Source organism: Microcaecilia unicolor, chromosome 7 (genome assembly GCF_901765095.1).
Source record: "Microcaecilia unicolor chromosome 7, aMicUni1.1, whole genome shotgun sequence".
NCBI classification, from domain to species: Eukaryota; Metazoa; Chordata; class Amphibia; order Gymnophiona; family Siphonopidae; genus Microcaecilia; species Microcaecilia unicolor.
Genome location: NC_044037.1, coordinates 104310544 through 104435520, shown reverse-complemented (window position 1 = coordinate 104435520; position 124977 = coordinate 104310544). Strand labels below are relative to the sequence as shown.

The 124977-nt window shown below is 44.7% G+C and overlaps 1 protein-coding gene across 1 annotated transcript; it reads left to right on the top strand.

Moving 5' to 3' along the window:
* Positions 1-30292: 30292 nt before the first annotated feature.
* On the top strand, positions 30293-122190 carry LOC115474249 (major vault protein-like). The gene is made up of 17 exons (XM_030209635.1): positions 30293-30694; positions 34261-34410; positions 34906-35101; positions 41827-41950; positions 49904-50035; positions 52336-52430; positions 52520-52756; positions 60108-60233; positions 72845-73003; positions 102445-102683; positions 103595-103792; positions 115339-115483; positions 117265-117476; positions 119711-119827; positions 120088-120214; positions 120407-120595; positions 120710-122190. The coding sequence occupies exons 2-17, from the start codon at positions 34289-34291 to the stop codon at positions 120848-120850; spliced, it is 2559 nt and encodes an 852-aa protein (XP_030065495.1). The 5' UTR covers positions 30293-30694; positions 34261-34288; the 3' UTR covers positions 120851-122190.
* Positions 122191-124977: the final 2787 nt, after the last annotated feature.

Sequence of the window (124977 nt, the reverse complement as noted above, 5' to 3'; positions counted from 1 at the left end):
GATGGGAAGCTTCCTGGTATAAATGGATAAATAAGGAACAGGGCTGCTTTGATCAGGTGGGCAGCAGGGACCTTCATCTCTCCCTACACTTCCAATGGATCTCTAGAGAAGGGGGAGGAGCTGCTGTGACTATAGTAACTGTTAGGTCTGTCTTCTGTACTATGCCTTAAAAAAGGAAATAAAGTTTCTTATTGTGGTAATCCTGAGGTAAGCATCTGGTTGATAATTCTTTGAGCAGATTTAGGGGAGGGATGGGCAGTGCAAGGAAGCTATATCTTTATATTCTTTTCTCCTTTGTTCTTGGTAGCTTGGTTCTCCTGTTAAACATCAGGATGAGTCTCTTGCTTCAGTTGTACAACAGGAGATGGCAGCTGGTGAAACCTCTTTAAGAGATGGGACTTTAGGGGTTGAAAATGAAAATTACAATGGGACTAAATAGGTCTTTCCTAATCATCCTTCTAGACCAGTCCAGATGAATAAGTTTATGCCTTCCTACCAGCATACAGTGGAAACAGAGAACACAGCTTTGCAGTGACATCACTACTGCTGTATAACTCAACTTGATAGTATTCTCTACCTGTTTGATCTCCTAAGGTAAAATTGTCCCCTTGTTCTGGGCCAAGGGTTTTTGTGGTGCACTGTAGAGGTAGAGTTTGATTGTGTAGGGTGGGTGGAGGGGAGGCAGTTGAGGTGTTGGTTGGATGCCCAGCTTCCACCATTGAACCTTGGTGTGTATGATTTCTTTTTGTGTTCTCATCTGTCTTGCCAGCAGCAGTAAAGCTTTAAAAAAAAAAAAAAAAAACACTAGACAAAAGAGCATTGGGATTGGTTGTTGATGAGGAAGAGGATTTGCAGGAAGCATCTGCAGCAGTACTTTACTTTCTGCACCTCTGTGAAAAAGGCACTGCTAGGCCTGAACATGGGCAAATACTCTGGATCTGTAGAGGATGTCGGGCAGCTTGGAGCACAGCATGCTATGGGGGCTGTAGTGGTAAATGGAGCTGTATCACCAACATATACATAGTAGTGTAGTCTAGGCTGCCCATAAGATGGCTAGAGTTCTACATTTTGCTCTTTGCAGGCTACACCTCCCTGTCTTTTTGAAAGTCTGTTTACCCCACACCTTCCTTTTGATTCCTAATCTCTACTAACTTACCTGTACCCCATCTCTTTAATTCCCTTACCTCTTAATTGTTCTGTCTGTTTACCTGTCTTATTTAGATTGTGAGCTCTTTGAGCAGAGACTGTCTTTTTGTGTATGGTGTACAGCGCTGCGTATGGCTTGCAGCAGTATAGAAGTGATAAGTAGTAATAGTAGTGTCCCTCCAGACCAAGACAGACTGACTGAGACCTCTTGACTAGAGAATGACACTGGGACAGAGACGACGGGGCTAGAGCCTGCATGGACGGGGCGGGGACTGGTATAGAGCCCACGGGTACAGGGACAAACTTGACCCAGTGTCATTCTCTACTTTGAAGGCTGTTAATGAATTGGACAGTTATTTATGTTTGAGTGATAGATGATATTTTAACTTTTTGAAAAACAAGGAAAAGTGCTGGCCACAACTGGCAAAATTTTCATGTGGGATCCTGTGCATTTCTGCTACCAGCACATCTTCTGAGAAGACATTTTCTATTGCAGGAAGGACTGTGGAAGACAGGAGACCTAGACTGAATCCTAAGAATGTTGTTGACTGATTCATAAACCAATTAAAAAATCATACCAGTGCTTCCTATGGTATACTTCTCCCCCACTAGGGCATACAGAGCGGGTTATATTTTGTACCCCTGGACATTTTAACAGGGTGGATTCGGAATCCTTGGGGTAGAAGAAGTCAACTACTGTTCTGGTTGGAAGGGTGGGGGGTTGCACCATTATTTTTTGTACTGTGATGCATCTTGTGAACACTGTGACTTTGAAAATCAAACCAAATATGCATTTCATTCTAAATGCTACATTGTTGCAAAATCACTTATCTTGTAAGAAATCCCAACAGGGCCCATTTAATTAAAAACAGTTGAAAATTTCAAAATAAAATAAATTTTACTCCATCTTGGCAGATCATGGAGTTGCAGTTTACAATGACCACGCTGACCTAAAAAATGGCACCTGTATTTCAAAAGAACACCAACACATGTGTATGAGTGTGTGGCGGTGGCTAAGAAAGCAAATAGAATGCTAAGTATTAGGAAAGGAATGTAAAATAAAAATGAGGATGTTATAATGCCTTTGTATCACTCTGTGGTGTGATCACACCTTGAATATTGTGTTCAATTCTGGTCACCGCATCTTAAAGTTATAGTTCAATTAGAAAAAGGTACAGAGAAGGGCGACAAAAATGATAAAGGGGATGGGACGACTTCCCTATGAGGAAAGGCTAAAGTGGCTAGGGCTTTTCAGCTTGGAGAAAAGATGGCTGAGGGGAGATATGATAGAGGTCTACAAAATAATGAGTGGAGTAGAATGGGTAGATGTGAATTGCATGTTTACTCTTTCCAAAAATACTAGGACTAGGGGGCACGCGATGAAGCTACAAAGTACTGAATTTAAAACGAATCGGAGAAAATGTTTCTTCACTCAATGTGTAATTAAACTCTGGAATTTGTTGCCAGAGAATGTAGTAAAGGGTCATTCCATGCCAAGTGGTCTAAAGTTCCCACCATCATGTTCTCCAATTTTGTTCAAGTTTTATCTGTTGCACGAGTCAGGTGTTAAACGAAGTTTCCCAAAATTTGAGGTCTCTAACTGCAATAGTTGCAGATGTAGACCCCCTTTTCTGAAAGGTTGTCAGTCCATGAACGCGTGACATTTACCAAAATGCCATTTTTGGGGTCTAATAAAATCCAAACACGTTTATAAGAATGGCTAAAAAATTCAAATCCTGTACAGTTTTTGATGCTAATTCCGATGAAATATATTTTAACATTATGGATGCAAAATCCAGTCAAACAAGTTGACTCAAAGTGTGCATCAAAATTGGTCGTGACTCATCGGAACATATTTGGACCAATATTCAGACTGCAACAACTTCCATGCAAACAAAGATACGGACTTGAAATTTTGAACAAGCTTGTGCTGGACATAATACTGCCAGATTTGCAACTAACCAGCATCTATAACCGCCCTGCAGGATCTCTTCAAAGTTGGCACTGTCAGCGCAAATGGTAAAATATACCAAAGTTCAAACTCAATTATTAAAAAAGAGTCTGCCTGAATCAGCTTGTGAACAGTATCATCTGAAAGAGAAAATTGTGCTCTACAACACTGATATATTTTTGTTTTGCAATGCCACCAATACCCCTGTTTTTACACTATAAAGACGAGAGATGGCTACATAGCTGAACAAATTTCTTTGGCAAGGGAAGCGGGCCTGCCTATCCATCTCGAGGGCATCGCTACCATAAAACAAAGGGGGCTTGGGACTGTTGGATCTCCGCCTCTTTTCAGTGGCTGGCTGTATGCACCATCTCTCGGACTGGTTTCATAACTCCCAATATTTCTCTAACACCCCCTCAGAGACCCACTGGTTTGAATCCCAATACTTTGCTTACTGGCTTCAAGCTCCGGCGGGCCAGGCAGCAAACTTGGGTCCAGTTTCTCACATTTTCCGTCCCCTGTGCCAGATGTGGAGATGGTTATGTCAAATATTTTCTCTGAGCAATTCAGTTTCTCCCTTATTACCCATAAGAGGGAACCCCCTCCTTCCCAGTGGGCAGCACTTCGAAGGTCTTTCAGAGATGGGCATCTCAGGGAATACAATATTTGTATCGTGGTATCAGAGCAGGGTAAAATAAAAGCCTTTTCTGACCTTTGTAGGAAGTATAAATTGGACAAACAAGATATCTTTGCCTATATACAGCTAAGACATTATGTTCGCTCTCTGGCAACAGAAACTTGGGAATGCTATAACTCCATGCTTGGGCTTGATGCGCAATCACATATCCCTTTGAAGTTTTTTCACTCGCACCTCAGAGACTCTACAAAGCAGTATGACTATGAGAGGGTGACTCAGCAATGGAATACAGACTTGGGCATTCACCTCTCTCAGGAACAAATTCAAACCAGTCTTATGAAGATATACCGACTGACGGAGAGGGTGGTGGATGCTTGGAATGCCCTCCCGCGGGAGGTGGTGGAGATGAAAACGGTAATGGAATTCAAACATGCGTGGGATAAACATAAAGGAATCTTGTTCAGAAGGAAGGGATGCTCAGGAGCTTAGCCTAGAATGGGTGGCAGAGCCGGTGGTTGGGAGGCGGGGCTAGTGCTGGGCAGACTTATACGGTCTGTGCCGGGGCTGGTGGGTGGGAGGCAGGGATAGTGCTGGGCAGACATATATTGTCTGTGCCAGAGCCGGTGGTGGGAGGCGGGGATAGTACTGGGCGGACTTATATGGTCTGTGCCATGAAAAAGACAAGTACAAATCAAGGTAAGGTATACACAAAAACTAGCACATATGAGTTTATCTTGTTTGGCAGACTGGATGGACCGTGCATATTTCTCACTTCTCTTTATTCACTGAGGGCTCGGTGGAACCAGTTGTGGTGCCCAGAAGCATGGATAGGCTAGCCTTCTGTGAACCCCACCCATCCTATCACCAATTGTATTTCTGCCCCTTTTCCCCCAATTGTGGGTAGTCCTGTTCAACTGACTTGTTTCTCTTTGCTTTTAGATTGTAAGCTGCTCAGATGGTACATACTATTTTGTGTTAGATAGTAAATTCTAAATAAACTTGAAAGTCTAAGTGGTAGTACTTGTGTGCATCAGGGGTCTGGAGTGAGGGAAGGTGGTTTCACATCCGGATGTGCTAGGTTTCTTAGAGGAGTTAAGCTTATTTTGCCACATTTGGTTTTGGGATTTAAATCTCATCCTTTTGGCTTTAGTGAGGTCTCTCTTTAAGACCTTGACCAAGAGTAAAGGATCTCACCCTGAAGACTGTTTGTTTCTGGTAGCTATTTAATCAGCCAGGAGAATTTCTGAGTTACAGGCCTAGTCATGGTGCAGCAAACCCTATCTGTTGTTTTTCAAGGAAGAAGTAGTGCTCATACTGCCACCTAAGGTAGTGGCAGACTTTCATGTTAACCAAGCTATTGCATTGCCTGCATTGGGGGAGGCCAATGGAATTGAGGAGCAGCAATAGGTGCATTGACTGGAAATCAGAGGGGCACCATGTGGGTTTATACACAGGTTGGAAGAGTTTTGTTGCTCAGAGTGTTTTATTCATTTTATTTGGTGGCTTGAAGCAAGGTGAGGCTGTGTCCAAAGTGGATAAAGGAAGCAATTGTGCCACCATATATTCTCAAAGAAGAGTTGCTGCCAAAGGCCCTGAAGCCCATTCCAGCAGAGAACAGTTGACCTTGTGGGCAGACAGCTCTTCAGTGCCTTTGTAGGAGATTTGTAAGTCTGCCATTTGGTCCTCTTTGCATTCCTTAGTGAGACAAGATCTAGTATATGTTCAAACTATTTAGGATATGGCCTTTGGTCTGTGTGTCTTGTTTACGGGGTTCGCAGGGGCCCATGCTTGAAGTTTACTGCGCTGGTACTCCCATCAGTTTGGAGTGATGCTAAGAAAGGATAAATTAGATCCTACCTGCTAATCTACTTTCGTTTAGACCCTTCAGACCAGTCCAGAGCTATCCAAGGTAGGCATGGGGGCCTATGAGGGTGAAGGAATTGGGTTCTTGATCAGGGGCTTTAATTGTCCAGGGAGATTGGGGGGAGGGGGGAGGGCACCTGATTCCCATATGCAGGTATGACTGATATTCAGCTAAGTGTCTTATGCGGCTCCCAACTGAATATTGGCTGGGACCCGCACAGGATCCAGCAGGGCTTAATTCTGCCCGCGGTGGTAAGCATTTAAAAAAACACTGACCGCTGCCAGCTGAATATTAACCAGCATAATGTTAAATATGAAATTTATAAAAGTACGGGCTGATGGTTCTTTGCGGCTCTATTATTTTGCTTTGACCACTGCTGCTCTTTGCTGGACCCCTGGAAGCTGCAACCCTAGGTGACAGCCTATTAAAATGCAAAGGAATAGATATATAGCAATGAGCTGCAAATCAATATTCAAGTCATTCCTAAAAAATTAACACGCTATGGGGCTCATTTTCAAAAGAGTAAAATGTTCAAAAAGTGGCACAAATCTGCACTTGGGTGTTTTTCTCACCAAAATGTCGAAATTGGTATTTTTGAAACCAATTTTAGACTTTTTTCTATGAAGTCTGTCGAAAGTGTGTTCAAGTCACCGGGGAGGGGGGGGGGGGGGGGCGTGTAAGAGATTTGAGCTGGGTATTCCTAACACTTTGACGTTTTTCAGCCATAATGGAACAAAACAAAAACTTCCAGGGCTATAAATTGCACATTTTGGTCTACACCTGTCTTATTCATGAATAAGCCACAAAGTAGAGCTCTAAATGACCAGATGACCATAGAAGGGAATCAGGGATGACCTCCCCTTCTCCCCTAGTGGTCACTGATTCCCTCCCACCCTCCAAAATGTGATTAAAAACATTACCAGCCTCTGCTAGCCTCAGATGTTATACTCGGGTTCATTACAGCAGCATACAGGTCCCTGGAGTAGTCTAGTGTTGGGTGCAACAGGTCAACCCAGGCCCATACCTCCCCCTATCTGTTACACTCATAGTGGAAACTGTGAGCCCTCCAACACTCACCAGCAATCCACTGCACCTACATATAGGTGCCCCCTTCACCCCTAAGGGCTATTGTAGTAGTGTACAGTTGGGGGTAGTGGGTTTTGGGTGGGCTCAACAGACAAGATAAGGGAGCAATGGTGAAATGTGTACCTGCGAGCATTTATTTGAAGTCCACTGCACTGTCCCCTAGGGTGCCCCACTGCTCTCCTGAGCTGTGTGTGTGGCCAGTTTACTAAAAATGCTGGCTCCTCCTACATACCAATGGTTTGTTTTTGTGTATTTTTCAAAAATGACCAAGAAGAATAACACACAGTCCACAAAAACATCTAGCAAATAGTTATTAAAAAAAATAAAGATAGACGTTTTTCTGTTTTGAAAATGGCTATATTCCCCACTTGAATTTTGGATGTTTTTAGCAAAACGTCCAAAATTGGACTTAAGACATCATCAAAAATGCCCCTCTATGTACCCCTGAACAAGTCATTTTATTTTCCACTGCCCTAGTTACCAACATATCATACAGGGTCTTATACCTGAACGCTTGTCACCATTGTATATAACATACATGCACACGCACACACATTGCTTCTGTTGCTGGGCTGCAGCAGCTACCGCAGTAAAACAAATTCAAAACACCTGCTGTGGAGCCTTTTAACCTATGCCAACTCCCACTCCTTCAGAAACAGGAAGTATGAATTGGAGGGTGCAGGGAACAGTAGTGACCTAATTAGGCTTTGCAGCAGGTGCAAAGTTGTTTGTTTACTGCTGCTGATGCTGTGGGCTGTGACAGACTGTGACAACAGGAGCAAAGGAAGGCGGTCTCAGAGGAAATACTGAACCACATTGAGAGAGGGGGTAGGGAAGAGAGAGATGAGATGGACATGTAAAAGGGAGAATAAAGAGACAGAGGGGAGATGCTGACAAGCACTGGGGTAGGAGAAGGGCGCATCATGTTGAGAGAAGGGTCTGATGCATGGGCAGGGAGCTGACAAGGGAACAGGTAGGAGAAGGGGAGTTAGAGTGAAGATAAGTCTGCTGTTGAAGCTGGGAGAATGGGGCTGAGATGGCAGATGATGGTGGGAGAAAGGGGCAGATGTTCTAAGAGAAAGAAGGAGAAAAGAGGACATATACTTTGTTGGGGGAGAAACAAAAGCATATGTGGAGGAAAATGGGGACATATGTGGGGGAAGAGGTGGGGGAATGGATGCTGGGGACTGGAAAGAGACAGGGATAACGGATGTTGGAGAAGGGAGAAAGGCAGAGACATAAGCATCGCCACACTGGGACAGACCAAAGGTCCATCTAGCCCAGCACCCTTTCTCCGACAGTGGCTAAGGTCACAATATAAGTACATACATAACTACATAAGTAGTGCCATACTGGGAAAGACCAAAGGTCCATCTAGCCCAGCATCCTGTCACCGACAGTGGCCAATCCAGGTCAAGGGCACCTGGCACGCTCCCCAAACGTAAAAACATTCCAGACAAGTTATACCTAAAAATGAGGAATTTTTCCAGTCCATTTAATAGCGGTCTATGGACTTGTCCTTTAGGAATCTATCTAACCCCTTTTTAAACTCCGTCAAGCTAACCGCCCGTACCACGTTCTCCGGCAATGAATTCCAGAGTCTAATTACACGTTGGGTGAAGAAAAATTTTCTCCGATTCGTTTTAAATTTACCACACTGTAGCTTCAACTCATGCCCTCTAGTCCTAGTATTTTTGGATAGCGTGAACAGTCGCTTCACATCCACCCGATCCATTCCACTCATTATTTTATACACTTCTATCATATCTCCCCTCAGCCGTCTCTTCTCCAAGCTGAAAAGCCCTAGCCTTCTCAGCCTCTCTTCATAGGAAAGTCGTCCCATCCCCACTATCATTTTCGTCGCCCTTCGCTGTACCTTTTCCAATTCTACTATATCTTTTTTGAGATACGGAGACCAGTACTGAACACAATACTCCAGGTGCGGTCGCACCATGGAGCGATACAACGGCATTATAACATCCGCACACCTGGACTCCATACCCTTCCTAATAACACCCAACATTCTATTCGCTTTCCTAGCCGCAGCAGCACACTGAGCAGAAGGTTTCAGCGTATCATCGACGACGACACCCAGATCCCTTTCTTGATCCGTAACTCCTAACGCGGAACCTTGCAAGACGTAGCTATAATTCGGGTTCCTCTTACCCACATGCATCACTTTGCACTTGTCAACATTGAACTTCATCTGCCACTTGCACGCCCATTCTCCCAGTCTCGCAAGGTCCTCCTGTAATCGTTCACATTCCTCCTGCGACTTGACGACCCTGAATAATTTTGTGTCATCGGCGAATTTAATTACCTCACTAGTTATTCCCATCTCTAGGTCATTTATAAATACATTAAAAAGCAACGGACCCAGCACAGACCCCTGCGGGACCCCACTAACTACCCTCCTCCACTGAGAATACTGGCCACGCAATCCTACTCTCTGCTTCCTATCTTTCAACCAGTTCTTAATCCATAATAATACCCTACCTCCGATTCCATGACTCTGCAATTTCTTCAGGAGTCTTTCGTGCGGCACTTTGTCAAACGCCTTCTGAAAATCCAGATATACAATATCAACCGGCTCCCCATTGTCCACATGTTTGCTTACCCCCTCAAAAAAATGCATTAGATTGGTGAGGCAAGACTTCCCTTCACTAAATCCGTGCTGACTTTGTCTCATCAGTCCATGTTTTTGTATATGCTCTGCAATTTTATTCTTAATAATAGCCTCCACCATCTTGCCCGGCACCGACGTCAGACTCACCGGTCTATAATTTCCCGGATCTCCTCTGGAACCTTTCTTAAAAATCGGAGTAACATTGGCTACCCTCCAATCTTCCGGTATTACACAGATCCACAGAGCAAAGCATTTTGTACTGCTTGGCCCAGGAATAGTGGATTTTTCCCTACGTCCATTTAATAACATTCTATGGCCTTTTCCTTCAGGAAGCCGTCCAAACCCTTCTTCAACTCTGCCAAGCTAACCGCCCCAACCACATTGTCCGGCAACGAATTCCAGAGTCGAATTACGCGCTAAGTAAAGAAATATTTTCTCTTATTTGTTTTAAACTTACTGCATTCCAGCTTCTTCGCATGCCCCCTTGTCCTAGTATTTTTGGAAAGCGTAAACAGACGCTCCATATCTATCTTTTCCACTCCACTCCACTCATTATTTTATATACCTCTATCATATCACCCCTCAGCCGCCTTTCTCCAAGCTGAAGAGCCCCAGCTGCTTTAGCCTTTCCTCATAGGAAAGTTGTCCCATCCCCTTTATCATTTTCGTTGCCCTTCTCTGCACCTTTTCTAATTCCACTATGTATTTTTTGAGGTGCAGCAACCAGAATTGAACACAATATTCTAGGTGCAGTCGCACCATGGACCGGTACAGTGGCATAATATCTTCATTTTTGTTTTCTATCCCTTTCCTAATAATACCTAACCTTCTATTTGCTTTCTTAGTCGCAGCAGCACACTGAGCAGAAGATGACTCTCAGGTCCCTTTCTCGTTCCGTGACTCCTAACGCTGAACCTTGCATGACGTAGCTATAGTTTGGGTTCCTCTTTCCCACATGCATCACTTTGCACTTGCTCACATTGAACGTCATCTGCCATTTAGACGCCCAGACTCCTTGTCTCGCAATATCTTCCTGCAACTTTTCACAATCTTCCCGCGATTTGACGACCTTAAACAACTTTGTGTCGTCAGCAAATCTGGTAACCTCGCTAGTTTATGAAAATGTTAAATAGCAACGGTCCCAGCACAAATCCCTGAGGGACCCCACTAACTACCCTTCTCCATTGTGAATAGTGACCATTTAACCCTACTCTCTGTTTCCTATCTTTCAACCAGTTTTTAATCCATAACAATACACTACCTCCGATCCCATGACTCTCTAATTTACTCTGGAGCCTTTCATGAGGGACTTTGTCAAATGCTTTCTGAAAATCCAGATACACAATATCCACCGGCTCACCTTTGTCGACATGTTTGTTTACCCCTTCAAAGAAAGTAGATTGGTAAGGCAAGACTTCCCTTCACTAAATCCATGCTGACTTTGTCTCATTAGTTCATGCTTTAGAATGTGCTCTGATATTTTGTTCTTAATGGTAGAGGGCTAAGAGGAGAGTGAAAGACAAAGGCAGAGGACAGGTCTTTGAAGGGGAGAAAGAGTAGAACTGGGGGAGGTAAAATGGGAACTGGGAGCCTGGATAAGGAGATAAAACAATTTAAGGGACTAGAAGTGGATAGGGGAAAATGACAGGGAAGTAGGCGGGGCCAGTGGCGTAGCCAAGGGTGGGCCTGGGTGGGCTCAGGCCCACCCCGTAGCAGCACACCTATAATGTGGCTGACAGGAATCCACAAGCCCCATCAGCCAAAAACTCGCAACAACTGTCCCTCTTGCATACCTTGTAAATAGCAGGTCTTCGTCTGCAGCGAGCAGCGACTGATACATACTGTTTGCAATGGCCCCATGGCCTTTCCTCTGATGTATTCCCACCTATGCGGAAACAACAAGTTGCATCATAGGGAAGGCTGTGGGGTCAACATGAGCAGTGTGTATTAGTTGCTGCTTGCTGCTGGTGAAACTCTGCAATTTAAAAGGTATGCGGGGGAGGGGGATGTTTTGAGAGACCATATGGCATGCAGGCGAGAGCGGGAGAGACCAAATCACTTTTGAGACAAGGTGGAGTTCTGCCCACCCATCTTGGGCCCAGGCCCACCCAAAATTAGGTGTCTGGCTATGCCCCTGGGTGGGGCTGGTGAGGGGATATAAGGCAGAGGTCGATGGGAGTGAGGATGGGATGAATGTAGAGGGTAGAAATGGGGTACTAGAAAGTAAATGAAAGAGAAAGGGATTAGAACACTGGCAAAGAAATGAGACAAGTAAGAATGGGACTAGGGGGGTAAGTGTTGAAATGGAGAGCTAGTAAGTAGGTGATAGATGAAAAGAGGGAGACTGAGGACAGGAGTGGGAGAGGAGCAGAGCCACTTTTACTTATGGGCAAAGGGACAGTTGCCCTGGGCCCTGAATAAATAAAAGCCAGCCAGAAGATGAGCAAATTAAAAAATGCATGGGAAATACACAGGGGATGCCTAAATAGAAAGAGCATGTAAACACAATGTGGCTCTTACATTGGGCAAGAGTAGTGGGAACTGAGGCCATTGCTGGACAGACTTCTATGGTCTGTCTTGCAAATGGCAAAAAGGTGAAGCTTCGGCAACTCCAGTGTTACAGATTATTGTCCCATGTGCGAGTGAGAGTGCTGTGCAGCTTAGAGGGGAGGGGAACATATCATGACTGGTAAGTTGAATACTTTCGACAATACTTGGAGTCTTGGTTATAACTATACAGTGGTGGCCCTACCATTAGGCCAACTGAGGCGGGAGCTTCAGGTGCCACTCTGCTCAGGCATCATCTCTCCCCACCCTTCCTTCCCCAAAGTTCTTTTCTTGTTTTCTAAAAGGTGGCAGTGGCAGTAATTCCCAATTCAGCCTGCATCCAAGGAAACAGGAAGTTATGTTAAAGAGGTGGGCCGCAGTAGAAGAAGGGGCCTGTGGGAATTGCTGCCGGCCTGCTGCTACCATCTTTTGGAAAGCAAGAAAAGGTAAATTTGAGGAAGGGGGGGGGGGGGGAAAGAAGGGGGACTGTCACAGGGGAGGTGGAGGAGCTGGGCCAGCAGCTCTTTCCTTGCCTCAGGCGCCAGATTGTCATGGGCCGCCCCTGTAACCACATATCTTCCCTATCACGTTTGGCTGCTTAAATGGTTGGCATGGTGGAGACTTGCCAATGAGCATTTAAGCATAAGTGACTGGGGCCTGCATAGAGTGGTAGGCGTGGCTTTGGCCACCTTGTTGGCCACCCATTGGATAGGGACCAGACATTCAAATGTTTGATCCAGTCTGGTGAAGTACAGTGCAATCTATCATGTTGTCTTCCTCTATAGCTGGCAGCAGGAGAAGCTCTTAATTGCAGTTTCATGATGATTCATAAGATTCCATGTGACGTGCCCCACTGGTGTGCAATTATGCACATCTCTTGCTTTCTACAAGGTGCTGGCTGGGCTTCCAGAGTTGAAAGAACAGCCCAGGGCAGCCAATAACCTCAGGCAGAAGAAAGAGGGTGAAGAGGGACAGACTGGAAAGAGGGAGGGGTGAGAAGAGAGAGAGAGAGTACACTGGAGAGGAGGGAATGAACAGAAGGTGGGGATGAGAAGGGAAAAGAGTATCTGGATGTAGGAGTGAGAATGAGTCAGAGTGGAAAGAAGGAGGGAAGGAAGTGGTGAGCAGGGAGTCAGAGTGTAATGGGTGAGAGTGGGGAAGAGTAGAAAAAGGGACAGGAGAGAAGGGATAAGTGTAGATGGAAGTAGAAACATATCTGTCTGGAGGGAAGGAGAGGAACTGAGAAGGGGAAGGAGGCGTGGAGGGAGGGAAGAGTGTCTAGAGGGAGGAATGATGGTGTGAGGATCTGAAGAAGCTGGAAAAGGGTTGAGAGGTAGTGTAAAAGGACAGATGACAGATCTGTGAAGGGGTGGAGAAACTAGGTAGGGGTAAGAGAAAAAAATTAATGGGTTGAATGAAAGATAAGGAGCTGGGGTTAGTAAGGGAATGAAACTTGAAGAAAGATAAGTGATGGTTGGATTGGGCAAGAGCAGAAGATGGAAAGCCTGTAGGCAGATAAGAAGTGAAGAGGAAGATTGAGGACTGGAAAATGAGGGGCAAAATGTAGCTGAGAAGAATGAAATGGAGAAAAAAGATATAGAAAGGAAGACAATAGAAGAAAGAAGAAATGAACATGAGACCACAGAAAAGAACTTAACTGAAGATAACTTGAACTTCAGGAAATCACTGAAAACCTACCTCTTCAAAAAGGCCTACCCCAACGACCCCACGTAACCCTCTTCACCTACCAACACAGCATGACTATGATCAAACAGGACATCACACAATCTTCATCCAGTCTGACCCTCCACTTATACCTCATACGATCACTATACAACTTTGTATTTGTTATCCACCGACTGGGCAAACGCCTTTGAAGGTACTATGTAAGCCACATTGAGCATGCAAATAGGTGGGAAAATGTGGGGTACAAATGCAATAAATAAATAAATAACACATGGAAAATGGAGAGGCTAGGACCAACCTGATTAGTACAATATAATGCCCCAAAAAATCAAGGTAGAAAATTTAAACGAGGACAAGATGGCCGCTGAGCGTACCTGCTAACAGCCACCATTTCTACAGCTCTCTGATTTCCTAGCAAGATGCCGAAGTGAAGGGGCAAGTCCGCCTCCTATGTTCCGCAGCGATCGGCTCCCACTTCGCAGGATATTCGGTCCTTTTTGCAGAGGTCTGTAGCTTCATCTACCGCAGTATTTGGAGTGCCGGGAGGCAGCCCGCTGATACGTGCCAGTGCGAATGGAGGCACGGCAGCGTCTCCTGGGCTAGAGCTTACGCTCAGCCCTGACACAAGGGAACCACCCCCTCAGCTGTTGGGCTGTAGCACTCCGTCAGAGACGACTTTGAACGGGTCCCCCAGAAGCGGTGAGACCAGTTCCAGTCAGGAGGCAGACCATCGATTGGCTGCAGAGCAAGAAGCCTTGATGGCTACACCGATTTTTACAACGAATTCGGTGGGGAATGCTGCTAGCATGAATCCGGTAGGACCACCACTTTTTTCTTTCGATATGCACAAGCCAGCAGAAGTTACTCTGGACTCTTTGTGGACTCTGATTGTAGATCTAGGGAAATCAATTACTCCACAGATAAATAGACTAAACCAGGAAATGTTAAAACAAGAGGAAAAAATAAACAACATGGACTTAAAAATAGGTAAACTGGAACAGATAGAAGAACAAAAAGATTTGGATATGAAAAGATTGCTTACTCAGCAGGAGGCTATGATTAAAGACTTGACCTCATTAAGAAGAAAGACTGAATCTCTTGAGAACAATGCTAGAAGCAATAATTTACGTTTGTTAAACTTTCCTAAACAAATTGTTATATCTCCTAGGGAAATGTTAAAAAAATATATAATGGAAATTCTGGGTGTAAGGGAGGAATTGATTCCTCCTTTCACCCAAGTGTATTATCTTCCAGTTAAAGAAAGGAGTGACCAAAAAATAGCAAGCCAAGAACAACCATTGAATGTCACTGATTTACTTGAACTAGCAGATAATGAAAATGTAATTCCATCGACATTAATAGTTACAGTGGCATTGGCACCTGATAAACAGTGGTTAATGTCCATGTACTTTAAGAATAAAGATAAAACATTCCTTGGTCAGAAAATACAAATGTTTCCTGACATCTCCAGAGACACGCAAAAACGTAGGAAGTCTTTTCTTTTAATGAAATCAGCTGTAACTCAGCTGGGTGCAACACTTTACTTGCGATACCCTTGCAAGTGTGTGGTGAGGTACCAGGCAAATAAGTATGTATTTTTTGATCCAGCTCAGCTGACAGCATTCCTTACCTCAAGGCAAAATAGGGGTATTTTAAAACATCTTATCCCTTTAATATGTAATTAACACTGTGGAATGATGGCTGTTATCATCTAGTGCTCTATCTTTGAAACTTATGTTTATAAATAATTCCATTTCTTAAAATCTTGTCCCAATAATGTGGACTTGAGCAAGAAATTTCAAACAATTACTTCCTTGTTATGTATTTTCTTTGAACTGATTGAAATGTATTGCTCTTTCAAACAAGCATTTGCTTGATTATAAATGTATAAATTTTCATAAATAAAAAAAAAAAAAAAGAAAATTTAAACAATGTATTTACACATGTTTAGGGACTAGATTATGTCAAGTTTGGGAAATATACATCTGTTCTATGTTTTTGTTTAAATTTGAATTTGACATAAGTACATAAGTAATGCCACACTGGGAAAAGACCAAAGGTCCATCGAGCCCAGCATCCTGTCCACGACAGCGGCCAATCCAGGCCAAGGGCACCTGGCAAACTTCCCAAACGTACAAACATTTTATACATGTTATTCCTGGAATTGTGGATTTTTCCCAAGTCCATGTAGTAGTGGTTTATGGACTTGTCCTTTAGGAAACCTAACCCCAGACATCAGAGCAAGAAGAACTTTTAATAATATTATATTATTATACTGTATCACTCAAATAGGGCTACCCTCCCCCCCCCCCCCCCCCCCCCCCCATACACACACAAAAAAAAAGCTTCAGGAATTGCTCTAATAATTTTCTTCTTTGTTGAAAACCCTTTATAATAAATACTTTTGATGAAACCTCTACTCATTTTTTTAACTACAAAAACATACAAATCATACCAGTCCAAGAATTGAAATGTAAAAACATCAACAAATATGGACATATTCTTAATGTACACGAGTGCCTATGTTTACTAAAGGTGCGCTATGGGCACATTAGCGTTTTTAATGCGTGTAAATGTTTTATATGCATTAAACGCTAACACGCCCATAGAAATGTATTAAATTACAAACAAGGTTCAAACACCATTAATGGTTGCATTTATCATACAATGTACATTACTAAACAACCGTTAAAATATTTATCAAACAATTGAAATCTTTATTAAATATCTTAAATATACTCAAATTTTACAATACACAATGTCATAAATCTACCACATTCATACACTCACATTCACCCAACATGTAATATACATAAACCATACTACATAAAATAATAATCCAGCATTATCCTCATTGTATGAATCAGCGTCTCCTATACAGTGTAATATACACTCTTAACTCAAATGTCCAGTAAGATGGTATCTATTCATCAGTGTATTTAGTAGTAAACCTTACTGAGTGGCCTAGTGGTTAGGGTGGTGGACTTTGGTCCTGAGGAACTGAGTTCAATTCCCAGCACAGGCAGCTCCTTGTGACTTTGGGCAAGTCACTTAATCCTCCATTGCCCCATGTAAGCCACATTGAGCCTGCCATGAGTGGGAAAGCGTGGGGTACAACAACAACAACAAAAAAAAGTCCATGCAGACTCACGATGAATGACCAGTCTTCAATAATGAGCACTCACACATGGTGCTGTCATAGTTCAATCAGTGAGGTGGCTGTAAACTTTTATGATAGTCGAACTGAAACCCAGAATTCACATTCTCAGGACTTTGCCTGATGTGTTTGTTCAACTTCAATCAACTGTTCAACATGCCTCAGAAGAACCCGACACAATCATGTTTCGCTAAATAAAGCGTCTTCAAGGGTCTTTCAATCTATATAAAAAGACAGTGTATAGATAACTAAATATTCTAATCCACCCTAAATTTTAAAACACCATTACAAAAAGAAGGTTTTAAACTTCTTACCAGCTACAGCAAGTAGTCAGAAACTCGATACCAGCAAGCAGCCGGTAGAAACGTCAAAAAGACGCCCGCACATGCGCATTAACTGACCAGGAGTCTCAGTGGTTAAATACCCTCCTAAATGCTCAGCCAATCGACCTCCTTATTTAAGCCACCTGGGGCAACCGTATTCCAAAGGAATATCAAGCGCTGTTCCTTCCTTAATAACATCAAGGGGAGATTACCACCTCTTTCTGACTTTATTTGATTTAATACTACGAATCTAAGATCTTGTACAGCATGATTTGCTTCAAGCCAGTGAGAAGCAAGGGGGACATCCGTGCGCGCTGTGCGGATATTACTCAGATGTTGAGCTATCCTACATTTAATTTTACGTGTGGTCAACCCAATATACCAAAGGCCGCACGGACATACCACCCCGTAAACACAATTCATAGTGTCACAGTCAGTATATGCTTGTAATCGATACCTTTTATCTCTATGCGGAATGGTAATCTCCTGAACTTGTAAAGAATGGTGGAGCTTATGCGAGCTGTGAACATGCATAATGCACTGGAATTACAGGAGTTTGGGTAGAAGCACCTGGACTGTAATTCACATGGAGTTAGAGATATGAACATACTTAATAAGGTGCAGTCAAGACTGCTGTAGATCCATGTGTGTTGCTTTCTGTTCCAGTGTGACCTGCAAACTGCTGCTTAGAGAGACAGGGTGCTATTAATAGTTTCACACCTGTAAGGTATTTATTTCATCATTAAAGAAATCAATGGTGACCTCTTCAGAAGGACAGTGTATTTATTTCAAAATATTTATATATCACCTATCGGTACCATATTTTTGCAAATATAACCCACGAGTTGTACACATGTTTACAGTCATGAGATGCCTGCTGCGGGTTAAACAAGGCTGTGATTTATTATACTCGTCTTTACATTTCATTGCCCCAGTGGAGGAGGATTTCTACAGAAAGGGAGGTTGATGCCTGGAATGACCAGAGGGAGGCGGTAGAGACAAAGACAGTGACAGAATTCAAAAAGGCGTGGGATGAACACAGAGGAACCCAATTTAGAAAACAGATGGTAGGAAACAAAAAGAAAATGTTTAAAAACTCTTAAATGGCTGCAGGAGATGGATGTGTGAGTGACACTTGGATGGCTACTCCAGCTGTGAAAAACTAAGGCTGGTGCCAGGTAGACTTTGTAGGTCTGTGTCTGTACATGGCAATCCAGTTTAGGATAGGCTGGAAAAGGCTTCAATGGCAACTTCAGTAGCTAGAACCGAGGATGGTGCTGGACAGACATTTACGGTCTGGGTCCCGCAAATGACAAGACAGATTTGGATAGATTGGAGTGAGCTTTGACAGCAACTGCAGTTGGTAGAACATAAGGACAGAGCCGGGTGGACTTCTGTGGTCTATTTCCCAGAAATGTAAAAAAAAAAAAAAGACTTGTGATAAAGTATATAATATCACATTCATTGTTGATTTAATCATGAATTGATAATGAGTGTGATTGTTGGGCAGACTGGATGGACCGTTCAGGTCTCTATCTGCCGTCATTTACTATGTCACTATATTATGCAGTGATATGCCCTTGTTTGAAAAGTTATATTAGCAAAACTTATTACACTGGTGAAGGTATGAATGATAGATGATCTATCAGCCATATGCTAGTCTCAGTTGACAAAGCCTTTGACATCTCATTGGATTTCATCATCCTACACTGAGAAAAACATTAAAAGTTTTGTTGTACAGCAGTGTACCTTCCCTTCACGGGGGAGATTTTTCCCAATATTTAAGTAGAAGAGTAACTTTTGATGGCATACTTTGGAACTTGAAGGTTTGAATAAAGAAATAGAATGGCTCCTGTTTCTTTAAGGGTGTTGGGTTCTTCACTTCTCTATTAAAGTATGTACATGCCAGTAAATTTTGCCCAGGGAAAACAAAGGGTGAGTTTTGTGCTGTTTTTATATGGATAGGTGAAATATATTTTTTCAAGTTTGCATCTGATTTATTGAATGTTTTTCACTCTTTTAAAAAATTGTGTTAGTTCCTGATGCAGCCCAGTATATAGGTTGCCCCAATCTGCCTGACCTTTCAGATTAACTGTACATTTGTCTTTTAGATTATAAGCTCTTCGAGCAGGGACTGTCTTTCCATGTTAAATTGTACAGCGCTGCGTAACCCTAGTAGCGCTTTAGAAATGTTAAGTAGTAGTAGTATTGGTAGTAGTATTGCAGGTAAAACCATGGCCTGGTAGAGAACACAAGCTGAGAATGTGCATTTGAGAACGCATACCTTGGATTTTTTAAATACTAATGTACATTTTCATGCTGACTGAAAATAAAGGATTAAACATATTGGGGTCAATATTCAACCCATGGTGGTAAGGCATTTCCAGCTGCAGACTGGACCCACCCCAGCTATTCAATGTCAGGGCATGCATGGCATTTCCAGCATTGAATATTCATGTATGTCCCAGGAGTTAACAGGACACTGGTGGATATTCAGATCAGTGCCCGGTTAACTCGGCACATAAAGTTAGGACATCTGTTTTGCTGTTCTAACTTCACTCGGTTACTTAGCTACTATTCAGACACTCTGCCTTCCCCCAGCCCATCCCTACCTAGCTGGTTAGGGGAAGGCCGGTTAGTGGAAATTTCAGTGATACTAACCAGTTAAGTGCTGCTGAACATTGGCTCCTGCCTCGTTCAATGGGGTTTAACTGGGCAAACAAATATTCCATTGAATACCTTCTCCATGTCAAAGCTTATAAGCAGAGAAAATGTTCAATTATTCTGCAAATATTCTATGGAGGTCAGAATTCTATGTACTTTTTTTTTTTTTTTAACTGGATATTGCTTCTGAATAAATGTAGTTTGGGCATCATACATCAATACTGGTATTATCCTGGCCATTCTATCGCAAGGATTTTCACAAATAACAGGCTCATTTTCAAAAGAGAAAAACATCCAAAAAGTGGTGTAAGTCTGCATTTGGATGTTTTTCTCACAAAAACGTCCAAATCAGCATTTTCAAAACCTATTTTTAGATGTTTTTCTCTGAAGTCCGCCAGAAGTGCATCCAAATCTCAAGGGGAAGTGCCAGGGCATGTTCAGGGCGTTCCTAAGACTTAGACGTTTTTCAGACATAATGGAACAAAACAAAACCATCCAGGACTAAAACTTAGACGTTTTGAGCTAGACCTGTTTTTATTATGAATAAGGCACAAAATGTTGCCCTAAATAACCAGATGACCACTGGAGGGAATCAGGAATGACCTCCCCTTATTCCCCCAGTGGTCACTAACCCCCTCCCACCCCCAGAAAATGTGATTAAAAACATTACTTGCCGGCCTCTAATGTTATACTCGGGTCCATTAGAACAGCATGCAGGTCCCTGGAGTAGTCTAGTGATGGGTGCAGTGCACTGCAGACAGGTGGACCCAGGCTCCTACCTCCCCATACCTGTTATACTTGTGGAGAAAACTGTGAGCCCTCCCAAACTCACCAGAAACCCACTGTACCCACATATAGGTGCCCCCTATAGGTGCCCCATACAGGTGTAGTGGTGTACAGTTGGGGATACTGGGTTTTGGGTGGGTTTTGGGGGGCTCAGTGCACAAGGTAAGAGAGAAATGGTGAGATGTGTACCTAGGAGCATTTTATGAAGTCCACCGCAGTGCCCCCTAGGATGCCCTATTGCTTTCCTGGGATGTCAGGGGGACCACACAGTGGTGTGCTGGTAAATGTTTAACAACATGCTCTCTCCCCGGTCCACCTCTGCGCCCCCCCCCCCCCCACAAATTGCAGAGCTGGCTATAGCTGGAGAGAGAGCCTGGGGGGAGAGTTCAATGCATTACTCTAGGAAAAAAAAAACTAAATGATCCCAGGTTCCAATCTAATTCATGTTTAATGTGAGATAAAATGCCATAAATAAGTAAATAAATATAAACTTTTAATGTTGAGCACCTGATTCTCAAAGTGGACATATTCCAAACACTATAATGTTTGTCTGGTGACCTTTGTTGTCTGGTGACTTTGTTGTTCTGATCATGCTGGCCCAGTATCCGATTCTGCTGCTATCTGTCCTCTTAACTCAGTTTCCAGGGCTTCCTTTCCATTTATTTCTTTACTTTCCGTTTTTCTTCTTCATTTCTTGCCCTACATTCATAAATAAAAGCTGGGTCCTCCGCAGACTTGACTGTCCAGTGAATCTGCCTATTTTCTTCATCCATATGCAGTTTTTCTCCTCTTTTCCTTTTCCCTCATCTCATCTCCTTCCTCACTCTTCCCTCCCCTCCATCCATGTCCAGCATTTCTTCTCACTCCCTTCCCTCTCCTCCATCCATGTCCAGCAACCCTCCTCTCCCCTGCCCTCCACTCCATTCACTCGTCCAGCAATCCTCCTCTCCCCCCTGCCCACCCCTCCATCCACCCATGTCCAGCAACTCACCTCTCCCCTGCCCTCCACTCCATCCATCCATGTCCAGCAACTCTCCTCTCCCCTGCCCTCCCTCCATCCATCCATATCAGCAATTCTCTTCTCTCTCCTGCCCCCCTCTATCCATCCATACCCATCGATTCTCTTCTCTCCCCTGCCCCCCTCCAGCCGTCCATACCCAGCGATTCTCTTCTCTCCCCTGCCCCCCTCCAGCCGTCCATACCCAACGATTCTCTTCTCTCCCCTGTCCCCCCTCCAGCCACCCATATCCAGCAACTCTCCTCTCCCCTGCCCTCCCTCCATCCATCCATATCAGCAATTCTCTTCTCTCTCCTGCCCCCCTCTATCCATCCATACCCATCGATTCTCTTCTCTCCCCTGCCCCCCTCCAGCCGTCCATACCCAGCGATTCTCTTCTCTCTCCTGCCCCACCTCCAGCCGTCCATACCCAGCGATTCTCTTCTCTCCCCTGCCCCCCTCCAGCCGTCCATACCCAACGATTCTCTTCTCTCCCCTGTCCCCCCTCCAGCCACCCATATCCAGCAACTCTCCTCTCCCCTGCCCTCCCCTCCACCCATGTCCAGTAACTCTTCTCTCCCCTGCCCTCCCTCCATTCATCCATATCAGCAATTCTCCTCTCTCCCCTGCCCCCCTCCAGCCACCTATACCCAACGATTCTCTTCTATCCCCTGCCTCCCCCTCCAGCTACCCATACCCAGTGATTCTCTTCTATCCCCTGCCCCCCCTCCAGCCACCCATACCCAGCGATTCTCCTCGCTCCCCTCCAGCCATCCATACCCAGCGATTCTCCTCTCTCCCCTCCCCCTCCATCCATCCATATTCAGCAGCTGTCCTCTCTCCCCTGCCCTCCCCTCCCCTCCATGTCCAGCAACTTCTCCTCTCTCCCTGGGCCCTGCCTTCCCATCCATCTCCATCGATGGCTTTGATGCTCCTCTCCCCTGCCCTCCCGCTCCAATGTCCACCTGCCCGCCCTTCCCCAAACATCCCTCGTTTTGCTCCTGCCTCCTGGGGGGTTTAAATCGTTGATTTACCTCCGTCGCAGCAGCAGCAGTGAAAGCCCATCTCTAGCCTTCCCATCGTTTCCTGTCAGTGTCCCGCCCTCGCGGAAAGAGGAAATGACATCAGAAGAAGGCGGAACACTGACGGGAAAGAAGGGAAGACTAGAGACGGGCTTCCACTGCAGCTGCTGCAATGGAGGTAAATCAACGATTTAAACCCCCCAGAGTGGCAGGAGTGTAAGCATGGCTTGTGGCGCCCTCCTGCCATGCTTACCTCACTTACTGCCGGGTTGCGTCACCCTTGGGAGCCGGCTCGCCTGCCAGAACAACTGGCTCACAAGAGCTTTAAAAATGTAACAACCGCGAGCCGGCTCCAGCACACCACTGCCAGTCTACTAAAAATGCTGGCTCCTCCTACATCCCAATGGCTTGATTTTGTGTGTTTTGCACTTGGACTTTTTTATTTTTTTTCGAAAATGAACCAAAAAAACCAAAACGTCCAAATCACAAAATGTTATTCAGAACAGTATTTTTGAAAACAAAAGAAAGAGGTTTTTCTCTTTTGAAAATGACCTTCTTTCCTATTTGGATTTTGGACGTTTTTTGAAAAATGTCCTAAGTCGGACTTAGACATCATATTGAAAATGCCCCTCTTTGCCTCATAATTGATAAGTAATAGTAGTCTAAGATTCAAGGTAAAGGGGGGTTATGTCCCCGTCCCCATCCTTGTGGTTACCGCAGGTCCCGTGTCCCTGTGTCATTCTCTAGTTAGAAGTATTAAGCCTCAGAGACATTGTAAATAAACGTTGTTTGCCATTTATCACTTGCCTATATGTGCAACTGTTTTACATTTTAAAATTTTATTTAATTTCTTAGATGCTGCCTGCAAGCCTGGAAGATATTGAAGTGCTATACATTAAGGTACAGTAGTTGCATTTGTTTGATTTAAGAGACTTGATTTTATTAAACAGTTCAGAACAGCATTTGGAGCAAACTAGCTTATTGAGAGAATGCACAGTATGCAGAGAGAGTGAGGCTGCCCATGGCTTCCCAGAGGATTCTGGTTCTGGCCCTGGTCCCAACCAAAGATATTGTTTATGTAAAGGAGTTATCCATATTCTGGGTATACACCGAAGCACTGATATTCAGCTGGCAGCGGTCAGCGTTTTTCTGGTTGCTGCCAACTTTATGCCCATCGATGACAGGCCATGTTAGTGCACCAGCATTGAATATATGGACATATGTGGCCAATTAACACTTATGTGGTTAAGTGCAATATTTATTTATTTATTTATTTATTTATTTATTTATTTATTTGTCGCATTTGGATCCCACATTTTCCCACCTATTTGCAGGCTCAATGTGGCTTACATAATACCGTAAAGGCTTTCGCCTAGTCCGGTAGAGAAACAAATACAAGGTGATATTGTGGTCGAATAAAGGTACATGTGTATCAGGTGCATCCTATTTAGGGGGTTACCTTAGGCAGTTAAAGCACTGAACATTGGAACTTAACTACATAAGTGCAGTCTCTACTCCCAGACTGCCCACAAATTAGCCAGTTTCAGCTTAAGTACTAACTGTGATCATATGTGATGATCTTAAGGTGGCCAAACGGGTAGAAAAGGTAAAGGCAAAAGCTAGAAGGATGCTTGGGTACATAGGGAGAGGAATGATCAGTGGGAAAAAGGAAGTGATGATTTGTATAAGACTCTGGTGAGATCTCATTTAGAATATTGCGTACAATTCTGGAGACCGCTCCTTCAGAAAGATATAAACAGGATAAAGTCGGTCCAGAGGGTGGCTACTAAAATGGTCAGTTGTCCTTGTCATAAAGCAGATGGGGACAGACTTAAAATCTCAATATTTATACATGGAAGAGCATCACCCGCTGTCACTTTATCATGCTTATGTCATGTGGTTGTATTTGATATGTTATCAATAAAAATTGTTGAACCATAAATAGTCATCATACACAAAACTAACTGATTGATTACCTGATCTGGCAGTGAAAGGATGGTGTTTTTTTTTTAACCTGGTAGATGAATCTAGGTAAAGGGAGAGACCAGGATATCTTATATTGCTAATTTAAAAAAGGGGGGTGGAGGGGGAGGGTGTGTGATGTGGTGGGCATGATGTGCTGAAATGTCTTTTGGGCTTGCCATCCCAAATATTTCTGGATAGAGAAACCACTGGGCAAGGCTGTGTGGGTTATAAATCTTTTAAATAAATAAAGGAGACCAGAGGAAAAAAAGGTAGAACACAGTGCTGGGAATGCCAGCCGAGGAACCGAGAAATCAGGCCCGTGCCAAGGGTCTATGCCGCCCCCCCGCAGACGAACTGTTGGCGCCCCCCCCCCGCAGAAGAACAGTTGGCGCCCCCCCGCAGAAGAACAGTTGGCGCGCGCGCACCCCTCTCCCCCCCCGTGAAGATTATCGCTGCGCGCCCTGGGGGCCTTTAAATCTTTTACTTGCAGTCGCAGCAGCGTCTGTGAAAGCGGAGCGCTGCCGACGTCTCCCTTCCCTTCGCGCTCTTGGTTCCCTCAGTGTCCGCCTTCTTCTGATGTCAGAAGAAGGCGGGACACTGAGGGAACCAACGAGTGCAAGGGAAGGGAGACGTCGGCAGCGCTCCGTTTTCACAGACGCTGCTGCGACTGCAAGTAAAAGATTTAAAGGCCTCGGCGGCGCAGGGCGAGGGTAAGCACTGCGGCGGTGCCCTCCAGAGGTGGGCACCCTCCTGCGGTGCTTACCCCGCTTACCGCATCGGCACGGCCCTGCCAGAAATGCACAGAATAGACAGGTGGGAGAGGTGACAGCAAGATGAAACCCTTCCTTCTTTCCTACCGGAAAGGACTCTGCTCCCCCCCCCCCCCCCCCCCGCTAAGTTAAATCTCCTCCTTGCTTTTCATTTCTCCTCCTCTTGGTGCAGGGAACTAGGGAGTGGCTGTGCAAGTTAACTTCCTCATCCTCACCTCTGGCAGCAGAGAAAGTGAAACCGACTTGTCTTGCAGATAACTTGGGCCCTGCAAACGTGTACAGTGCACTCCATTTAAGTGCATGCCATACTTCGGTCCCGTTTTTGGCGCCATCAGCTTCTATGGGGACAAACTTCGGTTTAGCGCACCACTGATAAGTGCAAGATTTGCTTATATGCATGGTTTAAGACCTCTCCTCTGCAGGAAAAACTCCGCATAAGCGCAGGCACGGAATATGGAAGCCGATTGGCACGTGATAAAGGGGCGATAAATTTGAAATCTCATTGGTTAACTGCCACAGGCAGAATAAGTGAAAGTTGTTAGAGTGTACACTGGAGTGGTCGTCATCATTGCGCAACTGTAAGACTTTAACACTGGCTGAACAAATAGAAGTTCTTACAAAATTAGAAAACAAACAAAGTCAAGCATCTATTGCTAAAGAATATGGTGTCAATCCCAGTCAAATTTCACGTATCTTGAAGCAGAAAGATCAGCTTCTGAAGACTGGCAACACAATACAAATCCACACAGGAAACGTAAACGGGCGGGAAAAGCTAAGGTTATAGAAGATGCTCTTCTTCGGTGGTTTTCTCAAGTCAGGAGCAGACAGTTTCCTGTCAGTGGTCCACTGCTTATGGAGAAAGCTAATCAGCTAGCTTGAAGTCTTGGACTAACTGAATTCAAAGTCACTGTTGGATGGTTGGAAAGATGGAAGAAGAAGAAGAACATAAAATTCAAGAAACAGCATGGTGAGAAACAAGACGCTGATGACTTTGGTGCTGAAAATTGGGTTGTTTCAGGTCTTCCTACCATCTTGAACGAGTTTGCACCTCGTGACATTTTCAATGCTGACGAAAACGGTCTCTACTGGCTAGCGATTCCTGATGGAACATTTGCATTCAAACAAGCCATAACTACAGGAAGTAAAACGTCGAAGGACCGACTGACGATCCTCCTTTGCTGCAATATGGATGGGAGTGAGAAGTTGGAACCACTCGTCATTAGAAAGAGCAAACAGCCCCATTGCTTCAAGAATGTTAAGTGACTTCCTGTGTCATACGAGGCTAACGCAAATTCATGGATGACTGGGGAAATTTGGAAGCAGTGGCTAAAGAAGTTAGACACTAGAATGCAGGCACAAAAGCGTCAGATTTTGTTGCTTTGTGATAATTGTGCTGCACACAGTGATGATATCAAGCTGTCTAACATCAAGGTGGTCTTCCTGCCACCAAACACTACCTCTCTGATCCAACCTATGGATCAGGGCATAATAGCCAATTTCAAAAAACATTATTGGGCTCTTGTGCTACGTTGTCTGATGAGCGTTATGGATGACCAGACTGGCAAAGATAAACGTGCTGTTGAACTGGCTTGTAATCTATCACTGTTGGATTCCCTACAAAAGCAGAAAGAAGCCTGGAATCATGTTACACAGGCAGCCATTGTGAACTGCTACAAGCGGGCAAGCTTTGTTAAGGATGTAGAGAGGGACGAAACAGATGCAGCTGTTGCAAATGCATCAGATGAACAGGCTATTGACATCCCAGCCGGTGTTACTGAAGAGGAGTTTCATCACTACGTAGCTGTTGATTACGATCTACAAACAGCTGACGACAGCACTGATGTCGAGATATGGGCCGACACGCAGGCAACGGCTGATGATGAAACAGATGATGAAATGAGCAGTGAGGCACATGCTGACGAAATTCAACAACCTCCTGTCACTTTTGCAAGAGTGCTGGAGAGTCTTAACACCGTGCGGGCCTATCTGGAGGTCACTGGATGTCAGTGCTATGACAGTTTTTACCGTCTGGCAGACGTAGTCTATGGAACTCACAGACACAATAGTGTACAGAGGACTATGACTGATTACTTCAAGTAAGCCTAACGTCAGTTAACAGAGACTGTATATTGTACTTATAATCAGTACAGTACATATGTTTATCAGATGTCAAGCTTCTTTGGGTCACAACGGTTAAGTGCACACTCCGGTTAACTGAATATATTTCTTTGGTCCCAGACATAGACGCCGACTCCATGGGTGCTGTGGGTGCTCGAGCACCCCCAATATTTTCAAACCTGCCCTCCTTGCTTTCCTGCCGCTCATAAAACTAATTTTACATGACTGAATGGCAGTGAAAGAAGTAGAGTACAGGCTCCGTCTTCACCTTTCTCTTTCCCTCTCAGCTGTGCTCCTGCCCTTGCATAAACAGGAAATGAGGGCGGGACCACAGCTGAGAGGGAAGAAGAAAGGTGAAGACGGAGCCGGCTTTACTCTGCTGCTTTCGTTCAGTCAGGTAAAATTAGTTTTAAGAGGTAGGGCAGGGAAGAAATCGCTGAACATTGATGCTGAGCAGGGGGCAGGGGAGAGAGGAGAGTTGCTGAACATGGATACAGGGGGGGCAGGGGACAGGGGAGAGAGGAGAGTTGCTGAACATGGATACTGGGGAGGGCAGGGGACAGGGGAGAGAGGAGAGTTGCTGAACATGGATACAGGGGAGGGCAGGGGACAGGGGAGAGAGGAGAGTTGCTGAACATGGATACAGGGGAGGGCAGGGGAGAGAGGAGACTTGCTGAACATGGATACAGGGGAGGTCAGGGGAGAGAGGAGACTTGCTGAACATGGATACAGGGGAGGTCAAGGGAGAGAGGAGAGTTGCTGAACATGGATACAGGGGAGGGCAGGGGAGAGAAGAGAGTTGCTGGACATAGATGCAGGAGAGGGCAGGGGAGAGAGGAGAGTTGCTGGACATGGATGCAGGGGAGGGCAGGGGAGAGAGGAGAATTGCTGGACATGGATGCAGGAGAGGATAGGGGAGAGAGGAGAGTTGCTGAATATTGATGGCTGGGAGGGCAGGGGAGAGATGAGAGTTGCTGTACATGGATGCAGGGGAGGGCAGGAGAAATGCTGGAAATGGATGGAGGGGAGGGAAGACAGGAGGAGATGCACATGGATGGAGTGGAGAGAGGAAAAATGCTGGACATGGATGGAGGAGAGGGAAGAGAGGAAGTGAGATGAACATGGATGGAGGGGCGGAGAGAGGAAAAATGGACATGGATGGAGGAGAGGGAAGAAAGAGGAAGGAGTTGCATATGGATGGAGGGGAGTGAAGAAAGAGGAAGGAGACGCATACTGACAGAGATGAGGGAAAGGGAAAAGAGAAGAAAAACTACACATGGATGGAGAAAATAGACGCCGGATGGCAAGAGGGAAGAGAGGGGGCAGATGCTGGATGGAAAGGAGAGAGAGAGGGGGCAGATGCTGGAAGGAAAAGGGGGAGAGAGGGGGTAGATGCTGGATGGAAAGGGGGGAAAGTTGAAGATTGAGCAAAGAAGAAACAAGAGACTGGGACCAACACGATTAAAAACAGTAAACGGCCAGACCACAAAGGTAGGAAAAAATGAATTTTATTTTTAGTTTAGGATAAAGTAGTATGGTAGCTGTGTTAATAAATACAGAAAATGGAAGTAATGTTTGCTGGACTAATTTTAATACATTTTTGACTAATGTTTGGAGACCAAACCCTCCTTTCTTGTGTCAGAACAGAATACCATAACAGCAGTATACTGTCCTGACCTGAGGAAAGAGGTTTTGGCCTTTGAAAGCTAATTGAAAAATGTATTTAGTCCACTAAAATGATATTATATTTTCCATGTTTTGTTTTATTTGTATTTGTTAACCTATAGTAAAGTGATTGAAATATGTCAGTTTTTGAAATTTGCATCTCTTTATATTTGCACAGTACAGGGGGATTGAGGGGTGGGACTGTTCAGGGAAGAAGTCCTGGTGCAGGTTGCAGGCAGCCTATGAGTGGCGCCGCCACTGCCCAGTCAGGGCCAGTCTTAGCAAGTGTGGGGGCCCTATGCAGACCAATTTGGTGGGGCCCCATTCTAGCCCCACCCCCACCCTAGCTCCGCCCCATTGATAAGAACCCTAGAACAGCAAGGTGATGTCAATCCGTTCGATTATGCCCCTCCATGTTACTATGTCAATACTGCTACTTTTCCTGATCAGCAGCAGCGGAGCAAAACACCACAACTTACACATGGGGTTGGCAGCTCTGCCCCAGAACCCTAGAACAGCAAGGTGATGTCAGAGGGGGCAGGACTGACAGCCATGGTAAAGAGATTGCGGCCCTGCATGTGAGCTGTGGTGTTTTGCTGCTGGTATGGCAGTGGGAAGGAGAAGGGAAAGGACTTGCTGACTTTTCTTTAAAAAGAAGGTGCTGGGCCACATGGCTGTGCATCTTAGAAGGACCAGTGGCTGCAGGTCTGGAACTAGAGGCAACAGGAGGAACCGGAAGGTCCACTGACACCGCCTGCTTGGAACTGACGTTATCCTTACAACTAATACTGGGACTGTTAGTAGTGTTTAGCCCAAGACGATGAGAGGTATCAGGTCAGTTTAAGACTCGAGAGCGTAGCACCAAGTGGGCCTGGAGAGGTAGATTCCTCCCAAAGTTTGCCAGTTTTACAGACGCTGATTGTTGTAGGAAGAAAGCGGCAAATGAAAGGGTCGAAGCACACAACACAAAGTCAGAAAGAGCATCAAGCGCCGTCAAGCATGGAATACTGAAGAGTCATCAATAAAGCACTCTTGAGTATCCCCAGCTTGACAGCCCTTGACGCTTTTTCTGATTTTTGTTCTACTATGAAAGCAAAAGCACAACGACCGACCGGTCCCAGCCCAGTAGCGAGGAGGAGGAGATTGGCCAATCGCGTGCCGCTCTCTCCACCCACGGACGGAACGGATGGAGGAGCCAATCGCCTCGCGTGCAGCTCTCTCCACCCATGGGCGGAACGGATGGGGAAGCAAAGTGGAAGAAGTGCTGTAGTATGTTCTTGCAGCACGGAGCATGGCATGAATATGTCTTAGCTTGCTGCGCCTTCTATCAGTGTTTCTGCTGACTCAGAAGCGCTCTTTCAGTAACTGTAGCTGGGCTCCTGGTCGGAGTGGCCGGTAGTCCTCCATCGTGGCTGCTTGAACATCTCTTTTCTGTCCTTTAGTTCGTATGTGTTCCTGTTGCATTTTTTTTTTCTTCTGATAATACAGATCGCAGAGCAGAAAGCCCACTGGGGACACTGAACAAGCACTTGGTAACTCAGGCCTGCCAGACTTGAGTATTGCTGACCTTTCTCCTGGCAGTTGAGCCACTACTACTACATCTACTTTCTGACTCCCCCCTCCACCCTCGTTCATGCCTAATGATGCCCTATTGCCTCTGAAGGACAATCTCTGCTGTAGTCAGGTAAGCAAAGCTTGTTGCCAACCCAGCTCATTCATTTATGTATACATACCCCACATTTTCCCATACATTTTGAGTTCAATGTAGCTAACAAGCTATATGAAACAAAAAACAAACCCGCACATCTTAGTAAGGAAAGAATTGTAAATATAGAAAGAATTCAGTAATAAAGCATAATGGGGAGAATGGAAGGGGGAGATTTGGCACCAGGATCAATTGACAGAAATTTTTTGAAAAGGAAAGATTTAAAAAAACTTACCTAAAAACAATCTTATATTTTTCGGGAAGGAATTCCAACATTTAGTATCTTGGTATGAAACCGTAGCTGAACATATAGATTTATAAACTACTTTCTTACAGGTAGAAAAATGAAGACACAGGTAGTCTTTTCTACCAAAGGCTGAATTGCCAGAAGGCAAAGTAACAAGGGGCAACATATAGTCAGGGGCAATACAGGATTGACAGGTTTCTAAGCCTCAGCACACTCAAGCCTCATTGAATTTTATATTCCTGTGGTGATAAAATCAGACTCCTGATGCAGGCCATTTAAGCTGAAATATGGCCATGTCAAGTCATATGAATATTATTAAAACATTTCCAGCTATTTTTGTCATCTCTGCTGTGTTGTTTGTCTGGTAGTGTAGATATCCTGTGCTTGTTTCTCCTCTTATAAAATACAAACCATGACAGGATTATGTTTATTGTTCCAGTAGGCGTTTACAGGAATGGTGGATCATGGGCAGAGTTTGCAAGTATGCACATGGACTATAAAATACACCAATCTACTCACCAGAGGCAGACTTTGATTTAGGCCCCTAACTACCTATCAAAATGATTAAATTTGATGGCAATTAGGGGAGAGTCAGCCCCCTACTGTTGTGAGCCCTCGGGCACTGCCCTGTTTTTCCAGCGGTCAGCCCACTCGAGCTACCAGCATATGAACAAATTCTAGGCACAAACACTGTTCATGTGTATCATTGGGATGCCTGCAGCTGGAGTAGGGGTAGCAGAAAGAAAAGGTGGGTGTTTGCCAACCTAGCAGATGATGGTTGGTCCAGGGCAGTATCCCCAGTTTTGTTGGATTGACAACAGAGGTCGTGGCTAAACAATCTCTAAAATTAAGTCTAAAAATCACAAAAAGGCAACAATAATTTCATTTGACATTCCAGCTAAAACTCCAATGTTCTGTTCTGCTTTTCATTAAGCAGTATTCGGTTACATGATATGTGTTGATGTAGAGGTACTGAGTTACCAGCTCATGCAATTTTTTTTCTTTACTGAGGGATGGCAGGGACTACTATAGTCAGGATAAAGGATTCTGCCTTCCTTTTGGTAGAGATCCGCAGCAGAGCAGAGCTAGGTCTGAGTAATCCTGGCCTGTGGTGGTTATCAGGCCAATACCGCCTCCCTAGGTATAGGGATTGTAGTCAAGAGAGCTTCTCCTGAACCTGTCTCGGAAACCAGGCAGAGGCAAGGCAGGGAGCAGTGAAAGGAAAGAGGAAGACGCCTAGAAAGTGGAAAGAGAATGTGTGCGTGTTTATAAACGTAGAAATCGCCGTCGGGGAGCTGTAAAAGCAGTATGAAACTAGAGCATACTGCTCTCAATGTGCCCAAATGCATCCTGGGCCTGAAGGCTGTTTTTCATAACACAGGTAAGTGATAGAATTGAGTTCTAGAGGGCATTGTGGTGAAGGCTGTGTATCATTAGAACGGGCTCGTGACTGAGGATAAGGGTATCTCCTTAGGCCTTCAGCACCCTAAGGAGGTTAGAGCAAATCTGACAGTGTTCGTAATGCAGGTAAACATGCATGTGCTCATAACTCTGATATTTCAGCAAATGCCCAGTACTTCTAGTTGGATAGGGGTAAAGATTTGGAAAGACTTGCAGAGGAAGCATTATTGAAGCCCTGACTGATATCGCTCTGTACTGACAGTGCAAGGTGCAATTCTCAAATCCTGTAGGTGGAAGGGCTTTGCCCACGCCCTCCCAACGTCTTTCTTTCTGTAGTCTGCCTCCTCATTTCTAATCCTCCCAGTCCCTATCCACTTCCCTTGCTTCTGACCTCCTCTCCCCCATTTCTCGCTCTTTCCGTCACTACCTCGCCTGCCTCTTCCAACTTTCCTTTCACTGTGATGTTTATTCTGTAGCTGAAGGCTTTATCTTGCTGCTATACAGGATTTTCTCTGTGAGGCCTTGGCATGAGTGTGGTACCAGGGGATGGTAAACTTATATTACCTCAGCGCTGTGGGTTTCAAAGACCTGGTGGCCTCAATGAGAGAGACCTATTTGTGGTGGTAATCTCTCTCTAAAAGGATGTCTCTTTATGAGGGATGTGGCTGCCACTCCCAGAACTCTTACTGGGCTTGGCAGCTTATGTAAATATAGTTCTACAGATAGATTGTAGTTAAACAACCAGACTTACCTTTTTATTGTATTACTGAATCCTGTTTTGCTATCCCTATTTTGTGCACACCTTTTTTGTTAAAATTTGTCCTTGTAAGCATGGAAGATCCCTAAATCCCATGCTACTTCCCAAAGCCAGGGCCTGAGTCCACAGTACCAGAGGCAGGTCCTATTGTTCATGACCTTTTCATTGGTATAGCAACATACAACGGAGAGGGTCAGATTACACAACACAAGAAGTCCAAAAAAAGCACAAAGTGCTTTCAAGAGTGGTACAAGTGTGCTTTATTGATAACCTGGATATAACAAAAGAGAGGGAACGAAGTACAAACAAAAAAAAACAGCCTTTAAAAATGGAACACAGTTCTTTAACGAATGAGCCTTGACAAGAAGACCCGACACGGGCCGTGTTTCGGTGACTAGCACCTGCGTCAGGGGTCCCCACGTCTCATATAGTAAAAGCTACAAAGCACCAAGGTATCCAAACGTTTGGACTCAGGCCCTGGCTTTGGGAAGCAGCATGGTGGTGCTTTATTGATAACCTGACATGGGCTGGGTTTCAGCGTCAGAAACGCCTGCCTGAGGGATCCATTTGGTCCGGAAAAAAACGCCATGTAAGCGCACCAAAAATGGTCTAATTTTTGACGCACTTACACAGCGGGTTTTTCTGCACCAAGATTTTGATGCTTTGTCTTTAGAGTGGATTTTCATTATGTTGATTTGAGCCACAGCTTATGCAGTCAGTGTCGGTTGTCTGAGGTGACCCCTGAGGCAGGCGTTTCTGACTCTGAAACATGGCCCTTGTCAGGTTATCAATAAAGCACACGTACCACTCTTGACAGCCCTTTGTGCTTTTTTTTGGGACTAATTTACATTGGTATGAAATTATTTTATAGCCATTTGTTTAAATGTCAGCACGTTTGTTGACAGTTGGCAATGCTGCTTCTGAACAGATGGGAGGCACTCACAGAAACTCATAGCATGTGATTGTAACATGCCCTGAACATAGGAGCTGGGGGCCAGTGTGTATTCTGCAAGAACAACTTTTCTTTTAAGAACTACAGAATATTCTCAGTATTGAGGAAATTTCCTCCTCCCATCATTCATCTTTTTTCCCTTTTGCCTGTGTCTCTGGTTCTCTGACTTATTTCCTCTCTCTCTCCAGAGACTTCCATAGCTCCATAGCCCTCACAATGAGTGAAGAAGCTATCATCCGTATTCCCCCCTTCCACTTCATCCATGTGCTAGACCAGAACAACAACATCTCTCGTGTGGAAACTGGGCCCAAGACCTACATCCGACAGGACAATGAGCGGTAAGTGCAATCTCAGTTGTCACTGTGGGGTATGTGCTGTGTGTTTGTGTGTGTGTGGGGGGGGGGGGGGGGCTCTGGAGCCTGCTTATGAAGTGTCCTTGAGGACCTCCTTTCCAGGACAGGGTATTTGTGTGTCGCCAGCTCTAAGAAGGCCTGTGCTATGGGAGCTCTGAGACCCAACAATCTTTTCACATTAAAGCGAGGGGAGAAGCAGTAACACTGAAAGGATACTGTCTTCTGATTCTATTGTGGCTTTCTCCAAAACATAATTCAGAGGAAAGTGAGGCTAAAATGAGCAGTGGGTTTTTTAAGTCATTAGCACTGAGGTCTCTGGTGCAGTAAAGGGTCCAGAAGAAAGAATGCTTGATAGGATCAGTTCCTCAGGCTAATAAAACCAAGCAACAAGAAACACAGTGCACATTAAAAAAAAGCACATACAAAAATAAGATATCCTCTGTTTCTCATAATGAACTGCTTTTTCCTCTTTCTGCTCAGGGTGTTGTTTGCTCCAGTGAAGATGGTGCTGGTTCCACCGCGGCACTATTGCATCATTGAGAATCCAGTGGCCCGAGATGCAGAGCGGCGGCTGCTCCTTGACAATGCAGGACAGGCTCGCTTGCGTCACGGTGACCTGGAAGTCCGGCTTGCACAGGACCCCTTCCCACTCTTTCCAGGCGAGGAGCTGAAACAGGTAACACTGGTGGTAGGGGAGCCAGCCAGGTTTTGTAGAGATTCTTACGGTGAAAGAAGGAAACCCCAAATAAACTGTAAAACTGAACTGCTTTTTCAAAATGCCACATCTTTTCCTTGAGGCATTCGTTTCCTGGTAGGAAAATATAGGGCTCAATATTCAAAGCCATTTCACTGGGAGGATAGGCTGTTGCCCTATTAAATGGTGTGCGGTACCCTGGTGTCATGCCTTGCCCACCCGTGAGTGTGGGCTGAATGACTGTGAAGACCTTTACAGCTCTAAGCCATCCATCCGTGAGCGTGGGCCAAGTGACCTTGAAGACTTCTCTGATGCTCTCAGGCCTCTGTGGGTACAAGATTTCTGTCCTCCAAACAACAGTAGTTATACCCCTCCTTGAATGGGGCGGTTGTCCCATAAATTCCCTTCCAAAGTCTTAACTCAACCTCCTCCCCCAGTGTGGAATCCAGTCCTTGCCAGCTGGGAGCTGGATGTCACCGATTTTTCAGTTCCTTAGTTCCACTCCACACTTCAACAATGTCCAACACAGTGTGGGCCAGAATTCAAACCAAAACACAACTATGTTCCACTGAAAAAACAGTTTTCTTTCAAAATTTTAATTTTTAAAAAGTTATAAAGATATCCCTTATATGTCCAGAGTCAGGCCTCTCACTGGAGCCTGCCCTCCTCCCTCGTAGCTTCTTCCTTTGAGCTACATCCACCCGCAGGCAAGGTTCCAAGGCTTCAAAAGATAAATATCGCCAAACGATAGCAGTTCAGTATGTCCTTGCTTGCATTGTAGTCCTCAGCTTCTGGCCCAGCAACTTTCCATTCAGCCTTCCCACAAAGACTGAGCTCTGTTTCAACTTTCATTCAGTTTTGCCAATTACCCGTCCCCAAAACCCGCCCAAAAAGTTCACACCCCCGCCCCCACCGTCATCAACCCCGCCTCCGCCGTCATCAAACCCCGTCCAAAACGTCATTAGCCCCGCGGCCTGAAAAACCGCACAAAAACCAGCACAAAACCCCCCAAAATAGCCCAAAAAACCACGACCCGCAGCGGACAAAAATTTCCCGCAGCGGGTCGCGGAAAACCGCCCAATTGGGTAGGAAAACCGCCCACCTGGCAACCGTACTTTCATTCTGTTATAGTCTAGTAGACTCCTCCTCTAAGTTCCACCCCAGTACAGGATTGGGCAGAAATTCTAAACCCTTATTCTGACTGGAGGAACTAAGGGGCTGGTCTTTTGAGGGTAGGTGATTTCTCTTGTTCCTAGGGATTGATCTTGCGGTTTACCAGGTCCTTTTCTTATATCACTCCCTCAGGGGCTGAAGCTAATTCTAGTTTTCCAGTCCAGGGGCGTAGCCAGACACCCAATTTTGGATGGGCCTGGGCCCAAGATGGGTGGGCAGAAGAACTTCGCCCTGTCCCACATGTGATTTGGTCTCTCCCTCTCTCGCCTGCATGCCATATGATCTTTAAAAACATCCCCCTCCTCTGAATACCTTGTAAATAGCAGATCTTCGCCTGCAGCGAGCAGCGACTGATACATACTGTTCGCACCGGCCCCACAGTCTTCCCTCTGATGCAACTTCCTGTTTCCGCATAGGCAGGAATATATCAGAGGGAAGGCTGTGGGACCGGTGCGAATAGTATGTATCAGTCGCTGCTTGCTGCAGGCGAAGATCTGCTATTTATAAGGTACTGTATGCAGGAGGGAGTTGGGAGTTTTTGGCTGGTGGGGCTTGAGAATCTCTGCCAGCCCCATCATAGGTGTGCTGCTACTGGGTGGGCCTGAGCCCAAAGTGGGTGGGCCCGGGCCCACCCAAGCCCACCCTTGGCTACGCCACTGTTCTAGTCCCTGTTTGCATCTTTTTCCCTGTCCCCGGGGTTTTCTTAAGTGACGGGACACAGACCACCTGTCCACCGATATTCTGTGGCACTTCACCTGGCAGTGCTGCTGAACATCAGCTCTGATCAAGGAGGTTAGATTGAGAACAGGAAACGGTATGAGGCTATCTAGCCCATTGTATGGGTTGAAGCCAGTATGCGGATCTTGCTGTCAATAGGCGTAGTCACTGGTTCACCCAAAACAATAGCAAATGCTATTGAAAGCAATAGTAAAATATTATAGTGGACTGCTTATGCGTGATTCATCTGTAAAAAGTCAAAAGTTGCTCCAGTTGGATAGGCAGTGCCTTAAAAGGTGGAGGACAAAAGATTTATTTTTAACTTATTTAACCAAAAAAACAAAAAGGCACACAACTGCTTACAAAACAGTAGATAAAAAACAACAAAGCAGTGGAATCAAATGCCTTTATTTGGAATAATACCTGACGTGGCCACGTTTCGCCCTCAGGCTGCGTCAGGGGTACAAACTATCAAAAGTGTGTATAAGTATATCATATACACTAGTAGTGAGATGAGAACAGTTATTCCAGTTATATCAGTTTAGTGGGAAGTAGCAGAAAAGTGGAACTAGATTTTTGGAATAACTGTTCTCATCTCACTACTAGTGTATATGATATACACACTTTTGATAGTTTGTACCCCTGACGCAGCCTGAGGGCGAAACGTGGCCACGTCGGGTATTATTCCAAATAAATGCATTTGATTCCACTGCTTTGTTGTTTTTTATCTTCTGTTTTTAACTTATTTGACAGCTTCTTAATTTATTTGAAAGATTTCTATATGTAGATATAAATATCATGAAATCAAAACTGAATATCACTAAAACACATTCAAAAATTATTGTAGCTGGTGGAATTGTGGATAAAGGTGAGCCGGTTGATGTATTTAGATTTTCAGAAAGCTTTTGATAAAGTTCTTCATGAGAGACTCCTAAGAAAATTAAAGAGTCATGGGATAGGAGGCAAGGTTCTGGTGTGGGTTAGGAATTGGTTATTGGACAGAAAACAGAGGGTAGGACTAAATTGTAATTTCCCTCAATGGAGGAGGGTGAACAATGAAGTGCCGCAGGGATCTATATTGGGACCGGTGCTATTTAACATATTTATAAATGACATGGAAATCGGAATGACGAGTGAAGTGATTAAATTTGCAGATGATACAAAAGTATTCAAGGTTGTTAAAACACGAGCAGACTGTGAAATATTGCAGGAAGACCTTAGGAAATTGAAAGATGGGGCATCCAAATAGCGGATGAAATTTAATGTGTACAAATGCAAAGTGATGCACATTGGAAAGAATAATCTGAATCATAGTTACCTGATGCTAGGGTTCACTTTGGGGGTCAGCACTCAAGAAAAAGATCTAGATGTCATTGTAGATAATACGCTGAAGTCTTCTGCTCAGTGTGCGGCAGTGGCCAAAAAAGCTATCAGGATGCTAAGAATTATTAGGAAAGGGATGGTGAATAAGACAAAATACTATGATGCCTTTGTATCGCTCCATGGTTTGACCGCAGCTTGAGTATTTTCAGTTTTGGTCGCCGTATCTCAAAAAAGAAATAGTGGAATTAGAAAAGATTCAAAGAAGAGCGACCAAAATGATAAAGGGGATAGAACTCCTCTTGTTTGAGGAAAGGCTAAAGAAGTTAGGGCTCTTCAGCTTGGAAAAGAGACAGATGAGGGGAGATATGATTGAGGTCTACAAAATCCTGAGTGGTGTAGAACAAGTAGAAGTAAATCGATTTTTTTTACTCGTTCCCAAATTACAAAGACTAGGGGACGCTCGAGGAAGTTACATGGAAATACTTAAAAAAAAAAATAGGTGGAAATATTTTTTCACTCAACGAATAGAAAAGCTCTGGAACTCTTTGCCGGAGGATGTAGTAACAGTGGTTAGTGTATCTGGGTTTAAAAAAGGTTTGGAGAAATTCCTGGAGGAAAAATCCATAGTCTGCTATTGAGACAGACATGGGGAAGCAGCTGCTTGCCCCAGGATTGGTAGCATGGAATGTTGCTACTAATTGGGCTTCTGCCAGGTACTTGTGACTTGGCTTGGCTGCTGTTTGGAAAACAGGATACTGGGCTAGATGGACCATTTGTCTGACCCAGTATGGCTACTCTTATATTCTTAAGTAAACAGCACTAATAAAGGCTGTTTTTTTGTGCTCATTTTTCTACACTGTTCTATACAATACAGTAATACATGGCCAAATTTCAGTGAGGATATCCTGTTTACTGATGGGCTCATCTTAACTGTTGTTTTAATCTACTTTGGGAAGCCTCCAAATTCGGAAGTGGGGAGAAGGTCATTTTCGAAAAAAGATGGACGTCCATCTTTCATTTTGAAAATACCATGGACGTCCTTGGATTTGGACATTTTTGATTTTCGGCGATTTTCGGAACCAAAGACGTCCAAGTCTAAAACGTCCAAATTCAAGCCATTTGTACATGGGAGGAGCCAGTATTTGTAGTACACTGGTCCCCCTGACATGCCAGGACAGCAGTCGGGCACCCAGGGGGGCACTGCAGTGGACTTCATAAAATGCTCCCAGGTACACAGCTCCCTTACCTTGTGTGCTGAGCCCCCCAAAACCTACTACCTCCAACTGTACACCACTATCATAGCCCTTACGGGTGAAGGGGGGCACCTGTGTGTGGGTACAGAGGGTTTCTGGTGGGGTTTGGAGGGCTCGCTGTTTCCTCCACAAATGTAACAGGTAAGGGGGGATGGGCCTGGGTCCAACTGTCTGACATGCACTGTACCTACTACGAAACTACTCCAGGGACCTGTGTGCGCTGTCATGGACCTGAGTATGACATCTGAGACTGGCAAGTAATATTTTTAATGATGTTTTTTAAGAGTGGGAGGGGGTTAATGACCACTGGGGGAGTAAGGGGAGGTTATCCCTGATTCCCTCCAGTGGTCATTTTGGGCACCTTTTTGTGCCTTATTCGTAATAAAAACAGGTCAGGGTAAAAATGTCCAACTCTTGGACATCTCTGCGTTTTTCCATTATGGCTCAAAGACATCCAAGTCTTAGGAACGCCCAAGTCCCGCCTTCACCACGCCTCTGATACACCCCCTTGAGATTTTGACGGACTTCTGATAAAGACGTCCAAAATCAGGTTTCGATTATACTGATTTGGACGTCTCTGAGAGATGGACGTCTAAGTGCCGATTTATGTCACTTTTTGGACGTCCATCTGTTTCGAAAATGAGCATCCTGGTGTTATAACGATTGGAAGTAAAATTAAACTCTCCTTTCATTGGAGCACATAGAATCACATCTTCACCTTATCTCTTTTGTACAAACGGATTATTGTGTTTTGAGCATGTTTCAGAGACGAGTGGTTTCATAAGTCAAAATAATAAAAATAGATATTTTCTTTCATGCAGATCTCTCATTTGTTTAAACATAATTAAATGGGCTGTAAGCCCCTAATGCAGTCCATTGGTTTTCTTACATTTTGTCCTTGTGATGACTTACACTGTGCCAAAACTGGAAATACAGTGTGACAGAATAATAGAATTCAGTAACATCCAAAACGTATGAAGGTAGCTGTGCCTCATTATTCAATTTCTGTCTTTGAAATAGTAATAAACAATATTAAGTGTCTTTTTATAAAATACCACTGCATTTCACAAAACAAAAGCAGCAAGTTCCCATAAACCATCTTTCTCTTTTGATCTAGGCACAGGAGAAAAATAAGACTTTAAATGCTCCCAGGTTTCAGTCTAATTCATGTTTGATGTGGGATATAAATGTCATAAATAAATAGGTAGAAACTCTGAATGTTGAGCACCTGATTATGTTTTAGTGGCCCTTTACCAGGAGAAAAAAATCTCTGCACAAATATAACACATGCTAGGATGTCCCTATAACCAGCACCTTCAAATGACACTCTTGATTACAATTTACAACAAATCAGTACTTCCTCTGTGCACATCTGTATGCTGCACAAGCCGGCATGTTTGAAAATATAAGCGAGATTAAATAAAAATACTACCAAAAATAAAGAATGACAACATGGATACTGCAGCTTATAGGTTTGTTTGCTTTTTTTTGAGTGTACACAGAATGACGGCTGCGCAGGGAAGGGGAAACAGACTAAACTAAGTGGCTTCAGCTTTTTGATGGCATGCCATCTCCTGTTCTCAGTCAAGACTCCTTGGCTCTGATCACCTCGGCTCTGTCCAGGTAGTGCCAGGGTGGTCTATGGGCACTGCTTAGGCGGAGCAAGTACTTAATCAGCCTAGTGGCAATATTCAGACCGCTAACTAGTTAAGTAAGCAGATAATATTAGGACAGCATAAAGGTTGCCCTAACTTTATCTGCCAAGCTAACTGCACCGTTCTGAATATTGACTGGTACATGGCCTGGTATTGAGTATCTGGGCTGAGTTTAGCCTTTGGTAGCCTGTGGCTTAAAATCCACCATCCACCGCAGGCTGAATATTACCTCCAAACTGTGAAAAGGCAAACTTCTGTGAAATGTGCTGTGGGACATTTTGCCTTGATTTGTAAATTGTACCTATTGGAGGCCCAGCTGAGGATTTTTTTTTTTAAATACAGTTTTTGTGAGATTGTTTTGTTATATATATTTATTTTTCAGTGCAGAAGTTGCAGGAAATGAGTGCCTGGCAAAAGATGTGCCGTTTCAAATCTGTACAAGCAGACTGGCTCCTGGGCGTTTGCACTCTTACACATTATCCTAACTTTAGCTGATTCACCCCGTTTTACGCAAAGAGCAGATGTGGGCCCTGTTCCCGGTTTCTTGTTTGATTGCAGCGAGACCTGATTTTTTTTCTTCACACAGGGCATCACGCCCTTGAAGATTGTCATTGCAAACACTGCACTACATCTGAAGGCGCTGCTTGATTTTGAGGATGATGCTGGGGACAAATTTGTAGCAGGAGATGAGTGGCTCTTTGAGGGTCCTGGTGAGTCACATTTAATGCCTTTCTTTCTGAGCTCCTTCCCTGCATGCACTGAGTCGGGAAACTTTAGTGGAATGGCAGTTTGTACATGTGGTACTAAAGAAAATATAAAGTTCTTAAAGAAATGAAGTGATAAAATATTATGTTGTTAGTAACAGTAAATAAAATTACAGAGCACAGAAAAGACAATAAGAAAAGTTCCATGATTCTGATAATGATCAGTACTGTCATCAGTCACATTCCTATGATTAGACCAGAAACACATAAAACATATAGGGCTCTGTTTATTATTATTTATTATTATTATTTGTTGCATTTGTATCCCACATTTTCCCACCTCTTTGCAGGCTCAATGTGGCTTACATAGTACTGTAATCGGTGTTAACCGATTCCAGTGTGAACAAATACAAGATTGCGAGTAATATCAAGGTGATATTATGGTAGAGTGAGATACATGTATGGTAAAAGACAATTGGGGAGAACTTAGTGAGGGAAAGGAAGAGTTAGGATATGTCTGTTACGATCTTTGGTTACGTTGTGTCGCAGTTGTCCAGGTTTTATGTTGAGTTGGTGGGGTATGCCCTTCTGAACAGTTCTGTTTTTAGTGCTTTCCGGAAATTCATGTGGTCGACTGTGGTTTTTACTGCTTTTGATAGTGCGTTCCACAATTGTGCGCTCAGGTAGGAAAAGCTGGATGCATAGGTTGATTTGTATTTGAGTCCTTTGCTGTTTGGGTAGTGGAGGTTTAGGTATGATCGTACTGATTTTATGGTGTTTCTGAGTGTTAGGTTGATGAGGTCTGTCATGTATCCCGGTGCCTCGCCATAGATGATTTTGTGAACTGTCATGCAGATTTTGAATGCGATGCGTTCCTTAATTGGAAGCCAGTGCAGTTTTTCTCGGAGTGGTTTGGCATTGTCATAACGCGTTTTTCCAAATATAAGCTGTGCTGCTGTGTTTTGGGTGGTTTGAAGTTTCTTTATTATTTGTTCTTTGCATCCCGCATAGATTCCGTTACAATAGTCTGCGTGGCTTAGTACCATTGACTGTACCAGGTTGCGAAATATTTCCCTCGGGAAGAATGGTTTTCACACGTTTTAATTTCCACATTGAGAGGAACATTTTCTTTATGGTGAGTTTAGCTTGGGACTCTAGTTGGAGGTTTCGGTAGATTGTTACTCCGAGAATTTTCAGGCTGTCTGAAATAGGGAGGGTGTATCCTGGGGTGTTAATGTTTGTGGGTTTGTATGTGTTGTGTTGTGTTGGGATGTGATGATGAGACAGTGTGTTTTTTCTGTGTTGAGTTTTAGTTGGAATGCATTTGCCCATGAGTTTATGATGTTTAAGCTGAGCTTGATTTTATTGGTGATTTCTGCTAAATCATGCTTGTAGGGAATGTATAGTGTTACGTCATCAGCGTAAGTGAATGGATTAAGGCCTTATGTGGATGAGGCTTTGGCTAGTGGGACCATCATGAGCTTGATAGTGGTGATCCTTGTGGTACTCCACAGTCTGGTTTCCAGGGTGACGATATGTTGGTGCTTGATTTCACTTGGTATGTTCTGGTGGTTAGAAAGCCCTTAATCCAGTTGAGAGTGTTACCACCAATTCCGAAATAGTCTAGGAGTCTTAGCAATATGTTATGGTTAACCATGTCGAACGCACTGGATATGTCAAATTGAAGGAGGAGAATGCTTTTGCCTATTGCTATCTCCTGCTTGAATTTGGATAGGAGAGTGAGTAGTACTGTTTCGGTGCTATGTTGGAGTCGGAATCCTGATTGTGATTCATGTAGTGTAGTGAATTTGTTTATGTAATCGTTGAGTTGTTTGGTCACCAATCCTTCCATAAGTTTGACTACTAATGGGATAGATGCTACTGGGCGGTAGTTGGTGATGTCATTTGTTTTTTTTCTTGGTGTCTTTTGGTATTGGGGTGAGCAGGATGTTGCCTTTTTCTTTAGGGAAAATACCCCGCTGAAGCATGAAATTTAGATGGGATTTATGAAGCGGTGGGGGGCAGATTGTATTAGGTAGCTGGGGCAGATGTCCAATTGACAGTGGCTTTTGGAGTATTTTTTAATCGCCTGAGTAACTATGTCGGCGCAGATGAGAATGAAGTTTGTCCATAATCGGTCCGCCGGGTAATCACCAGGGGTGGGGTCCAGCCCATTTATGAAGTTTTTATATCCGTGTTGTCCAGAGGTAGGGTTTGGCGTAGATTAATAATTTTTTCGTTGAAATATTTAGCAAGGTTGTCTACACATGGGATGTCGATGTTGGTTGTGGTGACCGGTGTTGTGTCTAGTAATTTGTTCACGAGATGGTATAGTTTCTTCGTGTTGTTGTAGTCCGGCCCAATTTTGGTTTTGTAATATGACCTTTGGGTCTGTCTTATTGCATATTTGTATGTCCTTTGTACCTATTTCCATGCATTGAGTGTGTGTTCGTCTTTTATTTTTTTTTTCCATGCGCGTTCTAGTCTCCTTGATTGTGTTTTTGATTTTTTCAATTCTTCGTTGAACCACGGTATCGAGTTGTGTCTGCGTGGGTTCTTGTTTGTAGGGGTGCTATTGTGTCTAGTATGTGTCTGCATCTTTTGTCCCAAACTGAGAGATAGTGGATGGAGTCCGTTTGTGTTGTCCAGTCGTTATTGTATATCTGTTGCCAGAAAGTATCCGGGTTTATTTGGCCTCTCGTGATGTGGGTTGTGTGTTGTCTTGTGTGGAGAGAGCCTTTTTTCCGCCATTTTAGGGATAGGTTTAATTTATAGTGGTCGGTCAATGGTATTTCTGTCCATCTGATTTGTGTTATGGTTAGGTTCTGGTCAGTGGATAGTTTGTATAAGATGAGGTCTAGTGTTTGGCCTTTCGTGTGTGTTGTTTGCATAAGTTAGATTGCACAAGTGAAGGAAATCCTTACAGTCTCTTGCGTTTGTAGAGTTTGGGTCTTCTAGGTGAAGGTTAATGTTTCCTATTAGTAGTATATTGGAGTTGGATACACATGTGTTCCATGGAGTCTGCTTGGCTTTCATTCCAGTTGCATGGAGGTCTGTAAAACAAGACACAATTTAGGTGGTCGAGCAGGGTATTGTGGTGGATTCTGATTGAGATTATTTCAAGGTGGGTTGTTATGGATTCAGCAATGCTTAGCGTTTTTAATGCGTGTAAACCATGTACACGCGTTAACCATGTATGTGCCTACAATATCCCTATAGGCGCCTTCACAGCGCGAGTGCTAATTGTAGGCGTTTTAAAAACGCTAACATGTCTTAGTAAACAGGACTCGTATTTTGCTGTTGCATTTCCTGTTTACCGAGGATAATTCAGAGTTTTTCGTAGTCCATGCGTGGGAAGTTTTTTTTTTAATCGGCTTTGAGAAATGTCAAATTCTAATATTTTTAGAATTTTCTGTTTTTATTTTTCCAGTGTGGTATTGCGTACAGTGTCTAGCTTAATGGAGTCTTCCAGGAATTTTTGTCTGCATGTTTTGATTTTTACTTTGCAGTCACTTTTAAGCTATATTTTGAGGTTTGTTCTGTGTATCTTTTACCATAGAGATGGTACAGCATGGAAAGTGGCAGTGCAAGCTTGCCTTTCTATATGGCATCCTTCCAAAGACCAGTTGCACAGCATGCAGGGCTGGCCCATTCATTGGGCAAGACTAGGCAGCTGCTTAGAACTGCAAATTTGGGGGTGGCAGGAGTGTGTGTGTGTAGATGCCAACTATAAAACTTGCTATACTGCTTTTTTCTGAAGAACAGGCCAAAGTGGTGTACATGCTAAAAGGAAAAGAAAGCCAAATACTAGATAGGGTTAGGGTGGTGGACTTTGGTCCTGAGGAACTGAGTTCGATTCCCACTTCAGGCACAGGCACCTCCTTGTGACTCTGGACAAGTCACTTAACCCTCCATTGCCCCATGTAAGCCGCATTGAGCCTGCCATGAGTGGGAAAGCGCGGGGTACAAATGTAACAAAAAATAAAATAAAAAAACAGGACAGAAACAATTATACAAAGAAACTGAAAGTACTCCAGAACTGTCTGCCCTCCTTCAGGTAACATATCACAGATGCTGCAGTGTCCACCACTACAGCTAATAGAATGACTTATAATTACTAAAGAAGGAGAGTCAGACACAGAAGGCTTTAGTAATATGAGAATAAGCATTTTATTAAACTTACCAATTAAGGGTACACAGATATACGATATTTCAGTTTAGTTGGTACAGCAAAGCAGTATAAATCAAAAATAATTCATAAGCGATTCTCATGTGAGAGGATAAAACCAGGCCGCAAAGAGCATTTCCACGGTTATTACTTCTCTAACTACTAATGATTCCGACTGTCAGTTTTATACCCTTTTAGTCACATGCTATTTCGTCAAAGATACAGATGTCTCATATGTCTTGTGCAGTATCAGCACTTATTTACCGAAAGTTACTTAATCATATATTTTACAATTATAATTACCATTAAGGCCATTCTCACTTGTGACATAAAATTTTCCAGTAACCTTGTTCTGCTTTATTCCTTATCACTTGCTCAGCTACCCCAAAATTCCCCTACCAGTTTCTGTTGCAAGCTTTTAGGAGAACAGCTGTCACGCTATTAACTAGCTTCTTAATGACTGTACGTTTGACCTTTAGTGAGGCCTAGCTCAACACACAACTTATGCAGGCTGCAGTTTAGCCTGATCTATGGTACATGTCCAGCATGTCCCATATTTTAACAAAACATATATTATAGAATATAATAATAAAATTAACAACAAGATCTAAAACCCCAAAACATCATCAAAATCATCAAACAAGTCAGAAAACAGATTTGCTCTGAAGATGTGCTATCCCATGCCCTCACCAAGTTTCTTTTTTGAACAAAAGTGTTTTTAGGGCAGTGATTCATTTTTTAAATAGACAAGCACAGGGTGAAAGAAAATAAAAAATTTCCAAGAACTCTAGAAGTCTAATATCTTCCAAATAAAAAAAGTTTTATACGCCAATAAAAAAAAAAAAAACATGAACAGTCCAGACCCAACACGGGCTGCGTTTCGGCAATGAGCCTTGTTTAGGGTTGTAACCTTCCTTGAATGCAAAACCAATAAGGAAGAAGAATCTTAATGCCAGCGATAAAAGTGAATGTTAACAGCAACATAGAGTGTGAGTCAGACAGACTACTAAATGACAGTTCTACCTAGAGTTCCACAGGAAGACTGTTCCGCAATGCTGGCATAATGCTGTGATAGGTGGACTCGTGCTGGACCTTGAAGCACCAGCCTGTAATCATTTAATTAATAGGCTCTGACAGCCATACAAACTCAAAGAAACAGGAGGTACTTCTACCAGTAAGGAGGATGGAAAAATTTCAAATAGCCCGTTTACCCTAATTATTCTGGGAGGGGTAGTGTTGGGGTGATCATGATTGCTGGGGTGGGAGTGACCAGAAGATTAAAGGTTAATTGGAGGCAGGGCCGTGCCTAGGGTCTCTGGTGCCCCCCTGCAGACTATCAGTTGGCGCCCCCTCTCCGCCTAGCAGAGCAGGAACAGAAGGGAGCAGGCAAGTAAGCCAGACCTCAGGAAAAAATAGCACTGTAGGTATCCCTCATTGATAAGTCTCTGACTCTAAAGTTTAGCAATGTCATTAAAGCAAAATGTATTTTCATAACACTTCAAAGATTTCCAACTCAAAATAGGAATGCTAATTCAAAATGTGGGCAAAGTCCTCTTAGTTTCCAAAGATTTCCAACTCAAAATAGGAATGCTAATTCAAAATGTGGGCAAAATCCTCTTAGTTTCCAAAGATTCTTTTTCTAATCTCCTTTGCACCAAAGGATATAATTCAGATCAAACATTTATCTCTGATCAACTATCTCAGATCAAATATTTATTTCAGATCAAATATTAAGGTTTCCTTGCTTACAGTCACTTAAATCTACCTAGCCTTTATATAGCTTATAGGATTTAAACACTCTTAAACTGAAATTCACCCTTTTCTATTCTTCATAAACTTCAAGTAATCCTGAAATATTCAGATCCTTTTCTCACTAGCGAAACCTCAAACTCCACCAACCTCTTTTCACTCATATTTTCTCATTTACCACATAATCAGGCACTCTTATAATTTCAGTCAACACAAACAGGAACTCACAGCTGCATGTCTCTCTTGACCAAACCGACGATCAGTTGCTGTCTCACTCTGTTCCATTCCCGGCAGATTTCTAACAGAAGCTGATCATCCAATCAGAGAGCTCTATTTGAATGCAGATTAACATACAGACACTCATGGGAATTCTTAGTGAAAAACACTAGATAAACCCTTCGTTTTTGGATCAAACTTCACACTTTTGATCAGAGCCATGACCTAACATTAAGGCTGTAAACATTCCCATCATTTTTGATCCATAAATATGCAAATGTGAACCTCCCAAAAACAGAGTAATTTGCATATGATTTAAACAAATCTGAGCATATGACAACCAAGTACAGACTCCCAGCACCTGAATTCTGCAATTAGATTTAATGCAAATACTTAAAAAACGTATTTTTAGCACTTTTAAAATTTACATAAGTACATAAGTACATAAGTAGTGCCATACTGGGAAAGACCAAAGGTCCATCTAGCCCAGCATCCTGTCACCGACAGTGGCCAATCCAGGTCAAGGGCACCTGGCACGCTCCCCAAACGTAAAAACATTCCAGTCAAGTTATACCTAAAAATGAGGAATTTTTCCAGTCCATTTAATAGCGGTCTATGGACTTGTCCTTTAGGAATCTATCTAACCCCTTTTTAAACTCCGTCAAGCTAACCGCCCGTACCACGTTCTCCGGCAATGAATTCCAGAGTCTAATTACACGTTGGGTGAAGAAAAATTTTCTCCGATTCGTTTTAAATTTACCACACTGTAGCTTCAACTCATGCCCTCTAGTCCTAGTATTTTTGGATAGCGTGAACAGTCGCTTCACATCCACCCGATCCATTCCACTCATTATTTTATACACTTCTATCATATCTCCCCTCAGCCGTCTCTTCTCCAAGCTGAAAAGCCCTAGCCTTCTCAGCCTCTCTTCATAGGAAAGTCGTCCCATCCCCACTATCATTTTCGTCGCCCTTCGCTGTACCTTTTCCAATTCTACTATATCTTTTTTGAGATACGGAGACCAGTACTGAACACAATACTCCAGGTGCGGTCGCACCATGGAGCGATACAACGGCATTATAACATCCGCACACCTGGACTCCATACCCTTCTTAATAACACCCAACATTCTATTCGCTTTCCTAGCCGCAGCAGCACACTGAGCAGAAGGTTTCAGCGTATCATCGACGACGACACCCAGATCCCTTTCTTGATCCGTAACTCCTAACGCGGAACCTTGCAAGACCTAGCTATAATTCGGGTTCCTCTTACCCACATGCATCACTTTGCACTTGTCAACATTGAACTTCATCTGCCACTTGCACGCCCATTCTCCCAGTCTCTTTAATATGAATGCTGTTCAAGCTCTGAAGTTCACCCTGAGTGAGGAGTTATCCCCAAACCAAAGACATATATAGCAATCTGGTTGCATTCTCTCAAATAACTTGAAGAGCCTGCCTGCCTCAGTGAATACTGCTGCGTTGCGTTGCGTTGCTTTCACTTCCAGTTTGCCATGAAAAGGAGGGCAGGGGAGGTAGGAGAATCACAACTTCAGGTAAAAGATTTTGCAAGCGAGTGGAAGGCAGGGATGGCAGGGCAGCGGCGCCCCTCAAAGGCAGGCGCCCCCCTGCCTTGCTTACCCCACTTACCGCATTGGCACGGCCCTGATTGGAGGCAATGCAAACCAGAAGACTTGTCTAGGATGTCCAATACCCTTGTTTGGCCCTGATAACATGGGAGTTGAGTTTTGGGGCTGTTTATAGAAGGATTATTTAGTGATTTCTCTCTCTGCTGGGTTATTGAGGATTTTTCTGACTCTCTCCAGGTACGTACATTCCCCGGAAGGAGGTGGAAGTGGTAGAGACCATTCAGGCTACAGTAATCCACCACAACCAAGCCATCCGGCTGCGAGCCCGGAAAGAGTGCAAGGACCGGGAGGGACATGACCGGGTGACAGGTGAGCCGAGGCCTGGGGTGGGGACCAAAGTAAGGGAACAATGGATGAGTGAGCTGTGAAAAAGGAATGTCAGCATCTCATACCCTAGTCAGAATTGGGGCTTAATCATGACTTCTCTTTTACCTGTGAAATTCAGCTCAGAACTCAGGGGGCGATGCTCAAAGCAAACTGGGTTTGCAACATTTCATTTAGACTGGTTTTAGCCAGTCTAAATGAAATGTTATTGTGTGGCCAATATACAGAGGCTTTTGGCCACTGCTTTACCATGCAAGGAAGCAGTGACCGAAAGTCCCATGCTAATGAGCTCACTCCTATTAAAACAAGCTCATTAGCAACTCTGTGCAGTGCATGGAAAATGATTGCCCTAGTGGCTAAAAACTACCAACAGCTCTGGAGATGTCATTGGGGTATTTTGCTAACTTTTCCTGTCGGTGCCTGAGCAATGATTTGGCTTGGGCACTGACAGGAAAGTTGGCAGTACAATGCAGTCTCTTACCCCCAAGCCCCTCCTGAACCCAAGCTCCCCCAACCTTAACAAAATCCCCAATGGTCTGGTGGACCCCCTGACCTCCCCCCCCCCCCCCCCAAAAAAAAAAAAAAACAAGAAAAAGCTTGAAGGCATCCCTGGTAGTCTGGTGAACCTCTACCCCCCCCCCTCCAAAAATATATATATACAGTGGACCTCTAACCCACCCCTCTCCAAAAACAAATATACCCTAGTGGTTCAGTTGGCCCATTGACTCGCTCCCCTAATTGAGCACTGGCTTTGGTGGTCTAGTGTAATCCCACCTCGACCCCCTCCACATACCTTGAGTTGGAGGCAGGAGGAAGGCCTACATCCTTGTCAAAATGGTGGCACCCAGCCCCTGCCCAGTGCATCATGAGATGCACTGGGAAGGGCTAAGTACCATTGCCAAAGTTCTGTGCATCAGGCCCTCACTCTGGAGAGAACATGATTAGGGTTTGCTCCTCATGCTATTTAAGCCTAGGAGATAAGGAGGGCTCATTAGTTCATTGAGTCTGATGTAATAGTGTTCCAGTGTTTTTGTGCATTTTTACTGATTATACTTCCCATATGGAATTTAGTGTGCTGTAAAAATACATACTAAAGTGCTTTGGATTTGATGCACTTCTCATGAAAATGCAAGGAAAAGACCTGCTTGTGAAACTGTTTCTTATGCGAAATAGTGTGCTAAACTTAAAATACATTTTTATTTCACCTCTTAGCACTGATTTTTATCACCAGCCCTAGATGTGAAGTAAAGTTTTTACTTTCCATTTATTTTGGTGAAAAAATGAAAAGATCCTGAAACTTGGGCTCTCCCAAGTTCAGGACCCCTAAGTCTGGGAACCTCCAAGCCAGTGAAAGGACCAGAGAATGACTGACTGACTCTATCCTGAGCCCCACTTATCTGCTACCCACCCATCCATGCTCCCTGCTGCCCCCCCCTTTTCCCCTGATGGTCCCTTTATATAATGCTTTATTAGATTGCTAGACTGCTCTAGCTGCCCTGGGCAGAGCAGAGTGATGTACATAACTAAAACAGAAAGAAAAAGGTGAGGAACTCCAGTTATTGACAGAAAAGATATATAATTGCACAGAAGAGAAAACAAAGGAGAAAATACATTCACACTAAGAAAAGCATGACATTCATGCAAAGGAATGCACACAACCAAGAACAAGGATTACAAAGGAAAGTATAAAACGTGTATTTGCTGTTAAAGGTGAAAGTCACCACTATCTCCTCTTCTGGTCCTGTGTGGTGGCCATTTTAAAAACGGTGCTAGCTCAGTTAAGTTGGAGACTCCAATGATGTTTTTAAAATGATTGTCATATGAAAAGGACGGGAGAATGCTTTTACCTTTATTAGTAAGTATGAATATAGCATTGGGGGGAGGTGGTGGTAGTTGAGTGGGTAGTTAGGTGAGGGGGTATGAGTCCCTCTGGGTTGGGGCTCTTGGGCTGGACTAAAGAGCCTTCATTTTTTTTTCAATTTTAAAATGTTAGTAATGTTTTAAACTTTTTACTACAATTTTTAAAGCACTTCCCAATGTAGAACTGTATGCTAAGCTTAACACATGTGTTTACTTGGGTCTAACTTGCATTTTTCCATGCCTGATGCATTTGAACTCACATTGTATTATATTGGGGCTTTAAGTGATAACTTCTGTCTTTCAGGTGAAAGATTTTTGTCATAAAATGTCCCAAGTTCTACAGTGCTCTCCCTGTATACGTCTCTTTGTTCCTCCCTGTCATTCGTTTTTTTTTTTCCTCTTACCCCTTCCTTGGATATTTGCAGGGGAGGAGTGGCTCGTGAAGAAGGTGGGTGCATATCTCCCTGGGGTCTTTGAAGAAGTTGTGAACATAGTTGATGCCTGCGTCCTTACCGAAAAAGTATGTATGTCTTTATATATTTTTTTCCTGTATAAGTGGTTTTGACTCTGAGATTGCTGGTTCTTACACCTTTCTCCCCTCTCGTGCAGAAAGCATTGCACCTTCAGGCCACAAAGACATTTCGGGAGGACAAGGGGCCACTACGTAGGATCGGGGAGGAATGGCTGGTCACCATGCAGGACACAGAGGCCCACATCCCCAATGTCTATGAGGAAGTAGTGGGCATTGTAGACATCACCACACTTAACAGTCGTCAGTACTGTGTCGTGCTGGACCCCTTGGGACCAGACGGCAAACCCCAGCTGAGCCAAAAGAAAGTGGTCAAGGTAAATGTGTCCTAATATTAATCACAGTGGAGCAACCAACCCTCACTCTGTAACGTAGAATCATAGAAAAATGCCCATCCATGCCATCTACTCTCCCTTTCACTCTCTTAGTGATCCTATGTACTTGTCCCAGTGACTTGATCCTTGAAGGCCGCCCTGGTGATGTAGTGGCCTCTGAGAGGGCAGGAAAGAATCCCACTCTTTCCTGCCCTCTGCCGCCTCCTCCATCTCCTTTTGCTCTTCTGTGCTGTGAGCGCTTCCGCTGTATATTTAAAAATGGCTGCTGAGGCTTCCGGCGACAGACTCGCAAGACTGCTGCCAAAGTCTTGGCAGCCATTTTGAAAACCCGGCGGCGCCGCTACAACCCAGATGAGCAAAGCGGAGACGGAGGAGTGGCAGAGAGCAGGAAAGAGTGGGATTTTTTCCTGCCCCTGCAGCCACAGAGGCCACTACACCACCGGGGCGGCCTTAAGGATTAAGGTGGGTCTTCTTGGGAGGGTTGCAGTACGCGGGAGGGGGGTGGTGGCGGCAGGTTTTGGCACAGTATAAGTCATCACAAGGACAAAATATAAGAAAAGTAATGGACTGCATTAGGAACTTATATGGCCCATTTAGTTATGTTTAAGCAAATGAGAGATCTGCATGAAAGAAAATATTTATTTTTATTATTTTGACTTAAACCAGTTGTCCCTGAAACAGGCTCAAACCAGAATAATCCATTTGTACAAAGGAGATGAGGGGAAGATGTGATTCCATGTGCTCCAATGAAAGGAGAGTTTAATTTTACTTCCAATCTTTATAACACCAGGCTTCCCAAAGCAGATTACAACAGTTGAGATGAACCCATCAGTAAACAGGATATCCTCACTGAAATCTGGCTATGTATTGTATAGAACAGTGTAGAAAAATGAACACAAAATACAGCCTTTATTAGTGCTGTTTCCACCAGCTACAATAATTTTTAAGCAGTTTTAGTGATATTCAATTTTATTTCATGTTATAAATATTATATGGGAATCTTTCAAATAAATTAAAAATCTGTCAAGTAAAAAACAAACTTGTTCTCCACCTTTTAAGGTACTGTGCTGGAAAAGGGGGCGGGTGCGAAAAGAGGGAGGGAGAAGAGTGAAAGGAGATACTGGACCGGGGGGGGGGGGGGGGGGGGGGGGGGGTGCCAACTGATAGTTTGCAGGGTGGCGCCAGAGATCCTAGCACCGGCCCTGCATATCTCCCTTCTCCCTCCTTTCTTTCAAAGCATACATATTGAGGTATTTAAGTATATCCCTATACAAACACTACCGACCATTTTAGTAGCCACCCTCCGGACTGACTCCATCCTGTTTATATCTTTTTGAAGGTGTGGTCTCCAGAATTGTACACAATATCCTAAATGTATTTTGAATGTCTTCAGTTAAATCTGTCCATTCCATATCATCAAGCTGATCAATCCATAGACTGGTGGGTTGTGTCCATCTACCAGCAGGTGGAGATAGAGAGCAAACTTTTGCCTCCCTATATGTGGTCATGTGCTGCCGGAAACTCCCCAGTATGTTCTCTATCTCAGCAGGTGGTGGTCACACACAGCAGCAGCTCTGGCTACGCCTCCAAGCCTAATTCTTAGGTTTTGTTGAGTGCCTGGGGTTGAGGGCTCTTTTGAGCAAGTGCAAACCTGGTGGTGCCAGGTCCCTCCTTTTCTCCCCCCTCCCGCTGGCTCCGTTAAAAAAAAAAAAATTTTGAACGTCCTTAAAGGCGTTTATTTTGACGTTTATTTAAACGTTTATTGCAGCTACTCACTGGGACACCAGGTCGTTACAGCTCGGAGCGGCAAGCAGGTAATTTTTACCTTTTTATAGCGGGCAGGGGGTTCCCCGATTCTTCTCCTCGTGGCATATGGCGTCGGAGGGCGAGGGCGCAAAGAGTCGCTACCCGGATCGCTTGAGCGCTTCTAGAGGGGATGCGGGGGTCTTAAAGCCTGATTCGCCCTTGTTGGGTGACAGTTTCGTGACCGATGAATGTCCCGGTCCTTCCTCCGGCGTGGTGGTTTTTCCCGCCATAAACGCCCATCCCCCGCTCCTCGCCTCCGCCATCTTGGCCGGCCACGCGGCTCGGACGGCTTCTTCTTGGGCCGCCCTTGAGGTTGGAGACATTAATGCCATGAACGCCCTTAATTTGGGCGACGGCACAAAAGCGGCTAAAGTTAAGCGCCGTTCTTCCCGCGCGGCTCCTTCGCGGAGTGTCGCGCCGGACGCCATTTTGGATGCGCAGCATGTCTCTCCCCCGCTCTTGCGAGCGCTGGTTGAGGGTGCGTCTAGGGCTGTTGCCCAGGCTGCGGAAGTACACAGTCTGGGGGGTTTCTCCCCCGAGTTTGTTTTGCTGCTGCATCAGGCCTTCCTTATGCAAAACGCTGCCCCTGCTCCCTCGTCTGGTAAAGAGGTTGAGGTTCCCAGAGGTAAACGCCCTCGGGTTGATTCCCAGGCCTTGGAGGACTTTGTCTCCTCTGATGTAGATGAGGGCAGCGTATCTGAGGTCTCCCAACGGTCCTTTGCGGATTCCTTGGAGGAGACGGATCCCCGCTCGGATGGAGCGGATGACCCCTCTGCAGCGCGGCTTTTTAGCTCAGAGGATTTGTCCAACCTGTTGGTACAGGCCATGGACACTTTGAAGATTTCCTCTCCGGAGGACGTCTCTCCCTCAGCCCCTGTTGGCTCTGCCATTATGCTGGGGACGAAGCGCCCGCCTAGAAACTTCCACGTGCATGATGCCATGCACACCTTAATTGCGGCTCAATGGGATGTCCCGGAAGCGAGCCTTGAAGTGGCTAGGGCTATGTCCCGCCTCTATCCTTTGACTGAAAGTGAACGTGAGGCCTATCTGTGGCCTACCGTGGATTCTTTAATCACTGCGGTGACTAAGAAAACGGTGTTGCCGGTGGAAGGTGGCACGGCCCTAAAGGACGCCCAAGACAGAAGATTGGAGGCGGCCTTAAGGTCGTCCTTTGAGGCAGCTGCTTTAAGTTTGCAGGCCTCAATTTGCGGCTCCTATGTGGCCAGGGCGTGCCTGACTATGGTGCAGCGGGCTTTCCCCTCGGATCTTTCCTTGAGGGCTGATTGGCCGGCCCTGGAATCGGGCTTAGCCTATTTGGCAGACTTGCTGTATGATGTCTTGAGGGCCTCAGCGAAAGGCATGGCTCAGACAATCTCTGCGCGGCAGTGGCTTTGGCTGAAACATTGGTCTGCTGACCACGCCTCTAAATCCCGCCTGGCTAGATTGCCTTTTAAAGGCAAGCTGCTCTTTGGGGTCGAGCTGGACAAAATCGTGACCGATCTCGGCACGTCTAAGGGCAAGAAGTTACCAGAGGTCAGGGCTCGGGCTAGTACTCGCCCTGGTACCTCCAGAGGACGGTTTCAGGAAGCCCGTCGGTACCGCCCGGGCAGGTCGGGCTCCTCTGCCCCCTCTTCCTTCAAGAGGAACTTCTGCCCCAAGCAGTATTCCTTTCGCAGAGACCGCCGTCCCGGAGGTGCTCCCTCCGGTCCTCCCCCAGGGTCTTGTACCCAATGACGGGGCCTTGGTCCACGCCCCAGTGCAGATTGGAGGACGGCTGTCCTCGTTTATGGGCGAGTGGACCACAATAACTTCAGACGCTTGGGCGCTGGAAGTCATCAGAGACGGCTACAAGCTAGAGTTCTGCCGACCCTTAAAAGACGGGTTTGTACTCTCTCCCTGCAAGTCTCCGGTCAAAGCTGTGGTAGTGCAGCAGACCTTGAACAATCTGATCCGCCTGGGGACGGTCGTTCCGGTGCCAGAAAATCAGCTTGGCAAGGGATGTTACTCCTTTTTCTTTGTGATACCAAAGAAAGGAGGTTCTGTACGGCCTATCCTCGACCTCAAAGGGGTCAATTGGGCCTTGAAAGTTCGGCACTTTCGCATGGAGACCCTCCGCTCTGTTATAGTGGCAGTGAAGGCAGGAGAGTTCCTGGCATCCTTGGACATCAAGGAAGCGTACTTGCATATTCCCATCTGGCCTCCTCATCAACGCTTTCTGCGTTTTGCAGTAATGGGCCGACACTTCCAGTTCAGAGCCCTCCCGTTCGGGTTGGCTACTGCTCCGCGGACCTTCTCCAAAGTAATGGTGGTCTTCGCGGCCTTCCTGAGGAAGGAAGGAGTTCAAGTCCATCCTTATCTGGACGACTGGTTGATCCAAGCCCCCTCTTATGCAGAGTGCGGCAAAGCTGTGAACCGGGTGGTTGCTCTTTTGAGCTCCCTGGGGTGGATCATCAACTGGGAGTAAAGCCAGCTGCGCCCGACTCAGTCCCTGGAGTATCTGGGAGTTCGATTCGACACCCAAGTGGGCAGAGTGTTCCTGCCAGACAATCGGATTGTCAAGTTTCAGGCTCAGGTGGACTAGTTCCTAGTAGCCTCTCCTATTCGGGCTTGGGACTACGTGCAGCTGTTGGGCTCTATGACGGCCACGATGGAAGTAGTGCCCTGGGCCAGGGCTCATATGAGACCACTACAACAATCTCTGCTGCTGCGCTGGACTCCGATGTCGGAGGATTATGCTGTGCGCCTTCCCTTGGACCCAGCAGTGCGCAAGGCGCTGAGCTGGTGGACGCAGACAGACAAGTTGTCTGCAGGAATGCCTCTGGTGACCCCGGAGTGGATTGTCGTCACGACAGACGCCTCTTTGATGGGCTGGGGAGCTCACTGCTTGGGAAGGACAGCGCAGGGGCTCTGGTCTCCTGCAGAGGCAAGTGGTCTATCAACCTCCTGGAACTCAGAGCCATTCGGTTGGTGTTGTTGGAGTTCATCCCGGTACTGGTGTTGAAGCCTGTACGGGTCCTGTCAGACAATGCCACGGCTGTGGCCTATGTCAACCGCCAGGGAGGTACCAAGAGCGCCCCTCTAGCCAAGGAGGCCATGAATCTATGCTGGTGGGCGGAAGCGAACCTGGAACAGCTGTCAGCGGCCCACATTGCCGGAGTCATGAATGTCAAGGCGGACTTTCTCAGTCGCCATACCTTGGAGCCCGGAGAGTGGCAGCTATCTGCTCAGGCGTTCTTGGGCATCACGAAGCGCTGGGGCCAGCCGAGCCTAGATCTTATGGCGTCATCGGCCAATTGCCAAGTGCCGCGCTTTTTCAGCAGAGGACGGGACCCTCGATCCCTGGGAGTAGATGCTCTTCTCCAACGGTGGCCGACACAAGAGCTTCTCTATGTGTTCCCGCCCTGGCCCATGTTGGGCAGGGTGCTAGACCGGGTGGCAAAGCATCCCGGCAGGGTAATCCTGGTGGGTCCGGATTGGCCCAGACGTCCCTGGTATGCGGACTTGATCAGGCTCTCAGTCGGCGATCCTCTGCGGCTGCCAGTGGAGCCTGTTACATCAGGGTCCTGTGGTGATGGAGGATCCCTCCCCCTTTGGTCTTCCGGCCTGGCTATTGAGCGGCAGCGTCTGAGAAAGAAGGGCTTCTCAGACAAGGTCATCGCCACTATGCTGAGAGCGAGGAAGCGCTCTACTTCTACGGCTTACGCCAGGCTTTGGCGTATCTTTGCAGCGTGGTGTGAAGCAGGCTCACTTTCTCCCTTCACTGCTCCAATTTCTTCAGTGTTGGCGTTCCTGCAAGAAGGTCTGGACAAAGGCCTGTCGCTCAGTTCCCTGAAAGTTCAGGTAGCGGCTCTGGCTTGCTTCAGGGGCCGCCTGAAGGGTGCTTCCCTGGCTTCGCAGCCAGATGTGGTGCGCTTTCTCAAGGGAGTTAATCACCTGCGCCCTCCTCTGCACTCAGTGGTGCCTGCGTGGAATCTCAACCTGGTGCTAAGAGCATTGCAGAAGCCGCCTTTTGAACCCTTGTCGAGGGCATCTCTGAAAGACCTGACGTTGAAAGCAGTCTCCCTTCCTTTCGTAGGGAGGTCTACCCAGAGGAATACTCTGCTCTCAATTTCTGGATGTGAGACGAGTCATCATCAGATACTTGGAAGTGACCAATGATTTCCGGAAATCGGATCATCTGTTTGTCCTGTTTACAGGTCCTCGTAAGGGTCTGCAGGATTCTAAGCCTACAGTGGCAAGATGGGCAAGGAAGCCATTGCAGCGGCTTAGGTGGCCGCAGGGAAGGCCCATACCTTTGCCAGGCATTACCGCTTGACTGTGGCTGCTCGGGCGGAGGCCCGGTTTGGAGCTTCAGTGTTGCGGTCAGGGATTTCTATGTCCCGCCCTGGGTGAGTACTGCTTCGGTACATCCCACCAGTCTATGGATTGATCAGCTTGATGATATGGAAGGTAAAATTATGTATCATACCTGATAATTTTCTTTCCATTAATCATAGCTGATCAATCCATAGCCCCTCCCAGATATCTGTACTGTTTATATTCTGGTTGAATTTTAGGTTCAAGTTTAGCCTTCAGTTACTTCAGGAGGACTTCGTGTTCAAGTTCTTCTTTCACTTGGATTCTTCAAGAGTTGAGACGAGTTTGTGTTACAGTGAGCTGCTGCATTCCTCTCCCCTCCGTTTTACGGGGCCGGATTGAGATTTAAATTCTGCCGGCACTCCCTCCCGCTTCGTGCGGCTGTAGGGCAGCTTTGTACCCCTCCCGCTTCGGCGGTGTTAGGGTCAGTCAGCTCCTCCCGCGGTTGCGGTTGCAGGATAAGCCAGATCCCCCCGCATCGGCGGGTGTGGTGTCCCTCCCCCGCTCCGCGGGGATGAGCTGGACAGATTCCCCTCCCCCACTTGTGTGGGGATGAGCTGGGTTAATTCCCCTCCCCCGTTTCGGCGGTGGTGAGCTGGGCAGAGTGTCCCTTCGTGGGTGTAATTCTCTAAGTGCTGAGTCCTGCGGATGGAGCTTTGATATTGACATACTGAGGAGTTTCCGGCAGCACATGACCACATATAGGGAGGCAAAAGTTTGCTCTCTATCTCCACCTGCTGGTAGATGGACACAACCCACCAGTCTATGGATTGATCAGCTATGATTAATGGAAAGAAAATTATCAGGTATGATACATAATTTTACCTTTCTTCTGTTTGTGAAGGAGGCCTGTATATCACACCAGTGTAAATACATTTTCCATTTCCTCTTTCCAGATTGACCCATAGTGCCTCTTCCTTACCCTATAGTTCCTGCAGTTATGTGGCTTTAATATTATCTTTAACATATAATACCAACACCTCTCCCTTTCTTCCTACCCTGTCTTATCTGAACAGATTCTAGCATTGACGCATATTGAGCTCCACAGACTCGGTTTTCAATCTGATCTTTTTTTTTAGCAACTTAAAATGCATTAAGAGGGGCGGGGTCTGTTTGGTTTAGCAGGAATGAGTATGCAGAGGACTTTAACCACTGTTGTGTTCTTCTGCAGGGAGAGAAATCCTTTTTCCTGCAGCCTGGGGAGAGCCTGGAGAATGGGATCCAGAATGTGTACATCCTATCGGAGGAGGAAGGGTTAGTGCTGAAGGCCCTGGAGTACTTGGAAGAGAAGGATGAGGTAAGCAAAGGGGAGCTGTGGGGCAAAAAGTGCTTTATGTCTTCAGTGAGGATAGTGCCCCCCACTCCACCAAATTGGTCTACCTTATGTTAAAGAGCATGTATTTTAAACAGGGAATAAAATCTCTACAAAAGCAAACTGAACTGTGGAGTATTAATGGATAGAACTTTCGTGTGTGAAGGGGAAGAGACTAGTGGTGGTGTTGTACACCTGACCAAAATGAACAGACAGGTAATGAAATGCTACCAAATTAGTTATCTTGCCTAATTACTGTTAAAACAATAACAATAGGTGATTTGAATTACCTCTTAAACAATAGGTAGGTCAACTGAATTTCTATTTTGGTTACAGTGCCGAAACTGGCCCAAAATCTCTTTTCTGCCCGGTTTCAGTTGGCCAAGTTGTTTTTGGTTTAACCCAAAAATGACCCATGTACTTTCGGTGAAAGCCAAAAATTTGTTTTATCCCGTTGTCTCCCTCCTTCCTCTGCCAAATAGGAGCTGCCCCTATTCATGTCCCCCCCCCCCCCCCCCCCCCAACACACGAACTGTATTCTGTTTTTTGTTTTTTTTTTTGTCCTGCAATCGGAAGTAATACAGCTATAATCTTGCACAGTAGTTTGTATAGTAAATAGAGTGTGCCAAATAAATGCTTTTGATACAAAAGTTTAGCAGGAATTTAAGTCTGTAAATTTGGGTTAATAATCTCCTTAGAAATTAGCATCTCTGTGGCGTTATGATATCAGCTGTTACTCCAAGTGTGGCGCAAAGTCAGCCAATGTAAAAGCAATGTGGCTTTTAGTTTTCATTAGCTGCATCCATGTGTGTGGAAGCTATTTTTCTTGTAGGTAAAACTCAGTCTTTCATTATTTTATACTATATTCTGGTTTGGATACTGTGGGTTTATCAGAGGGATGCAGTCAGACTGCAGGCTAATCCCCAGCAGCCCTCACTGTTTTTACATAACCAAATTTGTGTTTTCAGTTTCGGTTTTGGCCATGACAAGGTGAATGAGTTTCAGTTGCAGTTTCGGTTTTAGATGAAACTGAAAAAAGCAGTTTTGGTCGGCCTCTAGAGCTAGGGTAGTATACAACCAAGACAGTCTTTCAAAACTGCTCCAATTTGTGGCTGTATGAACCTTGCAATGTGCAGGAAGGTGAATTCCCCTGAGGCAGCTTTGCAGTGAACATAGGGAACCCCTGTTGAGGATTGGATTGTACACTCTGTTCCTGCCTGACTGAAAAAGTCTTCCAAAGCTGAGGGAGTCTTTTACTAAGCCACGGTAGTGTCTTTAGCTTGTGGTAGAAATCAGCTGGCAGTAAAAGCCGAGACGTCTATTATATTCCTATGGGTGTCTCAGCGTTTACCGCTAGCCGATTTCTACCGCTGGCTAAAAACACTACAGCAGCTTAGTAAAAGACCCCCAAAGTTTTTTTTGTTAAGCAATGATGGTTATGTGATTTTAATTATTTGATTTTAAACTATTGAAGGAAAAAAAAAACATGGCATCACTTTTCTGATCAAATTTTGTGTTTTTGTGAAGTACCATAAGTTGTTTTGAAATATATTGTGTGTGTGGGGGGGGGGGGGGGGGTTTGACCAGTGATTAAAGCTATCACTATTCACTGTATGTACTGTTGATTTGTTTGGCTGAGATCATTTTTATCTTAAAATGTGGTGAAAAATTCACATAGCACAAATTGGAGCAGTTTTGAAATTATATATATATATATATATATATATATATATATATATCCTATATAATAAAACACACCTCAAACATTCTGAAGCTGACTGCATGGTTGAGGCATTCCTGCTCCTGAATTGACATCACGTACTTCCGGGTTCGTCACAAGCAGAAGTGACCAACCACACGAGGTTTCTCGGCTTCAGAATGTTGGGAGGTGCATTCTATTAAATAGGATTGGTCAGTTCCTTGAAGCACAGCCAGAGCTCAGCTTCCAGCACAGTAACGCTCAGACACCAGAGGGGGGGGGGGGGGGGGGGGCTGACACCAGAGAGAGGAAGGGAGGGGGGGAGGTATCTCTGTCACACACACACTCTCTCTCTCTCACAGTCAATGTCTTTCTCTCTCTCTCTCTTACACACTCTCTCTCACACACTGTATCACATTTACTCTCTATGTGTCACACAGTCACTCACACACCCTCTTGGTCTCATACACTAAGTCTCACAGAGAGTGTGTTTCACACACACTCTCTCTCTCGCACACACTGTATCTGTGTGAAACACACACTCTCTCACACTGTGTCTCACATACGCACTTGCACACACACCCATTCTCACACACACGTTCTCTCTCTCACAGACACACTCCTACCCAGACTCACTCTCTCTCTCTCACGCACACTCGCACATTCACTCTCTCTCTTACACACAGTCACTCTCACATACACTCTCTCAAACATACACACTCCGAGGAAAACCTTGCTAGCGCCCGTTTCATTTGTGTCAGAAACGGGCCTTTTTTTACTAGTATATATATATATATATATATTTTTTTTTTTAATTTAAGTTAACCCAATATTGACTGGGTAATTGTTAGGGAGATAAGGTTGACTGCTTCATGAACTGGCAAGATGGGGAGCAATTCTTGATCTACTCCTTAGTGGAGTGCAGGATTTGGTGCAAGAGCGGAGGAGTGGCCTAGTGGTTAGGGTGGTGGACTTTGGTCCTGGGGAACTGAGGAACTGAGTTCAATTCCCACTTCAGGCACAGGCAGCTCCTCGTGACTCTGGGCAAGTCACTTAACCCTCCATTGCCCCATGTAAGCCGCATTGAGCCTGCCATGAGTGGGAAAGCGTGGGGTACAAATGTAACAAAAAAAAAAAGAGTGTTGGGGCAGCTTGGCAATAGTGATCGTAACGTGATCAAATTTAGTCTACCCTCTCCAGTTATTAAGGAAATGTAATAGTGTTTCCCTTCAAAAGGGAGAATAAGATAAAATGAACAAAATGGCTAGAAAAGCTCTAAAAAGGAGTAGCTGCAAAAGTGTGATGGACAGTTGTGTAAACTGGCACCCAGATCTAGGTGCTAATTTATAAACTTGCCAGGTATAGACATTTAAAAGGACTGTCTTGGCAGCTCTGATCAGATCTATTCCAAAGATTGAAAAATGTGGAATAACTGCTGGTATGATAAAAGTTGAGGTGAAAGAGGCTATTATAGCCTAAAGAACATCTTTTAAAAAAATGGGAAATAGATCCAAATGAAGAAAACAAGAAACAGCATAAGCTAGATAAAAAAACAAAAACAAAACCCCAAACATTACTGTAAATACAAAAACTCATAATAACTTTTTCACATACAATTTAAAGCAATCAGTTGGACCACAAGATAATTGAAGAGTAAAAGGGGCATTCAGGGAGGACAAGGCTATATAGAAGAGATAAAGTGGTTGGGGGGGGGGGGGGTAGTTACTGCACCTTAAGTCACCTGTCAATAACCTGCAGCAGCTCAGTACTGAAAGTTAGTGACTCCCACAGTACATGAATAACAATGGTTGTGATCAACCTTGCATTACTCATACTGCCTGTGTGCATTGGGCCACTAATCCTCATCCTCATGCTCCTGGGTGACATCTTGAAGGGGCCAAGTGCTAATGGAAAAATTCCCTCTTCCCCTCCCCCCATAGCCTCTGTTACATCACAACCTCCAGCAAAGAGCTCCCCCATCACATCCTCGCCACAGCCTTTCTTGCCTCCAGAGACTCCCACCCTGGGCCTAACTGTATAAATCCCTTGGGTTTATGGGCTATGGGGTAGGAGCATTCCTTAATCGCTTCTGCCCCTACCGGAACCAGGTTCAATATGACACTGGCAACCTCTAGTGGTAGTCTTGTGTTGTGTCCTTTTACGGCAGCTTGACCACAATGGTAGCACCAAGGCACTTCCACAAGGGGTCACCAGCATCATTTTGAACCTGGTGCCGGCAGGAGCAACTAGGGATTGTTCCTGCCCCATACCCCCTAGACACCAGGGATGTATACAGTAGAGGTGTGCATGGGGACATAATCTGGTCCCCATCCCCAACCGACCCCAGTCAATTCTCTTGTCCCCTCACTATCCCAAGTCAATCCTCTTCTTTCCTTGCACCATCCCCATCATATTGGTACTGTCCCTTCACCATCCCCGCAGTTTTCTTTCTCATCCCTACCCAATCTGCATTTAAAAGATCTTGTAAATTAAAACAAAACATAAAATGCATCCTATTGTTAAAAATTTAACACAAAACAATAGACACAACTTTGTTAAATATGCAAGAATAACATTATTTATTAACATGTACTGTGAGGAAACAATCATTTCAAACATATGTAAAAATAATAAACCATCTACTGTACAGAGCCAGAGCTCAGTTCCATTCTACAATCGTTAATTGCTTGTCCTGCAACTGAAAAAGAACGTTCTGCTATGCTGGTGGCAGGAGTTCCAAGCAGGGAACAGGCAATACATGTCTGTTTGGCCACATATGGGACTTCTGTTACTAGTAGGTAGCAAGAGAGGAGCAAAATTCCTTGTCCGAGCTTGATATGTATTATCCACTTCGTCGATCACTGAAACTGTTTCCTGGTTCTTGAATAAGTCTCCATAAAAAATCTGCCTCTGATTCTTCTTGTTTTGGACATTTTGTTGGCAGTTGGCTACACCTCGACTATAGCTTGATCTGCTGTCAGCATTCGTAGTCTGTTTATGGCACTGTTGTGCCCTAAGATCTAAACAGCCCTTCAGCCTTGGATCCAGTGTGTTTCTGTATCTATAAAATAGTGATCTACTAGGTTCGGCACCTAACCCTTACCGTTCAGTGAATCCAGACTGCCCCAATTTGACTGCCCCTATCGGACCGACCGTTCACTTGTCTATTAGATTGTAAGCTCTTTGAGCAGGGACTGTCTCTCTTTGTTAAATTGTACAGCGCTGCGTAACCCTAATAGCGCTCTAGAAATGTTAAGTAGTAGTAGTAGTAGTAGTAGATGCTATTACATGGCTGTCAACTTATATTTTATAGATACCACTAGATGTAGTGAAGGCTTAGTATCTGCCGATGGTTCCAACACCATAACTTCTGCCAGCAAGGAGTCATCAGTAGTGCACAATTTGGGCAGGAACTGCTTGTTGCACCTGGTTCAGTGGCAATTGCTCCTCTGTATTCTCTGCCACAGATTTCAATGTCAGAAGAACACTTCTGGAATACAGTACCACGCAACCTGAAAACGACCTACGAACTAACCGACTTCCGCAAACTACTAGTACATAAGTACATAAGTAGTGCCATACTGGGAAAGACCAAAGGTCCATCTAGCCCAGCATCCTGTCACCGACAGTGGCCAATCCAGGTCAAGGGCACCTGGCACGCTCCCCAAACGTAAAAACATTCCAGACAAGTTATACCTAAAAATGCGGAATTTTTCCAAGTCCATTTAATAGCGGTCCATGGACTTGTCCTTTAGGAATCTATCTAACCCCTTTTTAAACTCCGTCAAGCTAACCGCCCGTACCACGTTCTCCGGCAACGAATTCCAGAGTCTAATTACATGTTGGGTGAAGAAAAATTTTCTCCGATTCGTTTTAAATTTACCACACTGTAGCTTCAACTCATGCCCTCTAGTCCTAGTATTTTTGGATAGCGTGAACAGTCGCTTCACATCCACCCGATCCATTCCACTCATTATTTTATACACTTCTATCATATCTCCCCTCAGCCGTCTCTTCTCCAAGCTGAAAAGCCCTAGCCTTCTCAGCCTCTCTTCATAGGAAAGTCGTCCCATCCCCACTATCATTTTCGTCGCCCTTCGCTGTACCTTTTCCAATTCTACTATATCTTTTTTGAGATACGGAGACCAGTACTGAACACAATACTCCAGGTGCGGTCGCACCATGGAGCGATACAACAGCATTATAACATCCGCACACCTGGACTCCATACCCTTCCTAATAACACCCAACATTCTATTCGCTTTCCTAGCCGCAGCAGCACACTGAGCAGAAGGTTTCAGCGTATCATCGACGACGACACCCAGATCCCTTTCTTGATCCGTAACTCCTAACGCGGAACCTTGCAAGACGTAGCTATAATTCGGGTTCCTCTTACCCACATGCATCACTTTGCACTTGTCAACATTGAACTTCATCTGCCACTTGCACGCCCATTCTCCCAGTCTCGCAAGGTCCTCCTGTAATCGTTCACATTCCTCCTGCGACTTGACGACCCTGAATAATTTTGTGTCATCGGCGAATTTAATTACCTCACTAGTTATTCCCATCTCTAGGTCATTTATAAATACATTAAAAAGCAACGGACCCAGCACAGACCCCTGCGGGACCCCACTAACTACCCTCCTCCACTGAGAATACTGGCCACGCAATCCTACTCTCTGCTTCCTATCTTTCAACCAGTTCTTAATCCATAATAATACCCTACCTCCGATTCCATGACTCTGCAATTTCTTCAGGAGTCTTTCGTGCGGCACTTTGTCAAACGCCTTCTGAAAATCCAGATATACAATATCAACCGGCTCCCCATTGTCCACATGTTTGCTTACCCCCTCAAAAAAATGCATTAGATTGGTGAGGCAAGACTTCCCTTCACTAAATCCGTGCTGACTTTGTCTCATCAGTCCATGTTTTTGTATATGCTCTGCAATTTTATTCTTAATAATAGCCTCCACCATCTTGCCCGGCACCGACGTCAGACTCACCGGTCTATAATTTCCCGGATCTCCTCTGGAACCCTTCTTAAAAATCGGAGTAACATTGGCTACCCTCCAGTCTTCCGGTACTACACTCGATTTTAGGGACAGATTGCATATTTCTAACAGTAGCTCCGCAAGTTCATTTTTTAGTTCTATTAATACTCTGGGATGAATACCATCAGGTCCCGGTGATTTACTACTCTTCAGCTTGCTGAACTGACCCATTACATCCTCCAAGGTTACAGAGAATTTGTTTAGTTTCTCCGACTCCCCCGCTTCAAATATTCTTTCCGGCACCGGTGTCCCCCCCAAATCCTCCTCGGTGAAGACCGAAGCAAAGAATTCATTTAATTTCTCCGCTACGGCTTTGTCCTCCTTGATCGCCCCTTTAACACCATTTTCGTCCAGCGGCCCAACCGACTCTTTGGCCGGTTTCCTGCTTTTAATGTATCTAAAAAAATTTTTACTATGTATTTTTGCTTCCAACGCTAATTTCTTCTCAAAGTCCTTTTTTGCCCTCCTTATCTCCGCTTTGCATTTGGCTTGGCATTCCTTATGATCTATCCTGTTACTTTCAGTTGGTTCTCTTCTCCACTTTCTGAAGGATTGTTTTTTGGCTCTAATGATTTCCTTTATCTTACTGTTTAGCCACGCCGGCTGACGTTTAGTCTTTTTTCCCTTTTTTCTGTGGAATATATTTGTCCTGAACCTCCAGGATGGTGTTTTTAAACAGCATCCACGCCTGATGCAAGTTTTTTACTCTGCGAGCTGCTCCTTTCAGTCTTTTTTTCACCATTTTTCTCATTTTGTCGTAATCACCTTTTCTATAGTTAAACGCTAGCGTACTTGATTTCCTAGTTTCACTTCCTTCAATGCCAATATCAAAACCGATCATATTATGATCACTGTTATCAAGCGGCCCTCGTATCGTTACCCCCTGCACTAGATCATGAGCACCACTAAGGACTAAGTCTAGTATTTTTCCTTCTCTTGTCGGCTCCTGAACTAGCTGTTCCATGAAACTGTCCTTGATTTCATCAAGAAATCTTATGTCCCTTGCGTGTACAGATGTTACATTAACCCAGTCTATATGCGGGTAATTGAAATCCCCCATTATTATTGTATTGCCCAGTTTGTTTGCGTCCCTGATTTCCTTTAACATTTCCGCATCCGTCTGTTCGTCCTGGCCAGGCGGACGGTAGTACACTCCTATCACTATCCTTTTCCCCTTTGCACATGGAATTTCAATCCACAGTGATTCCAAGGAGTGTTTTGTTTCCTGCAGAATTTTCAATCTATTTGATTCAAGGCTCTCGTTAATATACAATGCTACCCCTCCACCAATCCGATTCACCCTATCACTACGATATAATTTGTACCCCGGTATGACAGTGTCCCACTGGTTATCCTCCTTCCACCAGGTCTCAGAGATGCCTATTATATCTAATTTTTCATTTAGTGCAATATATTCCAACTCCCCCATCTTATTTCTTAGGCTCCTGGCATTCGCATATAGACATTTCAAACTATGTTTGTTGTTCCTAAGTACATCATGCTTAGTACTTGACAGTATTAATTGGCAATCTTTTGTCTGATTTTTATTGTTATTTAAAGATACCCGATCTACTACAATCTCTTTTGCAACCTCACTATCAGGATACTCTATCTTCCCTGTTATGGTGATATCTTTGAAAGATACCTTATCCCGAACCATGCTCTTTTGAGCGACTGTCGGCCTTCCCCCCATTTCTAGTTTAAAAGCTGCTCTATCTCCTTCTTAAACGCCGATGCCAGCAGCCTGGTCCCACTCTGGTTAAGATGGAGCCCATCCTTTCGGAATAGGCTCCCCCTTCCCCAGAATGTTGCCCAGTTCCTAACAAATCTAAAGCCCTCCTCCCTGCACCATCGTCTCATCCACGCATTGAGACTCTGGAGCTCTGCCTGTCTCTTGGGCCCTGCGCGTGGCACAGGTAGCATTTCAGAAAATGCTACCCTGGAGGATCTGGATTTCAGCTTTCTACCTAAGAGCCTAAATTTTGCTTCCAGAACCTCTCTCCCACATCATCTCTTCGAAAAAATGTATTGCAAGGATCAGAACACATGAATTCCATACACACTAATAGAAATGCATCAATACACTCTCTTCTGAATTCTCTTCCCTGTACTTTCACCACACCTAAAACTCTACCCTTAGATAAAATTGCTATACCCTAATGCTCTCTTGCTATTGTTCTATCGCCCTATCATTTCCCCATCGATACACTGCATTGTTCTATCCACAAATGATATTTTGTCCATTGATACATTCCACTGTTCTATTTTCCCAAATGATATTTTGATTTTGACTTTGTCTTCACATAACTCCTCACTATGTAACCATAACAGTACTGTAACAAATTGTATTTCCATCATTCACAATGTATTGTAACCATAACAGTACTGTAACAAATTGTATCAAATTGTATTTCCATCATTCACAATATATTGTAAGCCACACTGAGCCCGCAAAGAGGTGGGAAAATGTGGGATACAAATGCAATAAAAAAAAAATAAATAAATAAATAAAAATAAATAAATTGTTCCACCGAGTTGACATGCACTTCTTCAGCATTTTCTTCAGTGAATGGTTGACGTTTGTTCCCTTATTTATTTATTTGTTACATTTGTATCTCACATTTTCCCACCTATTTGCAGGCTCAATGTGGTTTACATAGTACCGTAATGGCGTTCGCCAATTCCGGTATGAACAAATACATTAACGTGGTAGAATAAGGTTTGTGTGTACAGACACATTAGTGAGTTTATCCACCTCCTTGCACATTGTTATAAGCCTGCTTACCTCATTCGGATTAACTTCAGTTTTTGATGGCTGGAATCAATGAGAGAGTACAAGATTGAGATTATGACCTGCAAAACCTAGCCAGACCTCATCTCGAAAGGCTGCTTTCATATTAGCTGCTTTATCAGTCATATAAATGAGTAGCTCAGTAGAGATTATACTCTGCCAAAATGCTCAAAACAAATCAACAAATATTCTCACTGCTACACAAACTGGTCTCCCTTATTGCCAAAACTGCTGAACACATGCACCAGTTTTGAGCCCCCCCCCTTTTTTTTTCTTTTTTAGCTGAGGTGTGGTGTGAAGTTTCCGAGTCGAGGTGTGCACAAGGACCAGCGGCAGCCCTACTATTAGGCGTGGTTTTGCTGTATTTAAACAACGGACAGTGGAGTCCACACTCTTTCTTTGTACTTCCCGCTGACACTGCAGGAGAAGAACGTGAAATTCTCAGATTGGCATTATTTGGAATTTGACTTTGAATAGCCTGATCATATAGGCAAATTCTGTGCTTACGTTTTACACCTTTGAGACATCCTAAGGCTCCTGAAGCAGGCGCACAGGCACCGAAACACTGCTTGCTATGTGATGTTTTTTAATAAAGACTGAATTTTCAGATATCTCCCATGGTTATTGTGAAGGCCAGACTATCCTACTCCTCTTCGCTGTACTATTGTGACGTAGGGATTGTTGGTTCCTCCATCTCCTGTGGTCATTCATTCCCAGCCCTACTATTAGGCCAGCTGAGGCAGAGGCCTCAGGCGGCACTCTCTCCTTCCCTCCTCAGCCCTCTTCCTCATATTTACCTTATTTACAGTATTTTCTTTTTCAAAATGCGGCAGTGATTCCCATAGACTGCCCTGCTGCCGGCACCTGCTTCATCTCCCTACTGTGGTCCACCTGTTGACATAACTTCCTGTTTCCTCAGAGGCGGGACACAGTAGAGTGAAGAGGCTGGTACCAGCAGCACCGTGGCAGGGCAGCCTGTGGGAATCGCTGCCATTTTTTGGAAAAGAAAAAAAAAATAAGGTAAATGCGGGGAAGATGGTTGAGGAAGGAAGGGGGAGATGCTAGACCGGGCGGGGGAGGCATCTTATCCCTGCCTCAGGTAGCAGATTGCATTGGGCCACCCCTGACAACATAATCTGGAATCTATTCCCTCTCATCCTCATTCATTTTTGATCACTCCCCTCCCGTCCCCATCCCCACAGATTTCTGCAGGTTTCCCGTTGTCTTCATCCCCACACAGCTCTAGTATACAGATAGGTTTGGGAAGGAGATGCTACAGTCTTTAGAAAAAGGGAGGATGTGATAGGAAAAGGTGCTTTGTGGGGAGGAATGATGGGGGGGGGGGGGGGGTGTGGATGGGCAGAGATTATAACATGTTGTTGCCATTTCAACACCTGTTAAGAAGCAAATAACATGCATTATGTCTTTAACACATCTTAATAACTTTCCCTTTAAATGAATTCTTTGCTTCAGTCTTTACTGAGGAAGAAGTAAGGACCAACCCATTCCTGAAGTTGTGATGTTTCAGAAGAAATCAAACAAATCTCAGTGAACCTGGATTTTCAGAAGGTTTTTGACAAAGTACCTCTTAAGGCAACTAAAGAATCATGGGATATAGTGAATAGTGGCGTACACCAGGGATCTGTACTGGGATTGGTGCTTTTTAATATACTTATAAATGATGTGGTGATAAAATTTGCAGATGATACACAATTATGCAAAGTTGTTAAATTGTATGAGGATGGCATCCACATGAAATTTCATCTGCCATCTGGATTCCCAATCTCACAAGGGCAAACTGATGCAAATAAAAAAGAATGGCCTAAATTATAGATGGAAGATGCTAGGTTCAGCTTGGAAAAAAGATGACTGAGGGGAGATACAATTGAGGTCAATAAAATCCTGAGTGGTGTAGAATGAGTAGAATTGAATCAATTTTTTTGCTCTTTCAAAATGTACAAAGACTAGGGGACACTCAATGAAGTTAAATGAAAACACTTTTAAAACAAATAGAAGGAAATATATTTTTTTCTGTCAATGAATAGTTAATTTCTGAAACTTGTTGCCAGAGAATGTGATAATAGCGGTTAGTGTATCTGGGTTTAGACATGTTCCTGGAGGAAAAGTCCATAGTCTGCTATTGAGATAGACATGGGGAAAACCACTGCTTACCCTGGGATTGGTATCATTGAATGGTGCTAGTATTTGGGTTTCTGCCAGGTACTTGTGACCTGGATTGGTCACTGTTGGAAACAGGATACTTATCTAGATGGACCATTGGTTTGACCTAGTATGGCTGTTCTTATGTTATCATGTTCCACATTAGGACTCAATACTGAGAAAAGAAATTAGCTGTCATTATGAACATTACATTGAAATCTTCTCAGTGTGCAGTGGTGGCCAAAAAAGCAAGCAACATTAGGAATTACTAAGAAATGAATAGAGCATAAAATAAAATATCATAATGCCTCTGTATCACTCCAGGGTGTGACCACATCTTGAGTGTTGTGTACAGTTCTGGTCACTGCATCTCCAAAAAGATATAACAGAATTAGAAAAGGTACAGAGAAGGGCAATCAAAATGATAAAGGGGATGTAATGACGTCCCTATGAGGAAAGGCTTCATCTTTGAGAAGAGACGACTGAGAGGAAATACAAGAGGGGTCAATAAAATCATGAAAGCAGTGGAATTTTCAAAAAAAATGAAAGACAAGGGGACACACCATGAAGTTACTAAGTACTAAATTTAAAATAAGTCAGAAAACATTTTTTTTCATATAATGCCAGAGGATGTGGTAAAAGCAGTTAGCATATAGGTTTGAACAAGTTCCTGGACTAATCTATTAATTATTAAGGTAGATTTGTGGAAAGCCATTACTTATCCTGGGGGTTGGTATTATGGAATCGTGGTGCTTTTTGGGATCCTGCCAGGTACATATAACCAAAATTAGCCACTGTTTGAAACCAGATACTGGACTTAATGGACCTTTGGTCTGACCCAGTATGGCAATGCTTATGTTCTTGTGTTGTTTGATCTTCTCTCCCCTTGGTATAGGATGGGAATGATGTGGAAAGGAAGCCTGGAGACCGCTGGATGATTCGGGGGCCTATGGAATATGTTCCTCCAGTGGAGGTAGAAGTGGTGCTGACCAGGGAGGCCATCCCCCTGGATGAGAACAAGGGTATCTACGTGAGAGACATCAAAACTGGCAAGGTGAGGGGAAAGAAGAGGGTGCTTCTCCCAGAGGATAACAAAACAGGGATGGATCTGGTGGTGTTGTTATGATGTTGTAATATGGTGCTCTGTATTGCTGCTACTCAGGTCTTAGCTGTCAGGAGGGCTCTGGGTTCGTAAGTCATTGGCCTTATTGCACAGTGCAGGTCTCTCCTCTGTGAATAGTTGAGACTGTGCAAAACATTATTTATTTGTAGGGTAGTCTACTATTAAATTTAAATTTGAAAGCTGGATGATTGTATATATGCACTATACTCAAAAGACCCGGAAAACCACCGAAACAGGAATTTGTTTTGTAACATTTTAAAATGGCACTCTTAAACTGTGTACACCTAACACAGTGATTCATAGCTCCCAGGCACTAAGGGGACAATTCTACTACTGCTGCTAATCATTTCTATACTGCTACTAAACAAACACAGTGTACCTCTACTTTTAGGCACCCCAAGGTGGTGTGGTGAGAGCCTATTCTGTAATTTATTTATTTATTGGAATTTGTTAACCGCCTTTCCTTAGCCTTCGCAGCAGATGAATCCAGGGACTGGTGGGTTTTGTCCATCTACCAGCAGGTGGAGATAGAGATTACAAAGTCGAAGGCAGTGATACCAGACGGCCAGCTTCTCCTTCAGTCAGTATATCTATATCTCCAGCAGGTGGTAGACGACATCTGAGCAGCTCCTGGATTTGTCTCCTGAGTCAGCTCCTGGGCCCTTTGAGCCAGTTGAACCTGGAGGAGAGAGGGGGTGTCTGGTCTGGTGACCAGCTTTAGAGGCATACTTAGTTTGCTGGGTCCCTTCCTCACCCTGTGGACCTATTTCTTCCTGTCTCTGGGCTGTCTGTTGGGCTGTAGTCTTCCTCACCTGTAAAAAAAAAAAAGAATGCAACACAGCCTTCAAAAAAAGGAGACAGCACTAAGGGGGACAGACTTGCGGGTGCATGCAGGACAGTGGTGTAAACCGCACTGTCAGTGCTTCCTCTGGGTCGAGCCTTCCCTGAGAGCTCCTGCGGTGCACAGGTTTAGTGCTTCGCTCCTGGTGAGTGTTTGGCAGCATTCTGTGTTGTGGGGAAGTGCATGCATGGCAGCAGAGTCTGGAAAGCGATGTTCCCGCTGAAGGGCACGCAGGTCGACAGCAGGTGTTTGTCTCGCTGGGTGCACGGAGGCTCTTTCTGGATTGAGTGAGAGTCCCCTGAATGGCCTGATTCCCGCCCTGGTGCTTCGGGCATGTGTGGCCATTTTCCTTTGTCTTCCGATGCAACTGCTGCTGGCAGCAGGGGAGTCCTTGTGGCCTGCTTCTGCCCTGAATGTGGTGCCTGGGGAAGTGGTGGTCTCTTCGGCTGCAGGTTTTTCCTGTCTGCCTATGAGGTCGGCTGACATAGGGGAATATTTTCCCTGGATTTTTTACTTCTTCTCCATCAGGCTTATTTATTGAAGAGGGCCTTACCCCCATCGCAGTTCCCTGCCCCCCCCCCCCCCTAGGGATCCCTGCTCCAGGGTTGGAGGTGGCCCTGCTGTCTTCCCTGGAAGATCCAGTTTTCAAAAGGCAGCAGATCGCTGCTGGTTTGGATGTGGGGTCTGTGGAATCTTTCTGTGGACCCCTGTCGGTAGCTACGGGCTCGGAGGGGTCCTTGCGCCCATCTCAGTTGGATTATGGTGAGGTTCCCCAGGCGGAGTCTGATGATCCTTCTGCGGCCTGTTTTTTTCCACCAGGATGAGCTGCTGTTGCTCATCTGTCAGATGCTGGAAAATTTAAACATTGAGGATCCTGAGATGCAAGCTGCGGCCACAGTCAATCCCAAGATGGCCAGCATTATGAAGCCTTCTAAGGCTTTTCCTGTGTGTGCTGCCATTCAAGAGCTTATTTCGGCCTAGTGGTCTGATCCTGAGGGGAGTTTGAAGGTAGCCAAGGCTGTGTCTCGACTGTACCCGGTTGTGGCGGTGCAAGTGGAGAAGCTGGTCCTCCCTAGAGTGGACACTGCAGTTACTAAGAAGACCACCCTTCCTGTGGAGGGTGGAGTGGCCTTGAAGGACATACAGGACTGGCATCTGGAGGCTTCCGTTAAGCACGCTTTTGAAGTATCGGTGCTAGCCGTACAGGCCTCTTATCTGTAGTTCCTACATCACCAGGGCATGTGTTAGCTGGTTGCAGCAAGCGTTGGAGCAGGACCAGGGGTCGGCTCCAGCCTTTGGGAGTTCCTTTTCCTGTATGGAGTCGGGGTTGGCTTATCTGGTGGATTCTCTTTATGACCGTGTGCAGGCTTCGGCTCCTGCGCCCCTCCCCTCACTGCCTTCCTGACCTGTCAAGCTCTCCTTCACCAGCTGCCTCATGTTGACATCAGACACCTGCACTACTTCAGGAGAGCTTTCCTCTGCATTATTGCTTCGGCTTCTAGTTGGTAAGCTTTTATCTTCACTGTGTTCTGCCTGTGTTCCTGGTTCTTGACCTTGCTTGTACCTGGATTACTCTCTCGTCTGCTGCCTGCCTGTAAGACCTTTCTTGGACCTGGACTACTCTCTTGTCTGCTGCCTGCCTGTAAGACCTTGCTTGTACCTGGATCTCTCCTTTGCCAGCAGTCTGCCTGTTGGACTGTTGCCTGTAGCTGGGCCACTCCCTTGTACTCTCCTCCAGCTGGTTTCCTCAGCGCCCCTCTCATTTTCTCTCTACATAAGTCCTGTCGGCCACCCTGTACTGCTTTGGATTTACAGCCTGTCTCACTGACACAGACTACTCAATAATTACTGTGGATTCTTTTGGATTCGTATTAGATAAATGAAACCTTTATTAGAGGTGCTAAATTCTACAATGATTAAGATATATACAATGATTAGCTATATAAACACAATGATTAGCTAAACAATCATTACATCATTGGTCTCTACATCTAAGCAATGCTAAGAGCTCTTAGACCAGGAAAAGAAGCAATAATACAACATCACTGGTCCTTACATCATCCAGGCTCTTATCATCAGCTGGGGGGGGGGGGGGGGCTGTTACAGCGAAAGCCAGGAGCTTTTTAGACCAGGAGCAGATCTTCTGCGCAGTACGTACGTTACTCACAGATGAGCTCCCGATTTCACTGAAAGAAACTCCCCTTTTTATTAGGCTCAGAACTCATGTTCAGAGCTAAGGAAAATTACAGAATGCTTCTCTGTCTAGGTAAACAAGCCATACTGTGGGAACGTGGTCACATGTTTCCTAGTCCAGGTGGCCAGTCTGAACCCGAAAACAAGCTCCATTGTTCCCTTCACATAACAAATTAATTAGAGCTATGTCATATCTTCTGCATTCCAACTTGTTTTTGTATTTACAAGAAAAGTTACTTTCGGTCGAAGACAGAAGTTTTCAGAGTTCATTATCGATCAAAGCAGGGTTGAAAAGCAATCCTTTAAATCTTCCATTACACGCCCACACCTGGGGGCTCAACCCCCGGGGAATGGCGGTCACCGCAGGTGAACCTCGGGGTTGCTCGGCTGCCAAGCAGAGTCAGGGTGCGTTTCCTCGCACTCAGCAGTGCTCCATTTGGTACAAAGAACTCACAAATTTGACAGCAAGACAGTTGGAGATGGCAGGTTGAGGAAGGCCTGCATTGACTGCTAGCACTGACTAAGGGCATAGCCAGACAAACAATTTTGGGTGGGCCTGTGCCCAAGTTGGGTAGGCAGAAGAATCCCACCCCACAGGCGAGCTGGTCTCTCCCTCTTCTGCCCGCAGGCAATCCAGTCCGTCACCACACCACACCCCCACCCATCCACTCTGCCGGCAATCCAGTCCTTCAACACCCTTCCCCCCACCATGTACTTTTTAAAGAGCAGATGTTTGCTGGCAGTGAGCAGCATGACTGATACACACTGCTTATGCCAGCCCCACAGCGTGAATCAATCACACTGCTTGCTGCTGGCAAAGATCTGCTCTTTTAAAGGTATGTGGGAGGGAGTGTATTAGAAATGAATTTTAAAGGTTGTTTTTCAACTCTGCCTTGAACGACAAGTGCACTCGAGGTCTGTTTTTCAACTCTGCCATGAACGACAAGTGCACTCGAGGTCTGTATTTTTGATTAGAAATAATTCTGTTTGTATGGAATATAGAAGATAAGACACAGTTCTAATTAATTTGGTATGTGAAGGGGGAGGTGGAGCCTGTTTCGAGTTCAGATTGGCCATCTGGACTGGGAAACATGTGACCACATTCCCACAGTATGGCTTCTTTGCCTAAACAGAGAAATTCTCAAGCATTCTGTAATTTTCCTTAACTCTGAACAGCCTAATCAAAAAGGGAGTTTCTGTCAGTAAAATTGAGAGCTCATCTGTGAGTACATACTGCGCAGAGAACCATATTTCCTGGTCAAAGAAACTCCTGGTTTTTGCTGTGAACAGGGCCCCCCCCTAGCTGTTGATAAGAGTCTGGATGATGTAAGGACCAGTGATGATTGTTTCTGAGCACGCTACCAGAACCTTCATCCACACTCTCATCACCTCTTGCTTGGACTATTAGATTGTAAGCTCTTTGAGCAGGGACTGTCTTTCTTCTATGTTTGTGCAGCGCTGCGTATGCCTTGTAGCGCTATAGAAATGCTAAATAGTAGTAGTAACCAACCTTCAGAAAAGCCACCTCATACCGTCCCAGTGTCTGGATTATCTGGGAGTCCGGTTCAACACCGCTCAAAGTCGGGTCTTCTTGCCCGAGGAGAGGAGGTTCAAACTTCAGGCTCATGTGCACAGTCTGCTGGGATTGTCCTGTCCTCGAGCTTGGGACTATGTCCAAGTGCTGGGCTCTATGGCAGCTACCCTGGAAATAGTGCCATGGGCAAGGGTGCACATGCAACTTCTCTAGCTCTCGCTTCTATGCAGATGGTCTCCTGTCTCCCAGGCATGTTCCGTGGTTTGTGGTGGTGGTCACAGATGCCAGTCTGTTGGGCTGGGGAGCCCATTGTCTCCATCGGCACGTGCAGGGGCTGTGGACGCTGCAGGAGACGGCATGGCCGATCAACCATCTGGAGCTTTGGGCAGTCCTGAACATTTTATGGGACTTTCAGGACTTGCTGGTAAACAAGCCGGTTTGAGTGCTGTTGGTGACATATATCAACCATCAGGGTGGGACTCAGAGTTGGGCCCTTGCAGCTGAGGCATCTTGCATTTTGGAGTGGACTGAGACCCACAATCTTCAGCTGTCAGCGGCTCATATTGCGGGTCAGTGCAGTGTGTGTGCGGATTTTCTCAGTTGTCATCTCCTGGATCTGGCAGAGTGGAAACTGTCGACAACAGTGTTTCGTCGGATTTGCTTCAAATGGGGAACACCGGAAATGGACTTGATGGCATCCCCTCGAAATGCCATGGTGCCAGGGTTCTTCAGTTGTTGCAGAGAGGCCGGCTTTGCAGGGCTGGACGCTCTGCTTCAACCCTGGCTGGAGGAGCGTCCCTTTTATATCTTTCTTCCTTGGCCCTTGGTTGGCCGGGTAATTGTCATCGCTGGCCATAGAGGGCAGGTCATTCTAGTTGCCCTGGATTGGCCTCAACACCCTTGGTACGCAGATCTGGTTCTCCTGCTCGTGGTGCCTCCGTTTTGGCTCGGCTCCCGGTCAAACCCGACCTTCTCATCCAGGGGCCAGTACAGATGGAGGATCCCTCCTGCTTTGGTCTTACGGCCTGGCTCTTGAGTGGTCACGGTTGAGGAAGAAGGGCTATTCGGACGTGGTGATATCGACCTTGCTGCAAGCTCGCAAGCGGTCCACCTCTACTGCTTATGCTTGGGTTTGGCGCTTCTTTGAGGCTTGGTGTGCATCCCACACTTGGTCTCCATTGCAGGCTTCCGTACCTCAGTTGCTAGCCTTTTTGCAGGAGAGGTTGCACAGAGATCTCGCCTATAATTCCCTTCGAGTGCAAGTAGCTGCTTTTGCCTGTTTCCGGGGGCAGGTGTTGGGTTCTTCTTTGGTTTTGCACCCCAATGTGGGGACTCTGCATCTCTAGTCTCACTTCAGTGACCTTGCCCTCCTTGGATCCTCTATCTTGTTCTTCACGCCTTGCAGAGGGCACCCTTTGAGCCACTACGGAAGGCGTCTGTCAACGATCTTAAGCTTAAAGCAGTATTTTTGGTGGCCCACCAAGTTTCTGAGATTCAGGCTTTGTCCTGCCAAGATCCTTTTCTTCAGTTTTCCAAGTCTGGCATTACTTTGCGTACGGTGCCTCCTTTTTTGCCTAAAGTGGTTTCAGCATTTCATCTCAATCAACCTCTCTTCCTTCTTTCCTTTTGGGAGGAGAACTATCCTGTGGAGTATGTGACGCTTTGCTGTGTGGATTTTCAGAGAATTCTCCTCTGTTATTTGCGGGTATCCAATGATTTCAGGCATTCGGATCATCTCTTTGTCCTTCTGGCTCGTTCCTGTAGAGAAGATGTGGTGTCTAAGGAGACGATTATTTCCGCATATATGTTACTGGGTCGCATCCCACTGGAGATGTTGAGAGCGCATTCCATGAGGTTGCAGGTGGCTTCGTGGGCTAAGACAGTGGTTCTGTCTGTGGATGAGATCTGTAGGGCAGCTACTTGGACTTTGCTGCACACTTTTGCTAAGCATTAGAGGGTGGATGTGGCCGCTCGGTCTGATGCTTCTTTTGGAGCGGCAGTTCTGTCTAATGGGGTGGCGGCGGCCCACCCTCGTTAAGGATTGCTTTGGTACATCCCACCAGTTCCTGGATTCATCTGCTGCGAAGGCTAAGGAATGTAAAATTATTCCTTACCTGCTGATAATTTTCTTTCCTTTACTAGCAGCCGATGAATCCAGGATCCCACCTGTTGTCCGCTGCAATTGTTGTTCTTCTGGGGTATTTTTCTCCTAGCATACCCCCCCCCCCCCCAAAAAAAAAAAAAGACACAAAAGAAGCAAGACTTCATTTCAAGTTATGTGCCTTACTGTTTGTTAGTTTGACGTTGCAAAGGCATCATTTTTGTTTTGTCCATTGGCGAGGAAGGCTTATAGTCTTTGATTATCTATTACTGTTTTGTGATATGACATATACTGATGGAAGGAGGAGCTGGCCGTCTGGTATCACTGCCTTCGACTTTGTAATCTTTAGCTCCACCTGCTGATAAGTGGACACAACCCACCAGTTCCTGGATTCACCTGCTGCTAATAAAGGAAAGAAAATTATCAGCCTGCAAGGAATATTTTTACCTTATGAAGAGATTCATCCAAGGAGGTGTACAGCAGGTTCAGTTTAACATAGAACTTACAATTTTGTTAACAGAATAACAATAGTAAAATAACCAAGAATACACATAAAAACAGTAAATGAGTAAACTTGAAAACCAGTAAATTGGAGCCTAATAGTAGAACTACCATGAATCAGTATCAAAAATATACACATTTAACAGCACTGGAATTCAAATACCAGAGATATAATTTGATGTTAGCATAATACTAATGATACACTTAATAAGCATGCATTAGAACATTTAACTAACATAGATAAGATGCTAAAGATTTTCTACAATAGGCTTACCATATAGCTGAGGGACCAAGAGTAGATATATGATGAGAACAATGAAGCTAGGCAGCTATTCTTCATTATAGAATACCATGTAACCCAGTATCGGTGCATTCAACTTTTTAGATCTGGCATATATGGCAGAGATACACATACGTAACCTACAGAATGCTATAGGTTATAAAAGTGGCAGCATCACCTATGCCCTGTCCCTATGTGCACCCCCCCCCCTTGCAAATATGTGCCATGTAAGTCAATTGAAATCTGCGTTTTTTCATGCTCATGGAACAGATGAAAATGCAAAAAAATTCTCAAAGCCATTTGGTACAGAAAGTTCAATGCAACACATTTTGAATATATTTTCTCTCCCCACCCCCCCCAAACTTACCCCTCCAAAGCCCAGTTGAAAGGCACAGGAGGCCTATACTTTTTTTATGGCCACCTGCACTACTCTCCAGTGCCACCGCCTTTTCCCCTCACCCAGCTCAAGTCAAAAACTAAGCTACTCAGGGGTCCCTTCAGCACCAGTTACCATCATCTCAAATGTTTAGGATTAGACAACTTACTCTCAGGCTTAGTAAGTGTAAGTATGGGGCTCAAATTTTAAAGAAACTATTCCTACCTTTGGGGGAGTTGTAGTGCTGCGTTTTGTGTATGCTATTCTCAGAAAGGACAAAGAAAAACAAAAGGCTAGGAAAGGAATCTTTATTACTCACCAGTATAGTACAGGAAATAGTATTGGCTCTCAGCGTTAATAATTTTACAGAACAGAGTCTAACAACAGTAGCTTTGGAATTTGTAAAAGAATCAGTCTGAGCTCAGAGATAAAGGAAAAAGAGGAAGGAAAGTTTGTTCCACACCAATGACAGAAAATATCACTGGCTCTGAGGCAGTTGTACAGAATATGATACCTGTCATACAAAGGTCACAGAGCTGAAAGAAAGAATGAAAGATTCTTAGCTGCAAAGATTTAGTCCTCATGGGGGGGGGGGGGGGGGGGGGGACCCCCCCCCCCCCCCCATGGCAAGGATATAAAACTCTAACTTGTCCAGGAGGCATATTCCAGGGCTCCTTAGATGAGCAGTCACTTATATACCCTTCTCATCACAGAGGACCACCTCATATATCACCCAATCAGCAATCCTACAGGTACACAGGGCTTCTGCCCATGTATTTGGTGATTACCACATGTTTTACCTACAGTTATTCGTATATTTCCAGCTAAAACTGGTTTGTACTAGTTTGCAGATATGACCGTTATCAGGGCTGTAGCTACAGTGAACAGGATGTGCTGAAGTCTGCTGTAACAAACTCCAGAACAAGCTTTCACAGAGCACAAAGGGGTATAGTTGCATGACAAATTTCATAACGGAGTGTTGGGTATCTCGTGCTTCCATCGTCAAGAGTGTGTGGAATTGATTTCTCCAGTGTCAAAATGAAGGTGGAGTCTCCTGTGCCCAGTACTGCAGTATGCCTTTTTTCCCTACCATGGTATGCTCCATATAAGTTAAGCAGGTATTTGCAGAATAACACCTAGTTGACTTGCTGGTACTGATGTGGGTAAGTGTAATCTGATGCAGGGGCGCTCCAAGACAGTCTGCTGCCTCAGGTGAGGGGATGGTCTGCCGTCCCAGCACCACTTCACCCCCCCAGTTTGGCTCCACTCCCACCCCCAGTCTGACATCTCTCCCTTTCCTTCCTTGAATTTACCTTCTTTTCGGGCTTTCCAAAAGTCTGGGTAGCAGCGGTTCCTATATGCTGCTGGCCACGGCCCCCTTCTTTCTATTGCAGCCCACCCCGCTTCTGAGAAAACAGAAAGTACATGAGAGAGGCAGGCTGTAAGAGAGAAGGGGTCGGCAGGGTAGCGTATGGGAACCGCTGCCACCCTGACTTTTGGAAATCAAGACAAGAAGGGCAGGGGCTGATGCCAGAATGTGGCGGGCGTGGGGGTGGGCGCCGTCTGAGGTGGCTTAATGTTAGGGCCACCACTGATCTTATGTGTGGAAATGCTAGTATTTTATTTATTTGGGTTTGGTTCTCATCTCTCTTAGTAGCAGCTCAAGGTGAGTTACATTCAGGGACACTGGGTATTTCCCTGTCTCTGGAGGGCTTACAATCTGTTTGTACCTGATTCAATGGAGGATGAAGTGACTTGTCCAAGATCACAAGGGACAGCTGTGGGATTCGGGGACAAACTTAAAGATTCAATATATATACACTTTGGAAGAAAAGAGGGAGAGGGGAGGAGAGATATGTAAGGACGTTTAAATACCTACGTGGCATAAATGCACAAGGAGGCGAGTCTTTCAATTGAAAGGAAGCTCTAGAATGAGGGGGTATAGGATGAAGATGAAAGGGGATAGACTCAGGAACAACCCAAGGAAATACTTATTCATGGAAAGGGTGGTGAATTTGTGGAATGGCCTCCCAGTGGAAGTGGTTGAAACAAAAACAGTATCTGAATTTGAGAAAGCTTGGAACAAGTACATAGGGAGAATAGATGGCATGGATTTATTTTATTTTTTTATTTTTCTTGCATTTGTACCCCGCGCTTTCCCACTCATGGCAGGCTCAATGCGGCGAGCAATGGAGGGTTAAGTGACTTGCCCAGAGTCACAAGGAGCTGCCTGTGCCTGAAGTGGGAATCAAACTCAGTTCCCCAGGACCAAAGTCCACCACCCTAACCACTAGGCCATAAACAGGCATATTTTCAAAGCACTTAGCCTTCCAAAGTTCCATAGGTTTCTATGGAACTTTGGAAGGCTAAGTGCTTTGAAAATATGCCCAAAAGTCTTTATTTGCCTTATTTGTCCATGTTTCTATGTATGAACCGAGCTTCCCTGTCTGTCAATCTGGTGCTTTAAGCACTAGGCTACTCCTCCACTCTAATATACATTTATGCATGCAATGGGTATTGTCACGAAACGCCTAGCCACCCGCTTGGGGTTACCCCGCAGCCACTTAGAGGGTCTATGCCCAGCACAGCCCAGGTCAGCCTGCATCTGCTGCTCGTGCTCTACACTATCACTTTCCTCCCACTGACTGGGTCATAACCGCCTCTAGGCAAGTCTCCCGCTGTCAAATTATTTTCAGTGATTTGTAGGTTACTGGAGCCACACTCCCAGTGGTTCCACAGTTCCTTGAAAGCACTCACAGACCCAACACACAAACCACCAGGATTCTATATCAGTCCAGACAGGCAGAGGCAATAACCTGAAAAGGAATGTTTATTGTCTTTAAAAATTGAACAATGAATCAAAAGAAGTGCAATCAGCAAACAATAACAGGTAACTGAAATATGGATTGTTTTAATTTTCCCTCTGCTAGACCTCTATCTGACTCCTTCACACGGGGGACTAATAGTACCTATTTCATATATCAGGTTCTGTATAGTTTCTCTAACCTCCATTGTCACCCAATCATAAGGGGGTCTGTTCTGGGGTGGCATTAGGAGCCGTAATTGAAAACTAATTCCCATAACTACTGCTTTCTGTTTTTCTAGATCTAGGTATATTCTGGACCATTTATGTTCCCACATAAATCTTATTAAACATCTGTCTAAGTTTCTGCAAAGACTGAGTGTCACTTGTATATGATCTACCTTGTAGGCTAAATGTTAGGTAAAGAGAAGACAGAATCTATAAAAATAGAGACAGAGATAGGTTTAGATAAATAGATACATTTTATTTCTTACCCAAAGACAAGTCTTCAAATTGGTACAAATACAGACATCAGATTCTGGTTTCAACCGCACAGGGCTTCGCCGTCTGACTGAAGCCTTGGAGAAGAGACTCTCAAACTGAGCCAAACTCTCCCCTCTTTTATACTCTATCTTCTCCATAGAAGTGAATGGTGAGATACCTAGCTCCTAATATGTCTCAACTTCCGGAGATCATACTTTCCCATGTGATCTGCTATCTGATGTGCCCACCTCCTTCCGTTCTCAGCTACTGCTAATTATCAACATGTTTTGGGAAGCGTTGAGATAACAGTTTCACATCTTCCGGCTGCAATACTTTTCATACCTTTCTCATGAACTCTGTATTACCTCTGTATCATTGTATACCAAAACTAATAAGCTCCATTTTATTCATCTGATCTTTCATTACAGGTGCTATATTTGAATTAAAAATTGTACCAATTTGTGGCAGAACTCATTGTTCAGACCTGCTTTTTGCAGATTCTTCAAATATTACATCATTTACTTGTTGTTTGGCCTGGTCAGTACTTTTTCAGTTGTTTTTAGGCTGCATAGCTCTGGCCAGCAATATTCCAGTGGTAGCCTTAAAGCTAGGCCATATATTAACATTCCCCTCTTCACCCTATCCCATAGGGTGACACCAGGGTTAACGTACCTTGGTACCATCCATTCCAGAAGGTATTCTAGGAGGCCATCAAATTGTCTGCGTCTTAAGATCAACTGGTACAATTTTATTATTTTGCTTCAACCTTTAAGAATGCATGTTTTGTCTTAATCTTATCTATGTGATTATATATACATTACTATCAATCAAAAATTCTTTGGTTATATACTGATTATATCTTAATTATACATTTGCATAGATTTGCACAATTTATCATATCATCTTATACAGCTTTATATGGTTACATTATATCCCTGTGCGCTATCATCTGATTATACAGTTGCAGACATCTCTCCAGTGTCTCTAACAGTTGCATAGCGATTGGTCCTTCTCAGAGAGAGATAGTCCAATGTGTTATCTCCTGTGGTGTTAGGAAGGAGATTTTCGTACAGGGCATATTGTCCTGCTGTGGTCCTTTTCATTATTGCGGTTTCAATTAAGCGTTCTACTAAGCCTCTAGCACAAGGGATTATGCAACATCCTACTAAAACAAAAATTGCCACCACTATGATTATTGTCGTGGCTGCTGAGATGATAAATGTTTTCCATTTACCAAAAGCTCTATCCATCCAACCTGTCCAGGATGTATCAACGCCAGAGTTCTCTGCCAATTCTTGCGACAGTGAGGTTAAGCCTTCTAAAGCTCTGGTAATTGATCCATCTGGAGCTGTATTGTTGGGGATAAAGGTGCAACACTGGGTACCTATCTTTTGGCACACCCCGCCATCCGCTGCTAGAAGCTGGTCAAGAACTAATCTATTTTCCAACGTCATCCGGCTAGTGGCGTCTAATTGTGTTGCAATTCCTTGAACTGCATCCCTAGTGTAGTTCACAAATCTCTGCTGGTTGTAATATATATAGTTGATCCAGTCCAGATTCTTATTGATAGTCGCCCACCAAAAGAAAACTGATTCAAATCCTGCGGCTATCTGGTTTCTGGCTTTAAACTCATCAGGAACCCCTCTTGGAACTCCAATAGTATCTATATAGACCCGATCATCAAAAGATCCAGGCATTGCATTTCTCTTCACTCGTGAGGAAGAGCTGCTATGAGGAGGAGGCAAGGATGCTATAATGATTGGAATGACCAATTTGACTAGGGCACATCTGCCTGTCCAGTTGTTAGGAAGTGTATGGCGAATAGTGCGGGTTCCACAGTACCACCATATGTCTGCTCTAGCTTGTGAGAACCGTGTTAGGGTCAGATTTTTCAGAGTCCCATTTCCTAAGGTTGTGTTACAATTGGTTAAGTTTCCTAAAAACCGTGTCTGTTTCACCCCATATCGTTCCAGACATGTATGATATTTGGTAGCAGGATTTGGAATCCTGAATGCAGGTGGAATCCTCATCCGAGGAGGTAAGTAGGGGTGGTGCTCGTCAAGATGTAGACAAGACTGATTTATGTCATCTTTAACCTGCAATAACTGCAACATACACCAAAATCCATCTGGATCATTGTGGAGGTCTAACGGGAAAGGAACTAATGTTGGTTCTGCTCTGGCATGGGAACAAAAATAACAATTAGAGACATTCAAACTCTTTGTAGTATAATGGGCCCATTCGAGCCATAGGTTTGTCTCTCCAAATCCTGTTTCTAGTGCTATTAAATCTTTAGAATCATTAATTCGTACAATCTGGTAAGGGATTTTTATTTCTGGGATTGTTGTTGGCATTAAGGGATTAGTTTCATTCTTTTCTGGTACAGCGGGGGGTGGGACAACCTTGAAGTTTCCTATGGGATCTCTACCTGTGGCATCAATTCCTATGGAATAAGTTCTGTATGTAACATCCGTCACTCCTCTAAAAGTGATAGCCACTGGATTACATTTGGTCATTTGGCAGAGGCCAGTGACTCGCAATTTCATGATGGAAATGCTCCTTTTTAGATCTGGAATCTCAGTACCTGAGTAGGGAACCCATGAACCTGTATACCACCATACTTGTGCCCAACTTCCACAATTGGGGAAGGGACACAGGTATACTTCAAAAGCTGACAAATATTGCTGCACAGGATGTTCCCCACACATTGTGTAAGCACACACATCAAGGGTGATTGTGGTTGTGTCCTTGGAAGTGGGTAATGTTATATCATAAGTGGTTGTAAGGTGTTCCCGAAAATTTTCTAGGTGCTGTGTTCCATGTATCATGGGTGTGGTGAGCACACACAACAGGAGAGCTACGCAGTTCATGTTGGTAGTTTTCATAATGAGGCACTGTAATTGTATGAAGGGTGAGTAACGGCTACTGATTAAGGACAGTGACAAAATTATCCCAAGGGTTTTAGCAACAGGTATTTGGGTATGGGGGGTAAATTCTAATAGCCCCTATTTCAGTTGGATCTGGGATTTCGAAAATACCATATACTTCCAAAGGTCCCAATCCAACTTTTCTGATGAACAGGAAGGGAATCCAGTCAGTGCCCAATACAGCGTATGTAATTACCCAAAAGTCTACAACTTCACTAGTTTGTGGTCTGATTAGGAGGTCGTCTGTTTGTTCAATTTGTAAGCCTAAGATTCCTCCAAACAATACCTGAGTATGTGTAACCGTACGGCTAGGACCTAATGTCCAACTGTTAAACAACGTTTCACACAGCGTGTGGTATCGGGTAAAGGGGTCCCAATTGGGATCGTCTTCTGGAGCAATGAGGATACAGTAATTCTCTTTCTGGGGTTTCAGGGATCAAGTGTGCACCTAAATTTAAAGGCGACGGTGGGGGAGGATCAGATGGAGAAGGCGAAGTGTCTGGTAAATTCTGGGACATATATTGATGATCACTTGAGCTATCTGGGAGGACGAGTGGCTGGGACAGTGGTGACTGGTGTGGCTAAAGTAGTATGTGTGGGCGGAGGAGCGTCACTAGCAGGAGACAGAGAATAAAGAGGAGGGGTGGGTTGTAATTCAAGCAAGGCAATATTATCCCCAAAAATAGTTGTACGATTGGGGACAATATGGACCGAGCTACTGATAGGATTGGGAACAGTTGTAGAATACAAAACAGGAGGATCAGTGAGGAAAGGAGTAGTTGCAGAGGTTTCAATAGGATCTGGAGGATTGCCAGTTGAAAAGTCTGTCGTGGCAGATGTGTCTGCCCAGGGGGTGGGATGACTGGTGGCAGCGAGGCTGATCTTTGAGATCGTCTGGGGGGGGCTATATCCAACCAGGCGTGGGAATGTGATGTTCTGTTGGAGCTTTGTGTTGGCTACTGTAGTAGGTAGTGGAGCAGGAGCAGATGCAAGTACAGAAGTAGTTGCAAGTACTGTTGGGGTAATTGCAAGTACAGAAGTAGTTGCAAGTACCGTAGCGTTTCCGGCTGGCAAGGTAACGTTGCCAGTGGGAAAGGCAGTAAGGGTGATCCAAAGATCACTGGCAGCAGTATAGGTAAACAAGGTAGTGAAAAGCAAAACCAAACCTATACACAGTATGATCATGCACACGAGTCCAACAGCAAACAGTCTGGCAGATGGGAAGCAGAAGAAGAGGGTGTATTGATGTAACACCGTTACAGCAGAGGCAACACTTGGACGAGCGCTGGTTCCGACCTTGTCATCAGAAATGGTGTCGGCTTCCAGATAATTGTCATCCAAGTCTTTGGACCAATGGGAATTTGTATCAGATACCTGTTCAGAGTCACACTTATGTAGAGAAACAGTCTGTAAGGGGATAGGTTCTTCTGAAGTGCACAGCGGCGGAATTTGCTGTGGCATTTATCTGGCTTGATTCGGGAAGTACCGATGTAGAATATCGAGCAGCTCACAGGTGTTGCTGTGCAAAATGTTTACTGTGGGAAATACAATGGACTCTCGGTCTTCCGGGGTCAACTGTCCTGCTAGGTTGCGGACTTGGAGGAGATCGTCTGCCAGATTACGGATTCTGATGAGGCGGATGCGAAGATCCACGTAGGGAAGTGGATGAACAGGAACTGTGGGAGGTGGAGGTGAAGAAGGCAACTCAAATACTGGTTCAGATACAGGTGGTTGTTCAGATGGTGACTCTGGAGATTCTGCGAAGGCTTGGATAATAATGTCAGCCAGATCAAGGAGGTGTGATTCAGGAGAGGGGATAAGGTGGTTAAGTCTTTGGTCAAGTTGATCAAGATGATTCAAAAGTGTTGGGTGCGGGGTCGGTGGTCTCGGGCTCAGGGGCGGTGGTGATGGGGTTCGTACTGGGACTGGTCTCTCCAGTGACTGATGTGCTGGAAACAATGGCGGTGGAGATTGGGTTCGTGGGAACATCAATGGAAATATCCAGGAGACCTGATGGGGTATTTGGATAAGCTCGTATATCTTTCAGATGGACCCAGGATGTGTGGTCCTCCAGCTTTGCAGCTGTGGCTGACAGGGCTTCTATCTTGAAGGGCCCAACGTAGATCGGATCTCGCCAGGTCTTGTGCGTGTAGTAACGCCGGTGCACCAGATCTCCCACTTTATAAGGGGGGGATCTATCGGCATCACAATCCCCTCTTCTGTCCGAAATGGCCTGTGGAATTGAGGACAGAGAACTTACAATAGTTTGCAAGATATCCCAATATACTGAGTATTGATCGGGTACTTGAGTGTCTGGATTGCCAGGTATGAGTCGCATCTGGCGACCTGTACATAATTGGAACGGCGTCAGTTTAAGGGAAGAGGATGGAGTGGCACGGAGAGATAATAGTGCCAAAGGAAGGGCATCTAGCCAATTCTTTATCCCATTTGCCATAAGCTGACGCATTTTTGTTTTGAGCAATCCATTGTATCGTTCAACCAGACCATTACTGGTGGGTTTGTAAACACAGACAGTTCTGTGAGTAATGCCGAGTGCAGGAAGAAGGTTCTGCAAAAGTTCATTTACAAAGTGTGTACCATTATCTGTGGTAATTTTGCCAGGAATCCCAAATCGAGGAATAATTTCAGTGCACAGTGATTGTGCCATTGTTTGGGCGGTTTCTCTAGAGCAAGGGAAAGCTTCCACCCACTTCGAGAAAGCGTCCACGCAGACAAGCAGATACCGTTTACCACGAACAGGCGTCTGCATATCTGTGAAATCAATATACCAATGTTGGCCAGGTCCCTGGACAACAGGTAAATGACCTGAAGGAATAACAGGTCCTCGTTTAGGTGTGTACAGAAAACATTTGTAACAATTATGAACTACGGTGTGACACATGGGCATCATTTGGGGAGCCCATAATCTGGAAGACAATTGATCATACAGTGTAGTAGCATTTAAATGTAAGGGGTAGTGGAGGGCATGCAAAAGAAGAGATAAAACATGCTGTGAAATACATAATTGCCCATTGGGATGGGTCCAAATTCCATTCGGATTTAGGAAACATCCTGCCTGCTTCCACAAAGTGAGTTCTGCTTGTGAAAGGGAGGAAGTGAGGGTAGTAGAGAAGTCTGAGATTAAGGATTCGGAGGGAGGGGACGTTACCGGGGGCTCAGATTCAGGAGATTGCAAGGAGGTGATGACAGGAGGGGTGTTGAAAGCAGGTGGGATGTCAGGGGAGGAGGATTTAGAGGGTGATGAATCCGTGGGAGTAGAAGGGGGCGTCTCAAAGGGAAGCGCTTCGGACGCGAGTACAGGAAGTGTAACATCGCAAGTGGATATAGTAGGAAGATTGGAAAAGGAAGTGACTTCACGGGCTAGTTCATCTGCAGCATAGTTACCATTAATGGCGAAAGAGAAAACTGTCTCCTGATGTGCTTTAATCCAGGAGATACTGGTGCGAAGGCCTTTTTGATGGCGCTTCTCCAGTGCTTCAAAAAGTGCAGTCCACAAAGGTAAGTGACTTAGGGGTTGCCCGGTAGAGGAGATCATACCCCTCTGGTTCCATTTGCGAACATGGGAATGCAAGGAAGTGAATACATAGTCTGAGTCGGTGACAATGCTCAAATCTGAGTGTAGTGCTTTAAATAGTATAACATACAGAACTGCTGCAAGTTCTGCAGTTTGGGCTGTGAATGAATCAGGTAACCTGAATTGTATAGGCTCCAGAATATCTTCTTCTGGTGTATAACGGAGGGCGGCAAAACCGGCAACTCCGTTTTGCTGAGAACCATCTGTAAACCAAACCTCGCCACTTTGCAAGATTTCTGAATGTAGATGGAGTGATTCAGGAACAGATAATCGGGTAGTGCACTCATGGGGAAAAATAGCATTTTGTGCTGTCTCTGTTACAGTGAGTAATGGATCCAGGCGTTGAAGATCAGTTAAAGTTAATGGGTGAATAGAGTGCACTACACTGAACAAGAGCACTTGATACTTTTGTAATCGGCAGACAGTCATGTGACTGATCTGTTTATCCAACAGATATTTAACATCATGGGATGTGTGAAGAATCACCGGAAGGTGAGGAATGTAGCTGTATAGTTTTGTAACAGCTGTGCTGGCGGCAACAAGGCCTTTCTCACAAGTAGCAAAAGCTCTTTCGACAGGTGAAAAAGTACCCGAGAGATAACCACAAGCACGGTCATCATGTTCTTGAGTGATCAGGCAAGACCAGGTATTCTCAGTATGCACGACCCAAAGGTGCACATCCTGAGAGACATCAATGGTTGCCAATGGTGAGGAAAGCATAACATCCTTTACAAGGGCCATAAGATCAGCTGTTTCTTGAGGTGTAAAAAGAACGGGTTCATGTTTTGCTTTCTGTTTGCCTTGTAGTTTCATATAAAAGGGTTGAGTTCGGGCTGAATAATTTGGTATCCACAGGCGACAAAAATTTAACATGCCAAGGACACCTCTGAGATCAGAAATGGTGGTGGGCAAACGCAAGGAGGAGACATGTTGCAAAGTGTCGGGACCTAGGCCCTTCTGACGGGGGCCAATGTGATGGCCAAGAAAGGTAACATGTGTCTGAGCAACTTTTAATTTCTTTCTGTTAACCTTGTAACCTTTCGTAGCAAGAAAGCCAAGAAAGTCACAGGTGACCTGAACACATGTGTCAAAATCGGGGCAGGTGATGAGCATGTCGTCTACATACTGAACAATAGAAGTTTGTGGTGGGAGATCATATCTGTACTGTTTGAATTCCTGTATGTGTCCTGCTAAAGTCTGGGAAAAGACTGTAGGACTGTCAGTAAATCCCTGAGGGAGACGGGTCCACTGATATGTTGTGTTATTGAATTGGAAAGCCGTTAGCGGGCGGCTTACGGGGTCAAGGGTGATGGAAAAGAAGGCGTTGGACAAATCAATGGTGGAATGATATGTCTGCAAGGAGATACTATTGAGGAGTGTAGTTGGGTTTTCAACGTTCGGGAATACCGCGTAAGTGAGGTCATTTAGCGCGCGTAAGTCCTGTACTATACGGAAGGCGCCAAGTTCCTTCTTTGGAATAGGGAATAATGGAGTATTGTATGGTGAATTACATTTTTCAATAATACCTTGCTGTAATAGGGAATCAATTTGTTCTTGAGCTCCAGCAATAACTTCAGGTTTTAATGGGTACTGTGGGATTTTTGGACCTTTACAACCAGGTAACAGCTGAATACGATGGGGAGGACCGGTAACCTTACCATAGGGTTTCTCAGGTGTGGCCCAAAGAAAACCCGGTAAGTCATTCAATGCTACCTCTATTTGTTTTTCAACCATAGAGGTGACAGCCATTAAAAGTGAAGTGTTTGTAGTAGGGGAAGAATCAAAATGAATTTCAAAATGAAACAATGTCAATAGATCTCTTCCAAGTAAATTAACAGGGCACAGCGGAGCGTATAAAAAGGGAGCAGATAGTTGTTGATCCGCATATTTAATTGGCAGGGGCTCAAGCAGTGGTGTGTCCGTAGGAACACCATCAAATCCTGTGGTGGTAACATTGTCTGGGGAAACTTTAAGAAGTTTCTGTAGTTTGTGTGGGACGTGGGCTAGTACAGAGCGAGAAGCGCCTGTGTCAATTAAGAAGGGGACCGGAACTTCACAGATAAGCAGGGTGATCATGGGATCATCCAGTCCTGCAGCAGTGCGGACTACGCCTAGTCACTGTGGGCGGCGTTGGTCTGGGTTCCATAAAGGGAAGGATTGGCGTTCTGGAGGATTTTGGCGGGTCTGACGGTTTTGACGGCGGATTTGATTCATAAGGGTATTTTGTGGTGGTAGTGGGCATTCCCTTGCATAATGACCGTATTGCTGACAACGATAACACAGAACATCTATATAACGATCTGGACTAGGCCGGGAATAATCGTTTCGGAACCGTCTGTTATCATCAGGAGGGCCCCGTTGGGGACCCCGCTGCGGTTGCCCGCGCCGACCTCTTTCTTCTGGGTAGTTAGGTCTACGGTCTGGGCGGTAGGGCCGTGGGCCCTGAGTTCGGCCGTTATTGTCATAGCGTTGGTCAGCATACATAACAATAACAGGGGGAGAAGTGTCAGGAGTATTGGTATCAGGGTCAGAGCTCTTAGAGGCTCTTTTCTCTTTGAGATCTTCAGTCTGCAGCACTTCCAAGTTAGTGTGTACTGTCTTACGATGTTGGGCTTCATCTTGCTTGCTTTTAATAAGCCGTCTGCAATGATGAAGGATGTGTTCACGAATTTTAGGCCATTTTTCTAATTGGAGACCTACGGTGTTCTCCAACTTAAGTTTAATTTCTGAAGGTAAGGTTCCCTTCAGTAAATGGTAGAATACTGGGAGGGCATTATCAGAGTCAAATTTTTCCTCTGTTTCTTCCTTATAGAGGTCTTGGAGTCTGAGTAAATAAGCCTCAATAGGCTCTGAATCCATTTCCCATCTTTGGGAAGTGATAACCGAAAAGTCTTTAAGGGTCGGATACATGGTCCGGATTTCCTGAAATATTTTTGTCTGAATTTCAGTCAAAGGGTTACCATCATATTGGGTATCTGTAACAAATTTTGCATAGCCCGATTGAGTGAATATGTCAGTGACACTAGCGTGTGGGGTTCTGCCCAGGAGCGCTTTCATATCACCTACTGATAGAGTAGTCCCCAGGGTAATGTCCTGTAATTTTTTCAACCATCGGTTGCCTCCCAGTGCAATATCCGGGAGCTGTAGTATGAGGCTATTCAATTCAACAGCTGAAAGTGGGGTGTATTCCGTATGAGGGACACCACCTGACATTTTATTCAGCAGGGGAAAAAGTTTCACTGATTTAAGGAGATCAATCGAGGTGGTTGGGGGAAACTGATTCTCATACTTTTTCCAAACCTGAAGACCTTGGATTAGATAGAGGGTTGTTTTCTGATCCCAATGGGGGTGGTCATAAATTAGATCTCTTACAAGTGAAAGCTTGTCAGAACGTAAGGATCCTTCACGTGGGAAGAGAGCGGACTGGGGCTGGAGCGCCTCAGACCATCCTGCGAGATTATCAACCCATGGGTGAACATAATGCCATGAATTCTCATGCAAAGCCACATATTGGGCAGGAGTGTTAGGTGGACCAGATAGGATAGGTTCTGTACTGATATTCTGTCTTGTAGGGTGTTGGGGACTGTCAATGACTGCAAGGCAGCGGCTAGAGCCTTCATCAGTAAGATAACTGTGAGGATCGCGCTGTCTAGTATGATGAGAAATAACATCATGTTGTTGGGGTATCTGGGGTATGTCGGATTTTGATGCAGAAGGTGCAATAGTGTCAGGGAGCGTTGACATGGACTTCCGTAGAGAACGAAGTCCTTCAGAAACGTATACGAGATCATCTCCTATAGTGGCTAAGGTGAGGCCGGGTGACGGTGGACAGCCTGCACCTGAAGGGACTGGCGTGTCAAGGGGGAGGGGCTTCGGTAGGTCAAGGTGAGAAGAATCTCCTTCCATCGAGGAGGAGAAACTTAGTACTGGGGGAGGTTTGTTTCGAATATCCATCAAATCTGTTTTAATTGGAAGTTGTTGTTTTAAAATTTCCCATGCTTCTTCTAATGGGGAAGATATTACTTTTGGTAGACCCCCAGTACCTGGTTTGGCTGGAAGTATGAGAGGACGGCGGAGAAGAGCCAGATCCTCTGCTAATTGGGGAATTGTACCCTTGGGGCGTGCGCCCAATTGATCCCATCTAGGAGGAGTAGAGCATTCAGGTTCTAGAGTGGGTATGGAAGAGTCTTTCGGAACTGGGGGAGCTTTAATGAAACCCCGATCATACAGTCCCTGACAAATAGCCCGTGTCTGTGTAGCAGGACTACATGGAATGAAACCCATCTGTCGTAATTGAGACAGGATAGACTGTAGGGATTCAGCTGGCAAGGGACCAGTTTGGACAGAAGAGTCCAAAGGTAGCGGTGGAGGTGATGTCTGAGTTGTGTGTCCCATATGTGGGTAGGTAGTCGTTTGGGTGGTCATGTGTGAAGTCAACCCGGATCCTAGGCTAGGGTAGGTGGAGGTCTGGGCAGCTACGTCAATTTGACTGATAGCAGGGTACTGGACGGTGGCCGGAACTGATGGGTTCGGGACACAAGGATATTGCTCAATAATGGGAGGGGGTATCTCAATCTCATAGCCTCCAAGAGTACGATATACATGAGGCGGTGGTGGGGTTAGCGTCTGGGTTGTTGCTTGCATCGTTGGAACAGTAGTAATAGTAGGCAATTGGGCGGTGGTCGTGGCCACTGGGGTTATTGAAGGGGTTAAGGGCGTCTGGGTTTGTACTGACCCCTGAGATATTGGAATTGGGTCTTTTTGTGATGAGGGAAGAGATAGATCAACTACACCGGCAATGTGTACGGTAGTAGGTGGGTCAAATCTGATAGGAGCGGGATGTACCGCAGGCAGCGAAGGTATCGCTGTCTGTGATCCTTGAGATGAGGAGGTCTGTGTCTGAGATCCCTGCGAAATCTGTAGCTGAAGTTTATCACAATATCCTGGGGGTATCGGGGTATATCCCACTGCACATGGTAAAAGCTTGGTAGTACCTGCAGCATCATAAGGTGGAGGGGCGGTAGGTGTTACTGCCTCTTGGTAAGGGGCTTGATCGCAAGCAGACTTCGCTAGGGCTCTGTCATGCTGGTTTTGTGCAATAAGTATAAATTTATTAATAGCAGCTAAATGCTTCTCCCTAGATTTTCCTGTTTTGTTGGATTCATTATAGCAGACCAAGGCTTGGAGCTTACCCTGATCAAATGAGCCCTTTGTTGGCCATTCCAATCCCGGGTCTTTAGCAGACCAAACGGTATGCCAGGTTTGACATAAACGGGAAAGTTCTTTTTTATCAGCGGGGAAAAAGTTGAGAACTCTTTCCAGGGGGCTAGTGGAGGACTGAGTGGACATAATGGAATTAGGAATAGGGGAAAAGCAATCCACATAGGGGGCGGTGTGCAGTGTAAAATGGCAAATTAAATCTCAAATTGGATCCTAGTTCAAAGAATTATAATAGGTACCTCTATAAATATATATAGATAAAAAGGTGCAAAAGATCATTCAAAGGAAAACATGCATCATGCGTATAGAAAACACCTTTATACTCACGCGTCTTCAAGAGCGTCCCAGAAGTGGAACCTAAAACATAAATTACTAATTGGCGGAAAGCCCTATGCTTTTGCCGCAGGTTAAATAAACAGACAATTGAAAGTTACAAAGGTGAAAAGTGTAAGAAAATAGAGCAGAAGGTGTTTAGTGTCAGCTATTATATATTTATACTACTCTATCCCAAATTAATAAATACTACTCCCCAGAGTGTGCTTCTAAAGGCGTAAAGAAACCCAGTTTCCCAGCCTACCAAGAACTATTCCGTATACATGGCAGAGCCCCCAAAAAGGGACCTTGCAAACACTCCCAAAAAGGACTCAAGAAACCAGCGAATAAGGTGTCATGAGTCGAAGAGCAGCGGTCCAATGGGTTTTCGCTGACTAGTGAACTTCTCGTGTGCGTTTGAACTTCTCGTGTGCGTCTAATCACCCCAAAGGACCTGTAGTTTGAGAACTTCTCGTGTACAACAACCCACTCAAAATTTTGTGGTTAGGAAACATCTCGTATATGACTAACCAAACTACAACATTGGAAAGTTAGGAAACTTCTCGTGTAAAAGCTAACCATCCAAAAATATTGAATGCCCGAGTCAACCTGTATACAATCTCAACCAATGCCTTAGGCGTCCCTTTATTGTCACCGCGATCATGTATACAGGTAACTCCTACGTGGGCAATAATGCCGAATCAGCAGGCCACTCCGAAAATGGAATGGAAGTCTGCTCCTAATAAATAAGATGCCGTCATCCATTGAAGGATCTCCTTCAATGCATGTAAGTCTCAGACATCGGTATCGAAGTTAATTGCATGACACTAGTACAATAAAGTAGAGAGAGAAAAAATATTAAGAAATAAAGGAGAAAGAAGGAAAAAGGAAATAATAAATATGGCATGTTCCTAGAAAGAACCTCTGAAACCTAATCCAGAAGTAACAAGCAAAAAAATTATTTTAAAGGGAAAAAAACATGTAAGCTCTTCGGGTAAGGCACAGTAATCAGACAACATAGAATAAGTTTGCCACACAGCACTAAAGAGCACTCAAGCATGACAACTGACCGAAAGGGAGCTATGACAGGCAGTATAAAATCAATCATCCGAGACGAGCAAAGCAAAAAACCCAGAGAAAAACTTGACATTGTAAATCATCAAACAAACAGCCTAAAATGTTCTTTCATGGCTGACAAGATTAGTGCTATAACCGTGTAAAGATTATAGGCGAGCAGTGAACCAGCACTGCCATCACAGAAGTAAAACTTAAGATGATCCGAGCCAAAATATTTATACAGGAAAGAGTCTGTATCTAGAATACTTTGGAAACAACACTATACACCGTTTTTCCTATAGAACAAAAGCACAATATGATAGCGTTAAAATGGGACAAAAACACTTGCTTTTTAACAATAAAACCAAATATGCAACGGCCTTCCTAAAATACTACCGGTTAAGCATTCAGCAAGAAATACATGCGTATTAATCATAGTAAGGTGACATTATAGTAAATTATTAAGACATATATCTGTACATATATCTGTACAGGGCAAAAGAAATGTTACTCCGCTAGGAAATGAGTAATACCATTTACAGTTCAAAAACCAAAATCATGAAGCATAAATCATGGGGGGGGCCACGTAAAATATAAGCGTATTACCAAGAATAGATTAAAGAAACATTGTAACATAATCATTAGGACAAAGAAGGAGAACGCCGGTTTGTAAAGGGGAAAGGTAAGTAATGTGTGTTTGAAAGTGAAATACCCTGTTAAATTTTATAACCACATGGTGTAGCACAATTAGGTCTATCAAGCTGTCACTAGCAGCGCAAAAATAAAGAAACCTGTCTTGGGGTTGAAATCACGGCTCAGAGACAGAATGAGAAAGCATTTGTTTAAGGGAGATGAAATGAAATAGAGGGCAACGCCCAAAAGTCAAAGCAGTATGAGCAGAGAATTGTGGGGAGTGGGAGACAACCAGAGAATTAGATAATCTCCTCGGCGTTAAGGGAAGGACCCTTGCATAAGTCCACCAATTTCGAGGGGAAACCGGATTGGAAAGATATGAAAGAGATGGATTCAGGAGGAATTTTGGGAGAAGAGAAATACAGTTGACAGAGGATAGACAGTGAGAAGTTAAAAAGAATATCTGTGTAATTGACGGTTTAACTTGTACCACTTCAGCATAGAACAGGGACAAAAAAAACGAACGGAAAAGGGGGAGAGGAGAGGAAGAAAAAAAAAAATCACTTTCTTAGCTTTTAAAAGTGAACTGTAGAGCCTCCTCTGCCGAAGCAGTGCTGGACTGATAAGGCAGCTAAAGTGGGCACGCTTCCCAGATTCTCATGTCCTTGAGATAGTGAACTACAGCACTTGTTAGGGAAAACCTTTAAAAGCTACAGAAAGAAATGGCAGTTTCAGAAGCCTGAATAAGGATATTAAAAAAATGTGAGAAAAAGGGGTTTAGAACTTACAGCTCTTCGGGCAAGTTTATTCGAAGCCCAAGAGGGAGTATATAATCAAGACTCACACCACATGGGACTGAGAAGGAAAAGGGATAGTTTTATAGGGAATCAAAAAAAATGATTTCTAGTTTGCACAGGAAGCCAAAAAGGTGTATGTAAGGTGTTAAGTTACCCCAATTGGTATCGTGCGGGCCACACCCTTATAAATTTTACACGGACCACGAACAGTCGGTAGAGCATCAGAGAGGAGGGCAGGGAGGATTATTGTGGCCGAAAAGGGGGACAAGACCAAAATGTTGTAAAAGAGGGGATTCAGATTGGACTTAAGGGAAAAAGAACGGCTATGGGGGGGGGGGGTGAAAGCACAGAACTGAGCAGTTGTGAAAAAGAGCAATCAGGTGAACTACGCAGTAGATAATAAAAGACAGGAAATGCGCTTCAAAGTGAAAAAGCCAAGCCAGATTTTGACAGGTGGAAGCCGGTGCCTTGTATGACAGCGGCATACAGAGATAAGAACCAAGAAAAGCAGAGACGGAACAGTATAGTTCCAAATCAGACGGAGTGCAGAGACACACACAAAGATGTAAAAGGAAAAAAGGACGGAATAAGAGATACTACGCAGTTATTCATAACAACTGAAAAGATAGCACTGGAGCATAAGATAGAAACTATATATCTGTAGAGAGATGAGGGGAAAACAGCAGTTGGACGACGGTAAGCAGCCAAGCTGAACACTGTTTTCAGCTGAAAAGGAAAGAAAGTTGTAGAAAGTCCAACCGAAAGAATGAGGAGGAATAGAGTAAAAGGGACAGTCCCGAGACATTAAAAAATCTCGTGGATAACTGTTTCAGCACAAGATCAAAAGTATGTGTCGCACACACAGAGTGAAGGCAATAGCAGATGGGGAAAGGTGGGGGCTGTCAGTACTAGGAGCAGAGAAACCAGAAGGATTTTAGAGGAGAGCAATCTGAAAGCGTGCTGTTCTCCCAGAGTAAAGAAAATTCCCCCGAGACGGGAACATACAGAAGAGAAAAGACTAATAGGAAGAGGTAGGCAGAAGAAGTTAGGATGAAGGAGAACAGGAAAAGGGGGAAAAAACAGAATGCATAGTGAGGACAAGGATTTGATACGGAGGGATTAAGACAGAACACAGGGTGGGAATGGGAAACAGAAAAATGCGCAATCTCTGAGGATTGTTAAGCGAGAATGCTAGCATAAAGACCAATCCAAAGATTTTGAACATTGAAATAAACTTACAGCAAACCCCAAATCGCAGTCGCCTGGATTCGGTGTTATGCATCATTCACACAACAAGCACAGTCTTGCGCACATCACGCAAATCAAAGAGATGGACAGGATAGGAGAAAGAAAAGAGGGTGAGAAAGAACAGAACAGAATATTGAAAGACAGAAACGAAGGTTTGACCACAAATAGAGATCAGCATAGTCAAGGGCAGAGAAACAGGTGTGTTAGGTCAGCGCAGGGCATGAAGACATTCAGGGAAGAAAGTAAAAAGACAGAAGAATAGAAGAGTATTTAAAGTAGGGGTGAGGACGGACAGAACATTGGTGCCCAATACCCCTGAAGTGGGCAGTGTCCGTGATAGGGGAAAAATGAAGGAATAACAGCAGGGAGATTGGGGAAGGAAAGATAAGAGAAAAAGAGAAAAAAGTGATAAAAAGATAACAGAGAACATTTGAACGCACAAAATAAGTATCCCCTCTTGCGGTCAAAGGAAGATAAAGAAGGATAGAGTGAACGGTCAGCGTATGGCTGGTCACCACTGTTTTAATTTTCCCTCTGCTAGACCTCTATCTGACTCCTTCACACGGGGGACTAATAGTACCTATTTCATATATCAGGTTCTGTATAGTTTCTCTAACCTCCATTGTCACCCAATCATAAGGGGGTCTGTTCTGGGGTGGCATTAGGAGCCGTAATTGAAAACTAATTCCCATAACTACTGCTTTCTGTTTTTCTAGATCTAGGTATATTCTGGACCATTTATGTTCCCACATAAATCTTATTAAACATCTGTCTAAGTTTCTGCAAAGACTGAGTGTCACTTGTATATGATCTACCTTGTAGGCTAAATGTTAGGTAAAGAGAAGACAGAATCTATAAAAATAGAGACAGAGATAGGTTTAGATAAATAGATACATTTTATTTCTTACCCAAAGACAAGTCTTCAAATTGGTACAAATACAGACATCAGATTCTGGTTTCAACCGCACAGGGCTTCGCCGTCTGACTGAAGCCTTGGAGAAGAGACTCTCAAACTGAGCCAAACTCTCCCCTCTTTTATACTCTATCTTCTCCATAGAAGTGAATGGTGAGATACCTAGCTCCTAATATGTCTCAACTTCCGGAGATCATACTTTCCCATGTGATCTGCTATCTGATGTGCCCACCTCCTTCCGTTCTCAGCTACTGCTAATTATCAACATGTTTTGGGAAGCGTTGAGATAACAGTTTCACATCTTCCGGCTGCAATACTTTTCATACCTTTCTCATGAACTCTGTATTACCTCTGTATCATTGTATACCAAAACTAATAAGCTCCATTTTATTCATCTGATCTTTCATTACAGGTGCTATATTTGAATTAAAAATTGTACCAATTTGTGGCAGAACTCATTGTTCAGACCTGCTTTTTGCAGATTCTTCAAATATTACATCATTTACTTGTTGTTTGGCCTGGTCAGTACTTTTTCAGTTGTTTTTAGGCTGCATAGCTCTGGCCAGCAATATTCCAGTGGTAGCCTTAAAGCTAGGCCATATATTAACAGGATCAATTATAAAACTAAACATTTGCTTACTTTCTGAAAAGTATCTGGGAAGATCAGGTTATGTTTGCTATTTGTTTACTGAGCCTCAGCAGAGAGCTTTTCTTCCTGGCTAAGACTAGAAGCAAAAATCAGTACACTCTAAAGGAAATGAGCTTCTGGGCCAATCAGATCCCAGTCAACAAGATTTAAAAGTATACTGCTGTTTGCTTCCTGCTTGTGTTAAAGAAAAAGCACATTCAGTTCCCTGTAATGGCTTTACAGCAAAGAAATACCACCTGCTGGCCAAACAGGAGAAATACACTTCAGGACATAATTAAGGCAGGAAAATATCCAATACATTTTACAGGCTTAAAATACACTGTTTCTTCACAGGTATATAAATTCAGCACTTAGATTATACACTTCCCTTTTAAGAGTTCAGAAGGCCAGTTGTATCATATTTCTTGCACATAGGATACTGTCAGCAGAGTCCTTAATTGAGCTCAAGTGTACAGCGCTGCGTACGTCTAGTAGTGCTATAGAAATGATAAGTAGTAGTAGTAGTAGAGTTCAGTAAGAGTTTGCATTTTCCTCATGCTTAGGCAAGGGTGGTTTCATGCAGGAGAGCATGGGCTACAAAATCATTCTCACCTTCTTGGGCATGCTAAAATTATACCAATTGATCCATTAATTATTCCAGCTGAGGCCTTCACTGGATCAGGCCCGAGGAGACAGTAACAGGAGTTTACAAATAATGCAGAATTAAAAGAAATCCCAGACAGGTGTAGCCTTATTGTCAATTGCTTTGCATTGTGTTTTTGTTACCACATTGTTGCTGGTTGTGACAATGCTACTGTTAATATGTTTCTTTTTTGAATCTTAATAAATATTTTTCAAAATTAAAAAAAAAAAAAAAAGAAATCCCAGAAAGACCCAGTGTAGCTTGACTCTGATATGTTGCTGCTTCTAGGTGAGGGCTGTCATAGGCCACAGCTATATGCTAACACAGGACGAGGAGCTATGGGAGAAGGAGCTGCCTTCAAACGTAGAAGCCCTTTTGAGTTCAGGCAGGGATCCTGTGGCTGACCGTTCGGATCGATCCCATTCACAGCGAGAAAGGAAAGCCCGTGATAAGACCCGTGCTGTTTGCTACCAAGTGCCCCACAATGCTGCTGTACAGGTCTATGATTACCGGGAGAAGAAAGCCAGGTAAATGCTATATTCTCTGTCCCTCTTAACTACTATATCCATTTTCTCCTCTCTCTTCCACTCATTGCTACTCCCTGTCCCTCTCTTTGTTCTTCTAACATTTTTTTGTTCTAGCCAGGCAGTTTCCTCCTATTTTTTTTTGGTGTTTTAGCTCTATTGAAACCAGACTGTAGTAGGCTATAGTACCATAAACTTTAATTTGCATCTATCAGGGTTTAAAACATTTTTTTTTATTTGCATGAAGTCTTTATTAATCATGAAAACATACAAGAAAGCTCGCTGAGCTCATCTAACAATGCGTTATATCATGAGCTATATAAACAAACAAAGGCGCCATAAGCACCGCTATCAAACATTTTCAACATCTGTTGAGTTGCCACAAAGAACTTCAACTTTTTTTAAAATTTTATCTTAGGAACATATCCCCCAATAGTACCCTCCCGCCCCCTTCCCCCCCCCCCCCCCCCCCCCACCTCCCCCAACCTCCCCTCCCTGGGGCAAATCACTTAACCCCAGCCATTTCACTCTCAGCTCACTTCACTCACATTAATTACTGAGAATGAAAGGTTTCCAGACAGAGAACCATTGGCTCCTACGTTGCCTGCGCTCAGCTAAAACAATTTTTAAACCTCTGTTTTATGACATTTCCCCCTAGTCTGGACTCTGTGCAGCCTGAGTCTGGCCAGGAGGTGGCACTGTTGTGTAGTGAATAAGCCTTCTCCCAGGAAGTGTAAACACTGCTTTCATAATATCTTCAACCCAAGGAACAGAAGATCTGATCTGACATTCAAACCCAAGTGTAATGCATGGGAGCACACAACTGTACCGTTGAGTTACCATTCTCTGCAGTTTTCTCCCTTCCCATCACTTTTCCCAGCCTCTGTCTTACCATGCTCTCCTTCTCCCCTCAGGGTGGTCTTTGGCCCCGAGCTGGTGATTCTTGGACCTGATGAGCAGTTAACAGTGATCAGTCTCTCTGGGGACAAGCCAAAACGTTCCAATGTCATCAAATCCATCTGCCTTCTGCTGGGACCAGACTTCTGTACAGACATTATCAATATTGAGACTGCAGACCATGCCCGACTACAGGTCCAGCTGTCCTACAACTGGTGAGGGTAATGCAAAGGGTGTCTCTTCACACTCGATCCTGTGACACATGCGTGCTCTGTGATACATCCATCCGTAATGCAAAGGGGGCATCTGTTCACACTCTGATGTCCACACGTCCTGTGATATGTGTGTCTTCTGTGATGCATGTACATCTGTAGTGCCTATTGAACCTCTCCCTACCCAGTTATATTCACCTGCTGTGACACCCAGCTTCCCCACTGTGAAATACTTTAATGCTGTTTCCCCAAAGTCTTGGAGGGACCATGTTGAGACTGGTGTTAGTGCCATTAGTAGGAATACAGATGTTGCTGATTTATTGAAGGAAAGGATAGTGAATTTGCTGGAAGCCAATAAGTTGCAAGATCAGAGACAACATGGTTTTACCAAAGGTAAATCGTGCCAAATGAATCTCATTAAATTCTTTGACTGGGTGACTGGATAATTGAATCAGGGACGTGCAATAGATGTAATGTACTTAGATTTCAGCAAAGCTTTTGACACGGTTCCCCACAGGAGGCTCTTGAATAAACTTGACAGGCTCAAAATAGGACCTGACGTGGTGAACTGGATTAGGAACTGGTTGACGGACAGACGCCAGAGGGTGGTGGTTAATGGAATTCGCTCAAATGAGGGAAATGTGAGTATTGGAGTACCTCAGGGATCGGTGCTAGGGCCGATTCTGTTCAGTATATTTGTGAATGACATTGCTGAAGGGTTAGAAGATAAAGTTTGCCTTTTTGCGGATGATACTAAGATTTGTAACAGAGTGGATACTCGGGAGGGAGTGGAAAACATGAAAAAGGATCTGTGGAAGCTAGAAGAATGGTCTAAGGTTTGGCAATTAAAATTCAATGCGAAGAAATGCAAAGTGAAGCACTTAGGGAGTAGAAATCCATGAGAGACGTATGTGTTACGTGGTGAAGTAGTAAATTTAAAACAAGTTGGAGAAATATTTCTTCACTCAGCGTGTAATTAAACTCTGGAATTCTTTGCCAGAGAATGTAGGGAAAGCAGTTAGCTTAGGGTTTAAAAAATGTTTGGATAGCTTCTTTAAAGAAAAAGTCCATAAGCCATTATTAAAATGGACTTGGGGAAAATCTGCTGCTTATTTCTTTGGTATGCAGCATAAAATGTATTGTACTGTTTTGGGATCTTGCCAGGTACTTGTAACCTGGATTGGCCACTGCTGGAAAGAGGATGTTGGGCTTGATGGACCTTCGGTCTGTCCCAGTATGGCAATACTTATGTACTTATGTAAATCAATCTCATGCATATTCATTGTGGAAATCTTGAAAACCGACTAGGTTGTGGCTCTCGGATCGTGGTTGCCCACCCTTGAGATGCAGTGTGTAGTTCCCTTCCCAGAGAGCTTATAGTAGAGCAGTGGTTCTCAAACCTGAGGGACTACCAGTCAGCCAGGTTTTCAGGATATCCATAATGAATATGCATGAGAGAAATTGGCATATAATGGAGGTGACAGGCACGCAGGTCTGCATAGAGTAAAAGGGGCACTCAGGGAGGACAAGACCATAGCAGAGACTGAATGAATTCTTTTCTTCGGTCTTTACCAAAGAAGATGTGCTAGAAATAGTTTCAAGAGTGACAATGAGAAAGAACTGAAAGATTTTGGTGAATCTGAAAGATGTACTGAACCAAATCGACCAATTAAAAAGTAGTAAATCACCTGGATCAGATGGTATACACCCCAGAGTACCAAAAGAACTCAAACATGAAATTGCTGATCTGCTGTTAGTGATCTGTAACCTGTCATTAAAATCGTCCATAGTATCTAAAGATCGGAAGGTGGCCAATGTAATCCTGTTTTTTAAAAAGGGTCCCGGGGTGATCTTGGAAATTAAAGTCCAGTAAGCTTGACTTCATCACCAGGCAAAATAGTGGAAACTATTATAAAGAATAAAATTATAGAACACATAGATAAACATGGTTTAATGGGTTCACATGGATTTAGCCAAGGGAAGTCTTGCCTCACCAATTTTGCTTCATTTCTTTGAAGACGTGAATAAACATGTAGATAAAGGTGAGCCAGTTGATTTGTAGTGTGTCAAGATTTTCAGAGAGCTTTTGACAAAGTCCCTCATGAGAGACTCTTGAGAAAATTAAAGAGTCATGGGATAGAATGCCGTTTTCTGTTGTGGATTAGGAACTGGTTAATGGATAGAAAACAGAGGGTAAGATTAAATGGCCATTTCTCTCGATAGAGGATGGTAATAGTGGCGTTCTCCAGGGATCAGTACTGGGGCTGGTGCTATTTAGCATATTTGTAAAATGATCTAGAAATGGGAATAATGAGTCAGGTGATTAAATTTCCAGATGACATGTAACTATTCAAAGTTGTTAAACAGTATGCAGACTGTGAAAAATAGCATGAAGACATTAGGAAATTGGAAGACTGGTCATCCAAATGGCAGATTAAATTTAATGTGGACAAATGCAGTGTGATGCACATTGGGAAGAATAATCTGAATCAGTTACCTGAAGTTAGGCTCCACCTTAGGAGTTGGCACCCAAGAAAAATATCTAGGTGTCATTGTAGACAATTTCGTTACTGTTTTCATCTCCACCACCTCCCGTGGGGGAGGGCATTCCAGGTATCTACCACCCTCTCAGTGAAAAAAAATACTTCCTGACATTATTTCTGAGTCTGCCTCTTTCAATTTCAGTTCATGCTAACTAGTTCTACCACATTCACGTCTCTGTAAAAGCTTTGTTTGCAAATTAATACCTTTCAAATATTTGAACATCTGTATCATAGCCCCCTGTTTCTCCTTTCCTCCAGTGCATACATGTTTAGGTCAGCAAGTCTCTCCACGTCCGTCTTGCTGCATAAACCCCCCTACCATTTTTGTTGTGTTTTTCTGAACCACTTCAAGTCTTTTTACATCCTTAGCAAGATAAGGCCTTCAAAACTGAACACAATACTCCAAGTGTGGCCTCACCAACAACTTGTACAGGGGCATCAACACCTCCTTTCTTCTGCTGGTTATGTCCTTCTCTACGCAGCCTAGCATCCTTCTGGCTGTGGCTACCGCCTTGTTGTACTGTTTTATCACTTTGAGATTTTCAGACACCATCACCCCAAGGCCTCTCTCCTGAGTCGAGCTTATCGATCTCTCCCCTCCTAATCAGTATATCTCTCTTGTATTTCTGCATCCCAAGTGCATCACTCTGCACTTCTTTGCATTAAATTTTAACTGTAAATATAGCTCAGTATTTTTATATATCAAATCTAATTAATTTAAATTAGGTGAAATGTGCTCAGTTCTAACAAATTCACACCATTAGATCCCCAGGGAATACTTGGTGGAATCATAGGAACCATCATCGCAGAAAGAAGTGTTCCATTTTCAAATAAAGTATGTACATACTCTCATTGTTTATCTACAGCTCAATTGAGAACAAAGAGATTGTCTTATTTTCACCCTCCTTATAAATCAAATTAAATAACACAGTGTCTAATCCCTGCTTATATATTGTATACACTCTATTGTTTATCAAATGAGCAAAGTGCCTTTTCCACCTACACACACAATTGTCTTATATCATATATAATATCCGATATCTAATAATTCACTACTCCTATGATGATTGTACTCATTGGCAAGTTCTAAATGAGCATAGATATATGTGAGTGTATGAGTAGAAAGGAAAGCGTCTGAGTTACTACATAAAATGGACGTTACAATTAATAAACTAATTACATTAACAAACACTCTATAAAATATGCTCCGTTTCCTATTGCTTGTATCTTATTCTATTTCAGATCTCACGTCATCTACTCCCCTTAAACTGATTCGATTCCACCTTCCTCCATGATGTGATGTTGCATACCCTACGATACCATGAATACTCCCACCACTCGTGCTCCTAATATTGTCCCTTAAGTACCTGTGGGGCCCTTTTACTAAGCCACGTAAGCATCTACATGCGCCCAACGCACTCCAAAATGGAGTTACCACCAGACTACCGCATGGCTGTTGTGGTAATTTCATTTTTGGCGCACGTCTGATACAGGCGTCTAAAAATATTTTTTATTTTCAGGCGCGCATAATGGACATGCGCCAAGTGGCATTTGGCGCTCGTCATTACTGCCCGGTTACCACGTGAGTCTTTACCGCCAGGTCAATGGCTGACGGTAAGGTTTCAAACCCAAAATGGACGTGCGGCAAATTTCATTTTGCCGCACGTCCATTTTCGGCAAAAAAAGGCCTTTTTTACAGGTGCACTAAAAAATGGATTGGCATGCGCCCAAAACGCGCTCCTACACTACCGCAAGCATTTTTCAGCACGCCTTTGTAAAAGGACCCCTGTATATACTATGTAAATTGCTTTGAATGTAGTTGCAAAAACCACAGAAAGATGGTATATCAAGTTCCATTTCCCCTTTCCCTTTCACCCTCTCCCCCCTAGTCCCATCCATCTTGTACTCGCTTCCCCTTCTCCCCCCACCCCCTAGTGCCATCCATCTTTTTTTTTTTTTTGTTACATTTGTACCCCGTGCTTTCCCACTCATGGCAGGCTCAATGCGGCAAGTGATGGAGGGTTAAGTGACTTGCCCAGAGTCACAAGGAGCTGCCTGTGCCAGGAATCGAACTCAGTTCCTCAGTTCCCCAGGACCAAAGTCCACCACCCTAACCACTGGGCCACTCCTCCACTCCTCCACTTCTACTCTGTTCCCCTCCCCCCCAGTCCCATCTATTTTTTGATCTTTCCAGAGTCTCCTGTCTATTTGATATTTCTTCTCTGTCTGTCTACCGTCATTCTTTTCATGCCCTTGTACCTGTGTCTCCTTGTATCCAGCATCTCTCCGGTGCCTCCTCTCAGTGGTGCTGGATCTACTGAGGGAGAGAGAGATGCTGTATCTCTCCTCATCTTTCATACGTCCAAGCCCTTACCCCCACCCCCATTACCCCATCTCCCATCTACTCTGGTCACCCAAGCATATCCCTCACAACTACCCCCTTGCCGTCCTGTGGGTCCAGTGTCTTTCCCCCTCTCTTCATCACCATCTCCCTCATTCAAATTGTCTCTTCTGTCTCCCTCCACTCACAGCGATCTGGCAACTCTCACCCCCCCCCCCCCCACCCACATGATCTAGCATTTATTTTTCCCTCCTCCATCACCACTTATAGTCCGGTTTTGCTCTCCCTTCCCTCCTTCCTGCAGTCCGGTGTCTTTTTCACAACCCCGCCAACACTGCTGCTGCATTTCTCTGACTTTCCAGCAGCTCATCAGCTCTCAAGGCAGCCCACCTCATCCCTTGCTGACCCCAGAAGCTTTCTCTCTGCACAACTTCCTGTTCCTGCATAGGCGGATGCTTGCAGAGAGAAAGCTTCTGGGGCCAGCAAGAGGCGAAACTGCTTTGAGAGCTGACGCTACTGGAAAGTCAGAGAAGTGCACTGGCACTGCAGTGGAGGGGGGGGGGGGAGGTAGTGAAAAAGACGCCAGACGAGGAGGAAGTGACGTCACGCTAGCAAATGGAGCGGTGAAAACGGAGCTCCCGTCTACCAGCTTTAAAATAGCGATTTTATAGCAGTCCAACCCCCGTGGGACAAGCGGAAACTGCCGCATTCGGTAGTGGAAAGTGCATTGAGCCGAGAGATGTCGCAATCCAAAGTTAAAACGCCAGATTTAGCGGCCTTTTCCTACCAGCAAAAAGCTAAAGCGGATGGAATAGTGGCGGAAGAAGATGGCGCCCATGCGTCGACGATGGCAGAGCAAGGTCTGGAATCTCCACGAGGCGAGCTATCGATCGACAGAGCGGCGGCAGAGCCCGAAGTGTGGGAGAAATTGTGCACGTGGTTCCAAGAAATAAAAACGGAGCTGAAGGAAATGCGCAAAGACTTTGCCCAATTAAGTACGGAGCTAAGAGGGGAAATATCAGAACTGGGCAACCGAGTAATGGAGATCGAAAATGGTCAGGAGGAGCAAATAGAAGTGAACAAGGCAGTGGAACAACAGCTTGGGGAGCGAAAATCAGAAGCTCAATACCTCATGGATAAAATTGAGGATTTAGAGAACCGGAGCAGGCGCTCTAATATTAGAATATGGGGGGTGCCCGAACTGCCAGAATTCAATGACTGTGAGGAAATAGTACAGTCTATAGCAGCGCAAGTTCTATCCACTGAAGACCAGCCCTATGACAAAGCAAGCATTCGCCTTGAGCGCGCGCACCGTGCATTGGGCGCCAGGAGACCAAACCAGCCAAAAGATATAGTGGCTTGCTTCACGGACTTTAAAATAAAAGAAGCAGTGATGAAGAAGGCGCGATTAGAGAGCCCCGTGCAATGGGAAAGCTACCCGATTGAGCTGTACCAAGATATATCAGCCATAACCCTAAAACGTCGGGGAGAGCTGCGTCCGCTAACAGCGCAACTTAGAGAGGAAGGAGTGCCTTATAAGTGGCAATACCCCTTTGCCTTAACCTTCTTCTGTGAAGGGAAGCAGAGGAGAGTGATATCACTTGAGGAAGCACAAGAGTATATGAAGCAAAAGGAGGCAACGACTGACCCTCGACCCAGCGCGCAAGGAGAAGCAGCACGCGATAGGAAACCCAGGTGGCAAAGGGTATCGCAAGGACGAGGTCGCCTAAGGAGACAGATGTCTGGAAAGCAACTCAACTCGTCAAAAGGAAAATGAAAGGAGTGACAGGACATCGTGATAGCAGACTGAGCGGCTTTATGGATAAATGGTGAGCAAGCCAATCCACGGGGGTGGAATTTTGGAATAAGCTGAGGGACAAAAGGGAGACGTGACTCCTCTCAGCAATAGACATGCCTCAAGTGAGATGTGGGCCATGTCTTTTTTGGCAAGGGGGGGGAGGGGAAGGGGGGATGGGGTGGGGTTATTATCTAAGTATCTGGTGGTTGCTGATTAAGATAGCATATAAGGGAGGTCAAAATAGTAAATGTTTAATTGTGTAACTTGGAATGTTAAGGGCCTTAATTCCCCAATGAAGCGCAAACGAGTGTTTGCTGAAGTGTTAAGAATGAAAAGTGATGTACTTATGCTGCAAGAAACACATTTAAAGCATTGTTATAAGAAATTGCTGGTCCATAGGAGGTATCCCATAATAATACACTCTGTAAATAGTCAAAATCATAAGAAGGGGGGTGTGCTTATGGCATTTCTGGATACGCTCCCCTGGGAAATTATCAAAACAATAACGGATAGGGAAGGCAGGTTTCTGTTGGTGGTGGCCTCACTGTATAATACACTGTATACATTTGTCACACTATATGCACCTAATGAAGGACAGGGTGAGTTTTTGGAGGGAATTGAGCAAAAACTGCAACAGCATGTCCAGGGGCAGCTGCTGATGGGAGGGGATTTTAATCTGACAATAGATCCTCTGGTGGACAACTCCTCGGGACAAGCGACATATGCCAGGAAAGACAGAGAGGTTCTGGGCAGCTTTATGAAAAGATGGGGTTTGACAGACCTATGGAGGGCAACACATATGCAGGATAAAGATTTCACATTCTACTCAGCAACGCACAACTCCTACTCTAGGATAGATATGTGGCTGGGGGATGGGGTAGTGGCTAAAGCCATGCAACAGACACAGATAGGAATACGTACATGGTCCAATCATGCCCCAGTCCTCCTAAGGTTACAGACAGGGAGAGTAGTAGGGGGACAAAGATATTGGCGACTAGATGAGGCACTGCTAAATGACCCAGAGAATGTGGGGAAGATTGAACAATATATAAAAGAATATTTAGAGTTTAATGATGTAGGTGATATCAGCCCAGCGAGCCTCTGGGAGGGTATGAAGGTGGTGGTGAGAGGGCAGCTTATTGCCCTTAAAGCACATCTGAGGAAAACCAAAGAAGCCAAGGAGGGCGAGCTGAGGGAACAGATCCAACAGGCAGAGAGAAAGCATAAAGCCGACCCAGGAGATAGGGCAGTAATGACAGAGCTCCATAAAACCAGATTACAGCTAAATGAGCTACAGATGGCGGAGGTGGCCCACCAATTGCAACTGGTGCAACAAGAATATTATGAGATGGGAGATAAAGCGAGTAGATTATTAGCAAACAAGTTGAAAAAGCAGATGTCTCGTAATCAGATCCATGCTTTAACAACCAACCAAGGCCAGATTGTAACACAAACAAGTGACATTCAAGCTACTCTGCATGAATTCTATACGAGTCTATATAAGTCAGAAATGAAGGTGCCCCCTAACAATATTGAAGAGTTCTTGCAGGGGATAGAGATACCTCAGTTGTCACTAGGGGAAAGGGACACATTGTCGGCGCCCATAGGGTTAGAGGAGATTAAAGAAGCGATCAAAGCCCTACCACAGGCTAAGGCTCCTGGGCCAGATGGGTTCCCCGCTAAGATTTATAAACTGTATGCTAGTATTTTGGCACCACTTTTGTTGAGGATTTTTCAAACATTTGATCAAGCGCCAGAATTGCCATACTCATGGAGATTAGCTGCGGTAACCCTCCTACTTAAGCCCGGAAAGGACCCGCAGCAATGCGGGTCTTACAGACCAATATCCCTTCTAAATGTAGACTATAAAATATTCACAAAAATTCTAGCCACTAGGATGCAAAAAGTACTCCCTAAACTCATTCACTCGGACCAGGTAGGTTTCATAATGGGGCGACAGGCCTTTGACAACACTAGATGTTTGTTGCACTTACTCCAACAAATGAGAGAGGAGCGTGAGCCAGCTGTAGTGCTGTCAGTCGATGCGGAAAAAGCGTTTGACCGCGTAGAATGGCCATTCCTATTTGCAATGCTACAAAGAGTAGGGATTGGGGGTTGTTACCTGAAGTGGCTGCAATTGCTATACAAGACCCCATTGGCGGTATTAAAAGTCAATGGTTCCTATTCAAAGCCGCTTGAACTCCAAAGAGGCACAAGACAGGGCTGTGCAGTTTCGCCATTATTGTTTGCCCTAACAATTGAACCACTGGCCTGTATTATAAGAGCGGATACAGGAGTAAAGGGAGTAGTTCGCGGACAGAGGGAGCACAAACTAATGCTGTTTGCGGATGATGTGCTGATGACATTGACTAACCCTGAGTCATCGGTGCGGCGAACTATAGAACTAATGGCACAATATGGGGAAAGGTCGGGCTTTAAGGTGAATATTACCAAGACAGAGATACTTAATATCACAGTACCTGACCAAGAAATGGGGCGGATGAAGGAGGCATTTCCGTTTGTGTGGGCCAAAAAATCTATTAAATATCTGGGGATACAGATTACTCCTAAAATAGAGGATCTCTATGAGGCAAATTTCCCGATGAAAATAACAGAGTTAGTAGCTGAACTGGATAGGTGGGAAGGCCTAAATATTTCATGGAAGGGTCGTATTAGCGCCGTTAAAATGATGATGCTGCCTAAACTGTTATATTTGTTTATGGCACTCCCTATTCCTATCCCTCGCAGTTTCTTTGCACGCCTCAATAGAAAGTTGTTTGCGTTTATTTGGAGAAAGCGGCCCCCACGGGTGAGGCGAGCTATACTATTTCAACCATTAGAGAGAGGTGGGATGGGAGTCCCCAATTTCTTTCTTTATTATCAGGCGGCACAATTGAGAATCCTGGCTGATTGGCACCCAGCAGCTAATAAAAAATGGCTACTTTGGGAAAGGGCATGGCTGGGGATGAGGGAGGTGGGGGATCTCTTGTGGATATCCAGTAAAGAATTGGGGAGTATAGGGCGCAGAATGCCCATTGGACTTAGCCACATTTTATCCACTTGGTGCCAAATTAGGAAACAGTGGTTCCCGGAACGTACATATTTTCATCAGACAGGGATATGCAGGGCACCAGGCTTTCCTTTAGGGGCCACTGAGATAGCCTTTAAACACTGGGCACGGGCGGGTCTTCACAAGCTGGGCCAACTATGGGATGATGATAAGATAATAAGCTTTGCAGAGCTACAGGAGGAATATGGATTGCAGGCTAGAGATCAGGTGTTTTACTGTTGCATACGTAACTACCTCCAGACCAAGGCCCGAGAAGAACTGGAGCTGGGGGAAACATCTTTGGAATTGGCGATGGGGAAAGGAGGGGGAAGGGGAAGTATCTCACGCATATATCTAGCATTACTCCAACATACAGACCCCCAAGGAACATATATCAATAGATGGGAGGGAGTATTGCAGGGTACGTTCTCAAAGGAGTGTTGGAAAAGGGGTTATCGCTATCTTTTTAAACCCTCTATGGCCCAAAATGCAATTGAAAATGGATTTAAAATTTTTTACTGGTGGTACTATACGCCAGATAGATTACAGCAAATATACCCAGAGACGTCAGGAGACTGCTGGCGACAATGTGGGGCTAGAGGCACGTTTATGCATATTTGGTGGGAATGCCCCAAGATAATAGAATTTTGGAAGAGTGTGATAGCAATGATAACGACAGTACTTCAATGCCCCTTCCCCTGCAAGCCGGCGAACTGCCTCCTTCACTTCAAGCCAGCCTCAGCGAAAGGACCCCAGCACAAACTAGCCATACAATACCTGGTGGCAGCTAAACTGGTTATAGCCAGAGAATGGAAAAGCCCACAGCCACCTGAAATGAGACTGGTTGTGCAAAGAGTGGACTTCCTATACCAGATGGCAAAGCTGACGGCTATGAGAAGAGGGCGAATGGGAGCCTTTAGCAAAGTGTGGCAACCATATGAACATTTGCATGAACAGACAATAGCACCACCATGATACGGGGGGGAGGGGAAGTGAGGGAAGGGAATACTAGCAATAAATGGCGTAAAATTGTAGCGTACTGTTATGAGTGATAAGATGTAAAAATGTGAAATGCGTTGTATAACTGAAAATCAATAAAAACAGTTTAAAAAAAAAAAAAAAAGACGCCAGACTGCGGGGAGGAGGGAGACAAGAGAGAAATACCAGACCAAGCAAGTTCTGGGGTGGGAGGATGCCAGACGGACACGGGGAGGTAGGCTGTGCCAAGAATGGGGGACCTGGGCTCCTGAGGCCCTCCCCCCCCTGTGACTACAACCCTGCTGTCAGGTACTTGTGACCTAGAAGCAGGATACTGGGCTAGATGGACCATTGGTCTTAATGCAGTATGCCTATTCTTATGTTGTTATTAGGGATATACTGAAAAACCGATTGGCTGTTGTCTGCCCAGGACAGGTTTGAGAACTACTGATCTAGATCTCTAATGTGATTTAGCACTAGCTCTGTTCTCAATCGGATCTAGTTACTAACTGAGCATAAAACTCACATTAATGTGCCTTAATACAGGTTAATAAATGTGGCCATAGGTTTGTACCCAAAGCAAAGAAGGTTAACTGGTTTGCCCAAGGTCACAAAGAACATCAATTGGAGAAATGGGATTTGAATCCTGATGTCCCTGGTTCACAGCCTACTGCTACTCCAGTAAAGGGGGCAGTGGTTGATGAAGGGTTTCTGTAGCAGCTGCCTAAAACGATTATTTCCTGAATACAGTGTGTCCCTTGGAAAGGATGTACTGTACTGTGTTCTGTACATATGATTTTTTTTTTCTGTCTCCATTGTTTGTCCGTTTGTCAATTTCAGGCACTTTGACATTAAGGATAAAAATGACCCTCTAGAAGCTGCTAAGATCTTCAGCGTGCTAGACTTTGTGGGAGATGCCTGCAAGGCTATTGCTTCCCGCATCCGTGGGGCTGTAGCCTCGGTGCAGTTCGATGACTTCCACAAGGTAACTGAGGCCAGGAGGCAGTGGTGTGCTGGTAAATGTTTAACAACAGGCTCTCTCCCCGGTCCACCTCTGCGCCCCCCAAATTGCAGAGCTGGTTATAGCCGGGGAGAGAGCCTGAGGGGGGGGGGCAATCTAATTCATGTTTAATGTGGGATAAAATGCCATAAATAAGTAAATAAAAATAAACTTTTAATGTTGCGCACCTGATTCTCAAAGTGGACATTTTCCAAACACTATAATGAAAATAAAATGATTTTTTCTACCTTTGTTGTCTGGTGACTTTGTTTTTCTGATCATGCCGGCCCAGTATCCGATTCTGCTGCTATCTGTCCTCTTAACTCCATTTCCAGGGCTTCCTTTCCATTTATTTCTTTACTTTCCGCCTTTCTTCTTCATTTCTTGCCCTACATCTGTAAGTAAAAGCTGGGTCCTCAGCAGACTTGACTGTCCAGTGGATCCAGCTTCAGCCTATTTTCTCCATCCATGTGCAGTTATTCTCCTCTCTTCCTTTTCCCTCTTCTCATCTCATTCCTCATTCTTCCCTCCCCTCTATCCATGTCCAGCATTTCTTCTCTCTCCCTTCCCTCTCCTGCATCCATGTCCAGCAACCCTCCTCTGCCCCCTGCCCTCCATGCACCCATGTCCAGCAGCAACCCTCCTCCCCCTGCCCTCCATCCACCCATGTCCAGCGACCCTCCTCTCCCCCTGCCCTGCATCCACCCATGTCCAGCAACCCTCCTCTCCTCTCCCCTGCCCTCCATCCACCTATGCCCAGCAACCTTCCTCTCCCCTGCCCTCCATCCACCATGTCCAGCAACCCTCCTCTCCCCCCTGCCCTCCATCCACCTATGCCCAGCAACCCTCCTCTCCCCTGCCCTCCATCCACCATGTCCAGCAACCCTCCTCTCCCCCTGCCCTGCATCCACCCATGTCCAGCAACCCTCCTCTCCTCTCCCCTGCCCTCCATCCACCTATGCCCAGCAACCTTCCTCTCCCCTGCCCTCCATCCACCATGTCCAGCAACCCTCCTCTCCCCCCTGCCCTCCATCCACCATGTCCAGCAACCCTCCTCTCCCCTGCCCTCCATCCACCCATGTCCAGCAACCCTCCTGTCCCCTGCCCTCCATCCACCCACCCATGTCCAGCACCCCCCCCCCCCCCCGCTGCCCCGGTCGTCCATCATCCATCTGCCCTCTGCTCCCACCCCGACAGACCTGGTTTCCTTCCTGCGCCGCTGCTTGCCTTTAAACATGTTATTTTCCCTCGAGGCGCGCCGGTGTTGAAGCGAAGGCAGCAGGCTCAGCTGAGTTCCAGCCTTCCGTTCCGTTCTCTTCCCTCGCATCATGGCTCCGCCCTCGCGCAAACAGGAAATACGTCTGAAGAGGGCGGAGCCATGATGCGAAGGAAGAGAATGGAACGGAAGGCTGGAACTCAGCTGAGCCTGCTGCCTTCGCTTCAACACCGGCGCGCCTCGAGGGAAAATAACATTTTTAAAGGCAAGCAGCGGCGCAGGAAGGAAACCAGGTCTGTCGGGGTGGGAGCAGAGGGCAGATGGATGATGGATGACCGGGGCAACGGGGGAGCAGAGGCGAGCCGGCTCACACTGCCCAACAACCGGCTCGCAAGATGCCAGTAAATTTAACAAGCGGCTCTAGCAAGCTGGTGCGAGCCGGCTCCAGCACACCACTGCCAGGAGGAGTTATGGAGCATGAGAGCTTTTCCCATCCTTCTGCATGTAGGGCATGTAAATTCATATTCTCTCTCTCTTTCTCTCTGTGCAGAACTCAAGTCGCATCATCTGTTCTGCTGTCTTCGGTTTTGACGAGGCTGCCAAGATCTGCAGTTCCTTACGTTTCCCACAGAACAACCTGATGGTGACGAGTGTAGACATCCAGTCAGTGGAGCCTGTGGACCAGCGTACCCGGGATGCACTGCAGAAGAGTGTGCAGTTGGCCATCGAAATCACCACCAACTCTCAGGAGGCTGCTGCCCGGTGAGAGGTGGGAAGGAGGTGCAAAATATCCTGTACCCTGTGGGTTTTTTGCTAATCAGTTGCAATAACGAAGGCCTGTTGCAGTTTTCTCATCATATGAATTTTTCTCAGCCTCATATTATCTAAAAAGGGAGGTTACAGCTGTTCCACCTTTAGGAATTTTTGTGAACCCTTCAAGGGTGATTGTAGGAAGTTTCAGCTTTCAAGTTATTGTCAATTGTGTGTTTATCTTAAAGGGGACACTTGAACTTCAGCTTAAATGCCTTTTTCAGCTGCATATCAATTTTCTTGAAGATAGAGTTACACCTCTGTAATTACTGTTAGCCACACACATAGGCTTAATTTTAGACAATGTAGACACAGAAGAACACTAGTCTTCGCACACTCAAAATCACACAAAACACAGCAAAGATGACACAAAAAAATAGGTCTCTTAACAATGCTTGATTAGTCCAGATTTATTATGTAACTTTAAAGACTTGACATGGCCGTGTTTTGGCCCACCGGCCTGCCTCAGGAATCTTTGCAGTCTAAATTAAAACACATAAAGAACGTATCGATATTGATCTGTTTGACGTGCACTGTTATCACTTAACACACATACTTTTACATTAATTCTTGGCATACTTTTAGTATATCAGCTGTGTTCCCAGCCAGCTGTATTTCTCACATAAGTAGCTTGTTCTTAACTGCCATGAGGACATTCTGTCACTTTTTATATCTTTTTCATTTGCCCCTTACTCCCTATTGCTTAGTAATATTAGCATTATGTTAACATAATGTTTTCAATTCACTTATTTTAATTTCACTTATTTATTCCTCAGTTGTCGATATGTGGGCTTTATTATAGTCGTCTCCCTAATGTTTAGTAATAATCACCCATTGCCTTGGTTTTACATTTTCTTTTATATATTTTATTTTGCTGACTGTATATTTATGCATTGTTTTATGTTTTTCACTCGGGGTTTCATTGTACCAGCTTTAAAACTTGGTTTTATATCAATAGACACATTGTCCTTTTATCTAGAGGTCTTTGTGAGGTACATATATATTTGTTTTTCCATACGTATCTATATTGATTTACATTATAGATATTCACACATTCACCTCTGTTTCTGAATATATCATGTATGATTACTTTTTGAGTAGTTCTATATGTTGTTTGGTATGAGAGACGGGCTGTTTGATATATTTTACAGGGGCGTATTTGTATATGGGGTTTGCTATATAAGTTGATTGATATGAGGTGTAGACTGTTTTGACAAATCCATTTCTATTTATTCTCTTGTGTATTTTTATTGAGCTAAATTTTAGAAAACAAGAGTTATTTCAGTGAGATCATTTTAATTTATAACTGTGATGACAGTCTTTTAGCTTAGCTCCATAATATGTTTATTGTTCTTTTATATTGGTTTTAATTTTATTATTTTTGACAAGTAGTAGTAGTGTTTTGTTTTTACTTGAATTCCATGATATGTTTATTTCTCTTATCTTGATTTTATTGTTGATTATTAGCATTATTTTCTTGATTGTGTCATTTTTGCAGTTTTACCTTTAAATGTATGTACTTGTTTAAATCACGTTTTAATTTAGACTGCAAAAACTCCTGAGGCAGGCCAGTGGGCCGAAACACGGCCATGTCGAGTCTTTAAAGTTACATAATAAATCTGGACTAATCAAGCATTGTCAAGAGACCTATTTTTTGTGTCATCTTTGCTGTGTTTTGCTTAATTTTAGACAGCCTACAGTGCTTACAGGCCTGCGGCTATGTTGTACTTGTGGGCCTGCTAGCACTTTTTCAAAAGGAAACCCCATGAAGGGGGCCAGCAGGTGTAAAATACCCTCATAGAAGCAGATGCTGGTGCCCATGAGTCTTTCCTTCATGTGGCTGCCTCTTGCCCACTCTCTGGTTTCCAAAATTTTTTTTTTTAATGGGGTACTTTTATTCTTTGTAAGAGGGAACTGTTTTCAGTGAGGTTTTTCCTATGGTTAAAGCTATTTACCCTCCAGAAAAGGTTGGAAAATTGCTCCTCTCATATGTTTAAAACATTGAAGTGGAGTTTCTTCATCGGAACTTTGTCAACCATATCTATAAAGAGGAGTGTGTCCTGAGTTTTTGATCCCTTTAGGGAGTAGCAGGTGGATATTTGTGATTTTGTGCTTGCGATTGCTGTTTGACGGATGCTAAATCGCTTTTATTAGAAGAATGACTATTTCTCCCTCCTCATTTTCAGGCATGAAGCACAGCGCCTTGAGCAGGAGGCACGGGGCCGACTGGAGCGGCAAAAGATCACAGACCAAGCTGAGTCAGAAAGAGCCAGGAAGGAGCTGCTAGAGTTGGAGGCACTGAGGTATCTGGACCAAAATTTCTCAGTTTGCTGCTCCACAGCAGTAACTTAAGAATTCAGTTACTGCACAATGATAAAACACATTATCACACCTGTCATCTGATGCTACTGAAATAGTGAGACAATTACTGTATTTGTCTGAGCTTTTTAGCTGCATTACAGATCCAACTCTTGGTGCACTATGTTGTTTGTAAAGAAAATAAGAAACTTCCTGGCTTGTGCAGTGACTTAGTGCTATTCTGTGTTCTTTGCCCTTCTAACAGTACTGTGGTGGAGAGCACTGGTGCAGCCAAGGCAGAGGCTCAGGCAAAAGCGGAGGCAGCCAGGATCGAGGGTGAGGGGGCTGTGCAGCAGGCCAAACGAAAGGCTGAAGCACTGGAAATTGAGACGGTAGGAAGGGAGGGGGATCCATTTGTTATAGACGAATTGTGATGTCATCAGACATGGACACTGCCTTAGAGAGCAATCCAGCTGCACTGTGATGTCATCAGGCATGGACAGAGTATCACTGTAGACCAACTGCCTCCTCCTTTTAAATTTTAATTGGCATTTGTTACACTTCCTTTTCCATTGTCCCTGCAGACAGCAGAGCTGGAACGGCTGAAGAAAGCACGGGAGCTGGAGCTGCAGTACATCACCCAGCAGAATAATCTGGAGGTGGAGAAGGCCCAAGCATTGGCTGCCATCGAGGTGAAAAAGTTCCAGCAGATGACGGAGGCCATTGGGCCGCAAACCATCCGGGATATCGCACTAGCAGGGCCTGAGCTGCAGGTTAGTTACAGCAGATGGGGACTGGGGAGGGCCTAGGATAACTTTTGTGTTGGTGATATACCTCCTGCACTGGTTTAACCATTGCTGTTATGTCTTCTGTTTCTCTCTTCACAGGTGAAGCTACTGCAGGGTCTGGGGCTACACTCCACTCTCATTACAGATGGCTCGACACCGATCAACCTCTTCAGTGCTGCCAGTGGGCTACTAGGGATTCTGCCCAAAACCCTCCCAGGGGGGCAGGATAAGCAGGAGTGAAGGAACAGGGGGTTCACTGCCCCAAGAAGATAAGGACAGAGGGATATACAACCAATGTCAAGGGGAGCAGGAAGGCTTTCATTCATACCAACCCACCCAATCCCTGAGTCTTTTTCCTCTCTAAAATAGACCTTGGCTTAACCTTTGCACTTTTTCTATCTTGGGTGGTAAGACTTTTCTTTACTCCCAAGGTCTCCATTGGGCTAAAATGTATATTTTACTAAGGAACCAAAAATTTAATGTTTATACAAATGAGAGAGGAAGGGAGTCATTGTAAGAACATAATCAAACTCTTTAAAAAATGTTTATTTTCAAAAGTTACATATCAGATATAGGTGACTCTATAGTAAATCAGCAATAAGGAAAACAGATTTCTTCAGAGAATGCTACAAGCCATATTGCCCTAAAGCCCATCAAAAGGATCTAATACCGCACTACCTAGGTGGACAAAGGAAAACAAAAAGAAAATGCTAAACAGCCAAGCTGTGCCATCCCTTACATGACAGTGTATTGCAAGCCTAACTGATAGTCAGTTGAGTAGAGGCCCCGGGAGCAGCTTTGAAGTATCTTATCAGACAGAAATTGAGATAAATGCTTTAGCTCCTAGTCAGTTCATGGAATTATACTTAGCTTTGTTCTGGTTCCATTTTTCTTGCAAATGTGTAATTATTGGCCAGTGCTTCTAGGAGAATTCTGGCGCATAATATTTTAAAATTCTCCATACTTCATTTGTAAATATATATAAATATATATATATTTTTTGTGCAGAATTCTCCCATCTTAAGGCCTGACATCCCCCTCTCAACTTTCTGTTGTGCTCCAACTGCAGTTCTTGACCCACTCCTCACTCTTCTCTGCCCCTTCTGTTCTCTCCCTCTAACTCCCAGTAACACCATTCAATTCTTTGTAATCCCCAAGGTTCCCCCCTAATGTACAAAACCTCACCTCCTCCTCCTCTTCCACACCACCCAGACATATAGCCCACCACTCCGTCTTTCTCCTTTTCTCTCTTTCATGCACTTTCCCCAGTCTCTACTTCTCCCCCCTCACCATCACAAACCCACATCTCTTGTTCTTTCCCCTACATCAATGGTTCCCAAACGTGGTCACTGGACCAGGTGGGGGAGGGGTGCATGCCATAGGGGTAGGAGTCGCTAGAGCAAGCTAGGAGTATGTATGCCATGGGGTCAGGGGCTGCTGGAGCAAGCTGGGGGTGTGGGGGTATGCCATGGTGGTTTGGGGATCTCTTAAGTAAGTTAGATATGATGTAGGATAGTGGTTCCCAAACCTGAACTTGGAGGCATCCCAGCCAGTCAGGTGTTAAGGATATCCTGTCAGGTTCTCAGGTTCAGAGCCCGCGGGGCCGGGCTCTGGAGCAAACGTGAGCCCTTGGGCTGCTGCCGAGGAGCGACAGCAGCAGGCAAAACCCACCAACCAACACTGGGTAAGCACACCGGCAGTGACGGCAGGCACTGCCCAGTGAACCGGAACACATGGACTGGAATCCCCCGGACTGGAGGACACAGGAATGGAACACTGGACTGCAATCCCCCGGACTGGAGGACACAGGACTGGGACATACACCGGACCGGAACACACTGGACTGGAGCACAGCTTCACCTGCGCTTAGCTACTAAGCCCCCCAGGAGTTGAGCTCCTGGGTTCGAGTAGCCGGCAGGACTTACTGGATACCGGATGACACAGGGACCAGGACTGGAAACAGAAGTGCTCCTAAACCTAAACTGATCTACGTGCTCCCAAGCCCTAAACCAGCAGGAGTGTTCCTAACAGTAAACTGACAAAAAGGACTTCCTAAACCCTATACTAAACAGGAGCTCCTAAGCCCTGCTCAAGAAAGGAACTTCCTAAGCCCTAAACTAACAGAGCAGGGAACTAAACACAAAGCTAACACAGGTGCTACTAAGCACCAAGCTACAAGCAGAGCTCTACACTAATAAGCTAAACACAAAACTAACAAGCTACCTAAGCACTGCTCTAGCAAGCTAGATACAACTAACAAGGTGCTTCCCAAGCACTACTCTGGCAAGCAACCAGAAGAGCTCCTAGCACTAAAAGGGAAGACAGGGGAGCCACAAGGAAAAAGAAGGGAAGCTAACACATAAGCCAAAAGTGATTCTAAATCACCAAACACCAACAGCAAAGACTGCAATGCTCCCAATAGCACAAACACCAGAAGTACTTCTAACAGCAAACTCTGCAGTGTTCCTAACAACACCAAACCCTGAAGTACTTCTATCAGCAACAGAGCTTCCAAAGCCCTACACATAGCAATGCTTCCAAAACCAAGAGGGAAAAGCAGGGGAACCAAAGGGAAAAGCAGGAAAGCTAAACACACAGTCACCAGTGCACACTGCACTAACACTAACCTGGCCCTTAGCAAAAGCAAGCAGGGAAACTAGACACAAAGTCAGAAGTGCACACTGCACCACCCTACCTAAAGCAAACACCACTGTTGCAAAGGCCCTGAAGGAAAGAACACCACTTCCTTATCAAGGCCCTCCCTGATGATGTCACACTCCCTAGACCTAGGCAAAAGCACACTGACCCAGAGAGGCCCAACCCACACCAATGCAACACTGTGAAGCACTTGAAGCCAGTACACCCAAAGAGAGGTAGAGCAACTCAGGCAACACACACACAGGTGCAGTATAGTGAAACAATTAGAGCCATGCTGCTGGAAGCTGCCAGCACAGAGAGACAGAGCCAGCTCAGAAAGGATAGAGAAAAGAAACAGAAGCCAGCTAAGAAGCTGACCCCCAGGAAAGAGGTAAGTTTGAGAGGGATTCAGACCCCAATCATAACAGCTCCACAGTGAATATTTGTGAGAGATTTGCATGCACTTCCTCCACAGCATGCAAATCTCTCTCATGAGTACTCATTGTGGATATCCCGAAAACCTGACTGGCACAAACCACACCTTTTTTGGTCATACATATCTCTTAACAAACAGCAAGAACTGTACCTCTGACAGGACAGAACTGCAGATGTACCACATTAGTACACCTTTTGAAAAAGCTGAACATATCCTCACCCAGAAACTAGATGCCAGTAGAGCCCCTCACCATGGTCACAGAAACAAAGCAGAGATCAATCCTCACCAATTACAGAATAAAGGGTCAACACTTGGAAATGGAAATTCCGAGATCACAGCCTCTGGGCAGTACATCTGTTTACCTGTCTTATCTAGATTGTAAGCTCTTTGAGCAGGGACTGTCTTCTGTGTATGGTGTACAGCGCTGTGTATGCCTTGTAGTGCTATAGAAATGATAAGTAGATAGATAGATAGATACATCAGAGGAAGAATAAAAATAAGCATTCATTTTCTCCTGTACTGAGCAAAATAACAAAGATGCATATTGTCACAAATGATATTCTTCCAATCACTAAAAATTGAAAATATTTTTTCCTTCCAGCTAGACCCGCCCACACCAGTGGGTTATATCCCCTGACCAGCAGATGGAGGTAGAGAAACAGAGTTTCCAGTGATATCAGTATAACAGCAGGTGCAGCCTGGAGCTAGTCTGTATTTCTGTACCTCCAGAAAATGGTGCAGGTTGGGCTGATGCAGCTGCTTTTTTGTTTTCTTGTAGCCTTGACTCCCACAGACCCAAGCCAAGGCTGGGTGCTTGCTAGTCAATTCTAGGGAGTCTTCCCTTTCTCCCAGGGATCAGTCTATGGTCCTTTCCCTGGATGAATTGGGAATGGTTTTAAATTCAAATTTAATGCTGAGAAAACACATTGCCTTGTCCTCTCCACATTAATAACAAGTTCACGACCTCCACATTAATAGCACCTGAGCTTGTCTTACCGATTTCAGTCTCTAAAAATATTAGGTGTACTTGTTGACAGACACTTAACTCTGGAGCAGCAAACAAATTCTACCACCAGACAAATGTTCTTCTCTCTTTGGAAGCTAAAACGCATAAAACCTTATTTCCCTAGGGAAGTATTTCGAGGTTTAACTCAGTCTGTAGTCCTTAGCCGCCTTGATTACTGTAATGGGATATATGCAGGGAGCAAAGACATGCTCCTAAAAAAATTACAAACTGCCCAGAACACAGCTGCTAGGCTCATTTATAGTAAATCGAGGTTTGAAAGCTCAAGGC

Coding starts and splice junctions, on each gene's coding strand:
- LOC115474249 (XM_030209635.1), top strand. CDS start 34,289: ATGAGTGAAGAAGCTATCATCCGTATTCCCCCCTTCCACTTCATCCAT. Junction 50,036..52,335: donor GGGACATGACCGGGTGACAG/GTGAGCCGAGGC, acceptor GGATATTTGCAG/GGGAGGAGTGGCTCGTGAAG. Junction 117,477..119,710: donor TCTCAGGAGGCTGCTGCCCG/GTGAGAGGTGGG, acceptor CCTCATTTTCAG/GCATGAAGCACAGCGCCTTG.